The sequence below is a fragment of the Oncorhynchus kisutch genome, linkage group LG8 (assembly GCF_002021735.2).
Source record: "Oncorhynchus kisutch isolate 150728-3 linkage group LG8, Okis_V2, whole genome shotgun sequence".
Classification (NCBI taxonomy): domain Eukaryota; kingdom Metazoa; phylum Chordata; class Actinopteri; order Salmoniformes; family Salmonidae; genus Oncorhynchus; species Oncorhynchus kisutch.
In genome coordinates, this window is record NC_034181.2 from 61244359 (window position 1) to 61364030 (window position 119672).

General features: G+C 42.7%; 7 protein-coding genes and 1 long non-coding RNA gene across 11 annotated transcripts in view; 3 read left to right on the forward strand and 5 right to left on the reverse strand.

The window, feature by feature from the left end:
• The window catches only part of LOC109895478 (coiled-coil domain-containing protein 102A), a 71078-nt gene extending 56174 nt beyond the window's left edge, over positions 1-14904 (reverse strand). The window contains exon 1 of the mRNA XM_031830767.1: positions 14736-14904. The gene's annotated coding sequence lies outside the window, so the exon portion shown is untranslated. The remainder of the gene's footprint in view (positions 1-14735) is intronic.
• Positions 14905-45260: 30356 nt separating this feature from the next.
• On the forward strand, positions 45261-62167 carry LOC109895477 (adhesion G-protein coupled receptor G5-like). The gene is made up of 14 exons (XM_020489180.2): positions 45261-45697; positions 51143-51237; positions 51367-51813; positions 51964-52015; positions 55908-56022; positions 56108-56230; positions 56495-56623; positions 57294-57336; positions 57761-57867; positions 57992-58107; positions 58451-58710; positions 58833-58932; positions 59053-59333; positions 61140-62167. Exons 2-14 carry the CDS (start codon positions 51171-51173, stop codon positions 61256-61258), a joined length of 1959 nt encoding a protein of 652 aa, XP_020344769.1. The 5' UTR covers positions 45261-45697; positions 51143-51170; the 3' UTR covers positions 61259-62167.
• Positions 62168-66292: 4125 nt separating this feature from the next.
• On the forward strand, positions 66293-74637 carry LOC109895476 (receptor-interacting serine/threonine-protein kinase 2-like). Of its 2 annotated transcripts, XM_031830768.1 has the most exons (11): positions 66294-67152; positions 68699-68852; positions 69973-70122; positions 70429-70571; positions 70721-70770; positions 70920-71069; positions 71505-71590; positions 71811-71879; positions 71975-72116; positions 72270-72461; positions 73106-74637. In XM_031830768.1, the coding sequence occupies exons 1-11, from the start codon at positions 67007-67009 to the stop codon at positions 73414-73416; spliced, it is 1593 nt and encodes a 530-aa protein (XP_031686628.1). In that variant the 5' UTR covers positions 66294-67006; the 3' UTR covers positions 73417-74637. The 2 variants fall into 2 exon arrangements, with proteins under 2 accessions (XP_031686629.1, XP_031686628.1); XM_031830769.1 differs by lacking the exon at positions 71811-71879 and having other exon boundaries at positions 66293-67152.
• A 701-nt stretch (positions 74638-75338) lies between these two features.
• On the forward strand, positions 75339-90727 carry LOC109895475 (Y+L amino acid transporter 2-like). Of its 2 annotated transcripts, none has more exons than XM_020489175.2 (10): positions 75339-75467; positions 82724-83312; positions 83936-84061; positions 84182-84326; positions 84820-84943; positions 85346-85449; positions 87819-87915; positions 88179-88328; positions 88483-88666; positions 88840-90727. In XM_020489175.2, exons 2-10 carry the CDS (start codon positions 82811-82813, stop codon positions 88905-88907), a joined length of 1500 nt encoding a protein of 499 aa, XP_020344764.1. In that variant the 5' UTR covers positions 75339-75467; positions 82724-82810; the 3' UTR covers positions 88908-90727. The 2 variants fall into 2 exon arrangements, with proteins under 2 accessions (XP_020344764.1, XP_020344765.1); XM_020489176.2 differs by lacking the exon at positions 75339-75467 and adding an exon at positions 80559-80590.
• On the reverse strand, positions 90724-94016 carry slc7a6os (solute carrier family 7 member 6 opposite strand). The gene is made up of 5 exons (XM_020489174.2): positions 93725-94016; positions 92715-93023; positions 92295-92501; positions 91360-91492; positions 90724-91221 (listed from the first exon to the last, which is right to left on the reverse strand). The coding sequence occupies exons 1-5, from the start codon at positions 93914-93916 to the stop codon at positions 91112-91114; spliced, it is 951 nt and encodes a 316-aa protein (XP_020344763.1). The 5' UTR covers positions 93917-94016; the 3' UTR covers positions 90724-91111.
• A 1298-nt stretch (positions 94017-95314) lies between these two features.
• Positions 95315-100648, reverse strand: LOC109895472 (adhesion G protein-coupled receptor G3-like). 2 transcript variants are annotated; one of them, XM_020489172.2, is made up of 12 exons: positions 100502-100648; positions 99937-100000; positions 99464-99554; positions 99145-99279; positions 98745-98873; positions 98521-98575; positions 98259-98350; positions 97579-97697; positions 97047-97327; positions 96841-96940; positions 96456-96736; positions 95315-96349 (listed from the first exon to the last, which is right to left on the reverse strand). In XM_020489172.2, the coding sequence occupies exons 1-12, from the start codon at positions 100560-100562 to the stop codon at positions 96240-96242; spliced, it is 1518 nt and encodes a 505-aa protein (XP_020344761.1). In that variant the 5' UTR covers positions 100563-100648; the 3' UTR covers positions 95315-96239. The 2 variants fall into 2 exon arrangements, with proteins under 2 accessions (XP_020344761.1, XP_020344762.1); XM_020489173.2 differs by lacking the exon at positions 100502-100648 and having other exon boundaries at positions 99860-99952.
• Positions 100649-102651: 2003 nt separating this feature from the next.
• LOC109895016 (adhesion G-protein coupled receptor G2-like) lies at positions 102652-112382 on the reverse strand. Its single transcript, XM_020488674.2, has 13 exons — positions 112324-112382; positions 110694-110930; positions 107371-107545; positions 107134-107284; positions 105864-105986; positions 105581-105700; positions 104953-104992; positions 104667-104800; positions 104447-104565; positions 103962-104230; positions 103736-103841; positions 103246-103535; positions 102652-103016 (listed from the first exon to the last, which is right to left on the reverse strand). Exons 1-13 carry the CDS (start codon positions 112340-112342, stop codon positions 102871-102873), a joined length of 1929 nt encoding a protein of 642 aa, XP_020344263.2. The 5' UTR covers positions 112343-112382; the 3' UTR covers positions 102652-102870.
• A 3874-nt stretch (positions 112383-116256) lies between these two features.
• On the reverse strand, positions 116257-118335 carry LOC109895014 (uncharacterized). Its single transcript, XR_004210865.1, has 5 exons — positions 118143-118335; positions 117854-117973; positions 117708-117753; positions 117218-117574; positions 116257-117038 (listed from the first exon to the last, which is right to left on the reverse strand). It is a non-coding gene; the product is annotated as an uncharacterized LOC109895014 (long non-coding RNA).
• Between the last annotated feature and the right edge of the window lie 1337 nt (positions 118336-119672).

Here is a 119672-nt window from a genome sequence, read left to right on the forward strand (position 1 = left end):
TGTGTCGGGGGGCTAGGGTCAGTTTGTTATATCTGGAGTACTTCTCCTGTCCTATTCGGTGTCCTGTGTGAATCTAAGTGTGCGTTCTCTAATTCTCTCCTTCTCTCTTTCTTTCTCTCTCTCGGAGGACCTGAGCCCTAGGACCATGCCCCAGGATTACCTGACATGATGACTCCTTGCTGTCCCCAGTCCACCTGGCCGTGCTGCTGCTCCAGTTTCAACTGTTCTGCCTTATTATTATACGACCATGCTGGTCATTTATGAACATTTGAACATCTTGGCCATGTTCTGTTATAATCTCCACCCGGCACAGCCAGAAGAGGACTGGCCACCCCACATATGCTCTCTCTAATTCTTTCTTTTTTCTCTCTCTCGGAGGACCTGAGCCCTAGGACCATGCCACAGGACTACCTGACATGATGACTCCTTGCTGTCCCCAGTCCATCTGACCGTGCTGCTGCTCCAGTTTCAACTGTTCTGCCTTATTATTATATGACCATGCTGGTCATTTATGAACATTTGAACATCTTGGCCATGTTCTGTTACAATCTCCACCCGGCACAGCCAGAAGAGGACTGGCCACCCCACATAGCCTGGTTCCTCTCTAGGTTTCTTCCTAGGTTTTGGCCTTTCTAGGGAGTTTTTCCTAGCCACCGTGCTTCTACACCTGCATTGCTTGCTGTTTGGGGTTTTAGGCCGTGTTTCTGTACAGCACTTTGAGATATCAGCTGATGTACGAAGGGCTATATAAATACATTTGATTTGATTTGAAATTTGATTTAGCGTATCCCAACTCCCCACGAGACACCCTTGGAGAGTGGGGTCACAACCAGCCAGACCCTGAAGCAATTAAGGCTATGTGGCTTGCTCTGGGGCACAGCGACAGATTTTATACCTTGTCAGCTCGGGGGATTCAAAGTAGCGATCTTTCGGTTACTGGCCCAATGCTCTAACCGCTAGGTTACCTGTCGCCTGTGTTGTGGCAATGATTTGCTGTGTTCAGCATAGTGGCCTTGCTCTGTCTCAGAGTTGTCTCTCCCTGTGTATTGCTGACTGAGTGTCCAGAGTCTAGAGCGGCTCTGCACTATTAAATAGCCATCATTTATTCAGCAGCCAGCCCAGAGCCCAGGCAGGCCAGGAAGTGATGGAGGGCTGGAGAGATACTATTTGACTGCCTGTTTCACTGCCTGCTCTCTGCAGCTTGGTGAGTGTATACAGTATATCTTTCAGCCCTGTGTTACAGCTCCGAAGCTAAGAGTAGATCACATCTGACTGCAGGGTCGAGCTTCAAAGCGTGAAACAAATGAATTAATTTTGATGGGCAATTTCTGCATACTCTTTACAGTTAGGGTTAAGGTTAGGTATTAACTCTGAATGGTTAAGGTAAGGGTTAAGGTTTAGGATAGACTAAAATCTCAAAAACAACTTTCTACCGCTGGATTCAAACTTGAAACCTTTTGAATTGGAGGCAATCTGCCTCCGATTCCAAAGGTTACAAATTCGAATGTAGCAATAGAAAGTTGTTTCTAGTTGTATGCCTTATCCAAATGCCCTATCAAAACCAAAACCTACTTGAAGGTAACAGAGCTTCACTGTTGCCCCTAGAGGCCAGTTTCCACGTCCTGACGTCCTCAGCCAGGGATGGTTGTCGAATACTGACCTGGCAGGTTACTGCCGCAGTACAAACCCCAAATTTATCTCTCCCCATTAGTGGGGTCAAACTGTCTGGGATTAGGGGCTAGAGAGGGAGGAGCATATCACCCATATAAACTCCAACAGAAACACACATAAAGTTAGTTGTAAAGGCCATCTGGTCTGTTGATAGGTTGCTTCCTTGTTGGAGCAGAGCGACACAAGGCTCAGATCTGTCCGTAACCCCTACAAGCACTAAAATGACCCAGCAGGATTAGGATGTTTTATTGAACGAAGCTGGGGGTGTAGGGAGAAGACACCAGTCACAGTAGGTTCAAAGATCTTTTGTCAGGAGATGTAAAAGAAACACCCCAATATATCCACTATCCCCCTTTTAGTCATTTTCTCCTCTCTTCTACCATCACCTCAATCCCTCTCCTTGTCCACTCGTACCTCTCCTCTATTCTTCCCACTATCTTCCCCATCCTCCTACTCCCTCTCTGCTGTCACTACTGGGGCTACAGTGGTTAGAGCAGATTCTGAGTGACAGAGTGAATCCTGCATGTCCTCTCCTCCTCAGTGGAGCTGCTCTTCTCTGCAGGGCCCGTCAGCTCAGTGAAGAGTCCTGCTATTTCAGTCAGAGGAAAACACTAACAATCAGTCCACCACGCCCTCCCATCTGTCCCCCTGCCTCTCAGCTCCCCTTCCCTTAATCATACCTGTCCCCAAAACAGCATTTATTTTTCCATTATTTTCCAACAGTATTGATAAGGTCTCCAGCACAATAAGGAATCATTTGCTATATCCCAATTTCAGCTTGCACGGTTTAATTAAAATCGGAAATGGACCACCTCACATTCTGTTAGGAACGATTAAATAAAAGCCCCAACTCACTCCATGGAGCAGACAATATTATTAGTCATGGGACGACTTTACCTCCCAGGATGGGCCTCAGTGTTTCTTCGCTCTCAGTGTGAAGTGTGCCCATGAACACATCAGCCAAGTGGATTTGCTGTCCATTATTTACACACAACTTAAAGGTTAACTCAATAAATTGCCTCGGCAGACAGGTGTTGAGGAGAGCAAGAGAGAGCGAGAGATAGAGGCTCTCAGTTAGTTCGTTTAACTAGAGGCAAGTGTCAGGGAATAAGGAAAAAAATCAAATGGGATGGTAAATACTGTGGCTGGAACATCAAGCAGGCTGCTTTTGCCGCTAAGTGCAATAAGCCCAACCCCTCACCACAGGATTGAGTCCACACTAGTGCTATAACACAGTGGGGTGGGGTAAAAGACAATCACTAACGCTGGGGTGGGGACAGATCCTCAGTCCAGTTAGTAGTAGGTGTTAAGTTGCAGTAAAAGGATACAGGCTGTAGAGTATGGATTAAGGCACCTTCCCTTTATTGATCTGACTGTACTTTATTTAGGCATGAATCACAGCTTTCTGCCAGACAAAGATGGCTGGTGCTGTGCAGAGCAACTGTGCAGAGCTTGTGTAACTTGTTCTTACTTTTCAACAAATAGAGGGTCCTATTTCTGACAGGGGGCCCGCCCCTATTAGCCGGGCATCATGGGTAAGTGGTGGCGGCTGTAAGGCAGAGGTAATTGAGCATTAAAGCTCTCTAAATCTGTCTGCACGTGGGCGGACGGAGAGAAACTACAGGATCAGACATTATGATAGGCTCTCCCAGAAGGAGAGGTTTTACTTTGACGCCAACTGCCAAAAGAGGGAAACCGAATACCTCCAGGATTCTCAACAGAGGCTGACCAACGTTACTGTCTAAGACTTTAAATGATAACTCACATGTTGTCCCAGTTGGTAGCGGGATGTGTTGGCAGTAACCCCACATCCCAACAAAGCCCATTCAGTCAGTGCGGTCAGACTACCTGTGTAACTGGCTTTGAGATCAACTAGTCCTGCACAGCAATCTGAGGAGGCTTCAGAGACCTTCATGTGATTGCACCTATAGGAACATAGTCCTCCCTCATATCACTATGAAAGGCAGAACTGACAGCAGACCAAAATAAATCCTTCTCATGGTCTTCTCATCAACACATACAGAGGAAACAGGACAACAATAAAATATGGCATACCAGCATTTATGTCGACGCCAAATTTTGTCTGTTCAAGGCTGATGGCAGTCTTGGCCTCCACCAATGAAAAGTTAAGGAAAGGAAATTCAATTTCAATAAATTATCCAGAAACGCAGATTGCCTAAGACTTGTTTTTATTTACTTCAGTGCTTTTATTAACCTATTACAGACATGCACCTACATTTGGTTTGCATGACACACTTGTGTCTTTAATACACACCAAACACACTCATAAATACACAGCGCCCAATGGAATCTGGGCTGCATTACATTAGGGAGAGCAGACCTAGGTTCTTTAATGTAGCCGAGGCCTGGTCCTCCTCACCATTCGTTCCACTGACAGACCAAACCAGGGCCGATGTCTGCACTCTGTGGACGTAAATAGGGGCCTCTTTCTCTAATAACGAAGCACATAGCATGCCACAGTCCCTCTCAACCTAAAGCCACAAACAGCTGCTTCTGGTGCATCTGGCAGACTGCTTAGAGAGGCACAGATCGCCCAATGATGTCAGTCCCACCCAAAAGGCTACAGGGTGACTTACGGCCACTCCCTGGAGAGAGGGCAGTCAAACTTGTTTCCATGTTGGAAGGAGACGGAAGGAAATAGGGGGTTTGTCAGTGGTGGTCAGTCAATTCCCCAACTCTGTTGTCTGCTCCACCCACATCTCCTTCCTGTGGTCTCCGGACAACAACATAACAATCTCTGAAAACAACGTTATAGTCACACACACTCTCGGGTTAAAGAAGCTAGAATTAAACAGAAGGCTGCTTTAATGGCAGCAACCACAGCAAGATTGCCCGATAGTGATGCCCCATTGACAGACAAGACCAAAGGCATTCCATGCCTTGCTCAAATGTAACATTACTGCCAAACAGTAATAACAACGTCTTATATAAAGCTAAAGTCAGAGATTCTGTCAGCTTCACATGGAAAGACTTGCAGGCAGTACCGAGTTCACATCAACAGACACTGAATCAGAGCTTTTTCTAAACTGTTGTGATGCTCTATTTTTTTTAATGCTTAAACTCAGAAAGGAGCAATATTTCAACAATCTACTACACTCTGTAACAGCTGACGTTATGTCATCAAAACGTTCACAGGAGCCATGTGCCCCTGAGGCCATATTCATGGCAAGCAAGGTCCTTCTTCCACTTTGTTCCAGTGAAATATGCAGTCTCCGAGGGTGTCTTGGAGGATTTGATATGCAAGAAAAAAACATATTTCCAATTCACACATGCGTATAATACACACTAGAGGTCGACCGATTATGATTTTTCAACGCCGATGCCAATTATTGGAGGACCCAAAAAAAAGCCGATACCGATTAAACGGCCGATTTTTTAAAATATATTTGTAATAATGACAATTACAACAATACTGAATGAACACTTATTTTAACTTAATATAATACATCAATAAAAATACATTTAGCCTCAAATAAATAATGAAACAGGTTCAATTTGGTTTAAATAATGCAAAAACAAAGTGTTGGAGAAGTAAAAGTGCAATATGTGCCATGTAAAAAAGCTAATGTTTCAGTTCCTTGCTCAAAACATGAGAACATATGAAAGTTGGTGGTTCCTTTTAACATGAGACTTCAATATTCCAAGGTAAGAGGTTTGTAGTTAATATAGTATTTATAGTACTATTTCTCTCTATACCATTTGTATGTCATATACCTTTGACTATTGGATGTTCTTATAGGCACTTTAGTATTGCCAGTGTAACAGTATAGCTTCCGTCCCTCTCCTCGCCCCTACCTGGGCTCGAACCAGGAAAACATCGACAACAGCCACACTCGAAGCAGCGTTACCCATGCAGAGCAAGGGGAACAACCACTCCAAGTCTCAGAGCGAGTGATGTTTGAAAAGCTATTAGCGCGCACCCCGCTAACTAGCTAGCCATTTCACATCGGTTACACCAGCCATTAGGCTGATAGGCTTGAAGTCATAAACAGCCCTGTGCTTGCAAAGAGCTGCTGGCAAAATGCACGAAAGTGCTTAATTATAACATAATAACACACAGAAATACGAGCCTTTGGTCATTAATATGGTCGAATCCGGAAACTATAATTTCGAAGACAAAACGTTTATTATTTCAGTGAAATACGGAACCGATCGGTATTTTATCTAAACGGGTGGCATCCCTAAGTCTAAATATTCTTGTTACATTGTACAACCTTCAATGTTATGTCATAATTACATATAATTCTGGCAAATTAGACGATCCAAACGGTTGCATATACACTGACTCTGCGTGCAATGAACGCAAGAGAAGTGACACAATTTCACCTGGTTAATATTGCCTGCTAACCTGAATTTCTTTTAGCTAAATATGCAGGTTTAAAAATATATACTTCTGTGTATTGATTTTAAGAAAGGCATTGGTGTTTATGGTTAGGTACAGTTGTGCAACGATTGTTCGCAAATGCGCTTTGTTAAATCATCCCCCAGCTTTGCATCGATTATATGCAACGCAGGACACACTAGATAAACTAGTAATATCATCAACAATGTGTAGTTAGCTAGTGATTATGATTGATTGATTGTTTTTTATAAGATAAGTTTAATGCTAGCTAGCAACTTACCTTGGCTTCTACCGCATTCGCGTAACAGGCAGGCTCCTCGTGGAGTGCAATGAGAGGCAGGTGGTTAGAGCATTGGACTAGTTAACTGTAAGGTTGCAAGATTGAATCCCAGAGCTGACAAGGTAAAAATCTGTCGTTCTGCCCCTGAACAAGGCAGTTAACCCACCGTTCCTAGGCCGTCATTGAAAATAAGAATGTGTTCATAACTGACTTGCCTAGTCAAATAAAGGTGTAAAAATTCCGATTAATCGGTCGACCTCTAATACACACGTGTACATGTGTGAAATAGGACAAACATATTATTATGCAAAGGCCAGCAAATTCCTCCTAGATCCTCTCATCATTGATAAAAAGTATTTTCTTCTCTCCATTCTCCCAGGTTTGGCCTGCTAGCAGGTTCTGGTCATAGCTACAGAGAGAGAGAGAGAGAGAGAGAGAGAGAGAGAGAGAGAGAGAGAGAGAGAGAGAGACAGAGAGAGAGACAGAGAGAGAGAGAGAGAGAGAGACAGAGAGAGAGAGAGAGACAGAGAGAGAGAGAGAGACAGAGAGAGAGACAGAGAGAGAGAGACAGAGAGAGAGAGAGAGAGAGAGAGAGAGAGAGAGAGAGAGAGAGAGAGAAAGACAGCGAGCGGAAGACGGAGAGAGACGTTAACACAAAGTGCTTTCATAGACACAGTCCTACTGTGAGATATCATCGACATCTGTCTTATCACAGCTCCTCATCAGAGCCACAAGTCTCAATCTGACACCAAGGGTAAACAGCTCACCCACCTAGCTGCTCAGAGCATGGACGGACTGGACGGACTGGACAGACAAAAACAAATGACACAAACCAACCCTAACTGTCTCAAGATCTTAAGTAAAATAGTGATGGACGCTGGTTATTGATACATGATCCTCTACATACAAGATAAGATCTAAACCTGTGTGATGGTGCCATACTGAACACTATGCAGACCTCTGGGAGTCAGCCATATCATCCGTTATCACAGTGGTGAGTCACGAGTGAGCTTTGCAGAAGGCTGACAATTCAATTGAGAGATTAGAACACCAACAAGCAAACAATAACTGTCTCTTATCTCTGAACCTTTTCAAGTGTGAGTTCCAAATATCTCTCCCCAGCGTGAGTTATATATGCGTGAGATGTCAGAATGCACTCACTGTTCCAAAATGTGATTGTTACGCAACAGGAAAGACCGTGCTGCCCTCAGGCTTTACTGAGCAGGACAAACTTCTCTCTTCGAAGAGAGTCCAAGCACAAGTTTCCCCAAATCAAGTATGCAGACATTTGCGCAGTCTTGCACAAATGTTCCCCCCCTGGCACATTTTCTGGCTGGGCCTCGCATTGTCTTTATTGTTCTCTTCCTTACAAATAATAACTTTGGACATGTGTGTGTTCCTATCAAAGTAAGTGCCTTATTTTCTGTATATCCTGTTGTTGTTTCTACTGTAGCATACCGTATGTATGGAGCATAATGTATTTACTGTTTTATTCACATGTTTTCAAAGACTGGTGACAAATCATGCATTTCAATTCTTGCATAGATTGTAATGAACACATATGATGTGTGTAAAAATACTTTTTTGGAACGTTGTATGGGTTAAGAACAGCTAATGTTAAGCTATTTGCCAGCTAAGTGTGACGCCATGTTTGTTGACATTATACTCCTTCCAGTTCTCTGCTGCCAATGACTGGAACGAACTACGAAAATCTCTGAAACTGGAAACACTTATCTTCCTCACTAGCTTTAAGCACCAGCAGTCAGAGCAGCTCACAGATTACTGCACCTGTACATAGCCCATCTATAATTTAGCCCAAACAACTACCTCTTTCCCTACTGTATTTATTTTATTTTATGTATTTATTTATTTAGCTCCTTTGCACCCCATTATTTTTATTTCTACTTTGCACATTCTTCCACTGCAAATCTACCATTCCAGTGTTTTACTTGCTATATTGTATTTACTTTGCCACCATGGCCTTTTTTTGCCTTTACCTCCCTTCTTTCACCTCATTTGCTCACATCGTATATAGACTTGTTTCTTGACTGTATGTTTGTTTTACTCCATGTGTAACTCTGTGTTGTTGTATGTGTCGAACTGCTTTGCTTTATCTTGGCCAGGTCGCAATTGTAAATGAGCACTTGTTCTCAACTTGCCTACCTGGTTAAATAAAGGTGAAATAAAAAAAAAAATAAATACAATGCTTATTGGGAGTCACGTAAACGTCTGTCAGACCAAAGATGTTAAAACAAAATGAGGTGAAGGGATAGTTCGCTAATTTTCCGTGTAAACTTCCAGAAGTGAATGAAGGGAAGTGAATGACGGTAGACGACACACCCCCTTCAACATGCATACTGAAAACAGACCAAACTCATCTTGTCTCCTCTTCCAATCTTTGGTTGGAGCGGAAAAACAAATATGCGAGCACAAACAACCCATCGACGGATTACTTCCAATTTTTTGAACGTTTTTTACTCATTTATTTCGATCAATGGTGAGCTAACTTGTGATGTGACGAATTGCAAAATAGTAATTGCTATTAGCTCATTCATATTATGGTTTCTGTCAGCATGAGCATCAGCGCTAGGTTTGGATGATTGTGTTATGCTGTCGATACTTCTGTGAATGTCTGAACATTGCATCCAAAAATAAACAGGTCACATTCAGGACATAACGTTGTAAGGACTGTGTTTATGCAAAATGTTTCTGTGAGAAAACAGTGTGGCCAGCTCAAACGCTGACTGTTGTGTCAATCTAAACTGGACGTTCTAAATAACTGTTCTAATCGGTTTGAGCGTACGCTGCAGGGACCACTGTAGAATGATCACACCTATGTGTTGGTACGTGTCAAAGCGTTAATGAGCTTCTGGATCAGTCATTAAGCCAAGCCTCAGACTGTAAAACTCATCCTAAGACTGATGTCATGAAGACAATAAGCATGGTCATGGGGCTGGCTGAGATAGCACTGCAATAGGAGCTTCTATACATCAATCCGTCATAGGGTCTCTGTCCCTGACCATGAATTTACCAGCGCAGAGCTGATAGAAGAAATACACAGGCAGTTAGAAAAGCCACGGCTAGCTTTTTCAAGCAGAAATTTGCTTCCTGCAACACTAACTCAAAAACGTTCTGGGACACTGTAAAGTCCATGGAGAATAAGAACACCTCCTCCCAGCTGCCCACTGCACTGAAGATAGGAAACACTGTCACCACTGATAAATCCACCATAATTGAGAATTTCAATAAGCATTTTTCTACGGCTGGCCATGCTTTCCACCTGGCTACTCCTACCCCGGTCAACAGCACTGCACCCCCAACAGCAACTCGCCCAAGCCTTCCCCATTTCTCCTTCTCCCAAATCCATTGAGCTGATGTTCTGAAAGAGCTGCAAAATCTGGACCCCTACAAATCAGCCGGGCTAGACAATCTGGACCCTTTCTTTCTAAAATTATCTGCCGAAATTGTTGCCACCCCTATTACTAGCCTGTTCAACCTCTCTTTCGTGTCGTCTGAGATTCCCAAAGATTGGAAAGCAGCTGCGGTCATCCCCCTCTTCAAAGGCCCCCCCTTGACCCAAACTGCTACAGACCTATATCTATCCTACCATGCCTTTCTAAGGTCTTCGAAAGCCAAGTCAACAAACAGATTACCGACCATTTCGAATCTCACCATACCTTCTCTGCTATGCAATCTGGTTTCAGAGCTGGTCATGGGTGCACCTCAGCCACGCTCAAGGTCCTAAACGATATCTTAACCGCCATCGATAAGAAACATTACTGTGCAGCCGTATCCATTGATCTGGCCAAGGCTTTCGACTCTGTCAATCACCACATCCTCATCGGCAGACTCGACAGCCTTGGTTTCTCAAATGATTGCCTCGCCTGGTTCACCAACTACTTCTCTGATAGAGTTCAGTGTGTCAAATCGGAGGGTCTGCTGTCTGGACCTCTGGCAGTCTCTATGGGGGTGCCACAGGGTTCAATTCTTGGACCGACTCTCTTCTCTGTATACATCAATGAGGTCGCTCTTGCTGCTGGTGAGTCTCTGATCCACCTCTACGCAGACGACACCATTCTGTATACTTCCGGCCCTTCTTTGGACACTGTGTTAACAACCCTCCAGGCAAGCTTCAATGCCATACAACTCTCCTTCCGTGGCCTCCAATTGCTCTTAAATACAAGTAAAACTAAATGCATGCTCTTCAACCGATCGCTACCTGCACCTATCCGCCTGTCCAACATCACTACTCTGGACGGCTCTGACTTAGAATACGTGGACAACTACAAATACTTAGGTGTCTGGTTAGACTGTAAACTCTCCTTCCAGACCCATATCAAACATCTCCAATCCAAAGTTAAATCTAGAATTGGCTTCCTATTTCGCAACAAAGCATCCTTCACTCATGCTGCCAAACATACCCTTGTAAAACTGACAATCCTACCAATCCTCGACTTTGGCGATGTCATTTACAAAATAGCCTCCAATACCCTACTCAACAAATTGGATGCAGTCTATCACAGTGCAATCCGTTTTGTCACCAAAGCCCCATATACTACCCACCATTGCGACCTGTATGCTCTCGTTGGCTGGCCCTCGCTTCATACTCGTCGCCAAACCCACTGGCTCCATGTCATCTACAAGACCCTGCTAGGTAAAGTCCCCCCTTATCTCAGCTCGCTGGTCACCATAGCATCTCCCACCTGTAGCACATGCTCCAGCAGGTATATCTCTCTAGTCACCCCCAAAACCAATTCTTTCTTTGGCCGCCTCTCCTTCCAGTTCTCTGCTGCCAATGACTGGAACGAACTACAAAAATCTCTGAAACTGGAAACACTTATCTCCCTCACTAGCTTTAAGCACCAACTGTCAGAGCAGCTCACAGATTACTGCACCTGTACATAGCCCACCTATAATTTAGCCCAAACAACTACCTCTTTCCCAACTGTATTTAATTTATTTATTTATTTTGCTCCTTTGCACCCCAATATTTTTATTTCTACTTTGCACATTCTTCCATTGCAAAACTACCATTCCAGTGTTTTACTTGCTATATTGTATTTACTTTGCCACCATGGCCTTTTTTGCCTTTACCTCCCTTCTCACCTCATTTGCTCACATTGTATATAGACTTGTTTATACTGTATTATTGACTGTATGTTTGTTTTACTCCATGTGTAACTCTGTGTCGTTGTATCTGTCGAACTGCTTTGCTTTATCTTGGCCAGGTCGCAATTGTAAATGAGAACTTGTTCTCAACTTGCCTACCTGGTTAAATAAAGGTAAAAAATAAACATTTTTTTTTTTTTTTTTTAAACATGTATTAACAGTCATTACTTATTGCACCCAGTGCCACAGAGGTCTACTGACGTCAGCTCTGATTGGTCACTTGTTTTTCTTCTGGACACGTCTTCCAGTCGGGAATAAATAACAATATGTATAGATCTCCTGTTGACAGCAACTTGACTTCAAAGCCCAAAGACATGTCAGTCAAATAACTGGATTAGAGAGAGAAAGGGTAGGGGGGGGGGGGGGGCGAGTGATAGAGAGAGCAAAGGGAATGGAGAAGGGGGTTTGAGGGGAGAGCAAACACCAGGACAGAGTAAAGAGCTGGGTGTGGAGGAATGGAATGCATTTAGCGAGAATGATTGTAGGTACACTGTCAATTTGGCATGGAGGCTAGGCTACATACAAATTGCTCTTGATTGCACCGAAATAAACACAGTACAGCCTCCAGTATTTATCCTGGACATTCACTAAAAGAGTAGCCGTGCTACACTTAACCACTAGTACTCTATGAGCCATTGTTATAGTCTGACATTGTTTATGTAAGTGTTGAGATGTGTGGAGAGGTATTGGAGGATGTTGATATTCCACACAGGAACTTAGACAAAGGAGAGGTATTTTCAAAGCCAAAGGCACAGTCTACTCTACATTAAGCGAAGAGTCTTTGGGTTTTCAGAAAAGCGGTACATCAATCCTGTGTAGTTATTGTTATTACTCACACACACACACACAGATTCAGAATATCAGTTCACAGACCCACAGTCTGATGCATGTGGCACACAAGCAGATGGGTATCTGCCATCCTAAAAATGGGGTGTTGCCATGACAACCACACATGGTGGCGTTGTACATCTGTATGTGTGCGTGTGTGCATGTGTGCGTGTGTGTGTGTGAGTGAGTGAGAGAAGAAACCCACTAGAGATGGGAATTATCTCAGTATTTGGGTCTGTCTGTTTAGCTGCCCCATGCATCAGGGAGCCATTAAGTAGCTTACTAAAGCAAGCCCAGTTAGTGTTCGGACATTCATTCAGGGGGTTATGTGCCTGAATGTGGGGAGTAAGGTTGTAAAGAAAAGATCAGCTGGACTCATCCCCATCATCCTCATTCTTGTCATCTTCATCAACAGTCATCCAGTAGGTAGGCAGACTATAGTAGGCTAAACAGGGACATCACTGGGGTGGACTACAGCCAGAGTGGCCAGGGTTTCAGTGAGCATGTCTCACTCAGCCCCAAGCCTGGTTAGTAAAGACAGGAGCATTGAGAAAAGAAGCGGTTAGTCAAGACAGGAGCATTGAGAAAAGAAGCGGTTAGTCGAGACAGGAGCATTGAGAAAAGAAGCGGTTAGTCGAGACAGGAGCATTGAGAAAAGAAGCGGTTAGTCGAGACAGGAGCATTGAGAAAAGAAGCGGTTAGTCGAGACAGGAGCATTGAGAAAAGAAGCGGTTAGTCGAGACAGGAGCATTGAGAAAAGAAGCGGTTAGTCGAGACAGGAGCATTGAGAAAAGAAGCGGTTAGTCGAGACAGAAGCATTGAGAAAAGAAGCGGAATAAAGGGGAGAAAGAGAGAAATCATGACATCTGTGGGCGACAAGAGGCCTCAAGGTTATTTTGGAGGTGGAGAAAGGGGAACATGGTGAGAGTTATTGGGCCGGCTGTACTATAAATCCATTTTCACTTTTCCGCAAGATTTTATTTAAATGCTCTCTATTGTAACTATTTTTAAAACGGAAACCAATATGCGAAGATGACAACCTACCATTATAATTTAGAGTGGTGGGATTTATCGTGGAAGAATATTTTCTGTGGCCTTGGAGTTGCTATTACAAGTGTGGAAAATGTGAGAGTGACCTGGGCTTAACAAAACGTGTCTGGCCTCACGTTAACACTGTTTTGAAGTGGGAGGCCAAGGGTGTTTTTTTAAGATGGGTGTAAAGGCAGATGGCCCAGACCCAGACCCAGCCTGGAGGAAAAAAATATGTTATGTTTTTAAAAACCTGAAGGCTATATCCATTCAATCAAAACCGCTTGGTATGTTTGGGAAGGGGAAAAGAGATGAAAGGGAGAGGAAGAGAGACACATGGAGATAGAAAGAGGAATGGAGTTCACTTGAAAACAAACCATAATAGACATGTCCCATTGATTCAATGTCACTTTCACAGTACTATGGAAAATATAACAACAAAAAACATGTAATGCAGTACACTAAAATAAGATTATACAGCATAGTAGGCTACAGAGCTGGCATCATCTTCTGGAAAACACCCATTCCTTACAAACAAACAACATTTAAAAGAAGGGAAAAGATGTCATGTAACAATGAATTTCCAACAAAGTAGGCCTACACACAAAAAAAATGTATATTTAGAAAAAGATAATGCAGAGATTTCCAGTCCTGTAGAACGAATTAACTCCTATGCTGATTTTAACACTGTAGAGCTAGTTCTTTGACAACAATGATGACACAAAACTTTCAGCAGATGGATTCGCCAAGAACGATACGTCTGAATGTAAAAAACGTGTCACTCCACAAACGTGTTATTCTGTGTCATTCAACGGTCTCATTCAACAGTCCTCTAAAATTGTCGTAGCAAATACTGTAGTGTAGCATGATTGTTTCTTCAATAAGAGGTATAGTATCAATCAAACCTGTGAACTTCGCACTTTGTTGTGAGATTGTAACACACGCGCCTCGTTATAAACGAGTTATAAGTGCATCAATGCAGTTCATAAGCAAAGCCATTTCACAGTGGAAATGTCGGTCAACTCAAACAGAGAATAATTCACTCCTGACAGCTATAATACTACCAGCGAGCTAGGTGGAGTGACGAAAAAAATTATTCCATTATATTAACTTCATGGTGTGGTAATTCTGTAGTAAAAGCGAGCAATAATGGGTTTGTAACAATGTATCAACATTGTCAAGTTAAGTCAACATACAGACAAACGTATTATATTTATTCACGAATGTTGAATAATATCCATGCACACACAAGGACAGAAAGGGATCAGACTGGGCTTTCCTGCATGGAATTCTGCCGTGTTGTCTGTCATTTGACACCCCGGTGTTGAAAGCAAGCTGTGGCTTTTAAGTGAAACTAGCTGTCCACTGCAGAATAAAATACATATATGCACATACCTTTATAATGGCACAATTTCAGTTTATTCTAAATGCCACTTGATGCGATATTTGTTGGATAGAAGTCGCTATCCTCTCTTCGCTAGTCTTAACGTCATTCTTCCAACAGGAATTTCTCCTTGGGAATTGGAGGTACGGCTGACCGAGTGGGGAAGCGAAAAGGGGTGGGACTTGGAGACGAAGCTTTGAAACCGTCCATCCAGCCTACTGACAGTTTGAGAATTTGCTTAAATATGGGATGCCGTTTGTGTTTTTGATGTCAAAAAATATATACACGTCAAATAACACTATTTGACGTGTCAAATAAGCCTGTTGACCAATCAGGACCCGAATATGACTGCACGTCACATAATAATTGAACACGTTAATTCATTGTCGACGTAATTATTGCACATTGATTACACTATCACTCGCGTTTCATAGGTCGTTGTGACCTATGAAACGCGAGTGATAGTGTAATCAATGTGCAATAATTACGTCGACAATGAACGTAATTGTTAAAAAACTAGCTAGCTGATGGATTCAAACAATGTTCTTCACCAAAAACATAGCAAAACGAGATCATCTGTTTCAGTAGCTATAGTTAGCTATTTAGCTTAGTGTCATCATCTAAAATACCCCTAATTTATAAGACGGCTCTTATTTGATTAATGGTTGTCGGACCCACCTATGTGAAGCTAGCCACAATAGTGGAATTTGCGGTTTGCCTTCAAAATAAAAGTATCTCACTGAAAGTCATGCAAACAATACAAATAGTGGAATCATGCCATAATGGAAGAGATCCTGCTAAACGAGGCTGGAATGTTCTTATATAAATCAACAAAAGGCAATCATTTGTTAATTTGACAAAAATCTGTTTAAATCACACTGGACGTATTAGACTAGAATTGCATTGAGGGCATATTTATTTCTCTTTACAGCCTTCCCTATGGGTTGTGGATCCTTGACAGTCTACTCAGTGACACCCAGAGAACCTTTAGCGTCATAGCTCTTATTGCGGGACTCTGAAACCACTGTGAATTGAGCCACATATATTGTACCCTGTCAACCTACTATGTTGTATTGAACACTATTCCAGAGGAAAATAATACAACGTGGATGTGTTGGAGCCTGATAACTCACGAGGACTTTGGGGAAAAAAGCACTTGGGTAATGAGTAGGCTGATACCCCATTTCATTGATCCCCAATCGTTAGGTAAGGCTGTACAGTGCAATAAGAATGTCAATATGCACATTAGACTGACTGTGGAGGTGATTTCCCACAGTCAAAGTCCTGCAATAAGAGCTACGACGCTAACATTACCGTAAACTCTTCACAGTTGTGTTCTCTGGGTGTCACCTAGTAGACTGATACCCAATTTCATTGCTCCACATTCCAACACTCCAACCATGTTTAACATGATCAAGTCTAAAAATGGCATGATTTCAACAATTGTAGCCTTTTGCATCACTTTTAAAGAGGGACTTTTATTTTAAAGGTGAACCGCAAATTCCACTATTGTGGCAAATAATTATTGTGGCTAGCTTCACAACACATAACCCGGTCCGGTGTAACGGACCCTGGGTTTATAAACGAGGATATAGACTGCTTTTGGGGCACAGTCGATATCAAATTACATCTAATTTTATTTGTCACATACACATGGTTAGCAGATGTTAATGTGAGTGTAGCGAAATGCGTGTGCTTCTAGTTAGTGCTTGAGTCAGATAGTGCAGTATTATCTAACACGTTCCCAACAACTACCTAATACACACAAATCTAAGGGGTGAATGAGCATATGTTCATGTAATGATATGGATGAGCGATGGCCGAGCGGCATAGGAAAGATACAATAGATGGTATAAAATACAGTCTATACATATGATATGAGTAATGTAAGATACAGTTGAAGTCAGTAGTTTACATACACAAATACATTTCAACTCAGTTTTTCACAATTCCTGACATTTAATCCTAGTAAAAATTAAATTTTAGGTCAGTTAGGATCACCAGTTTATTCTAAGAATGTAAAATGTCAGAATAATAGTAGAGAGAATTATTTATTTCAGCTTTTATTTCCTTCATCACATTCCCAGTGGGTCAGAAGTTTACATACACTCAATTAGTATTTGGTAGCATTGCCTTTAAATTGTTTAACTTGAGTCAAATGTTTCGAGTAGCCTTCCACAAGATTCCCACAATAAGTTGGGTGAATTTTGGCCCAATCCTCCTGACAGAGCTGGTGTAACTGAGTCAGGTTTGTAGGCCTCCTTGCTCGCATACACTTTTCCAGTTCTGCCCACAAATTTTCTATAGGATTGAGGTCAGGGCTTTGTGATGGCCACTCCAATACCTTGACATTGTTGTCATTAAGCCATTTTGCCACAACTTTGGAAGTATACTTGGGGTCATTGTCCATATGGAAGACCCATTTGCGACCAAGCTTTAACTTACTGCCTAATGTCTTGAGATGTTGCTTCAATATATCCACATAATGCTCCTTCCTCATGATGCCATCTATTTTGTGAAGTGCACCAGTCCCTCCTGCAGCAAAGCATCCCCACAACATGATGCTGCCACTCCCATGTTTCACGGTTTGGATGGTGTTCTTCGGCTTGCAAGCCTCCCTCTTTTTCCTCCACACATAACGATGGTCATTATGGCAAAACAGTTATATTTTTGTTTCATCAGACCAGAGGACATTTCTCCAAAAATACGATCTTTGTCCCCATGTGCAGTTGCAAACTGTAGTCTGGCTTTTTTATGGAGGTTTTGGAACAGTGGCTTCTTCCTTGCTGAGCGGCCTTTCAGGTTATGTCGATATAGGACTCGTTTTACTGTGTATATAGATACTTTTGTACCTGTTTCCTCCAGCATCTTCACAAGGTTCTTTGCTGTTGTCCTGAGATTGATTTGCACTTTTCGCACCAAAGTACGTTCATCTCTAGGAGATAGAACACGTCTCCTTCCTGGGTGGTATGACAGCTGCGTGGTCCCATGGTATTTATACTTGCGTGCTATTGTTTGTACAGATGAACGTGGTACCTTCAGGCGTTTGGAAATTGCTTCCAAGGATGACTTGTGGATGTCTACAATTTTTCTTCTGAGGTCTGGGCTTATTTATTTTGATTTCCTCTTTGTCAAGCAAAGAGGCACTGAGTTTGAAGGTAGGCCTTGAAATACATCCACAGGTACACCTCCAATTGACTCAAATTATGTCAATTAGTCTATCAGAAGCTTCTAAAGCCATGACATAATTTTCTGGAATTTTCCAAGCTGTTTAGAGGCACAGTCAACTTAGTGTATGTAAACGTCTGACCCACTGGAATTGTGATACAGTGAATTACAAGTTAAATAATCTGTCTGTAAACAATTGTTGGAAAAATTACTTGTGTCATGCACAAAGTAGATGTCCTAACCAACTTGCCAAAACTAGTTTGTTAACAAGAAATTTGTGGAGAGGTTGAAAAACTGACTCCAACCTAAGTGTATGTAAACTTCCAACTTCAACTGTATGTAAACATTATTAAAGTGGCATTATTTAGAGTACATTGTATAAAGTGACTAGTCATCAATTTATTAACGTGGCCAGTGATTGGGTCTCGATGTAGGCAGCAGCCTCTCTGAGTGAGTGATTGATGTGTAGCAGCCTGATGGCCTTGAGATAGAAGCTGTTTTTCAGTCTTTGATGCACCTGTACTGATAGCGTGCTGATCTTCGGGCTAGAAGATCGAGGCTTCGAGACCTGCTCCCTGCCAGTTTCATTACAGTATAGTAGTCAGATGAAGCTAGCTGGATGGCTACCTAGCTAATTCTCACATGGATTCCTAAATCATTGCTATGAATATTGAAAATGACTGCAGTTTCTATTGTTTATTGTTTTCAGGTTGGTTGCATTGGTGCTAGCTATGTACTAAGCTAAAGCTAGCTAGTTACCCCAGAAGTTGCTAACATCTGTATCAAAGATATTTGCAAACCTTTTTGATCCTGCTCGTTTGATCCTGATCTAATATCAAATGCTTACACAGATGTTTTCACATTCGGTTGAACAAATGCCTTATTACTACCAACACGGTATTGTACAGCTTTGACAGTGATTGTAATGGTGGCGCTTGGCTTCCACGTGCAAATTCAGCACACACAACATTCTATAATAGAATTGTGTTATTCGACGTGCATCTTTTTTGACACGCAAAGACCCAAACGGCGTTCCAATTTAAAAGGCCAATCGAATTGTGCATTCACACTTTGATTGGGCATAAACCACAAACCCTGTGCAAAGGTTGTATAACCATTTAATTCCATCCTTTTTCATTAACATAGCAACTGTATCACTCACATTTTACAACATTGTATTTATGAGTCATGGTTAAGACCAGATTCCTTTTCACAAAAATACTTTGTTTAAACAGTCAAGGAGATAAGAAGAAATAAGTAAGGACAAAATGTAGCCAACTGTGAATATCTGTAGCCTACCCCTTGTAGAATGGAAGTATGGGAAAACTATCCTTGATTATATAATCATATCCATGGTTACATAAACAGCCAATGTAACTGTAACATGTTTTACTGAATTGCAAATGTCTATTACATATCAAAGACAACGTGTTTTTCTTTCAACTTTTTAAGGAAGAGGATCCAAGCTTTCTCTCTTTATGTAGGCTATAACTTCACAGAGTGCGCCCTAGATACTTCTATGGTGTGTGTGCTTTCTCACCAGTACCGTAATTGTTTTTTCAGTGCATTACATCAGCTGCACTGTTGGAACTCAAACATCTTCCTTTGATAAATTATGTATGTGATCTCCGTTCTCCAGAACATTTGTGGCAAACACATAAAGTGATGCTAACATTTCGACACATTATACGCTCTTTCAATGGATTGAACATATATCACCACCAAACTGTTAGATCTTAAATTACCCCAAAATTGGGTGTATCCATGGAGACTATAACACTTAGCAGGGTGCTAGATCCACAAAAAAGGCTTCAGCTGATTGATGATGGCAGGCGTGGATTACTCTTTACACAAACTCTGCAGTACAGAGAGAGGGCCTGCTGCCAAAGTAACTCTCTCTCCCTAGCCTATCATTGTCTGTGGGAGCCTGTCCATCAGTGTGGTGTGGTCTGCACCCCCTCCCAGGGAGACAACCAGGGAGCCAGAGGGGGTAAATTAAACCAGAGGGACTGAGGAGAGACCATAAAACCCCTGCCAGAAAAATATTGTATTAATTTAAGTGGAGATGTTAATATCTTGCAGAAATCTATTCCATGAGTAGAGGCAAAGAGGATACTAGCCTCTATTACACTATACTAGAATATTAGTGTAATAGTCTTTAGCATGGGGTTTAGCTATAACTAGTGCCTATAGGTTTTCCTGGTTGGGTCAAAACTCCTGACTCTAACCATAAGGTGTTGTATTGGGCGGACCTGAGGTTAGAGGTGAAGGACGAGGTGAGCGACGGATAGAGGCACACCCCTTCAAATCAATGATTTCATTGTGTTATGTATAATCCTGTCTAACTGTTATCTGTTATAACAATTGCAGCTTTTCTTCACCCTGTGGGGGAAGAGGGGGTGGTGAAGAATGCTTCAGAGACGAGTGCAACAATATGGAGGCCAAGGTCAGAATGACATGTGCACTGTCGTGGGCGCTCTGACTGCACTCCTCTCTCACAGCACTCTCTCTCATCTTCCCTAGGGAGCCGCGCAGGCCCACAGGCCTTCTCAGGATGATTGTTAATAGCTGATGATGAGGTCACTTCCCCTGGGGTTTCCTCTCAGTCTCCACACAGCCAGGAGACTCACATAACTGTGGTCTGGGTGGGGGGACTAGGACACTGATAGAAATTATGAAAGGGGGAGTCCATCCCTTTTCTAACCCATTATTACTACAGGTTTGCGTTGCTACTCAATTTGTTTTGTTTTGTTTGCCTGGCTAATTTTCATTTTTGCAAGTCTCAGCTGGACTGTACAGGAAGTATGAGCATTATTTATTTACATTAGCAATGTGTAAAACATAACAGGACATAAGATTGCACTGTCACTTCTAGTCAGCCATCAGCTTTGAACAAGGGATGGGAGAAGACCATCCACACAAATCAAGCAGGGGATTCTTCAGGAAGAGAGCCTAGTATACTCTGTGAACACCAAGAAAGGAAGAAATAGTATTTCTTGTTCTCCCCTGCCTACTGTGCCACAGCCAGCAGCCCTCTCAAATGTTTGGGAAAATGTATGTAATACAAATGCACTTTCAGTCAAGCACATCTGCTCAGGCCTAGTTTATGCAGTGTGGAGCAGGATGGGGCTAGGCGAAGAGGGAGGGAAGGGTAGATGGGGCCAGGGGGTTCTCCTCCTGTTCTTCCCCAGCCCAGCAGCTAGTCTCTGGGGCTCGCTGTGCTGAAAGATCAGCATGTCATCTGTATATCTGGTTCATGAGAAGTCATACAAACCACAGAAGGAGTCATCATCATGTATACATGAGTGAATATTCCACCCACACTCCTACTTACTCAAACATTCATAGAGTATATGCACACAAATAAGCACACACAAATCCATGCAAAAAGTCGTGCACAGGTCGCTTCCAAAGAAAACAAATCAATGCTACGTCACATTCTGGAGCCCTGGAGTTGTTTTCAAAGCCAGGAAACTTTCACTGAAGAGCTGCCCAGACACAGCAGGGAGACATCCAAGAAGAGGAGGAGGGATATGCGGAGTAGAGAAGGAGAGAGAGAGTGCAGATCGAGAGAGAGTAAGTAGAGGGGACACCTCAAAGTAGAGCTCGTAGAGAGAAGTTGTCAGGATCAGCGTGAAGGTGGTGTACACTTCAACAAGGATTCACAGAGACCACACAATAATACACTCAGATCTAGAGCAGAGCACAGAGATTTAAGAAACTTAGATTCTGCTCCCCACCCAGTGCTACACAAGTTCACTTGATAGTTTGAAGCCAAGATGGCGTAGCAGTCGGACATGTTTTGTCTTGTACCGTCCTGTCCCGTGTAAATATTGTTTTTAAAAAAATATATTTTGTATATATTTTAATTTCACTTTCCATCTACGGACTGAATATACTCTCCTGCAACCCGCCTCACCCAATGTGGTATGGATCTGCTATTTATTCTGCTATTTTTATACTTTAGAACCGGAACCCCCATCAGAAGCTAGCCACCTAACTAGCTACTAGCTAGTAATCAGTTAGCTACTGTTAGCGGTCTTCACCGTTAACTTGGACTCCAACCAGCCTCAGCTCGGCCAGTCTGCACAGCGCGATATCAACCCAGAGCAATTTGAGTGGCTACACCTGGCTAACGTCTCTGTCCCGAAGCAAGCACCAGTTAGCCTTGAGCTAGCCTCGAGCTAGGCCCATCTCCCGGCTAGCCGAAGAGGTCCACCAGCCAATTCTTGGGCTACAATACCTCTTTTGCCAATTGGTCTGGACCCTTTACTGCCGACACAGAGCCCCGCCGATCCATCACGACTGGTCTGCCAATGTAATCGTCCGAGGTGGTTTCAACAGGCTCTTCCGTTGCGAAGTCGCCGGAGGCCCATCTGCTAGCCCCGGCCCGCTAGCTGTCTGAATCGCCATGTCTCCAACTCGCCTAGCATAGTAGCAACTACTGAATCGTCCCTCTGACTCATCTATTGCTACTCATTGGACGCTATGATCACTCGGCTACACATGCCTCTTCCTAATGTCATTATGCCTTGTCTATTGTTGTTTTGGTTAGTGATTATTGTCCTATTTCACTGTAGAGCCCCCAGCCCTGCCCAATATGCCCTAACTGCGGTGACCTCACCTGGCTTAACTGGTTCCTCTAGAGACAAAACCTCTCTCATCGTCACCCAATGCCTAGGTTTACCTCCACTGTACTCACATCCTACCATACCCTTGTCTGTACATTATACCTTGAATCTATTCTTCCACGCCCAGAAATCTGCACCTTTTACTCTCTATTTCGAACGCACTAGACGACCAGTTCTTATATCCTTTAGCCGTACCCTTATCCTAGTCCTTCTCTGCTCCTCTGGTGATGTAGATGTTAACCCAGGCCATGCAGCCCCCAGCACCACTCCCATTCCCCAGGCGCTCTCATTTGTTGACTTGTGTAACTGTAAAAGCCTTGGTTTCCTGCATGTTAACATCAGAAGCCTCCTCCCTAAGTTTGTTTTATTCGCTGCTTTAGCACACTCTGTCAACCCAGATGTCCTAGCCGTGTCTGAATCCTGGCTTAGGAAGGCCACCAAAAATCCTGAAATTTCCATCTCCAACTACAACATTTTCGGACAAGATAGAACTGCCAAAGGGGGCGGAGTTGCAATCTACTGCAGAGATAACCTGCAGAGTTCTGTCATACTATCCAGGTCTATGCCCAAACAATTCGAGCTTCTACTTTAAAAAATCCACCTTTCCAGAAACAAGTCTCTCACTGTTGCCACTTGTTATAGACCCCCCTCAGCCCCCAGCTGTGTCCTGGACACCATATGTGAATTGATTGCCCCCATCTATCTTCAGAGTTCGTACTGTTAGGTGACCTAAACTGGGATATGATTAACACCCGCCGTCCTACAATCTAAACTAGATGCTAAACTTAATCTCACACAAATTATCAAGGAACCTACAAGGTACAACCCTAAATCCGTAACCATGGGCACCCTCTTAGATATCATCCTGATCAACTTGCCCTCTAAATACACCTCTGCTGTCGTCAACCAGGATCTCAGCGATCACTGCCTCATTGCCTGCATCCGTTATGGGTCCGCGGTCAAACGACCACCCCTCATCACTGTCAAACGCTCCCTAAAATACTTCAGGGAGAAGGCCTTTCTAATCGACCTGGCCTGGGTATCCTGGAAGGATATTGACCTCATCTCGTCAGTAAAGGATGCCTGGTGGTTCTTTAAAAATTATTTCCTCACCATCTTAAATAAGCATTCCCCATTCAAAAAACGTAGAACAAATAACAGATATAGCCCTTGGTTCACCCCAGACTTGACTGCCCTTGACCAGCACAAAAACATCCTGTGGTGTTCTGCATTAGCCTCGAATAGCCCCCGCAATATGCAACTTTTCAGGGAAAGTCAGGAATCAATACAGACAGTCAGTTAGGAAAGCTAAGGCTAGCTTTTTCAAACAGAAATTTGCATCCTGTAGCACTAATTCCCAAAATGTTTTGCGACACTGTGAAGTCCATGGAGAATAAGAGCACCTCCTCCCAGCTGCCCACTGCACTGAGGCTAGGAATGGGTCTACGTGCTGCTGTGTGTTTTGTTGCTAACCTTACTTTGCTACCTGCCAACTTTATGGTTTTTACTTTTGAATTACCATTTATATTTTTACTTTTTCACTCCGGACGCTTTATCTGGACGTGGTTTGTCAGGACCTCCACCAGCCGAAGCTAAGTAGTAACATTAACATGATGCCTTCTAATGGCAGTCACTGTACTCAAAATATACAGGAGAATGATTGCCTTACGGCGAGGATAACTGTGCTGCAAGCCCAGCTTCAGACGCATTCATTAGGCAAGGGTAATTTAAGTGTAGGAAAGGATGAAACAGAGTCTGTGCCACCAGTAAGTACAGATAGTAGAATAAATTCTACAGATAGTAGAACAACTTTCTCATGGCTTCTGGAAGGAAATGCTGTAGGAATGCAAAACATGTGTCGCTCATTCAGATGACAGAAACTTTCAACCGGTTCTCACCAATAAGCAGCTAGTCGGAGTCAGAGGCTGAGCCTTCTCTGGTCTCTACTCCTCCCGTTACGGGGTCTGAGACGCCGAGCGCAACATAGCGCTCAGCATGTAAATCAGCTAGAAAGATGTGTCAGCATCGAGTAATTGTCTCTGGCCCCCTCCCAGTTAGGGGGAGTGATGAGCTCTACAGCAGAGTCTCACAACTCAATCACTGGTTGAAAACTGTTTTCTGCCCCTCCCAAAAGATAGAATTTGTAGATAATTGGCCCTCTTTCTGGGACTCACCCACAAACAGGGCCAAGCCTGGCCTGTTGTGGAGTGACAGACTTCATCCTAGCTGGAGGGGTGCTCTCATCTTATCTACGAATATAGACAGGGCTCTAACTCCCCTAGCTCCACAATGAGATAGGGTGCAGGCCAGACAGCAGGCTGTAAGCCAGCCGGCCAGCATAGTGGAGTCTGCCACTAGCACAGTCAGTGTAGTAAGCTCAGCTATCCCCATTGAGACCGTGTCTGTGCCTCGACCTAGGTTGGACAAAACTAAACATGGCGGTGTTCGCCTTAGCAATCTCCATTCCTGCCATTAATGAAAGAGATTGTGATGCCTCACAACTCAACATAGGGCTACTTAATGTTAGATCCCTCACTTCCAAGGCAGTTATAGTCAATTAATTAATCACTGATCATAATCTTGATGTGATTGGCCTGACTGAAACATGGCTTAAGCCTGATGAATTTACTGTAAATGAGGCCTCACCTCCTGGTTACATTAGTGACCATATCCCCTGCGCATCCCGCAAAGGAGGTGTTGCTAACATTTATGATAGCAAATTTCAATTTACAAAAAAAAAATGACGTTTTCGTCTTTTGAGCTTCTAGTCATGAAATCTATGCAGCCTACTCAATCACTTTTTATAGCTACTGTTTACAGGCCTCCTGGGCCATATACAGCGTTCCTCACTGAGTTCCCTGAATTTCTATCGGACCTTGTAGTCATGGCAGATAATATTCAAATATTTGCTTACTAACACATTCACATGGAAAAGTCCACAGACCCACTCCAAAAGGCTTTCGGAGCGATCATCGACTCAGTGGGTTTTGTCCAACATGTCTCCGGACCTACTCACTGCCACAGTTATACTCTGGGCCTAGTTTTGTCCCATGGAATAAATGTTGTGGATATTAATGTTTTTCCTCATAATCCTGGACTATCGAACCATCATTTTATTACGTTTGGAATCGCAACAAATAACCCCAACCAAGGATCATCAAAATTCATATTATAAATTCAACCCAAAGATTCCTAGATGCCCTTCCAGACTCCCTCCGCCTACCCAAGGACGACAGAGTACAAAAATCAGTTAACCACCAAACTGAGGAACTCAATTTAACCTTGCGCAATACCCTAGATGCAGTCGATCCCCTAAACATTTGTCATAAGAAAGTAGCTCCCTGGTATACAGAAAATATCTGAGCTCTGCAGCAAGGTTCCAGAAAATTGGAACAGAAATGGTGCTACAACAAACTGGAAGTCTTCCGACTAGCTTGGAAGGACAGTACCGTGCAGTAACGAAGAGCCCTCACTGCTGCTCGATCATCCTATTTTTCCAACTGAATTGAGGAAAATAAGAACAATCCTACATTTATTTTTGATGCTGTCACAAAGCTAACTAAAAAGCAGCATTCCCCAAAAGAGAATGGCTTTCACTTCAGCAGTGATAAATTCAGGAACTTCTTTGAGGAAAAGAGCATGATCATTAGAAAGCAAATTATGGATTCCTCTTTAAATCTGCGTATTCCTCCAAAGCTCAGTTGTCCTGAGTCTGCACAACTCTGCCAGGACCTAGGATCAAGGGAGACACTCAAGTTTTTTAGTACTATGTCTCTTGACACATTGATGAAAATAATCATGGCTTCTAAACCGTCAAGCTGCATACTGGACCCTATTCCAACTAAACTACTGAAAGAGCTGCTTCCTGTACTTGGCCCTCCTATGTTGAACATAATAAATGGCTCTCTATCCACCGGATGTGTACTAAACTCAAGTGGCAGTAATAAAGCCTCTCTTGAAAAAGCCAAACCTTGACCCAGAAAATATAAAAAACTATCGGCCTATATCGAATCTCCCATTACTTTCAAAAAAATTTGAAAAAGCTGTTGTGCAGCAGCTCACTGCCTTCCTAAAGACAAACAATGTGTACGAAACGCTTCAGTCTGGTTTTAGACCCCATCATAGCACTGAGACTGCACTTGTGAAGGTGGTAAATTACCTTTTAATTGCATCAGACCGAGGCTCTGCATCTGTCCTCGTGCTCCTAGACCTTAGTGCTGCTTTTGATACCATCGATCACATTCTTTTGCAGAGACTGGAAACCCAAATTGGTCTACATTTCTGGCCTGGTTTAGATCTTATCTGTCGAAAATATATCCGTTTTTCTCTGTGGATGGTTTGTCCTCTGACAAATCAACTGTAAACTTTGGTGTTCCTCAAGGCTCTGTTTTAGAACCTCTATTGTTTTCACTATATATTTTACCTCTTGGTGATGTCATTCGGAAACATAATGTTAACTTTCACTGCTATGCGGATGACACACCACTGTACATTTCGATGAAACATGGCGAAGCCCCAAAATTGCCCTCCCTGGAAGCCTGTGTTTCAGACATAAGGAAGTGGATGGCTGCAAATGTTCTACTTTTAAACTCAGACAAAATAGAGATGCTTGTTCTAGGTCCCAAGAGACAAAGAGATCTTGTGTTATATCTGACAATTTATCTTGATGGTTGTACAGTCGTCACAAATAATACTGAAATTCCTCGGCGTTACTCTGGACCCTGATCTCTCTTTTGACGAACACATCAAGACTGTTTCAAGGACAGGTTTTTCCATCTACGTAACATTGCAACAATCAAACTTTCTGTCCAAAAATTATGTAGAAAAATGTATCCATGCTTTTGTCACGTCTAGGTTAGACTACTGCAATTCTCTACTTTCCGGCTACTTGGATAAAGTACTAAATAAACTTCTGTTAGTGCTAAACACAGCTGCTAGAATCTTGACTAGAACCCAAAAATGTGATTATATTACTCCAGTGCAAGCCTCTCTAAACTGGCTTCCTGTTAAGGCAAGGGCTAATTTCAAGGTTTTACTGCTAACCTACAAAGCATTACATGGGCTTGCTCCTACCTATCTTTCTGATTTGGTCCTGCCGTACATACCTACATGTACGCTACGGTCACAAGACGCAGGCCTCCTTGCTGTCCCTAGAATTTCTAAGCAAGCAGCTGGAGGCAGGGCTTTCTCCTATGGAATGGTCTGCCTACCCATGTGAGAGACGCAGACTCGGTTTCAACCTTTAAGTCTTTATTGAAGACTCATCTTTTCAGTAGGTCCTATGATTGAGTGTAGTCTGGCCCAGGAGTGTGAAGGTGAATGGAAAGGCACTGGATCAATGAATCCCCTGGCTGTCTCTGGCTGGCCGGTTCCCCTCTCTCCATTGGGATTCTCTGCCTCTAACCATATTACAGGGGCTGAGTCACTGGCTTACTGGTGCTCTTCCATGCCGTCCCTAGGACGGGTGCGTCACTTGAGAAGGTTGAGTCACTGACGTGATCTTCCTGTCTGGGTTGGTGCCCCCCCCCCTTGGGTTGTGCTGTGGCAGAGATCTTTGTGGACTATACTCGGCCTTGTCTCAGGATGGAAAGTTGGTGGTTGAAGATATCCCTCTAGTGGTGTGGTGGCTGTGCTTTGGCAAAGTGGGTGGGGTTATATCCTGCCTGTTTGGCCCTGTCCGGGTGTATCGTCAGACGGGGCCACGGTGTCTCCCGACTCCTCCTGTCTCAGCCTCCAGTATTTATGCTGCAGTAGGTAATATGTCGGGGGGGCTAGGCTCAGTCTGTTGTATCTGGTTTATTTCTCCTGTCTTATCCGGTGTCCTGTGTGAATGTAAGCATGCTCTCTCTAATTCTCTCTCTTTCTCTCTTTCCTTCATTCTCTCTCTCGGAGGACCTGAGCCCTAGGACCATGCCTCAGGACTACCTGGCCTGATGACTCCTTGCTGTCCCCAGTCCACCTGGCCGTGCTGCTGCTCCAGTTTCAACTGTTCTGCCTGCGGCTATGGAACACTGACCTGGTCACCGGACATGCTACCTGTCCCAGACCTGCTGTTTTCAACTCTCTAGAGACAGTAAGAGAGGTAGAGACACTGTGAATGATCGGCTATGAAAAGCCAACTGACATTTACTCCTGAGGTGCTGACCTGTTGCACCCTCGACAACCACTGTGATTATTATTATTTGATCCTGCTGGTCATCTATGAACATTTGAACATCTTGGCCATGTTCTGTTATAATCTCCACCCGGCACAGCCAGAAGAGGACTGGCCACCCCTCATAGCCTGGTTCCTCTCTAGGTTTCTTCCTAGGTTCTGGCCTTTCTTGGGAGTTTTCCTTAGCCACCGTGCTTCTACACCTGCATTGCTTGCTGTTTGGTGTTTTAGGCTGGGTTCTGTTTTAGGCTGGGTTTCTGACTTCCGGCGCCGACAGAGATGGCCGCCTCGCTTCGCGTTCCTAGTTTTTGTTTTTTTACGTGTTATTTCTTACATTAGTACCCCAGCTCATCCTAGGTTTCATTACATACAGTCGAGAAGAACTACTGAATATAAGATCAGCGTCAACTCACCATCAGTACGACCAAGAATATGTCCGACGCGGATCCTGTGTTCTGCCTCTCAAACAGGACAACGGAATGCATCCCATGCAGCGACCCAAAAAAACGACTCCGAAAAAGAGGGAAACGAGGCGGTCTTCTGGTCAGACTCCGGAGACGGGCACATCGTGCACCACTCCCTAGCATTCTTCTCGCCAATGTCCAGTCTCTTGACAACAAGGTTGATGAAATCCGAGCAAGGGTAGCATTCCAGAGGGACAGCAGAGACTGTAACGTTCTTTGCTTCACGGAAACATGGCTCACTGGAGAGACGCTATCGGAGGCGGTGCAGCCAGCGGGTTTCTCCACGCATCGCGCCGACAGAAACAAACATCTTTCTGGTAAGAAGAGGGGCGGGGGCGTATGCCTTATGGCTAACGAGACATGGTGTGATGAAAGAAACATACAAATGTAGACCGCATTATCTACCAAGAGAATTCTCTTCGATTATAATCACAGCCGTATATATCCCCCCCCAAGCAGACACATCGATGGCTCTGAACGAACTTTATTTGACTCTTTGCAAACTGGAATCCATTTATCCGGAGGCTGCATTCATTGTAGCTGGGGATTTTAACAAGGCTAATCTGAAAACAAGACTCCCTAAATTTTATCAGCATATCGATTGCGCAACCAGGGGTGGAAAAACCTTGGATCATTGTTACTCTAACTTCCGCGACGCATATAAGGCCCTGCCCCACCCTCCTTTCGGAAAAGCTGACCACGACTCCATTTTGTTGATCCCTGCCTACAGACAGGAACTAAAACAAGAGGCTCCCACGCTGAGGTCTGTCCAACGCTGGTCCGACCAAGCTGACTCCACACTCCAAGACTGCTTCCATCACGTGGACTGGGATATGTTTCGTATTGCGTCAGATAACAATATTGACGAATACGCTGATTCGGTGTGCGAGTTCATTAGAACGTGCGTTGAAGATGTCGTTCCCATAGCAAAGATTAAAACATTCCCTAACCAGAAACCATGGATTGATGGCAGCATTCGCGTGAAACTGAAAGCGCGAACTACTGCTTTTAATCAGGGCAAGGTGACTGGTAACATGACCGAATACAAACAGTGCAGCTATTCCCTCTGCAAGGCTATCAAACAAGCTAAGCGTCAGTACAGAGACAAAGTAGAATCTCAATTCAACGGCTCAGACACAAGAGGCATGTGGCAGGGTCTACAGTCAATCACGGACTACAAGAAGAAATCCAGCCCAGTCACGGACCAGGATGTCTTGCTCCCAGGCAGACTAAATAACTTTTTTGCCCGCTTTGAGGACAATACAGTGCCACTGACACGGCCTGCAACGAAAACATGAGGACTCTCCTTCACTGCAGCCGAGGTGAGTAAGACATTTAAACGTGTTAACCCTCGCAAGGCTGCAGGCCCAGATGGCATCCCCAGCCGCGCCCTCAGAGCATGTGCAGACCAGCTGGCCGGTGTGTTTACGGACATATTCAATCAATCCCTATACCAGTCTGCTGTTCCCACATGCTTCAAGAGGGCCACCATTGTTCCTCGTCCCAAGAAAGCTAAGGTAACTGAGCTAAACGACTACCGCCCCGTAGCACTCACTTCCGTCATCATGAAGTGCTTTGAGAGACTAGTCAAGGACCATATCACCTCCACCCTACCTGACACCCTAGACCCACTCCAATTTGCTTACCGCCCAAATAGGTCCACAGACGATGCAATCTCAACCACACTGCACACTGCCCTAACCCATCTGGACAAGAGGAATACCTATGTGAGAATGCTGTTCATCGACTACAGCTCGGCATTCAACACCATAGTACCCTCCAAGCTCGTCATCAAGCTCGAGACCCTGGGTCTCGACCCCGCCCTGTGCAACTGGGTACTGGACTTCCTGACGGGCCGCCCCCAGGTGGTGAGGGTAGGCAACAACACCTCCACCCCGCTGATCCTCATCACTGGGGCCCCACAAGGGTGCGTTCTGAGCCCTCTCCTGTACTCCCTGTTCACCCACGACTGCGTGGCCACGCACGCCTCCAACTCAATCATCAAGTTTGCGGACGACACAACAGTGGTAGGCTTGATTACCAACAACGATGAGACGGCCTACAGGGAGGAGGTGAGGGCCCTCGGAGTGTGGTGTCAGGAAAATAACCTCACACTCAACGTCAACAAAACTAAGGAGATGATTGTGGACTTCAGGAAACAGCAGAGGGAACACCCCCCTATCCACATCGATGGAACAGTAGTGGAGAGGGTAGCAAGTTTTAAGTTCCTCGGCATACACATCACAGTCAAACTGAATTTGGCCACTCACACAGACAGCATCGTGAAGAAGGCGCAGCAGCGCCTCTTCAACCTCAGGAGGCTGAAGAAAAATCGGCTTGTCACCAAAAGCACTCACAAACTTCTACAGATGCACAATCGAGAGCATCCTGGCGGGCTGTATCACCGCCTGGTACGGCAACTGCTCCGCCCACAACCGTAAGGCTCTCCAGAGGGTAGTGAGGTCTGCACAACGCATCACCGGGGGCAAACTACCTGCCCTCCAGGACACCTACACCACCCGATGTTACAGGAAGGCCATAAAGATCATCAAGGACATCAACCACCCGAGCCACTGCCTGTTCACCCCGCTATCATCCAGAAGGCGAGGTCAGTACAGGTGCATCAAAGCTGGGACCGAGAGACTGAAAAACAGCTTCTATCTCAAGGCCATCAGACTGTTAAACAGCCACCACTAACATTGAGTGGCTGCTGCCAACACACTGACACTGACTCAACTCCAGCCACTTTAATAATGGGAATTGATGGGAAATGATGTAAATATATCACTAGCCACTTTAAACAATGCTACCTTATATAATGTTACTTACCCTACATTATTCATCTCATATGCATACATGTATACTGTACTCTATATCATCGACTGCATCCTTATGTAATACATGTATCACTAGCCACTTTAACTATGCCACTTTGTTTACATACTCATCTCATATGTATATACTGTACTCGATACCATCTACTGTATCTTGCCTATGCTGCTCTGTACCATCACTCATTCATATATCCTTATGTACATATTCTTTATCCCCTTACACTGTGTATAAGACAGTGGTTTTGGAATTGTTAGTTAGATTACTTGTTGGTTATTACTGCATTGTCGGAACTAGAAGCACAAGCATTTCGCTACACTCGCATTAACATCTGCTAACCATGTGTATGTGACAAATCAATTTTGATTTGATTTGATGATTTGATTTGTACAGCACTTTGTGACATCAGCTGATGTAAGAAGGGCTTCATAAATAAATTAGATAGATTGATTGATAGGAAACACTGTCACCACCGATAAATCTACGATAATCGATCATTTCAATAAACATTTTTCTACGGCTGGACATGCTTTCCACCTGGCTACCCCTACCCCGGGCAAAAGCTCTGCACCCCCTGCAGCAACTTGCCCAAAACCCACGCTGCTTCTCCTTCACCCAAATCCAGACAGCTGATGTTCTGAAAGAGCTGCAAAGTCTGGATCCCTACAAATTAGTTGGGCTAGACAATCTGAAGCCTCTCTTCCTAACATTATCTGCCGAAATTGTTGCAACACCTATTACTTGCCTGTTCAACCTCTTTTTCGTATCGTCTGAGATCCCCAAAGATTGGAAAGCTGCCGCGGTCATTCCCCTCTTCAAAGGGAGAGACACTCTAGACCCAAACTGTTATAGACCTGTATCCATCCTGCCCTGCCTCTCTAAATTCTTCGAAAGCCAAGCTAACAAACAGATCCCCGACCATTTCGAATCCCACCGTACCTTCTCAACTATGCAATCAGGTTTCCGAGCTGGTCATGGGTGCACCTCAGCCAAGCTCAAGGTCCTAAACGATATCATAACCGCCATCGATAAAATACAGTACTATGCAGCCGTCTTCATTGACCTGGCCAAGGATTTCGACTCTGTCAATCACAGCATTCTTATTGGTAGTCTCAATAGCCTTAGTTTCTGAAATGACTATCTCACCTGGTTCATCAACTACTTCTCTGATAGAGCTCAGTGTGTCAAATTGGAGGGCCTGTTGTCCGGACCTCTGGCAGTCTCTATGGGGGTGCACACAGGGTTCAATTCTCGGGCGGACTCTTTTCTCTGTATACATCAATGATGTCGCTCTTGCTTCTGGTGATTCTCTGATCCACCTTGATGCAATCGACACCATTCGGTATACATCTGGCCCTTCTTTGGACACTGTGTTAACAAACCTCCAAACAAGCTCCAATACCATTCAACACTCCTTTCGTGGCCTCCAACTGATTTTAAATGGTAGTAAAACTAAATGCATGCTCTTCAACCGATTGCTGCCCGCACCATGTAGTCTATCACAGTGCGATCCATTTTGTCACCAAAGCCCCATATACCACCCACCACTGCGACCTGTATGCTCTCGTTGGCTGGCCCTCGCTACATATTCGTCGCCAAACCCACTGGCTCCAGGTCATCTATAAGTCTTTGCTAGGTAAAGCCCTGCCTTATCACAGCTCACTGATCACCATAGCAACACCTACCCGTAGCACGTGCTCCAGCAGGTATATTTCACTGGTCATCCCCATCGCCTTTCCTTCCAGTTCTCTGCTGCCAATGACTGGAACGAATTGCAAAAATTACAATGTGCAGAGAAACTGAGCTCTCTTATGTCGTCCATGTTTGGTATGTGAGAAACTGGAGGAATATGGTTTTGCTGATAATAAGATAATCACTTTCTGCACAATCAACTCTTTCCCATTCTGTGGGACCTGGAATGTTGCTCTATTCCTCTGCATCACTGGACACCACAACTGTCAGCTGTGCCTTACCTACAAACACACTGCAGGGGAGGACTATATAAACATGTAAATCAAAAAACAGTAGACCGGCGTTATATGGAATGTTGATCTCTGTGCTTTTCCTAGTTAATTGCATGCAATATAAATTCTGTCCAAACGTGGCGCTATATATTCACTTTTCTCTTTTTAGAAAGTTCACTGTAGCATCAGTGCAATTGCTTCATTCACTGTGTAGACAGACATACAGTCGACAACACAATAAGCAAGGTCTGATTTGACAATACTGTTTCTAGGGGCCAAGGTTAATCTGAGGCAATATCTTTTAAAGTCTAAAAAGTATGAAAACCAGCCAAGAATATGCCATATCTGGTACTGAAACATTCTCAATGGTGCTGTGTTCACATTAGAAAAACAAGAAATTACTCAGTGCCCCTACCTAGTATGATGAGGGATAACCAGTAACATCTGAGTCACAAGGATTCGTATGTAATGGGGAACAATACTCCAATTACATATTCAGGGTTCAAATTCAATTTGAAACATACATTTTATCTGACTGTTGAGGACGAATAAACACATTTCTACACATTTCACTGTCATATGAGAATGGAAATAATCAAATCAGATACCTGCCTGATCACACCGATATGATTGGGAGGAAATGCTGAGGGAATGCAAGGGGAGGAGGTCAGAGGTGATACACACTGACCAAAAAAGAGATGAAATCCTAGCTGAGTCAGAAAGAATCTCTTGTTATTAAGGCACAAAGACTGATAAATTATTCTGCCTCCACATCCTCCTCTTCCCCATGTGACTTCCTGTAAAACAGATGTCCCTTACGGATTATTTTTTTAGCATTTTTGTCAAATTTGCATTTTCACAAGTGAAATATTTGTTTTCAAGCTTAAATTTTTACATGTGAAACCATATCTTCATATACATTACATTTGTCACGTGAGGAGAATAACTGGTATTCGTCACATTCTTCGTTAACAGCAGCTATAACCTAACAGTGAAATGCTTACTTACAGGCCCTTTCCAACAATGCAGAAAGAAAGAAAATTGAGAAATAACGGAAAAGTAATAACACGTAGTGATAAAAGTAATAATACACAATGAGTAACAATAACTTTGCTATATACACAGGGTACCATTACCGAGTCGAAGTGCAGGGGTACGAGGTAATTGAGGAAGATACAGTATAACTAGGAATAAAGTGACTAGGCAACAGGATAGATAATAAACATTAGCAGCAGTGTACAGTATGTGATGAGTCAAAAAGTGTCCATGGAGCAGATAGTCTGAGTAGCTATTTTGTTAACTACTTAACAAACTATTTAGCAGTCATATGGCTTGGGGGTAGAAGCTGTTCAGGATCCTGTTGGTTGTAGATTTGGTGTATTAGTACCACTTGCTGTGAAGTAGTAGAGAAAACAGTTTATGACTTGGGTAGCTGGAGTCTATGGCAATTTTTAGGGCCTTCCTCTGACACTGCCTGGTGTAGAGGTCCTGGATGGCCCCAGTGATGTACTGGGCCATACGCAATACCCTCTGTAGGGCCTTGTGGTCAGATGCCAAGCAGTTGCCATACCAAGAAGTCATGCAGCCAGTCAAGATGCTCTCAATGGTGCAGCTGTAGAACACTGAAGGCCCATGCCAAATCTTTTCAGCTTCCTGAAGAAAATAAAATGTATTTATTGTCACATACACCAGATAGGTGCATGTGTTGTTTTACAGGGTAAGCCATAGAAGTATGGCAGCCTGGAGAAAGTTAGGGTTTAGTGCCTTGCTCAAAAACACATCGACAGATGTTTTACTCTAGTGATTGAGTTACTTTTGTGCCATTAATATCAAGCAAAACCTCAGTAATCGAAAACGAAATTCTTAATATTGCAAACAAAAATAATGATATTGAAAGAAACATAAAGATAAACCCTAAAGTACTGATAGCAACAACAAGAAAATTGCAAGGATATCATTTTTAAATGCCAGAGCAAATTCATTGTAGCTCAAAAAAAAAATGTTTTCAGGATTCAAAGCAATTAATAAAACACATTCCTCTTTCCTGCAATTTTCCCTATCTTTGGTTATGTTACCCTGGCCTTTGCTTTTGCTTGCTTTTTGTCCAGGTGTAAGTTCTGGGATATTCATTCCATCAACATAGCCACCTACATCCCACTGCTGGTGGGATGTTGCCTCTGAAGCTAAGCAGGGTCGTCCCTGGATGGGACACCAGCTGTAGTTGGAAGTGATCAAAAATAATAATAACAATAATAAAAAAAATGTGTGGGAAAAAATCATGTGGTAATTTCTTTTTCACATTAGGAAAAAATTAACATGTGAGATTTCACACGTCTTAAACCACAGCTGTTTTCGAATACTCATACTAAGCGCACTAAACATACTAATATAGTATGCTTATGTCATACTAAATTGCTTAAACATACTAAATTCGCCAAAATATGAAGTGTTCACGCAAAGGACACTATTTCCGTACTTTAGGGTACATAATGCAATTCTTCAGGAAATGGGAGTGGCTTCACATCGTTTCCAGATTTGAAGAAATTGGCGGAAAATATGCAGTCGAAGTACAACGATGGAAGACAGAAATTCATTGCTTTAACTAATTATGACAAATGTTAAGAAAAGGTTGAGCAATGTAACAAAGTTATGACTTTTCAAATTAGTTACCTTACATGTTATATTGCTTGACAATCCTTACGAACCACATAGCGTATCATTACAGCAGTATGTGCCGGTATATTGTTAGCTCGTTACCTAATGTTAGTTGGCTACTTATACATCAACCTTGCCAGTATATTAACTATAGACTATCTAACCCAACATTTATTGACTTGATTATTCCCGTCATTCTTAGCTTAGCTAAATGTTATAGTCATTGTGCCTTCTTAATGGACATTCGGGTGCTTTCATAAATTTGCTCAGGCTATCTACTTCGATTTCAGAGCACTCTTGTCTGTGTGTACTAGAGCGCAGAATAATGAATTGACGAGCGCTCAACACCTGGCTAAAAAGCGTAATTATCAGCACAGTTATGGTCATCAACGCTCTGGATAACATGAAAACTGCCTAACCAGCTCTGCTAGGGCGATTAAAATGGTCAGAGTGGTCTCATTTGTGTCTGGAAGTAGCTAGCAAGCTTGGGTGCTTGACTGAACGCTCAAATCAACCCTACTCCTTGTCCTGAGCTTCCAGTGTGCGCTCCGACAGCAAAACACTCTGAATTTACAAACTAACAACCTGACAAAGCTCTGAATTTACAAGCGCACTCTGGTAATCCAGATTGAAAATGTCTAACTAGTCATTTGTTATGCTAGCTAGCAAGAGGTTGCATAGCAACAGCATCAACTCAAACGCTCAACTGAAAGCATACAGTTCGTTGACTGTATACTTAAATGAACTAATAATATATAGTATGTAGTATATACTCATTACGTATGTAGTATACAGTATGTTAGTATGGTTATTCGAACACAGCTCATGTTTTTTGTAAGGGGTGTCAGGATCCATATCAAGTAAGGCCAGGGAAAAACAGCAGATAATTGATCAGTTCAGCACAGAATAGAATGTTTTTCATATAACCTAACTAAAGAGCATACTAGAGTGAGTCAGCTGGAAATGAGTAAGTATGGAGTGATATAATGGAAACCTTTGCATGTTTACTCTGTAATCATGTAGACTCTCTTACAAGCAACAGAGCTGGTCTCCACACGTTCTTACAACTTCCCTGGGTTCAATGGTTCTGAAATATACACACTACTCAGTAGCCATAAACCATAGCATTGGGAGGTATTATTCCTTTATCATAATGACCAAAGTACAATCCTATCAATATGGCTATTTTGTGAGATTCGTTTTTTTATGATACTGTACTCCAGTATAAGTGATACAGTCATTCAATGGCTAAACAAGCTCTATCTATATAGCAATGGCTGTAAAGAGGCAGCTCAGTGGCTGACTGACTGCAGAGAAAGAGCCTGGGGGAGGAGCAACGCTGACTAGCTGGTCCCTAGGCACACATTCGTCGCCTTGGTGACAGGACACGGCAGATGAGGACTTTATGTAATCGCAGGGTCGTTCAGTGTCCTAGTGAGCCCCTATGTTCAGTTAAAATCGTTTTAATAATGCAGGGGACAAGGTCCATCTGTGGTTGTCTTTGTCAGCCCAGCCCAAGCCATACCCCTGCCATCTGTCTACAGTATTGTGAGAGATGCCACTGACCACACAGTCAGTCAGCTACAATGCTGCTTGTGGGCAGACACAGAAAGGAGAGAGAGAGAATATTAGATGCTGGCTACTGCCTCAGGACAGAAATTCTCAACAGGAGATGGTGGGGAAGGGGAAAGAACATTTGTTATTCTGCTTTTTAAATAAGATAACAGCGGCAGAAGAATGGGAGATTTTTAAAAAGTAGGCTACCCACTGAAAACATCAAACTACCTATCTTTGAAAATTGTGTGGGTGATATGCACATTCCAAATTATTAAACCGGTGCTTGGGAGCATGTTGGAGCAAAATTTTGGATTGTCTTTCTTATTCAAATGTTATATCATACCAAACACATACAGTTGAAGTTGGAAGTTTACATACACTTAGGTTGGAGTCATTAAAATAAATTTTTCAACCACTCCACAAATTTCTTGTTAACAAACTATAGTTTTGGAAAGTCGGTTAGGACATCGACTTTGTGCATGACACAAGTCATTTTACCAACAATTGTTTACAGACAGATTATTTCACTTATAATTCACTGTATCACAATTCCAGTGGGTCAGAACTTTAAATGCACTATTGACTGTGCCTTTAAACAGCTAGAAAAATTCCAGAAATTATGTAATTGCTTCTGATAGGCTAAGTGACATCATTTGAGTCAATTGGAGGTGTACCTGTGGATGTATTTCAAGGCCTACCTTCAAACTCAGTGATGAACGCACTTTGGTGCAAAAAGTGCAAATCAATCCCAGAATAACAGCAAAGGACCCTGTGAAGATGCTGGAGGAAACAGGTACAAAAGTATCTATATACACAGTAAAAAGAGTCCTATATCGACATAACCTGAAAGGCCGCTCAGCAACGAAGAAGCCACTGTTCCAAACCACCATAAAAAAGCCAGACTACAGTTTGCAACTGCACATGGGGACAAAGATCGTACTTTTGGAGAAATGTCCTCTGCTCTGATGAAACAAAAATAGAACTGTTTGGCCATAATGACCATCGTTATGTGTGGAGGAAAAACGGGGAGGCTTGCAAGCTGAAGAACACCATCCCAACCGTGAAGCACGGGGGTGGCAGCATCATGCTGTGGGGGTGCTTTGCTGCAGGAGGGACTGGTGCACTTCACAAAATAGATGGCATTATGTGGATACATTGAAGCAACATCTCAAGACATCAGTCAGGATGTTAAAGCTTGGTCGCAAATGGGTCTTCCAAATGGACAATGATCAAAAGCATACTTCCAACGTTGTGGTAAAATGGCTTAAGGACAACAAAGTCAAGGTATTGGAGTGGCTATCACAAAGCCCTGACCTCAATCCTATAGAACATTTGTGGGCAGAACTGAAAAAGCGTGTGTGAGCAAGTCGGCCTACAAATCTGACTCAGTTACACCTGCTCTGTCAGGAGGAATGTGCCAAAATTCACCCAACGTATTGTGGGAAGCTTATGGAAGACTACTCAAAACATTTGTTAAACAAACATTAAACAATTTAAAGGCAATGCTACCAAATACTAATTGAGTGTATGTAAACTTCTGACCCACTGGGAATGTGATGAAAGAAAGAAAAGCTGAAATAAATCATTCTCTCTACTATTTTTCTGACATTTCACATTCTTAAAATAAAGTGGTAATCCTAACTGACCTAAGACAGGGAATTATTACTAGGATTAAATGTCAGGAATTGTGAAAAACTAAGTTTAAATGGATTTGGCTAAGGTATATGTAAACTTCAACTGTAACTCAAATCAAATTTTATTGTTCACTTACACATGGTTAGCAGATGTTATAGTGAGTGTAGCAAAATGCTTTTGCTTCTAGTTCCGACAGTGCAGCAAAATCTAACAAGTAATATCTAACAATTCCACAACAGATACCTAATACACACAAATCTAAGTAAAGGAATGGAATAAGGACATATAAATACACGCATATCTTTAATCAGGACAATAGTTTTCAGCTGTGCTAACATAATTGTAAAAGGGTTTTCTAATGATCAATTAGCCTTTTCAAATTATACAATTGGATTAGATAACACAATGTGCCATTGGAACAGGAGTGATGGTTGCTGAAAATGGACCTCTGTACGCCTATGTAGATATTGCATTAAAAATCAGTCATTTCCAGCTATAATAGTCATTTACAACATTAACAATGTCTACACTGTATTTATGATCAATTTGATGGTCATTTAATGGACAAAAAATGTGCTTTTCTTTCAAATACGAGGACGTTTCTAAGTGACCCCAAACCGCACCACCCTCTGTAGAGCCCTGTTGTTGTGGGCGGTGCAGTTGCTGTACCAGGCAATGATTCAGCCCGACAGGATGCTATTAATTGTACATCTGTAAAAGTTTGTGAGGGTTTTAGGTGACAAGCCAAATTTCTTCAGCCTCCTGAGGTTGAAGAGGCGCTGTTACGCCTTCTTTACCACACTGTCTGTGTGGGTGGACCATTTCAGTTTGTCCGTGGTGTGTATGCCGAGGAACTTAAAACTTTCCACCTTCTCCACTGCTGTCCCATTGATGTGGATAGGGGGGTGCTCCCTTTGTCTGGGAGCAAGACGTCGGTGTCCGTGACACGGCTGGTTTTCCAATTGTAGTCCGTGATTGTCTGTAGACCCTGCCACGTGTCTCATGTTTAAGACGTTGAATTGTGACTTCACTTTGTCTTTATACTCACATTTTGCTTGTTGGATTGCACACAGGTCATGTAGACTAGAGGGGAAGTGTTTGCATTCTATCTAAAATAAGAGATTCTTATCAGCGTTTGACTGTTAGATTAACTCCACCTGCCAGCAACTATACAAACAGCACCAAATCATCAGTAGTGGTGGAAAAAGTACCCAATTGTCATACTTTTACTCAAGTAAAAGTGAAAGTCACCCAAGAATGAACATCTACCCTCTACTTCCCAGTATAACTACTTTAATTTGTTCTCTTTAAATAACACATTTTTCTCCCCGATTTGCTTTGGGGTCCGTTTTTGAATAACATCAACTGCTAACATAAACAATGCATTTGTGTTTAGTGAGTCTGCCAGATCAGAGGGAGTAGGGATGACCACGTGTTCTCTTGATAAGTGTGACAATTGGACCATTTTCCTGTCCGAATACTTTTGGGTGTCACGGAAAATGTATGGAGTAAAAAGTACATTATTTTCTTTAGGAATGTAGTGTCATGACGTTGGCCTGGGGGGTAGGTTTATGACAGTCATAAATACCTCTTCCCCCCTTTTTCCTCTCTCTACCCTACTGAGGTTACATTTGCCAAAACTCTTGGATAACATAGAGATTCTGGGAATATCAGTCGGTGGGGGAATATGATGTCAGTTCGGTTGTCATCTGAGACATTCTCATCAATGATAAGATGACAAACTCTACAGTGGAAAGTCTACACATCAGAGTTCTCGGATTCACATTGGAATTGTTGTTCAATTTAAATGTTTGAATATGAAATGATTTGTGATGGGTTGAAATGTGATTTTAGCTTCTAAAATGAGAGATTTGGATTTTCATAAGATAGGGCTGCTCAATCAGTGGCCCGCCCTGTGAAGGGACATGGGCTATAAAACTTTTCAAACACGCCCTCCTCTCCCTTCCTATATAAGCCCTTGACGACAATATAACTATCTGTTCCAAAGATGTGAGTGTAACGGATGTGAAACGGCTAGCTTAGTTAGCGGTGGTGCGCCCTAAATAGCGTTTCAATTGGTGACGTCACTTGCTCTGAGACCTTGAAGTAGTAGTTCCCCTTGCTCTGCAAGGGCTGCGGCTTTTGTGGAGTGATGGGTAACGATGCTTCGTGGGTGACTGTTGTCGATGTGTGCAGAGGGTCCCTGGTTTGCACCCGGGTATGTGCGAGTCGAGGGTCTAAAGTTATACTGTTACATGAGGACGACGGTCCTATGTCAGAATGGTGCAGATAATAACTACAGAACGAAGCCAACATCAGCGTGAGCTTAGGTTGCGAATGGTATGAACTTTGAACTCTTATTCACTACAGAAGTGATACCTCCTAGCCGTTGAGTTAGCAACAGCAGCTGCAAACGCAGGTTAGGAAGGAACAGACAGAGTATCCCGTCTACCACACAACGATGTTACCACAACGTATCCAATTGACAACCAGAGACATTCTTCAAAGGACTCAGTTTGGCAACACGGCCTTCCATCTACCACCAACCTACCGAAGCGCAGCTCAGAGGAAATATTTATTGCATTTTCCTTTTCCAAATGGGCGGTAATTTAGACTGCATAAGATACTGTATTTACTATAGTACAGCAGCTTCGCCTTTGTTCCTCAGTCTTCCCGCTCCTTTACTCAAACCCAGCCCTTTTCCTTTGTGTAACAAGCTGTCATATCTGTTCCACCCGCTAGGGACGTTTTCCTTTATGACGTCATTTGTAATCAAGTTATGATTTAATTATGTGTATGTGTAATAAATATTATTTTGTGGTGCCCGACTCTCTAGTTAATTACATTTTCATGATTAGCTCAATCAGGTGATATTAATTACAGATAAATTATTTTATAGAATAGCATGTCATATCACTTAATCCGGCATAGCTACTGTCGTGTCGACAGTAGTGAGGTAAAAGTAGTCCAAAATAGAAATAGTAAAGTAGAGTACAGATACCCCCCAAAAAATACTTAAGTAGTACTTTAAAGTATTTTTTTGCATAAATACTTTACATCACTGATCATCAGTACACTCTCAACTAAATTTTGAAAAACATAGACTATAGTCTGGGAAACACTACAATGTGAGCTCTAAGTGTGAGAGAGTCTCTCACCTAAACAGATATTATCTCTCCTGTGAGGCAACCACCTGGATTTCCCCCACATTCTATCACCGTTGGTAGTAGGAGTTAGACAAAACAGGTGTGGGAGTAGGGATATGGGCGGTGGTTTTAAGAAGTCTGCTGGCACCTCATTGGCAGGCAGCCAGTCTCAATGTTCAGCACCCTGGAAGAACAACTACAACACATGCATGTGTAGTCATGATTGGGCCTGTGGTGACAATGAGGGCACATAAACTCAGAGATGCCAAAAAGCTGTGATACCAAAGTATAGTAAACTCAGCATTACAGGTCCAAAATACTATTACATCTTTGTGTTTACTGTTAATGTGGTATTATACTCTTTAGTGTGGCTTAAGGTGCTATAACTTTTGACTGGAGTTAGTGGTGAGGCCCCAACTCACCCAAATTGCTATGAAACCATTGACTTGGACAATAACAAGAGGATGCCTCAGAGAACGTGAGTCCAAGTGTCTTGGTTTGCATCCATCAAATATTTAATAGGGTACACGTGTGTGTGTGTGTGTGTGTGTGTGTGTGTGTGTGTGTGTGTGTGTGTGTGTGTGTGTGTGTGTGTGTGTGTGTGTGTGTGTGTGTGTGTGTGTGTGTGTGTGTGAGACCCTAGGCACAATACATCAGTGTTATTACCTTGGGGCGCCACGGAATTCCAGGGGTGAGGGAGGGAGAAAGGGTGTGAGGAGGTTAACAAAAGTATCTCGGAGCACAAGGCACCTGCTGTATTTGAGCCGTAGCTGTGAGTGTGCAAGTGTATGAGGGGAATCTACCTGATACTGTCTGAGATATTACGGAATGTTTTAAACTTTGAGCTTCAGAGCATTAACAAGTGAATGAAACCTCCTACAAATGACATGATGTTCAAAGAAAGGTTTGAGGAAGTGCAGCTTCCTTTAACACCAAGTTCACATCTTATTTCTACATTTTTATGATGACTTCTCTGCAAAAAATGACAGACAATTTTTCCACAAGTGGTTAAAAGCAAAGCACATTTGTGTTTGATATTTGTTTATTAAAGGTTGAAGGTGAAAACCATAATTGCAGGATGTTGGTGTCCAGACAGAGGCCACCAAACCTAGAAAGGCATGCAGCTGAGCTGACTCATCACTACCTATTGGTCTCCCAGTGAAAACTACACCAACATGCAATTTTAACAAAGACCATCACTGTTTTACAAATCTTTAACAAATGACAGACCTTCTAGAACAGATGATAGGCGTGTGTGTGTGTGTGTGTGTGTGTGTGTGTGTGTGTGTGTGTGTGTGTGTGTGTGTGTGTGTGTGTGTGTGTGTGTGCGTGCGTGTGTGCTGAGGAACCATTGTGAAGTTGTTACTGAGCTGACTGCCACAGTTAATAGCCCACTACCTTCACCACAAAAACACTATGTCCTAATCCTAATAGTTAAAAAGCCTAATCATCAACAATGATAACCACTGTCTGGAGATTGGCAAAGAAATAGTGACGTTTGTTAAATCTTCCTCTTTGTCTCTTATATGGAGGCTTGACAAATCTCTGCTTCCCCTTTTAAATCCTGGGGTAGGCGGAACAGTTACTGGGGTGTCAGGGTGCATGCATTGACGGCCAGTTGTGACTCTCAGCTCTAGCCCCCTATACCTATATGAATTCTGTATGGTCCTATTCCCGATACCAACCAAAAAAACAAGCCACAGAGAATCAGCAGACACCTTTCATCACCAGTGAAGTGGATCATATCCTTATCTCGTTGAGGGCAACAGCCATATAATAAAATACAACTGGAAAATACTTCCACTCCACAGACAAGTATCCCTTTGTTAGCTTGCTTTCTTCACATGCAGGCATGTGCACACCCTCCTGTACAGACACACAAACACAGACAGCTGAAGACAGAAGAGGAGCCTCTACCTCATTCTCTCTCTCCTTCCTGTGAGAAGGTTTTTCATGGAAAATGTGACTTGACAAAATGTCAATTGTCAAAGTCTACAGGTAATTGTTACCCATGGTTAAACATTAACGTGGCACAATATCACAGTTGGCGAGCCTACTGCTGATAACCTTGGGGAAATAACAGAGCATAACAATAAGACATACAGTAGTATGTAGACTTCACTTATAGATAATGACGTTCTCTAAGAAAACATACAGAAAGTGAGAGCTAGGAACCCGGTATAGCCTAAAATAGATTGTATAGTGAATAGCCTATTACTTTCTATTCTTCTTGTAGAGAGAAAGCTCACCAAACGGTGGCCCTCCTCTTACCAACCACCCGCAGGCAGTCTGGCGCTCACACGTTGTCCGTGCTGACAGCTATTCCCTAAGGAGTGGCTTTCTGTACAGGGTTAGGCAGCTCAAACAATACTGGACCTTTTAGTTGTGGGTGTACTGTGTAGCACGGGTGCCAGTGCAGTGACGTATGGTCTGAAGTGTCTGGAAGTAGCCTAATGACATTTTAAAAAATACCCGAGTCTTTGAAAGAGTAACTTTCAGTCATGTATGACTGAGCTAATTTTCACACGCTGCTGTGAGTGTCTGAGTGTGTGTGAGCTTTGGGGAGGAATCGGGATTTTTACGCATTCCATTTCACACCGTCAGTTTATGTTTCTGTCACTAGTGTATAGTCCGCGTGTGGAGTTGTGAAGAGCAACGCTTATAGGAGGACCTCTGACACATTTTTAGACATCGAAGGAAAACAATCGACGGAAAACCATAACCACCACGTTCAGCAGAGGCGCAGACGGGGTCCGACTGTGTAAAGGTAACAAAAACAAAACCAATGTAAACCCGTTTTTTACTGCATTAATCTGTGATATTTAATTGTTTTCCTAATTTCACCAGAACACATGTGTAGCCTACCGGTTAATGCATGCAGTGTGGAGACAATTAATTTATTGACTAAGCAGAGGCAGGTGTTTCTGTATTTTAGGGTCTAATAGTGAACCTCAGATTTGGCCTGCTTCACATTGCGCTAAATTAGTCTACAACCCGTTAGAAACCAGTTCTTACATTTGTGTTTTCTTTCATTTCTTTTTTTCTTCTTCTGTTGTTGATAGGAATATGTTCCGTTAACTTGATAACAGGTTGACCAAAACATAAATAACTTGCTCTGAAGTACATGACAGTTGATTTTGGCTGAATTTCTTCAAAATTCTATCTGTTCTTACATTTAGTAGGCATAATTGTAATGGTATTACTATTATGAAATGCAGAATCGAAGAATGAGATGCTGCTAGTATTTATATCAATGCTTGGGTGATGGGTGATGGTTTTGGTGCAGTTTAATGTTTGTCCGCTTGCTTGCCAGGTTGGCAAAATAATACAGTTCCTGTATCAGTATAAGCCTTTTAACCAGCAGATTACAATTGTTGCTATAAACATTGGGACTAAATGCATGCAAAGACTGCAAAGTTCAATAACTACTGGCATTAACTAAATGCACCTTAGGAAATGGGGATATCTAGTCAGCTACACAACTGAATGCATTCAACTGAAATATGTCTCCCATATTCAACCCAAACCCAACCCAAACCCTCTGAATCAGAAAGGTGCAGGGGTCTGCCTTAATCAGCATCATAGGCACCCAGGTTCAATTGTTGTTGGGGGTTAACAGTTGACAGTGCATGTCAGAGCAAAAACCAAGCCATGAGGTCGAAGGAATTTTCCATACAGCTCCGAGACAGGATTGTGTAGAGGCACAGATCTGGGGAAGGGTACCAAAAAATGTCTGCAGCATTGAAGGTCCCCAAGAACACGGTGTCCTCCATCATTCTTAAATGTAAGAAGTTTGGAACCACCAGCACTCTTCCGAGAGCTGGTCGCCCGGCCAAACGGAGCAATCGGGGGAGAAGGACAACCATCCCTACGGTGAAGCATGTTGGTTACAGCATCATGCGGCTGGGATGTTTTTCAGCAGAAGGGTCTGGGAGACTAGTCAGGATCGAGGGAAAGATGAACGGAGCAAAATACTGTACAGAGAGATCCTTGATGAAAACCTACTTCAGAGCGCTCAGGGTCTCAAACTGGGGCAAAGGTTCACCTTCCAATAGGACAAGGACCCTAAGCACACAGCCAAGACAATGCATGAGTGGCTTCGGGACAAGTCTCTTAATGTCCTTGAGTGGCCCAGCCAGAGCCTGGACTTGAACCCGATCTAACATCTCTAGAGACCTGAAAATAGCTGTGTAGCGACGCTCTCCATCCAACATGACAGCGCTTGAGAGGATCTGCAAAGCAGAATGGGAAAACTGCCCAAATACAGCTGTGCCAAGATTGTAGTCTCATACCCAAGAAGACTCGAGGCTGTAATCACAGCCAAAGGTGCTTCATCAAAGTACTAAGTAAAGGGTCTGAATACTTATGTAAATGTGATATTTAAGTTTTTTGTTTTCGTCATTATGGGATATTGTGTATAAATTGATGAGGGGGGAAAAACGATTTAATCAATTTTAGAATAAGGCTGTAACGCAGCAAAATGTGGAAAAAGTCAAGGGGTCTGAATACTTTCCGTATGCACAGTAACTCTAGGTCTAACTGATAGATTTTTATGGCGATTTTCTTCTTATGCTAATTAGATTCCCGCAGGGGAATGGACATCGATTAGAGCGTTGGACTAGTAACCGGAAGGTTGCGAGATCGAATACCCGAGCTAACAAGGTAAAAATCTGCCGTTCTGCCCTGAACAAGGCAGTTAACCCACTGTTCCTAGGCCATCATTGAAAATAAGAACTTGTTCTTAACTGACTTGCCTAGTTAAATAAAAGGTAAAATAAAATCGACTCTATTTTTTTTTTTTCGCTAAGCTACCTCCCACCCCATTGGCAATGTTGTTGCTTACTGGGCCATGGCTTCCTCACAGAAGGAAGCAATATTAAAGTCATATTCAATTACTGGATGAACTGTATACCCCTATATTAAAATGTAGTAAATGTGAATATTTTTGGCACTTTCATCTTTGTTTTGGCCCTCTTGAAACAGCTGAGTTTCCTAGCTTTGCTTTCATCTCTGATCTGAACCAGCTACTCTGCCCACCTGTTCATCTAAATGGCTGAAATCAGGTCTTTGAGGGGACACTGGTCAACATAGCTAAAGCAGATGCTGGACCATCGTTTGAACCTTGAACTTTATTCACGCTCTTTGTCTGTTTAGCTTAGGGCCCCAACAGAGCTTTTTTGTTTAGCTCTGATGTCACGGACCAGGTCACATTTCTCTGGCATAGCGGGGCGTTTATGCTCTGTTTGCTCTTCTCAGACAAAAGGTGGTGGAGTAAAGCTTGTTGCATGTCTGTCTGACTTACAATTGCTTTGACTGCTTTGTCACTCAGAGCTATACTACTCTGAAGTGATATACAGATGCTGTCCGTGACAGAGAGGATGAGTCACTGTTGTTGAATACATTAAAATACTGCAGCTTATTAAAGAAAAAAGTTTGAACAAGAGTTCAAGGGATAGCGGAAGTTTCGATTGAGGCCACAATTTCACACATGCAGCATCTTTGAAAAGAAAGGGTGAAACGGGTGAGGGAAGTGCGAAAAGATATTACAGTAAGCAGTTCTTATCTTTTTTATGACTGTGTGTGAATTTACCTCTGTCACATCAGAAGTATCACAATGTAAACTTAAGTTGCTTACCGAATGTTAAGACTCATATTTGACACCAAGCTCTTGCGTTATTTGGCTAGCTACTATACAATATGCTTTGTGGCCTTGAACATTTATAACTGTCTGAACCGTGTCAACACACACACACACACACACACACACAAAGTTGAGAAGTGAAAGGGACATTCTTTCACTGCATTTAGGCCCTTGAACAATGGAGAGGGGGTGGGGGCAGAGACTGGGTGGAGGTCGGGTTCGCCCTTCTCAAACAAAAGAGAACTGAGCACCACCGTGTGTGCGTTTGTTGATTATGTGAAGTCTGATTATGTGGTGGGGGAGACGGTGCGTTTCTTATAAGTATGGTTAAGGTGTAGTCCACTGTATAATCCATAAAGACCATGCTGTTGACGATTGTCTGATATTTGACGTTGTCTTCATACTTTCAAAAATGTGCTGCATTGCATTTACTCATAGACACATAATCAAGACCTCTCTTATTGTGCTCACTTTTTGCATGATAATAACACTACTGTTACACTGTTTTTGTACTTCAACTTGTTGCTCACACTCATTACATAATAAATATATTTTTGCATAGATGAGAATAGGCCTTCACCTGTAGGAAACCTTTCTGTCTCAACATTTAGCTCAGTGCTTGTACGTGGATATCATTTGCAGGTGACAGGTTTCTTAGGTATGTTGTACGTAAACTGTCTCCTCCACAAACCCCACTAGATTGTGGTTCAATGGCTGTGTGCAGTTTTTTGTCTGTCTTCTGTTAATGGAGGAGTGCAGTTTTCCCACAGAAACCAAAGCATGTAGCCAATAGCTTGCACTGCCGTCCTTCGTTTGGGGAAGGCCATTGTAATAAATGTTCTAAAGCCACTGTCCACTATATTGCTGCCGAAAAGTGGACTGATATCCAGTCATTCTGAAAGGGGACTAATGACTATTTAGTCTAAATTATGGCATTGCTAAAGTAGGCAAATAATTAGTAGGAAATAACTTTGCCATCATTATCATGTCGTCAAATTTACTTTAGAGAGATGGCAATGTTGCCATTAGCTAGCAAAGTTTGTCAAAAATAGCTAGCACTGTTAACGTTAGCTAGCTAAAATCCAGGGCCTCTTTACACTACTTTGACGACACAAACTAGTCCCAGGAAATATACTTTTGTGGTGTAAAGAGACAGATCTAGATTCAAATCTTTCTTCAAGAGATGTCTCCAACACTTCCTCCTGAGGTAATGTGGGAGACATCTACACCATATACCCCCCTCTGAGTCGTACAACGTGAAGATAATTTCCCTGCAAGAATTACCTTAATTATCTTAATACCAGTAGATGGCATTTTTGCTCTGTTAGCCAAATTATAAATTAAAGACTCTAAAAATATCCACAAAAATATTTGTGAATAAATCACTGCATTAACCAAGTGTGCAACACTGTGCACAATATGGTTTAGATGAGAAGCTCCTGTATAATTTGAATTGGTGTCCTTATTTTGTTTGTCTATAAACTATGGTATTTACAGTATGCTAATAGCTGCACTCACACATGAAGCAGTAACGTGGCTTTGGCCATACCACATCAAAGGCTAGTGTAAACATTACATACATTTGACTAATGTAGCGAAATTCACCCTTAGCTAGCTTCCATGTAGTGGTGTAGCTAACTACTGGAATGACACACTACTTTTTTAACAAAAATCAAATATGGATGAAGTAGGCAAGAATTTCCTTTATTTTTCGGCATCAGACCTGCATAATTCTTACTTGAAACACAATTTTTGTGTTTAACCCTTTGAAGAACCCTTTGTGGTTGCAGGTAGAACCGTCCTGGGTTCCATGTAGAACCCTTTATACAAAGGGTTCTACCTGGAACCAAAAAGGGTTCTCCTATGGGTATAGCGGAAGAACCTGTTTGGAACCCCTTTTTTTTGTAAGAGTGCAGTTTGGTAAACTATATTTTCAGAGTAGCTTCCCCAACATTTTAAATTGTGCACATGTAGGTCATTTGTCTGCTACTACAACTCAGTTGGATATGAAATAAAAGACTCTGCCGTGTGTCTGTGGGAAGATACGTCGATCACCATGGCAGCAGCCACGATATAGATATTTTAGTTCTCAAAAAGGGAATTAGTGTGAATACAGTGAATTAGCATTGCATTCACTTGTAAGTCTGCATCTGTGAGACCTCAGAACACATACATGTCATTGAAGACTCAGTGAATACAAGACACAGTGACTGGTGTCGTCTGTGTGATCGTTGGAAGGAAAGAGTGTTCTCATTGATAAGAACTCAATAAAGGACACTGAATGTATTTTTAGAACAAATGTTTTTATTGATAAGGAAATAGTTCATTATACATTTAAAAAAAAAGAATAAGTGTATCTAAGAAGAGGAATGGTGTCTAGGAAATGTGTTGTTTAGAGAAGACATGGTAAATAATTTGAGAATCGCCTCTGGAAGGAATGGTACAGATATGTGCTTTCAGACTGACTGCAATCACCCTGGGACAGATCTATCCTGCTTTTCACAGAACACTAATTAAAGTTGAGCAGTATTCACGTTTTACAACTGTGTTGTTCTTCTTGCCGTTCTATAGAGGTCAAAGGTGAAACCATACAGTAACAATGGAGCCTAACCAGGGGTTTGGAGGGACCCTGTGGATGATCTTTCTCTTTGCCCTCTTTGCATCAGGTAAGTGAACATTTTATTTGTAATGTCCTACAAATAAAGAAAAATACTGTATGAACTGAGAGGGATTCTGTTTCTTAAAAAGTTTAAAAGTAAAACATAAATAATTCTCAAAAACTATTGTCCAAACAGGATCAGGGGAAAACGACAGGGACTTCAAAATGTGTGGAACCTGGCGCCATGGCAACGGGCTCTTAACTCTGGCTCACGATTTGAAAAGGGGCTGTGGCACCATCACCATCTCAGCCAATGAGAGCTCCCTGTCCATCCGAGGTGAGATAACGGCCCAATGTGAGAACTCCTCTGTCATCAAGCTGGATCCGAGCCCAGAGGCAAGAGAGAGACCCTTCTGTGTGTATTGGGAGCCCCTTCTGGACCAGCTCTGGGTAGAGGTGAATGGACAGAACCACACTCTGTGCTGGCCGTCTGGTCTACAGGGGAACTGCTGCACTGACCTGTCCCAAGGCGAAAACAAAGGGATTTCGACGTACGGGATACTCAACGCGACACAACGGGATGATATCATAAGTTACAAAACACATCCAGCCTATGAGTTTTTTGGCGAAATTATCAACTGCAGTAAGCAAGCCTTTAGGTTGTCAGTTAAGTTGTCTGATGAGGAAATCAACTTTAATAATTTATTGTTCATCTAAGTACATTTTGGGTGTGTTATACAGTCTTGAAAATATAAATACTACACTGTTTCTGAATGGATTCTTTGCCTTTCAGAAAACGAGTTTTGTGATGAGGCGAGTCAGGGATCTGGTGATAAGGTGAACATGTAAGTTTTACCTCTTTATTTTGAATTACACCCCTCCATGTCATCTCTCAAACTCCTTTATCCTCTATGGCTATACCTATCCTCCTGAGTTGACTAACCACCATGACAAGATGTGGTTGTAAACATGTTCGGGCAGCAGTGAAGTATGATGTCATCTATTATGAGTGAGCTGCAGAGCAGAAAATTGAGCTCATTGTGAATAGTGGGTGGTGGCTGGTTTGTACACAAAACGTCCATCTATAGTACAGCAGTTTCTATATCACTATCACATGCCCAAAAGCAATCTACAGTTGTGGCCAAAAGTTTTGAGAATGACACAGATATTCATTTCCACAAAGTTTGCTGCTTCAGTGTCTTTAGATATTTTTGTCAGATGTTACTATGGAATACTGGAGTATAATTACAAGCATTTCATAAGTGTCAAATGCTTTTATTGACAATTACATGAAGTTGATGCAAAGAGTCAATATTTGCAGTGTTGACCCTTCTTTTTCAAGACCTCTGCAATCCGCCCTGGCATGCTGTCAATTAATTTATGGGCCACATCCTGACTGATGACAGCCCATTCTTGCTTAATCAATGCTTGGAGTTTGTCAGAATTTGTGGGTTTTTGTTTGTCCACCCGTCTCTTGAGGATTGACCAGAAGTTCTCAATGGGATTAAGGTCTGGGGAGTTTCCTGGCAATGGACCCAAAATATCGATGTTTTGTTCCCCGAGCCACTTAGTTATCACTTTTGCCTTATGGCAAGGTGCTCCATCATGCTGGAAAAGGCATTGTTCGTCATCAAACTGTTCCTGGATGGTTGGGAGAAGTTGCTCTCGGAGGATGTGTTGGAACCATTCTTTATTCATGGCTGTGTTCTTAGGCAAAATTGTGAGTCAGCCCACTCCCTTGGCTGAGAAGCAACCCCACACATGAATGATCTCAGGATGCTTTACTGTTGGCATGACACAGGACTGATGGTAGCGCTCCTCTTGTCTTATCCAGACAAGCTTTTTTTCCGGATGTCCCAAAGAATCTGAAAGGGGATTCATCAGAGAAAATTACTTTACCCCATTCCTCAGCAGTCCAACCCCTGTACCTTTTGCAGAATATCAGTCTGTCCCTGATGTTTTTCCTGGAGAGAAGTGGCTTCTTTGCTGCCCTTCTTGACACCAGGCCATCCTCCAAAAGTCTTCGCCTCACTGTGCGTGCAGATGCACTCACACCTGCCTGCTGCCATTCCTGAGCAAGCTCTATACTGGTGGTGCCCCGATCATGCAGCAGAATCAACTTTAGGAGACAGTCCTGGCGCTTCTTGGACTTTCTTGGGTGCCTTGAAGCTTTCTTCATAACAATTGAACCGCTCTCCTTAAAGTTCTTGATTATCCGATAAATGGTTGATTTAGGTGCAATCTTACTAGCAGCAATATCCAAGCCTGTGAAGCCCTTTTTGTGCAAAGCAATGAAGACGGCACGTGTTTCCTTGCAGGTAACCATGGTTGACAGTGGAAGAACATTGATTCCAAGCACCACCCTCCTTTTGAAGCTTCCAGTCTGTTATTCGAACAGAGCCAGCCTTGTCCTCGTCAACACTCACACCTGTGTTAATGAGAGAATCACTGACATGATGTCAGCTGGACCTTTTGTGGCAGGGCTGAAATGCAGTGGAAATGTTTTGGGGGGATTCAGTTAATTTGCATGGCAAAGAGGGACTTTGCAATTCATTGACTGTGAAAATTAATATTTGTGTCATTCTCAAAACTTTTGGCCATGACTGTACACACAATAGCTGTAACGAAGTGTGCTGAGAGTCAGGAAACAAGTTCAGGGAGTGAGTGTTTTTAATAAATAAATTAAACTAACACGTAACACAAACAATGCACAGACATGACCCAGGAACAGAAACAATAACGCCTGGGGAAGGAACCAAAAAGAGTGACATATATAGGGAAGGTAATCGGGGAGGTGTTGGAGCCCAGGTGAGTCTGATGACTCGCAGGTGCACGTAATGATGGTGACAGGTGTGCGCCATTATGAGCAGCCTGGTGACCTAGAGGCCAGAGAGGGAACACACGTGACAGTACCCCCTCCCAGACGCGCATCTCCAGCCGCAGGATGCCGACCAAAGGGACGATCCCGGGGATCAGGAGCAGACCGGTCACCCATGTGATACGTGGGAACCTGTCGCTGCCTGGGGTGCGGGAACCTGACAGACCGGCTGAGGCAGGGGAGCCTGGCGATCCGGCTGAGGCATGAGAGCCTGTAGTGGCCCAACTGACTGCATTTACACTGAAACAACAAACAAAAAAAGACTCCCTGATGCTTCCCTTAGGTGAGGCGTTATTCTGTAACGATGTACGCTGAGAGTCGGGAAGCAAGTTCAGGGAGTGAGTGTTTTAATAAGTAAATGAAACCAACACGTATCACAAACAACGCACAGACATGACCTAAGAACAGACACAATAACGCCTGGGGAAGGAACCAAAAGGAGTGACATATATAGGGAAGGTAATCATAAAGAGGGAAGGTAATCAGGGAGGTGAGGGAGTCCAGGTGAGTCTGATGACGCGCAGGTGCAGTTAATGATGGTGACAGGTGTACGCCATAACGAGCAACCTGGTGACCTAGAGGCTGGAGAGGGAGCCATAGTTGACCGTGCATGTCACCGAAAAAACCAAGCCTTGAGGTCGAAGGAATTATCCGTAGAGCTCCAAGACAGGATTGTGTTGAGGCACAGATCTGGGGAAGGGTACCAACAAATGTCTTCAGCATTGAAGGTCCCCAAGAACCACCAAGACTCTTCCTAGAGCAGGTCAGCCGGCCAAACTGAAACATTCAGGGGAGAAGGGCCTGGTCAGGGAGGTTACCAAGAACCCGATGGTCACTCTGACAGAGCTCGAGAGTTCCTCTGTGGAGATGGGAGAACCTTCCAGAAGGAGAATCATCTCTGCAGCACTCCACCAATCAGGCCTTTGTGGTAGAGTGGCCAGACAGAAGCCATTCCTCAGTAAAAGGCACATGACAGCACGCTTGGAGTTTGCCAAAAGGCACCTAAATACTCTCAGAGAAACAATATTCTCTGGTTTGATGAAACCAAGATTGAACTCTTTGACCTGAATGCTAAGCGTCAAGTCTTGAGGAAACCTGGCAGGATCCCTTCAGTGAAGCGTGGTGGTGGCATCATGCTGTGGGGATGTTTTTCAGTGGCAAGGACTGGGAGACTAGTCAGGATCTAGGCAAAGATGAACGGAGCAAAGTACAGAGAGATCCTTGATGAAAAGAGCGCTCAGGACCTCAGACTGGGGCTAAGCTTCACCTTCCAACAGGACAAGGACCCTAAGCACACAGCCAAGACAACGCAGGAGTGGCTTCGGGACAAGTCTCTGAATGTCCTTGAGTGGCCCAGCCAGAGCCCGGACTTGAACCCGATCAAACATCTCTGGAGAGACCTGAAAAAGCTATGCAGCAACACTCCCCATTCAACCTGACCTGAGTTTGAGAGGATCTGCAGAGAAGAATGGGAGAAACTCCGCAAATACACGTGTATCAAGCTTGTAGCATCATACCCAAGAAGACTCAAGTCTGTAGTCGCTGCCAAAAGGTGCTTCAACAAAGTACTGAGTAAAGCGTCTGAATACTTATGTCAATGTGAAATTTCAGGGCTTTCTTTATTATAAATTAGCTAAAATTTCTAAACCTGTTTTTGCTTAGTCATTGTGGGGTGTTCTGGGTAGATTCATGAGGGTGGGGAAAAACGATTTAATCCATTTTAGAATAAGGCTGTAACGTAACATAATGTGGAAAGAGTCAAGTGGTCTGAATACTTTTCAAAGGCACTGTATGTAATGCATATAAATGACCTGTATGAGATAGAGTGGGTTGTAAATACTATCTGTATTGGTCTGTAGGATAGAGGAGACAGTGATGAGGTCCAAGGTGCTTGGGAACGTGGTGCTGCCCTGTGCCCTGAGCTCTGTGGTGGAGATGGAGGAAGGCTTTCAGGGCTACAACATCACTCTGCCTGTAAGACCATAAACGCACACACAGACACACAAACACGTAATGTTATATAATTATTATAACTAACTTGTGTGTTGGTGTTGTGCAGGCGCCTCAAGGAGTTCCTCCTCAAATGATTCCATCAGTTCACCTGCCTTCTTGTCTGAAACCTCCAGAAAAGAAAAAGGTCAAGGTTGTCTGCACCTACTTCAAAAACAGTATCTTATTCCAGGTAAGAGCCAATTGGGTTTTTTACTTGGCTGCTAACCTAGTCTATGTAAACTGTACATTACAGTTTACACTGAAGCACCAAACCGTTGGTAATGCTTCCTTATAGCAGGACCGGTTTTCTAGACATAATTGAAGCTAAGAATTAGACAATGAAGATTCTCCATTGAACATGCTTCTTAGTCCTAGACGAAGTTTAATCTGGGTCCGGGGAAACCGTCCCGTATAGTATGAAGTGTAGTTGTGATTCTGCTTGTTGTGTTCACAGGGGAGTTCTAAGGCAGACCAGAATGACATCAGGATTCTAGAAGATGTGGTGGGAATCACTGTGGAGAATGAGATCATCACCAACCTTCCAGAGCCAATCAGGATTGGTTTCCATCATTCTGCCATACCAGTAAGTGTGTGCGTGTTTGCCTGAATGCATCTGTGTGTCTTAGTTGACTGGAAGCACGCCATTTCCTTGCCTTGATGTATTTTACTGTCTCAAACCCTCCGAGCACAAACCACTTCAAAATCCCCTTCAGAAGCAAAAGGAAACCAAGTGAAAGATTTGTAGAAAAAGATGTCTGCTTCATCACAGAATGAGTCACTCTAGCAATTGTACTGTAGCAAGTAGCTTTTTATTCAACACTGTACATCACAGGGGTGTTGCCCCTGAGTACAGTAGATGTGTATCCTTAAACAGTTGTACAGTTAGAGTAAAGTTAACTTTCTGTTGTATGGTTGTAGTGTTTGTAGTGTTTAGTGTTTCTGGACTTTATCTCAGCATGGTCTTATTGTTATCACTTTTAGATATTTTGATTGATTCTGGTGTATCAGTTAAATTGAAAATGTTGTGGGTCACATCATTGCACACTTGATCCCTCTTTCTGGTCTGACTCAGTGTGTAAGTTGGTCAACAGTAGCACTTGTAAAATATGATTACAGCTCATCTTGCATGCCAGACAGATATACAGTATTTGGTATGTGTTGTTGTTCAGTATCCAGGTCACCATCTAGTGGTGAATTAAATATGTTAGTCCCTACTTGCCTCTTATCTCCCTTTTGTAACTTATCTTTTTCAGACAAGTCACTCAAGAAAATGTGTTTCTTGGGACACAAAGAAAGGTTTGTAAAGAAGCATGTTTAAACTTGGTTGCAATAATAGCGTACTTATTTATATTATTATTTGTATTGAATATAGTGGATGTTTATTCATTATTATAAACCGGGTCTTTCGAGCCCTGGATGCTGATTGGCTGAAAGCCGTGGTATATCAGATAATATACCACAGGTGTGATGCAAAATGACTTGTTTACTCTTCTAATTACGTTGGTAACCAGTTTATAATAGCAATAAGGCACCTCTGGAGTTTGTGGTATATGGCCAATATACCAAGGCTAAGGACCGTATCCAGGCACTTCTCGTTGCGTGAACAGCCCTTACGTATATTGGCCATATACCACACCACCTTGGGCCTTAACGCTTAATTATGCAGTGTTAGCATTTCCAGGTCTTGCTACGGCTATTGGTATTGGTTTAATTGTTGCAGATCCAGCAGAGGTCACATGGAAAAAGGAAGGTTGTGAGACCATACAGAAAGGTGTGGAGGATACAGAGTGCCACTGTAATCATCTCACATACTTTGCCATCCTAGTGGTGAGCTATAACCTCTATCTAGAATATTTACATGGGCAATCATTTGAATAAATAAATAAGAACTCATCTCAAGTAGATTGGTAATAGTAGACCTAAAATTGGTTTTGTCTTCTATTCACCTCAGCAATTGGAACCACGACCAGTCCGCCATCTGGCGGCTCTAACTGTCATTACATCAATGGGCTGTGCTGCCTCTACGTTGAGCTGTGTTGTCCTCATCTACTTCCTTAACACACAGAGGTACTTCTCCTCACATGCAATAATCTGTCTCCCTGCAGCCTGTCCTACGCATAATATCTCCTACCAGGCCTCAACATGGGGTGGCAGTGTAGCCTAGTGGTTAGAGCATTGGACTAGTAACCGAAAGGTTGCAAGTTCAAATCCCCGAGCTGACAAGGTACAAAATCTGTCGTTCTGCCCTTGAACAGGCAGTTAACCCACTGTTCCTAGGCTGTCATTGAAAATAAGAATTTGTTCTTAACTGACTTGCCTAGTAAAAAAAATAAAAATATGAGTGATATTTGTTTCATAGCAGTTACCCTCTCTCTCACTAACTTTATCTCCTCTTCTTGCACTGTGGCAGGAGAGCGAAGGACCAGTCCACTGCAGTCCATCGGGGTCTGGCCATGGCACTGTTCCTTCTTAGCCTCCTCTTCTTCCTGACAGGGACTGTGGCCAACGTGGGAGGTAACAAGGCATGCTGGGTTTTTGGGGCGGCTCTCCACTATGCTCTGCTCAGTTCCTTCTCCTGGATGTTTATTGAAGTGTTACACACCTTTTGGTTGGTCTACATGGTGTTCAGCCCCTCCCCCAATCCGTATGTTTGGCACCTGGTTGGCTTTGGTGAGTGGAAACGTACACAAAGAATCGGTTTATATTCCACTGCCCATTGGTAGATGAATACAATTTACATGAATACACCTTTAAACCATTGACTGCTACCATCATTTTGATCCTCTGTCCAGGTCTCCCAGCTGTTCCGGTCATTGTACTGCTTGCCATTGGAAAAGTCTATGGTGTAATAGAGGTTGTGTCCAGTGAGGATGTCAACAACCCCTACTTGATGTGAGTGCACTTTGGATCTACTGTACCTGTAAGATGAACAGTAGTTACAGTTTTGACATTTGACTGAGGTGATGAGTAAGTTAGCCTAGTGGTTCATGCTTTTTCACCATGGTCTTCTAGGTGCTGGATGGATGTGTCTCCACACTCTGTAGGCCTACTAGCCCATTACTTCATCAACCTGACCTTCCTGGCTGTAGTGGTCCTCTCTGGTCTGATCATGCTCTTCCTGGTCCTGAGAAATATCCAGAACCGAGACGAGTGGCGGAAGAACAAGGTGGCGTTCCTCAGTATCTGGGGTCTCAGCTGCCTGTTCGGGACCACGTGGGGCCTGGGATTCTTGGACTTTGGACAGCTCTCGGAGTTCATCCCCTTCCTCTTCTGCATCCTCAACTCCCTACAGGGTAGGTCCACCTCTGTTGAGTCTATCAAAAGGTTAATATGGTCACATGACCAGAGGAGGCTGTCAGAGCGAACCGTCTATTGTGTTGCTTTGAAACAATGCCCTGTAAAAGTGTTCTGTTTCAACAGCGTATTAGGAAAAACCTCCCTGCAACCGATTTCCAGTTGTATTCACTTGCTATTAGCTACATGCTTAGATTAGAAGCTAGTGTATAGCTCTGTCTGCTAGAAGTTCACAAAAAAGCTGCTCTTTATTGCTGGTGTGACCTTTTTAAAATACCTACAGTACCAGTCAAAGGTTTTAGAACACCTACTCATTCAAAAGGTTTTTCTTTATTTTTACTATTTTCTACATTGTAGAATAATAGTGAAGACATCAAAACTATGAAGTAACACATATGGAATCTTGTAGTAACCAAAAAAGTGTTAAACAAATCAAAATATATTTTATATTAGATTCTTCAAACAGCCACCCTTTGCCTTGACAGCTTTGCACACTTTTCGCATTCTCTCAAGCAACTTCACCTAGAATGCTTTTCCAACCGTCTTGAAGGAGTTCCCACATATGCTGAGCACTTGTCGGCTGCTTGTCCTTCACTTTGCGGTCTAACTCATCCCAAACCATCTCAATTTGGTTGAGGTCGGGATTGTGGAGGACAGGTCATCTGATGCAGCACGCCATCACTCTCCTTGTGTGTTGGGTCATTGTCCTATTAAAAAACAAATCATAGTCCCACTAAGCCCAAACCAGTAGGGATGGCATATCGCTGCAGAATGCTGTGATAGCCATGCTGGTTAAGTATGCTTTTACTTCTAAATAAATCACAGACAGTGTCAACAACAAAGCACCCCCACACTATAACACCTCCTCCTCCATGCTTTATGGTGGGAAATACACATGCGGAGATCATCCGTTCACCTACACCGCGTCTCACAAAGACACAGTGGTTGGAACCAAAAATCTCAAATTTGGACTCCAACCCAAAGGACAAATTCCCACCGGTCTAATGTCCATTGCTTGTGTTTCTTTGCCCAAGCAAGTCTCGTCTTCTTATGGGTGTCCTTTAGTAGTGGTTCCTTTAGCAGCAATTCGACCACAAAGGCCTGATTTACACAGTCTCCTCTGAACAGTTGATGTTGAGATGTTTCTGTTACTTGAACTTTGTGAAGCATTTATTTGGGCTGCAATTTCTGAGGCTGGTAACTCTAATGCACTTATCCTCTGCAGCAGAGTTACCTCTGGGTCTCCCATTCCTGTGGCAGTCCTCATGAGTACCAGTTTCATCATATCGCTTGATGGTTTATGCAACTGCACTTGAAGAAACATTCAAAGTACTTGAAATGTTCCTTATTGACTGACCTTCATGTCTTAAAGTAATGATGGACTGTCGTTTCCCTTTGCTTATTTGAGCTGTTCTTGCCATAATATGGACTTGGTCTTTTACCAAATAGGGCTATCTTCTTTTGATTTGTTGAACACATAGTTTATGGTTACTATATGATTCCATATGTGTTATTTCATTGTATTATTGTGAAGACATCAAAACTATGTAAAAAAAAAGATGTTATAAAACTTTTGACCGGTAGTGAATGTGGATTTGTTTCCATGTCATTTGTTTCACTACTGTTGAAATATGTGACATTCATTAAGCATTTAGCTGTTACAGATAGTTTAGAATGATGTTGATTATAGGCTGTTTTGAATTCAGAATCTGGAATCTAATTCTGGAGCATAGATTCTAGCTTCTGTACTGTATTATTGGTCCATCACAGAACTAATCTGAAACATTGTGTGGTCTGTCCCATAGGTTTCTTCCTGATGCTCCGATTCTACATTCTTGAACGGATGCGGAAACAATCGGGGTCTAGTTTGGATGGTAGCACAGCATCTTCCACCAGGCAACACATGCTGCAGGAGAAGAGCTGAGCTGGGGTACATGGGATACCATTTTTTTGTAGGCTAAAGGAGGAGCAATGTACCAAATGTAACTCTGTCACTCAGAACATTCCAACTCTGGGGTTGAGATTCAGAATATTGCACTATACAAGCGCGTTTCCATACACATATCTGAGTGACTGTAAAAAAAAATACAGTCAAAATTAAAGCTATAATTGACGTAAGGTGAAACAGCGCCACGGGTCACTCCAGGCACATTTGTTATTCTTTTATTATGGGGCAGAGATGCATCCTGGTAAAAAAATATATATCATAGTACTCTGCTGATCTATCGCATGTGCAATGAAAAAAAATGTGTTTGTTGTTTGAAGTAATGTCTTTGTTGTAATATTGCAAACGTATGTGGCAGTTTCACCCCTACAGATTTCAGCTTTAAGCCCAGGGCGAACCTTGATAAGCTTGTTTTATTCTGTGTTGAACGTATCATTTCATAGATATCAGTCATCGCTCATTTCAAGCTTTTGAAGTAGCACTTTAGCTTCTTAGTCTTGTCGTTTACCCATTCATCATGTTGTAGCATCAGGTATGTAAGAAACTTTCATACATAGTTTTCCAGAGACTGGTAGTTACTTTACTCAGAAAAGGACTCATAGAAGTGTCACTCAGGCCATCATCTGAAAGACAGCAGGAATTGTACAATGACATTTGGCTGAAGTTGGCAACTTGCTCTATTCTGTGACAAACACTGTATTTTCAGATCATAGTTACTGGACTATGTTTAGCACTTTATTGTACAGAGATGTATTTTTTAGAAAACATGACTGGTTGTGCCACTGACATTATTGTGTCTATATCTTTTGCAACTTTTGAAAACGTATTGTATTTGTGTGGATGTAAATGTATATTGCTTCAATAAAAGTTTACTGTATAAGAAAAGAACACCAGGACCTTAGTTTGAATGTACAACTACAAAAATAGGTCATAATTGATCTTAACAATTCATAAGCGAAATACCTGCACTGTATACAACTACAATGTGTGTGCAAAACATTAAACCCATGCTCTTTCCATGACATAGACTGACCAGTTGAAGCCAGGTGAAATCTAGGATCCCTTATCCCTTATTAAATCCACTTCAAATCAATGTAGATGAAGGGGAGGAGACGGGTTAAAGAAGGATTTTGAAGGTTTGAGACATGGCTTGTGAATAGGCAAGACACAAGACTTAAGTGCCTTTGAACATGGTATGGTAGTAGGTGGCAGGCGCACCGGTTTGAGTGTGTTAAGTACTGCAGCGCTGATGGGTTTTTCGCACTCAACAGCTTCCCGTGTGTATCAATGATGGTCCACCACCCAACATCCAGCCAACTTGACACAACGGTGGGAAGCATTGGAGTCAACATGGGCCAACATCCATGTGGAACACTTTCGACGCCTTGTAGCCCCGTGCCCCGACAAATTGAGGCTGTTCTGAGGTCAAAAGGGGGTGCAACTCAATATTAAGAAGGTGTTCTTATATTTGGTACACTAAGTGTATGACGCTGTAGCTCTGGTTTACAGTAAATTGCAGAGGTTCTAAGGAAAACAGAGTGTCATGATTGCTTAGTTGCAGGATGGTTACAGTGACTGTGTGGAAACTTGCACAACAGGGTTTTTACGTGGCCCACACACTGGGTTACTTCAGAGTGACAGGGAGCAGGGTAAATGCACTGTAAAAACACATGATGGAAAAGAGTGGGGGAGAATGAGGAAGTAAGCCATCAAACTGATACTTATACTATATTTAGCCTACATTAGAATTTACTGTTACCAGGCTTAGATACAGCAAACCGATTGTGTCCACACTATCTCCCTGTGCGTTTAATGCCCAAAGGCAGGTGTGAGTAAAACATAGTGTTTAATAAGACACAGTCACAGTTTTCATACCCACAAACATTTCAACCTACTCATTGAACACTCACACATTGTAGCCTATTGTTAAATAGCGTAACGCCCTTAAAGTAAATGGAAACAGGAATAAAGATAGACACATAGGCCATGCTCTTCTCTATTTCTGTTTTATACCTCCATCACCTGTGTCTACCTCATCCGTCTCAACAAATATCACTTCCTCTGTGTCGGAGTCATCCAGGCCAGTCATAAAATCATCACATGGACAAAATGATGATCCAAGTCAGATACAGTACCAGTCAAAAGTTGACACACCTACTCATTCAAGGGTTTTTCTTTATTTGTACTATTTTCTACATTGTAGAATAATAGTGAAGACATCAAAACTATGAAATTACACACATGTAATCATGTAATAACCCAAAAGTGTTAAACAAATCAAAATCTATGTTATATTTGAGTTTCTTAAAAGAGCCACCCTTTACCAAAGAAGTTAACTCCCCAGTCGCTGTGCCCACAAAGTGGTTTTCAGCCAACCAGCGGAATGTCGCAGAGTAGTCTGCGGAATATACCACCTGTCAAAGCGACTAGTGCCTTCGCACACAGGGCGACAGCCCACCACAGTCTATGCGACAGCCACCGGTGACCATAGCAATGAAATAAACAAACATTGTCAACATGCGAAAATAATAATCGCTATAACAACATAAGCATGCATTTAAACGAAATATATGAATATAAATGAATATATATAAATGAATAAATGAAATAACATATATGGAATCATGTAGTAACCAAAAAAAGTGTTAAACAAATACAAATATATTTTATGTTTGACATCCTTCAAAGTAGCCACCCTTTGCCTTGATAAACTCTGAACCAGCTTCCCCTGGAATGCTTTTCAACAATCTTGAAGGAGTTCCCACATATGCTGAGCACTTGTTGGTTGCTTTTCCTTCACTCTGCGGTCCAACTCATCCCAAACCATCTCAATTGGGTTGAGGTCAGGTGATTGTGGAGGCCAGGTCATCTGATGCAGCAACTCCATCACTTTCGTTGTTGGTCATATAGCCCTTACAAAGCCTGGAATTGTGTTGGGTTATTAGATCATTTTTTGTGAGTGTTGTGTTAGATGGGATGCTATTTGTTTATTTTTTTAAGCAAAGTATACGGGGGTTGTACTCCAGTCTAGTAGGTGGCGGTAATGCAACATTTATTGGATGCAAACCACCGTTAAACCTCATGGAAGAAGAAGGAGATTGACTAGGCGGCGGCTCGCATGCCACTGAGCACGGGCTTGAGAATGAGCTAATCCAGAGAGCAATAGCAATGGCGTCTTTTTGTAGGCACTAACTCCGCCATGGTTCGTTGGACAAAGTCTATGTGGAAATGAACGCCGTTTTTGTGATATACGCCGAAAATAAGGTGAGGTTGACAGGTTTATGAGATCTTATACGCATTGTTCTATGAAAATCTTCAGCAGCTAAAGTCACATTTTGTGAATTTTGTAGCATTTGTCATTTCAAAAAGCACATATAAAGGCTTCATAATTCATAAAGATCATGTTAACTTATTAATATTATCTCGTAGAACAAAACGTATACGATCTCCTAAGCGTGTGTTAACCGCATACCTTATTTTCGCCGTTTATCCCAAACCCTTTTCTTTCCCCATTTATTTTCGCCACACTGTAGGAATGGCTGAAAGAACAAGAGGTTAGGACTACAAGGTTAGGACTATCTCTATTAAGGTGCTGACAAACAGCGGTGGCCACTACATTTTCAATTAAACCCAGGTGGAGGTGGTATTCTATCCAGGTGGAGAGGAGAACATGACCGTGTTCGAGAGCATCAAAGTGACTGCTTACTGACTGATCAACAAATCACCTTGCATCATAAATTACAACTCATTATTATTTGTAGATCAGTCAGTCACAATTTATCCATGATAAACTGCTGTTTTGATCCTCTCCAACACAGCCCTTTGGCTTCTGCTCTATTTTTTCAAGAAGTGCCTTTCATTGTTGACCAATCACAGTAGAAAATGTGGCATGCGTGGTGAAACGTCAGCTATGTGTAGCTGAAGAAGCTCATTCATATTATCCCATCATTCGTTGGCTAATTATTAGGCCTAATAGGCTACTGCAGTACATTGATCATCACCAGTCAATGTTATCACACCATCACAGATAACTTCCCCACTCTAGCTAGCTAGCTAAATTAGCTGGTTAGCACAATCTGCTTACTGTCACGTTTAACAATAAAGATCATTGTTTTGTAATATATTTTTTTGTGAATAATTTCTGTTGCCTGTAAGTACGTTTAAATGCATGCTTATGTTGTTATAGCGATTATTCTTTTCGCATGATGACAATGTTTGTTTATTTCATTGCTATGGTCACCGGTGTCTGTCGCATAGACTGTGGTGGGCTGTCGCCCTGTGTGCGAAGGCACTAGTCGTTTTGACAGGTGGTGTATTCCGCAGACTACTCTGCGACATTCCGCTGGTTGGCTGAAAACCACTTTGTGGGCACAGCGACTGGGGAGTTAACTTCTTTGGTAAAGGGTGGCTCTTTTAAGAAACTCAAATATAACATAGATTTTGATTTGTTAAACACTTTTGGGTTATTACATGATTACATGTGTGTAATTTCATAGTTTTGATGTCTTCACTATTATTCTACAATGTAGAAAATAGTCAAAATAAAGAAAAACCTTTGAATGAGTCGGTGTTCTAAAACTTTTGACGGCAGTGTAAATTGTTTTATTCTGTTATATTCCCTAATTTTCTATGTGTGTTTACTGTTTAATGATCAATATAATGAACTATTGATTTAATTTGCATGGCCCAGCCATGCAGCCTATAGGCTACACAGACCAGTAACATCATTAAACTCAAAATATGCTATTCTATTTTTCTTAGTCTTATGTTTCTTAGAACCTGCCTTAATGAATTAATAATGGATTTCTTTGTGATGTATTTTCAATGGATTTATTAGAATATCAGCACATACTCCCACTGGTAACCAACAGGTGCCGCATGCAAACAGGATGTATAAGAAGGCTTATGCGGGCAGGAATTTTGTGAAAATGGAACTGTTTGAAAAGTGCTCATATAAACATTGGCCATTTTTTTTTTACAGGTAACATAGTCAATTCTGTCGGAACAGTGTAGAAAATAGAAAAGTGGGTAGGCTATTGGACTACATACCCTAAGCCCCCTGTTTATATAGGGATATATAGTATATTTCACTAGTGCAGGTTTCCTGACACAGATGGCATTTAGAGTCAGTTGGTTGCAGCCCTTCTGCTTGGAAGGAGGGGAAAGGTACATTATGTCAACTTTTTAAAATGAAATTCCCAACTCTGTCCCCTATCAGCCCTTTCACTTTTGGTTGAGTTGTCAACTAACAAAAATATTCACTATGTCATTGTCATTTAGGTTAAACGTTGGGTGGGAAAAAGACTAAATGCCCTCAGTTTTCCAATTAGTTTCCCACGTTGATTAAACATTGTCATGTAGATTTTGCGGGTTGAAATCACGTGGGAACTACGTTGGTTCAACCCGTTTTTGACCAACCTGTAGTTGAATCAGGAGTTGTTCAAGCCAAGTTATGTCGCTGCCTTTATCTGTTGTTACGCCATTGCCAAAAAAAATGACTTCATCCCTGAATTTATAGCCTACTGTAGCTAGCCAGGAGATTTCCGTGAACAAAGCAGCCAATCGTGTCGATGTACATACACTTCAGAGCACACGCGGCAACTCGATGCTTCCTGTTCAATTTGTCAGTGCATTGAAAGACAGATACATTAATCCATGGCAGAGCAACAAGCAAGATAAAATAAAGTTGTATTATTATAGTCGACTGGTTTCTGTTCCTACTATCAGATGGCGGTGGAAACTGTTCATCAAGAGGATGTGCTAAATGTGATATTGTGCCGAACCAGCGCAGGCGGGTGTCTTCAGGGTACTTACAAGAGAACAGAGCTACAGGTGTCAATCAAGGTCCTCTCATCTCGCACTGCAGGTGGAAGGTAAATTTGGCAAATCTCAAATGCAATGACAAAATCTCTCTCTCAAGTCAAGTCAAGTGGCTTTATAGGCATGGAAAACATGTTTTCATTGCCAAAGCAAGTGGAATAGATAATAAACAAAAGTGAAATAAACAATCAGAAATTAACAGTAACTTTACACTCTCAAAAGTTTCTAAATAATAGAGCCATTTTAAACGTTGTGTTACTAGCCATGTACAGTGTTGCAACAATATGCAACTAGTTGAATTAGGCTACGAAAGGGAAAATAAGTAGACAGATACATATAGTATGTATTTACAATGGTGTTTGTGATTTTCTGACTTTATACACTGTACTCTTTGATAGAGGTAGTTAGCAAACCAGCCCAAAGACCCCTCAGAGACACCAATACTCCTTAGCCTGCCCACAAGAATGGAATGGTCTAATGTATCAAAATCTTTGGCCAAGTCAATAAAAATAGCAGCACAATATTGCTTAGAATCAAGGGCAATGGTGACATCATTGAGGACCTTTAAGGTTGCAGTGAGACATCCATAACCTGAGCGGAAACCTGATTGCATACCCAAGAGAATACTATAGACATCAAGAAAGCCAGTCAGTTGATTATTGACAAGTTTTTCCAACACTTTTGATAAACAGGGCAAAATAGAAATAGGTCTATAACAGTTAGGATCAATTTGATCTCCCCCTTTAAGTAAAGGACGAACCATGGCTCGCTTCCAAGCAATAGAAACCTCACCATAAAGGAGAGACCGGTTACAAAGGTTCGGTATAGGCTTGGCGATGATAGGGTCAGCAACCTTAAAGAAGAAAGGGTCAAGTTTAAGGAGCTCCTTTAGCACCTCGGACTCAGTGACTGCCTGCCGGGAGAAGGCCAAATATCATTAATGCCAAATATCATTCCAGTTTGCTTAGTTTTTTTGTTAGTTCTTTCCAATGTGTCAAGTAATTATCTATTTTTCTTGTCTCATGATTTGGTTGGGTCTAATTGTGCTGCTGTCCTGGGGCTCTGTCGTGTATTTGTGAATCATAGCCCCAGGACCAGCTTGCTGAGGGGACACTTCTCTAGGTTAATCTCTCTGTAGGTGGAAGTTACCTGTGGTGCTGATGTTTAGGCCGAGGTAGGTGTGTTTTTCTGTGTGCTCTAGGTCAACGGTGTCTAGATGGAATTTGTATTTGTGGTCCTGGCAAGTGAACCTTTTTTGGATCCCCATTATTTGTATTATAGGTGCTGGTGTAGGCCCTTGTTGGGAACAGAAGCACCAGATCATCAGCAAACAGTTAACATTTTACTTCAGATTCTAGGAGGGTGAGGTCGGGTCTCTCTCTCTCTCTCTCTCTCTCACACACAACTTTCCAAAATATATTTTTTAAATCTGACACATTATTGTGGTTACTTGATTAGTGTAAACAAAAGCCTTGTGAACCAAGACCACTGCAGCAGGTGCGTGTCTGTTTGAGGGTTTGTGTGTTTTTATGCGTTTACTGTATATGTGTGCATAGGTTTGTATGTGGTGTGTTTACTGTGTGTTCTGTTCTTCCCCAGTAAGTGGACTGAGTGGATGAGAGATGTGGCTGTGGTCAGACAAGTCCATTCAGAGCGGGTTTTGGTTCCTCTGGGTGTGTACGAGGCCTGGTGTCTGATGGGCCTGCTCTATGACTGGATGCCTGAGGGCTCTCTACACTCTCTACTATACCAGGTCAGTGTTATATATGCGCGCTCAGTCTAACTCAAATATGAATATGCATGTATAGTGTGTGGCAGTAGGCTAATTGATTCATCTAAGTTGGTTCTACAGCTTCCCTGTGTTGCAGCATACAGTAGACACAGAGTACACCAAACATTCAAAAAAAAATCCTAATATTGAGTCGCTCTTTGCCCTCAGAACAGCCTCAATTTGTCAGGGCATGGACTCTACAAGGTGTCGAAAACATTCCACAGGGATGCTGGCTCATGTTGACTTCAATGCTTTTCACAGTTGTGTGAAGTTGGCTGGATGTCCTTTGGGTGGTGGACCATTCTTGATGATCACGGGAAACTGTTGAGCATGAAAAACCTAGCAGCGTTACAGTTCTTGACACAAATCGGTGCGTCTGGCACCTACTACCATACCCCGTTCAAAGGCACTGAAATATTTTTTCTTGCCAATTCACCCTCTGAATGGCACACACACAATCCACATATCAATTGCCTCAAAAAAAGAGAATCCTAAAAATCCTTCTTTAACCTGTTTCCTTCATCTACACTGGTTGAAGTGGATTTAACAAGTGACATCAATAAGGGATCATACCTTTCACCTGGATTCACCTGGTCTGTCTGTCATGGAAAGAGCAGGTGTTCTTAAAGTTTTATACACTCAGTGTATCAACAAACTGGTGGACAAACTGGTGGTCGATAGATGCACATAAAGTTAGTCAAGTAATGTCCTTCTTTTGATTGCTTTATTTACAATTCCTGTGTCTTCATGGAGACCAGTGCTGTGCTTGGAAAGCCCCTGGCAGATGCAAAAAGAGATCTATCTTTCATCAGCACTGTCACTGCCTTATTTACACAAAGAGCTATTCCTCTTTCAGGAGAAAGTTCAGACAGTAGACGTGACACTGCACATGATTTAGTCTATCTGTGGTTAAACTGTATTTACACACAGTAAGTTGTGTGGTGGTCATGTTGAATTCAATAGTATTTTCAGTTCACAATTTCAACTTCGTGTTGTCATGTGCTTTTTTTCAGTTCCCTTTTATTTATTATCCATTATAATGAAGTGAATAGATTTGATACTGCATCTTTTGAATGATTGTAACCTTTGTTATCCCTGTCAGACCCAGCTGTATCCAGGTCTACCCATGAGTTTCAGGCTAGGCATCCTATTAGATGTGGCAGAGGGGTTGTGCCACCTCCACTGCATACCACTCCCCCACCAGGCCCTGAAACCCACCAATGTTCTCCTGGACCAGCAGTACCGGGCCAAGGTAGAGAACAGTGACTGATAACTGACCCAGTCCTGTACTACAGAGACTCAAGTCTTCTCTCTGAGTGGTGAAACTAATGTGAGAAAGAACTCCCTTTGACTGTATATTTTCCATGGGATATGGTGTATTGTGAACAGTTGCAGGTGTAAGCTTTACAGTGTACGTACGTGGGTTTGAGTCTGTGTTAGAGCAGGTGTTTTTTGTCTGTTTGTGTGTGGGTGTTTATGTTCATCTGTTTGGGTGTTTATGTTTGTGTGTGTTGTCGTTTATGTTCATCTGTGTGGGTGTTCATGTTCCTACCCCCAGGTGAGTGACTGGGGCCTGCCCAGGGAGTGGAGGGTTGGCTACTCTCTCTCTGCTGGAGGGGGTCCCTGCTTCAGGGACTTGGTGTACCTGTCTCCTGAGGCCCTGACTGGCACCACACCCACTGTGGAGGCAGACATGTACAGGTGAGGTCACCTTTCATGATCCTGCCACTTCAAACAGTCATATTCACCAATTATATTTACCAGGTGGGGGAAGGATATGTTTACCACTTTTCTACAGATGCCTTTACTAATGACCATGCAGTTACCCAATGAGCATCTTCTCTCTTTAGCTTTGGTGTGTTGCTGTGGGAGACGTTGAACAGAAGACCACCATGTGAAGGTGTTTCCATTTCTTTCCGTCTATTCAAAGCACAACTCTGTTTCTATCAGCAGAGACTAGGTTATACCTGGCCGTATATCATACAGTCTCAATATTTTATTACATTTGTCGTTTGTAACACATCATTGTCATTGTCTATGCCCAAGCAGATTTGCTCCAGCTGCTTTCAGGTGGTGATAGGATTGGTTCAGGCCTGAAGGATGAGCTGCTACCCAATCATGTACCCCACTGCCATACCCTCTCTCAGCTGATGACCAACTGCTGGAGCACTAACCCACACAGCCGTCCAACAGCAGAGGGTAAGTCTGTCTGTGAGGGTGAATCAGAGTGTAGATAGACAATGGTGAAGAGAGCAGCTGTGCCTGGTCTTTGTGATCTCTTCCTACAAGTCCCCCTTCCTTGACTGCTTACCTACCTGCCTGTTGAGGACGAGTGACAAGCAGAATCACTTGCAGCACCCACTTCCTCTCATTTCCACACGCTGAGACTGAGAGATACAATCCCATCCCCTACTTCTGCCACTTAATCAATAAGACTCTTTGAGTCTTCTCGTCTAAATTGTGTTCAATTGTTTATTTTCTGATGTTAGTTCATATCCATGTATTTCCTTGCCTATGACTTCCATTTGGGTATTTTAAAAAACGGAAACTTTTGGTGCGTTATGTTCAATGTGATGTTTAATTGGCAGGACATCTTTCTCATGTCCTCTTCTTTCTCTGGCTCTCTGTCCACAGACTGTGCACTGGAACTGAGGAGCGTCATAGCAACCTTTGATCCCGATGCCATGACAAGGGCTACCCTCAGGGTGAGGGAAAGCAAGGTACGGATCATCCTCATTTAATATGTTCTATTACACCACGAAGTCCGATATTCTCTGTTTCCACAAGCCTGATCTGCTATCAGTTTGTTTTGACTGAGGAAATCAGGATATGTTTCATGTGCTTTTAATCTCTCAACAGTTATTACTGAAAACAGTAAATAGACCCGTCACTAATCATGAGCGAGCGAACATGTGTATGTGATTTCTGTCCCTTTACCAGGAGAGGGCGCTACATGACTCTAAAATACATCCTGTGAAGGACATTCCCATTGAGATAAACAACCTAGAAGTGAGCTTGGTTCACATTTGTTTGTGATATTCTGATTGTACTTAATGCTTGTGATGTCTTACATTGAAAACAATATTTACTTATCTCATTACTAGGCCTGCGCTGGTTCCAGAGACACTAAATGTGTGGGCAACAAGACACTGCCCTTTCCACAGACTTCCTGTCCTAGTGAAACACTCTCTAATCCCACTACAGCCATATATACAGGGGAAGCACCCCAGAGGAAGCACTGTCAGGGTAAGAACTTCAAACTGATTGATAATGAGAGCAGTTTGTGAATATGCTCAGTTTGTTGTCAGTGAAACCACCCTGTTGTTTATCTTCTTTATTAAATAATTATTAATTGATATCGTATCTTGAATAGTCTAACAGCAACGTGTCTCTCCCCAGACTGTGTGTCTGGCTCTGTGGTGTCTTCCACCAGTCCCAGATGTCCCAGCATCGGACCGGGTCCTGAGCATTCCAGAGGGACAGGAGGCGTCTCCCAGGGACAGAGACACAGCCCACCACCCCCACTCTCCTCCAGTCCCTCCAAAGCCCTCAGACAGAGCCCTCTCAACCAGCCCACTGCCAGCTCCCATGGTAGAAAATGTGTTTAAGCTTAGACCTCCCACCTATTACCCAGTTTTGTCTGCAAACGTATGTACAGTGCCAGACTGTAGCTATCTAGAATTGACTTATCTTTCTCTAGCGTGTCTAAAATGTTGCTGAAAAAGGTGAAGACAAAGTAAAGCAATATGAAAATGAGTAGACGTTACAAACAGTGCCTCCATTTGTGTGTTTGTATGTGCACAGTAAGCAGTTTGGTGGATTGCTGGTTTCCTGCATGGCCATCCTTTCACAGTCTTATCAGTGTCCAATGCGTTTCCTCCCTTGAGGATCTTTGTTTCTCTCTACAAGTTGTCTGTTGTCCCAGTAAATGCTCTGAGTCCAAAACATTTTGTCTTTTTAAAAAGCAATACATGGCTACTAGACATTTATGATTGTGACCAGTGTGTTGAATAAGAGGGTAACTTGTCTAGTAGGGCTATGAATCTACGGTACGTATTACTGTCTTTCATATCAGATAGCTACTGCTTGTTTCTTGTCCTCTTTCTCTGAGGTGTCCAGGTATTTTTCTAAAAGTCCTCTCTACATGATTTGTGTCTTATGAGTGTTTGAGAGAGATGTGATATTATAGTTCTTGTGTCATCCCTGAAACTTCACCCTCCCTTCTTTGTCCGCAGCTGCACGGTGTGTGTGTGCGACTCCGGTGGCAGTGAGCTATTGTCGTATGCTGCGCGAGAGACGTGAAGGCATCATTCGAGGCATGACGGAGGGACGACTCAACAACCTGCTGGATGTGCTCATCTCACGGCGAGCCCTTCCCCCAGAGGCCTTTGAGGTCATCTCTGCCTCTCTGACACTGACCTCTCGCACACGCTCCCTACTGGACACCTGTGCCTGTCAGGGGGAACATGCAGCTTCCCTGGTAGCTACCACCCTCGGTCTGATATCCATTGCCACCAATCGTGGCCCTCCACAGATGCCTCACTGAAGGTGGATGGATGGTTATTAGAATGGGGGGTTGTGTAGTGAAGGGTCCCTAACCAAATGTATCTGTTCACGGTTTATCATGTCATACTGTATCTCAGAGAGTGTCAATTGAGACTGGAGCCTTGGAATGAAGAGCTGAGTAACCCTAACCAAATCTATTCTATACTCACTCAGGTCTAATACAGACCACGGTCAGTCAGAGTGAATATCAATTGGAGAACCTGAGATTCCTAATTTCATCAGAACAGCTGCAATGACTCATCTATATCCATAGAGATCCATGTTGGGGACACACCTGTCCATGCCTTTGATAAGTCTGAGTATTCAATCAGAGTGGTGCTACCTCTGAAGTTGATGTCAATCAAACGTTTGATTAGAGGAAGCTTCTGTGACAGTCAAATGATAGAAACAATCGTGTTGGAGAGAAACCAATGAAAGTGAATAGCTGTGTGGATGATTCATCTGCTTTGATCATGTTTATGACCCATCACTAGCGATAATGAGTGTTAACTATGTGTTGAGGGACTACTGAGCTAGCACACAGAACACAGTTTGTTCTATATTATATGCTACATTTATTGTGTTGTGTTGTGACTTTTGACCCTCTCTCTGCTCTGTGGGTTATTGTGTGGTGCCACAATGTTGCTCGTCTTTTGACAGCCTGTTTGTAAAGTACATATTGTATGAAACTATATGTTCAAAATAGTTTGGATTGTCCTGTTCAGCACTTTCTGACTTGGTATCTTGAAACAAGATTATTATTTGTTGGTTTATCAGATAAAATAACTGAACTTGAGTCTCATTTTATGACACTTTTGTTGGTTATTTGTGTTTGTAAACCTGTTAAATCCTTGAACCTATAGGTCATTGTCACATTCCCCTGAGGGTACCTTTTGATTTTGTTGCCCATCTCGCCTTTTAACAGTGCATGTCTAATTGCATGTCTGGTGTTCACACTGCACCACCGGCTTCACACAGTACCAATTGTAACACAAGTAGAGTCTAAAGACGTTTATGTACTAAAAGGGTAAAAAAAAAGGGGTCTTGTCCAATGAGAGGCCCAGTGAAGTATTGGCCATAGTGTACAGATTTTGTTGTTGTTGGTCTGTTTAACATCATGCTGAGAACAGAAGACAGTACTTTCCCCAAGCACTGTCTGTGAATAGCCTAATGATTGGAATATTTGGAGTTGTATAATAAAGTAAATTAATATATAACGACATGATTAGATCAAGACTCCTCCTTGACACTCAAGCAGTTCATGCACTCAGAAACAAAGGCAGATCTTTAATAAAGGCTGTAATTTTCATCCAGTGGTTTAAACTAGGTCTACTTCTAGAGTTGTTGCCTATTACTGTTGCGCTCAAATATATAGCCCACTGAGCACACACTTGTTGTGTCAATGTTTCCTCGTCCTTTCAATGAAATTACGTTGAACCAATGTGGAATAGACGACTAATTGTCATCTGTGCCCAGTGGGGTTTTTCTCGCTTCAAAAGTGGTTGAATGGCTTTTTTTCACCCCGAAAGCACCTGCAAATTTCCACAGATGAGAAATTACACAGTAAACGAGAATCACTTCACTTACCTCCAACCAAATTCATTTGATTTGAATTCTGAATAATTGATTCCAGGTCATTATTTTACGTTGAAATGAAAAATCGGTTTCATTTTTGTTTCTTGGTCCAGTGCAGTTGTAAATCAAACAAATGCACTGAACACAAAGTGTATATATTTATTTATTTGTATATATATATATATATATATATATATATATATATATATATATATATATATATATATATATACATATATATAAAAATAAATAAATAAATAGATATATTTATATATATATATATTTTTTTTAAGTAAATAGTGAATCATACAAGTGTTCCAATATACTGTATTTGAGAGACCGTATCCATTCGTGTGATCGTTTATTGCCGTTGTTACGTGACTATGATAATTGATCTCTGCTGTGTGCTCAGTGGGGATGCCGCAGCCACACATCTTGGCAGGTCGTCAAGAGCGATAAACAGAAAACAAGAACAAGGTAAGACAAATAGCCGATACAAAATGTAGCGGTTACTACTAATTTCACTAGTTGGTGTAAATGCCTGATTCACAGCCTACCTGCCATGTAGGATAAAGGACGTTGTTATTTCCTGGAAAGAAAATGAAAAAAAATGACTGGTCCCTTGCGTTTGCAAAGGGTTTTACTGTATGTTTTACTGAACATTACAGTAAACATAATGTCAATATTGTTTTAGAAACAGACCAAAATCAATCTAATTTAGGCTAAAAATTCAAATCCTCGATTTCCCTGTAGGGGAGAACGGGGTTGGTTGTCACAGTGCTTATTCAAAATCCATTGGGGGTTGTGTAATAATTTGCTGCTACTGTAGGCTGAATGATAGAACAGCTATTTCCATGTTAAAATGTTATGGGGTGCATTTTTCTCTATTGTTTTTGGTGGTTGGATGGTTGGTAGGCCTACGTTATGAACAAATAGCCACAGCAGTCTACTGTTAAAACTAACTTAAAGTGGATCCATCCTCAGTGTTAACAGTAAATGCGCGGCAGAAGTTGCACAACATTTTCGCAATGTTCAAGTTTGTGGTCAGCAGACCAGAAATTTGCTCAGGGCTAATTTCTTTTGAGGGAACATTGGTCAGATGCATGATTTATGTCTACCTGGCAGATTTTGATAAGCCATACCCCAGAATGATCCTTTTACTGAAAACGAAAGGCTGGTCATTTAAAAGACTCATAGTCATAAGTCATTACTTTCCTTTGTGTAGAGACCTTGTGAGTATGGTGGTAAGGCTGGGCAATATATAGTCTTTTAATGTATACTGGTATGGATCCACGTACCGCTGTTTTAAAAAAAAAACAGTCTATGATACAGTGCTAAATAAATGAAAAGTTAGACAAATTGGACTAGTTTACTGTCAGTTTTGTCCTAGTTTGGGGTTGAGTATAAAACAATCAGAATGGAGAAAGCCCATTTAAACCACTTAGAATTCATTGGTTGTCATCTAGGGATGCACGATATATCGGTGAACATATCGGAATCAGCCGATATTAGCTAAAAATACCAATATCGGTATCGGTGTCGATGTCGATGTCTAGTTTAACGCCGATGTTAAAAACCGATGTCAAAGGTACCGTGCATACCTATGTGTAAAGTTTTGCGCTACACATAACCTCCATCGATAAGAGACATTACTGTGCAGCCGTATTAATCGACCTGGCTAAGGCTTTCTACTCTGTCAATTACAACATTCTTATTGGCAGACTCAACAGCCTTGGTTTCTCAAATGATTGCCTCGCTTGGTTCACCAACTACTTCTCCGATAGAGTTCAGTATGTCAAATCGGAGGGCCTGCTGTCCGGACCTCTGGCAGTCTCTATAGGGGTGCCACAGGGTTCAATTCTCTGGCCGACTCTCTTCTCTGTATACATCAGTGATGTCGCTCTTGCTGCTGGTGATTCTTTGATCCACCTCTACTCAGACGACACCATTCTGTATACCTCTGGCCCTTCTTTGGACACTGTGTTAACTAACCTCCAGATGAGCTTCAATGCCATACAACTCTCCTTCCGTGGCCTCCAACTGCTCTTAAATGCAAGTTAAACTAAATGCATGCTCTTCAAATGATCGCTGCCCGCATCTGCCCGCCTGTCCAGCATCACTACTTTGGATGGTTCTGACTTAGAATATGTGGACAACTACAAATACCTAGGTGTCTGGTTAGACTGTAAACTCTCCTTCCAGACTCACATTAAAAATCTCCAATCCAAAATTAAATCTAGAATCGGCATCCTATTTCGCAACAAAGCATCCTTCCCTCATGCTGCCAAATATACCCTCTTAAAACTGACCATCCTACCGATCCTTGACTTCGGCGACGTCATTTACAAAATAGCCTCCAACACTCTACTCAACAAATTGGAGTGCAGTCTATCACAGTGCCATCCGTTTTCTCACCAAAGCCCCATATTCTACCCACCACTGTGACCTGTACGCTCTCGCTTCATACTCGTCGCCAACCCCCAGGCTCCAGGTCATCTACAAGTCTCTGCTCACTGGTCACCATAGCAGCACCCACCATAGCACCCACCATAGCACGCTCTCCAGCATGTATATCTCACTGGTTACCCCCAAAGCCAATTCTTCCTTTGGTTGCCTCTCCTTCCAGTTCTCTGCTGCCAATGACTGGAACGAACTGCATACATCTCTGAAGCTGGAGACTCTTACCTCCCTCACTAGCTTTAAGCACCAGCTGTCAGAGCAGCTCACACATCACTGCACCTGTACATAGCTCATCTGTAAATAGCCCATCCAATCTACCTCATCCCCATACGGTATTTATTTATTTATCTTGCTCCTTTGCACCCCAGTATCTCTACTTGCACATGCATCTTCTGCACATCCTACCTTACCTTACCTCTCTTATCCTACCTCATTTGTACATGCTGTATATAGATATTTCTACTGTATTATTGATTGTATGTTTGTTTATTCCATGTGTAACTCTGTGTTGTTGTATGTGTCGAACTGCTTTGCTTTATCTTGGCCAGGTCGCAGTTGCAAATGAGAACTTGTTCTCAACTAGCCTAAATGGTTAAATAAAGGCATAGCCCACACAATGTCTGCTGTGTGGATCGAGCAGTCAACAAGTCAAGCAGTCATTTGAAAGAGTAAGACAATTTCAGCGAGACAACTCAAGGGTGAAATCCATTAAAGCCAAGATAATAGAATTCATTGCCCTTGACAATCAACCGTTCTCTGTCGTGGGTGATGTTGGTTTTCGCCGACTGGTCGAGCACCGGTACACACTACCAAGTGCGTTATTTTTCAGATGTTGCCCTACCGGAGTTACACAGTAATAGCATCACTGCTATTGGCTTCACGGCATCCATAGTATGGAACGCTGTTTGGGTCTTTGCGTGTGAAAAAAGATACAGTAGCACTGTCAAAGCTGTACAAAAAAGTCTGCAAACAAGCAAACACCGGCCACGAACGATGTGCTTACAATACCGCGTTGGTAATAAAGCATAATTTGTTAGACCGCAACTTCTGGGGTAGCTAGCTTTAGCTTGGTGCCTAGCTCGCACCACTACAACCAGCCTGAAAACAATGAGCAAGTAGAAACAGGAGTAATTTTCATTATTCTTAGCAATGTTTTAGGAATCCTTGTAAGTATTAGCTAGGTTGCCACTTGTTGTTCGTCTATTGAAATTGAACTTCAGTTCATGAAAATAAATGACTAGCCTGCTACTTAACCCTGTTGCCCAAAGCTAACGTTATAAGCAGCCAGCTAGCTTCATCTGGCTAGTGATGCTTGACCGGACCTGATTATGTGTTGTGGAGCTAGCCACAATAAGGATTAGGCACAATAGTGGAATTTGCAGATTGCCTTAAAAATACATATTTAATATTTACAAAAGTATGTGGACACACCTTCAAATAAGTGGATTCAGCTATTTCAGCCACACCCGTTGCTGCCAGGTGTATAAAACTGAGAACACAGCCATGCAATCTCCTTAGACAAACATTGGCAGTAGAATGGCCTTACTGAAAATCTGAGTGACTTTAAATGTGGCACTGTCATGGGATGCCACTTTTCCAACAAGTCAGTTCGTCAAATTTCTGCCCTGATAGAGCTGCCCCGATCAACTATAAGTCAACTAAAATCGTCTTTCCTCGGTTGCAACATTCACTACCTAATTCCAAACTGCCCCGGGAAGCAACATCAGCACAAGAACTGTTTGTCAGGAGCTTCATGAAATGGGTTTCCATGGCCGATCAGCCACACACAAGCCAGATGCAAACCAGATGGGATGGCGTATCGCTGCAGAATGCTGTGATAGCCATGCTGGTTAAGTGTGTCTTGAATTCTAAATAAATCATAGACAGTGTCACCAGCAAAGCACCCCCACGCCATCACACCTCCTCCTCCAAGCTTCACGGTGGGAACCACACATGCAGAGATCATCCGTTCAACTACTCTGCGTCTCACAAAGACACGGAGGTTGGAACCAAAAATCTAAATTTGGACTCATCAGACCAATGAACAGATTTCCACCGGTCTAATGCCCATTGCTCGTGTTTCTTGGCCCAAGCAAGTCTGGGGGATCAACAAACTATCTGCACTATTAAAAGCTGATTTACACCCTAAAAATAAAAATAAAATAAAAAATACAATCAGTCCACCATCAAAACAATAGCTTACTAGGGATTGTTTCATTATACAGACTATGCAGTCTAGCCCACTAGCTTATATATAGCTACAGTCCCTTGCAAAAGTATTCACCCCCTTGGCATTTTTCCTATTTAGTTGCATTACAACCTGTAATTTAAATGGATTTTTATTTGGATTTAATTTAATGGACATACACAAAATAGTCCAAATTGGTGAAGTGAAATGAAAAAAATAACTTGTTTCAAACAATAAAAAAAACAAATCAAAATGGAAAATGTGGTGCGTGCATATGTATTCGACCCCTTTGCTATGAAGACCCTAAATAAGATCTGGTGCAACCTATTACCTTCAGAAGTCACAGAATTTGTTAGATTGCACACAGGTAGACTTTATTTAAGTGTCACATGATCTCAGTATATATACAACTGTTCAAATCAAATCAAATCAAATTTTATTTGTCACATACACATGGTTAGCAGATGTTAATGCGAGTGTAGCGAAATGCTTGTGCTTCTAGTTCCGACAATGCAATAATAACCAACAAGTAATCTAACTAACAATTCCAAAACTACTGTCTTATATACAGTGTAAGGGGATAAAGAATATGTACATAAGGATATATGAATGACTGATGGTACAGAGCAGCATAGGCAAGATACAGTAGATGGTATCGAGTACAGTATATACATATGAGATGAGTATGTAAACAAAGTGGCATAGTTAAAGTGGCTAGTGATACATGTATTACATAAGGATGCAGTCAATGATATAGAGTACAGTATATACGTATGCATATGAGATGAATAATGTAGGGTAAGTAACATTATATAAGGTAGCATTGTTTAAAGTGGCTAGTGATATATTTACATAATTTCTCATCAGAAAGGCCCCAGAGTCTGCAACACCACTAAGCAAGGGGCACCACCAAGCAAGCGGCACCATGAAGACCAAGGAGCTCTCCAAACAGGTCAGGGACAAAGTTGTGGAGAAGTACAGATCAGGGTTGAGTTATAAAAGGACCACTTTAAGCCGTATACTCCAGAGCTGGGCTTTACGGAAGAGTGGCCAGAAAAAAAGCTATTGCTTAAAGTAAAAATATAAGCAAACACGTTTGGTGTTCGCCAAAGGGCATGTGGGAGACTCCCCAAACATATGGAAGAAGGTACTCTGGTCAGACTAAGGGGCACATGGTTAAATTCTCCGGCCGACTCTTTTCTCTGTATATATCAATGATGTTGCTCTTGCTACGGGCGATTCCCTGATCCACCTCTACGCAGACGACACCATTCTGTATACTTCCGGCCCTTCCTTGGACACTGTGCTATCTAACCTCCAAACGAGCTTCAATGCCATACAACACTCCTTCCGTGGCCTCCAACTGCTCTTAAACACTAGTAAAACCAAATGCATGCTTTTCAACCGTTCGCTGCCTGCACCCGCACGCCCGACTAGCATCACCACCCTGGATGGTTCCGACCTAGAATATGTGGACATCTATAAGTACCTAGGTGTCTGGCTAGACTACAAACTCTCCTTCCAGACTCATATCAAACATCTCCAATCTAAAATCAAATCTAGAGTCGGCTTTCTATTCCGCAACCAAGCCTCCTTCACTCACGCCGCCAAACTTACCCTAGTAAAACTGACTATCCTACCGATCCTCGACTTCGGCGATGTCATCTACAAAATAGCTTCCAATACTCTACTCAGCAAACTGGATGCAGTCTATCACAGTGCCATCCATTTTGTTATTAAAGCACCTTATACCACCCACCACTGCGACCTGTATGCTCTAGTCGGCTGGCCCTCGCTACATATTCGTCGCCAGACCCACTGGCTCCAGGTCATCTACAAGTCCATGCTAGGTAAAGCTCTGCCTTATCTCAGTTCACTGGTCACGATGGCAACACCAACCCGTAGCACGCGCTCCAGCAGGTGTATCTCACTGATCATCCCTAAAGCCAACACCTCATTTGGCCGCCTTTCGTTCCAGTTCTCTGCTGCCTGTGACTGGAACGAATTGCAAAAATCGCTGAAGTTGGAGACTTTTATCTCCCTCACCAACTTCAAACATCTGCTATCTGAGCAGCTAACCGATCGCTGCAGCTGTACATAGTCTATCGGTAAATAGCCCACCCAATTTGACCTACCTCATCCCCATACTGTTTATATTTATTTACTTTTCTGCTCTTTTGCACACCAGTATCTCTACCTGTACATGACCATCTGATAATTTATCACTCCAGTGTTAATCTGCAAAATTGTAATTATTCGCCTACCTCCTCATGCCTTTTGCACACAATGTATTTTGACTCTCTTTTTTTTCTACTGTGTTATTGACTTGTTAATTGTTTACTCCATGTGTAACTCTGAGTTGTCTGTTCACACTGCTATGCTTTATCTTGGCCAGGTCGCAGTTGTAAATGAGAACTTGTTCTCAACTAGGCTACCTGGTTAAATAAAGGTGAAAAAAACAACAAAAAAACACATTTGTTTAAAAATTTAACTTGTGAAAGTAACGTTTACTGCCATTTGTATTCACAGTAGCCTATGTGTATGTGTGCCCTTTTTCCCAAGCAACCAATGATATAGGCCTATCTGACATTTCGGGCTGTGTTGGTGCTCTCTGCTCTTTCTACAATCTACATTGTTCTCTTGCATTATATTATAGTCTAACTACCACATATGCATTGAAATGTATTAGGCCTATGGCAAATAGGGAATAGGCCATTTGGCATGTCGCCCTGCAGTCAAATTCAAATATACTACACCATTGTTTGTGACATCACAATGTCGTCACCGTCGACGATAGCTGTCAAACATTGTCATAGACGATGCAACTGTAAAATTGCTTGCTACATGTGGAAATTAAAAAGGAGGGTTATTGTCAATTATTTCTTTAAAACGTTCATACAGTTTAGACATGGGTGTGAGATGATGGGCAATGATGGGGCCTCCCAGAGCTGCAGAGGTTTCCACTGCACCGGTGAGTGGGCTTGAAGGAGAGTAGAGGGATTTGCTTCAGAGGCATTAGGCCATGCTAGTTTTCTTTTTCTCTTTCAAATCTCTAATTCTCTGTCTTCTCCTTTCTTGTCTCTAGTCTCTTAGGGCAGATAGCACCTAGTCAGAGGGGACCCTTTTCCCAGAAGTAGCCAGCCAGCTAGGACCCCAGACAGACAATCCCAGCATGGGGAACCAGGACGAGACCAGGAAGCTGAACGGCAGCTCCTCGCACCCCGACGGCGCCTCAGCCGTGGCCCCCGAGCAGGCTAAAGAGAGCATGCAGATGAAGAAGGAGATCTCCCTGCTCAACGGAGTCAGCCTCATCGTGGGCAACATGATTGGCTCCGGCATCTTCGTGTCTCCCAAGGGTGTGCTCATCTACAGCGCCTCCTACGGCCTGTCGCTGGTCATCTGGGCCATCGGTGGAATATTCTCAGTGGTCGGCGCTCTGTGTTACGCAGAGCTGGGCACCACCATCACCAAGTCCGGGGCCAGCTATGCCTATATCCTGGAGTCCTTTGGTCCATTCATTGCCTTTATTCGCCTGTGGACATCACTGCTCATCATTGAGCCCACCAGTCAGGCGGTCATCGCCATAACGTTCGCTAACTACCTGGTGCAGCCACTGTTCCCCACGTGTGAGCCACCCTACTCAGCCTCGCGCCTCATCGCAGCCGCCTGCATATGTGAGTAAACACTTATGACGCGCTTACGCCCTCTCTGCCTCACTTTTTCCTTTATCCTTCTCTCACAAGTGGCAAACAAAGTGTCAAAGGACACTCTCTGAAATGCAGACACTGTAAAAATAGAATATTAGCAGACTGTTTCATTTAAGTTGAGTCACTAAAATTGCTCTCAAATTGCTCTTAGTAGGACTTGCTCTCTAGGTTTTCCAGTACCTTCCTACCTTATACCCATTTTCAGTAACCCTTCGCTACTTCAGCAGACCGGTATGCTAACATTTGGGCCAAGAAATAGTACATACAGTTCCTGCATTACAGGGTGTACATTTTAACTGATTCCAAATCTGTTTTCATGCATGTGTGTGCACTCACTGGACTGTGCATCTGTACAGACAGAAGCCCAATAGAGCAGGCAGAACTACTCTCAAAGTTAAGAAGCTTCGAGTCCTCTCATCATGTGACCTGTGAATTGTAACACATAACATGTAACTAATTGAAAGAGTACTGTGTGATTGAAAGTCTCACAGCACAGTAAAACAATTTGGCTCTGATCTTTGATCTTTACCAGTCTTCTGCTAAGTGCTCGTCTGCTGATGTTGTGTGAACACTGTCTTCGGTTGGCCTAGGTTTGCTGACGTTCATCAACTCGGCCTACGTGAAGTGGGGCACCAGGGTGCAGGATGTCTTCACTTATGCCAAAGTTCTCGCCCTCATCGTCATCATCATCACAGGCATAGTGAAACTATGCCAAGGTCAGTGACACTAACACTGCTGCCAACACACTACCGTTGATTCATTTTCATATCAGATTTTTATCCCATTTGCATGAGAGGTTGAATAGTAATTATTGTAATTAGTGATTATCCTCTCAGGATACACCGTGAACTTTGAGGCGTCGTTCCAGGGCTCTTCTACAGACCCAGGAGACATTGCCTTGGCCCTGTACTCTGCCCTGTTCTCCTACTCGGGCTGGGACACACTCAACTTTGTTACCGAGGAGATCAAGGACCCAGAGAGGTACTCGTGACACCCTGACAAACACATACCAAACATACCGTTATTGACCTGTTTGATTTCCGCCTCTATAGTCAGTCATTAACTAGCCTGGCCACAGATCTGCTTGTGCTTTAGCCAACTCCTTTGTCGTACATGACAGTTTGGCATGACAACGAATCCAACAGAGCGGTCTGCTGAAGCACAAACTGCTCCCCTCCCGTGCTAGAACGGTAACTGGGTTCTGTTACTAATTGGAGGAAGCTTTGGTAACAAGGATGTGTGAATGCAGTGGTAGATAATGGAGTTCCATAGTGATCGCTGGCAGATGGCTGTTATTCCGAAGTAGAACCTACTGTATGTACATTCACACATTAACGCCATTGACATGTAACCTTACCACCATGTTGCACTGTAGGTTAAAGCAAGTAAACTCCGGTAAGAGTATATGCCAAGCAGAGAGAGAGACGTATATTGTATGAATGATAATGTTTGACCTCTTACCCTGTTTCCATAGGAACCTGCCCCTGTCCATTGCCATCTCCATGCCCATTGTCACGATCATATATATCATGACTAACGTGGCTTACTACGCCGTGCTGGACATGAGTGCCATCCTCGCCAGTGATGCCGTGGCTGTGGTGAATTCAGAATTAAGTGCTCTCACTTTTATAGCATGGAATAGAGCTGTTGAAGAGCAGATTATTGCTCAGATTTCTGGGAATGTAGTTTGAGAGGTAAATTGCATGCAGCGCCGACCCACATGCCACATGTTGAAGTTATTACCAGGCGATTAATGCCCTTGCTTTTTATTTATGTATACATTGAGTTGATGTTCTGTTCCTAGACCTGTTTGGCTTTTGATTCTATAAGCGTCTGCTCACCCTCAGGCAACGCTGTCGGCTGGCCCGGCCCAGTGAGAGTCTGGATGGTTAATTGGAGTCCAACAGACTCCCATTTAGATATGGATCTTTCTTTATAAATGTGTAAAAGTGCCCCCTGGAAAACTGTGTTTTTGAGATCAAATTAAATCTTCTCTGTAGACGTTTGCCGACCACACTCTGGGAGTGATGAGCTGGACCATCCCCATCGCTGTGGCTCTGTCCTGTTATGGAGGGCTAAACGCATCTATTATCGCCGCATCCAGGTAAACCCTGTGACAAACACATACACTCCCATACAATGCCCTAAACTTTATAGTCTTGCTGTACAGTCTAAGGTCTTGATTTCCATGTTCCATCTGGTTATATCTCTGGTTATGTTGAGCTCCGCTGGTTTTTATAGTGACGTTCTATAATAAAACCCATCTGGAGTTACTTTCTGGTAATGGCTACGGAGGTGCACTAAATTGACAAAAGTATGTGGACACCAGCTCGTCGAACGTCTCATTCCTAAATCATGGGCATTAATATGGAGTTGGTCCCCCCTTTGCTGCTATAACAGCCTCCACTCTTCTGGGAAGGCTTTCCACTAGATGTTGGAACATTGCTGCGGGGACTCGTACCCATTCAGCCACGAGCATTAGTGAGGTTGGGCACTGATGTTGGTCGATTATCCCTGGCTCGCAGTCAGTGTTTTAATTTGTCCCAAAGGTGTTGGGTGAGGTTGAGGTCAGGGCTCTGTGCAGGCCAGTCAAGTTCTTCAACACCGATCTCGACAAACCATTTCTGTATGGACCTCGCTTTGTGCACGGGGGCATTGTCATGCTGAAACAGGAACGGGCCTTCCCCAAACTGTTGCCACAAAATTGGAAGCACAGAATCGTCTAGAATGTCATTGTAGGCTGTAGCGTTAAGATTTTCCTTCACTGTACTAAGGGGCCTAGCCCAAACCATGAAAGACCCAGACCATTAATTCCTCCTCCACCAAACTTTACAGTTGGCACTATGCATTCGGGTAGGTAGTGTTCTCCTAGCATCTGCCAAACCCAGATTCGTCAGATGGACTGTCAGAGAACGCGTTTCCGCTGCTCTAGAGTCCATTGGCAGCAAGCTTTAGACCACTACAGCCAACACTTGGCATTGTGCATGGTGATCTTAGGCTTGTGTGCGTGCGGTTGCTCGGCCATGGAAATCCATTTCATGAAGCTCCCGAAGTTGACGTTGCTTCGAGGCAGTTTGGAACTCTTCAGGACTCGTGGTCCTGTTCTGTGAGCTTGTGTGGCTTACCACTTCGCGGCTGAGCCGTTGCTGCTCATAGACTTTTCCACTTCACAATAACACCACTTACAGTTGACCGGGGCAGCTCTAGCACGGCAGAAATTTGACTAATTTACTTATTGGAAAGATGACATCCTATGACTGTGTCAATTTGAAAGTTACTGAGCTCTTCAGTAAGGCCATTCTACTGCCAATGTTTGTCTATGGAGATTGCATGACTGTGTGCGCAATTTTAAACACCTGTGAGCAAAGGATGTGGCTGAAATTGACGATTCCACTAATTTCAAGGGGTGTCCACATACTTTTGTATATGCTGTATGCCACAGATTTACCATTATGTTGTCTAGATACTCTAGGGGCCGCTAGTGCTGAGCGATTAACCGAAATGTATGTTATTTTTGTAATTGACCAACATCTGTTAAATTATTTGAATTCAGTTTCGTTCTCTTTTTTTTGAGCTCTCAATTCACACGTTGGCTGCAGTCTCACTCGTCATAAATCAGATCATGCCTGAACTGTGCGATGTAGCAGGGAGTTGTAGTTACCAATAGGCCAATTTTCTACGTAGTTTAGCGCAGAAAACATGATTATTAACCACATTGACCATAATCCATTGCACGGCTATTTGTCTGGTTTGTGTGGGGCAGCCACGGAGAGGGAGAGAAGAGACAGAAGAGGCGCGATTGAGAGGGATAGAGGGCAGTTGCTTCGTGAGGTATCACTATCTGAAAATACATGATCTAAGTGATGGACAGTTGGTATTCAGCAGTCATAAAAGTAGGCCTTATTTACTTTGAAGAACTATTGAAATAGTTTGGGCTCCTGAGTGGCGCAGCGGCCTAAGGCACTGTGTCTCAGTGCAAGAGGCATCACTACAGTCCCTGGTTCGATTCCAGGCTGTATCACATCTGGCTGTGATTGGGAGTTCCATAAGGCAGCGCACAATTGGCCCAGCCTCGTCTAGGTTTGGCTGGGGTAGGTCGTCATTGTAAATAAGACTTACCTAGGTAAATAAAGGTTAAATATAAGAAAAGATGATTTTGTCAGACAACATAGGCAGGAGCTCTATAGAGATGAGGTGATGAATTGGAATTAAATAATAAAGTCATCAAATGTAATTTATACAACAACTGAAATACTTAATTTAAGTAAAATCATGTGAATAACTGTTGATTAATAAGTGATAAACAGTAATGGGCAGGCACTACCATCATGGGACTTTTATGATTTTTTAAATTCTGTGTTGTTCAACCCACATAATGCATAGTGCATTAAATAATGCAACCGAAACTGAACTGACCAAACAAAGCACTAATCGCTCAGCACGATCTCTAAGTGATACCTCTGCCGTTGGCAGGCTGTTCTTCGTGGGTGCTCGTGAAGGTCACCTCCCGGACGCCTTATCAATGATTCATGCGGAGAGGTATACACCTGTCCCTGCTCTGCTCTTCAACGTAAGCACCCCCTTTTCCTACATCACTTACATCACAAACTTTAGAACAATGTCATCAACTTCTATGCCAAACAAACAAAGTAGACTCATCTCCACTGTCCACATCAATGCAATCCTGCTGTCAGTGCTGACACCTGGTGGATGGACATGCCCAGTGCAGCTTCCTGACTCTGGTGTGGATGATGCTGATGAGCCATGTCTCCCCTTGTTGGCGAGTCATACATTCTGCCTCTGTTGACCAGTGTCTTTTTTTTGTGTCCACAGTGTGCCATGGCCTTGGTATACCTGACTGTGGAGGATGTCTTCCAGCTGATCAACTACTACAGCTTCAGCTACTGGTTCTTTATGGGTCTGTCTATCGCTGGGCAGATCTACTTGCGCTGGAAGGAACCAGACAGACCCAGACCACTCAAGGTGAGATGAGATAACTTGACTGTCTCACCCGTGAACCAGTATGTTCATACTTGACCAATTAATAGACTAAAGATAAGTAGTTACATGTAAGGCAACAATAAATGTTATTTTCTTCTTCTTCCTTACATGTCTGTCCTTGTGTTCCTGTGTACAGTTGACCCTGTTGTACCCCATCATCTTCTGTTGTTGCACTGTGTTCCTTGTGGCAGTGCCACTCTACAGTGACACCATCAACTCTCTCATTGGCATCGCCATTGCCATCTCAGGAGTGCCAATCTACTTCCTGGGCATCCACCTGCCCGAGTCCAAACGCCCACCCTACATTACAAAGTTACTATGTGAGTTTCCCTCTCTAAATAAGACCCTTTCCTCAGCCTGTTTTCAAATAAGAACTGATTTATATTCCTGTCTTGTATAATAGTTTAAAAATAATTCCATTGAGAGATGTGGAATCAGTATTTTCTTTTAGTAATTTATGATTGCTCTTAACTCTTTCTTTCTCTTGTGCCAGGTTCTTTCACACGCTTCACCCAGCTCACCTGTTTCTGTGTGCTCACCGAGATGGACATCAGTGAGTAAACCTCACTCCCAACCATGACACAAGGTTCTCACCATGTTACCCACCACCCTTTGCAATTCACAAACAGACTCATGGGACCAACTCATGGAAATTCATCTCTTTTGCAAAAACAAGGAAATATTTATAAATTTTACCTGAATGTCTCACTACTACATTAGTCTATAGTTTACAAGTTGGGACACTATACACACGTTTACACACACAGACAGGAATAGAGAGGTGACAGTGTGGGACTCCAGTTGCTTTTCACTGTCGCCAACCTGGTGCCTGATGGTTCATGTGAAGTTAAGCATTGGGCCAGGACAGATCCCAAGGAAAGCCATGGTCATCTGACCAGTACTCTAGGACATCCCCTCCTCCTTATGTCATTATACTACTCATAGTTTCACTTCTCCCCATCTCCTGACATAGCATTGTCCCCTGCCTGATGTATGAGCTGAGGGGGTGAGATCCACATCTGGAGCCTGTGGAGGTCTCTCCCTTCTCAGGGGCTGGAGATCCATGTAAGATGGCTATACATCTCATATCTTGTGATGGAATTACCTAGAGAGGTTAGACAATTTAGTTTTATGATCTCAAAGTACACTTTCATTTTTAGAATTTGAATGTGCTGTGCCTGTCAAAAACATATACACGGAGTGTACAAAACATTAGGAACACCTGCTCTTTCCATGACATAGGCTGACTAGGTGAATCCAGGTGAAATCCACTTCAATCAGTGTAGATGGGGGAGACAGACTAAAGAAGGACTTTTAAGCCTTGAGACAATTGAGACATGGATTGTGGCTGTGTGCCATTTAGAGGGTGAATGGGAAAGACAAAATATTTAAATGCCCTTGAATGGGGTATGGTAGTAGCTGTCCTGCGCACCGGTTTGAGCGTGTCAAGAACTGCAACTCTACTGGGTTTTTCACGCTCAACAGTTTCCCGTGTATATCAAGAATGGTCCACCACCCAAACGACATCCATCCAACTTGACACAACTGTGAGAAGCATTGGAGTCAACATGGGCCAGCATCCCTGTGGAATGCTTTCAACATCTTGAGGCTGTTCTGAGGGCCAAAGGGGGTGCAACTCAACATCAGGATGTCGTTCTTAATGTTTTGTACACTGCATATGCCAAAGGGACATGTAAACAGACTGATTTTTATAAATATTAAAATGTATTTCTTAAAAGTGATGCTAAGGTCTGTGTTTTCATGGAGCTTTTGAGTTATGGATGATTTTTGGAAAAGGGGAACAAATGACTCCGTCTGCTGCCATGTTCAGTGTTTTTTCCAGCCCTCTGGAAAACTTCAGTTATCACGTGCTAATTTTTCTGTGAAATGCTGCTTGACCTCAATAAGGTTAATGTATTCAATTATGTCAACTATATCCACAGTATTTGTCCATACGCACACATTTTCTGTAATGGGGCTTGACCTATATCTAATTATACTATATTCATTAACCTGAAAAACCAATCCCACCCAAACATTCTCTGTATTGCTTTGGAAAATGTGCAACAGCCCCAACTAAATGCCATGCAATCTCAGCAATGGCAACATGGTCTTTGGAGGGTTACTCATGAGGTCATGTCAGCTTTACCAACAGTTTGGGATCACTTGATGGGCTTGTTGGGGCAGCAGCAGTGAATCAAACACATGCAAAGGATATCCTGGGCCAATACTCAATGAAGCCACTGAACTCCAGTATATTTTGTTCTGGGGAATGACAGCTGGCAAACAAGACTGAGCCAACTAACTTCACAAAATGCCCCATGGGAGATTTGATGGTTATCTAATTTGTGTAGTTTTAGCAATAAAACTTCTTAACCAGTTTGCAGTATATTTTAATTCATTACAGCAATAAATGCACATTTATTTTGAAAGCTTTATTTTATACACATCTACATATTTACAAAAGGGATTCAGAGTTAATCTTTCAAACGTCACTCACACTTCAAGAGTACAATCTCCATGTGACAGGGAATGTAGACCCAAACATTAACACACAATGATTCACTACCATACGCTTACATGTACATACTAACATGCACAAAAAGGCAAACACGCAGTCCAAACCATCTCACCAACATACAAATTTAACAAGAAGCACACAAAGTATACCACGGTTGTGCGACACATCTCACACAAATTCACACCAACACTTGCACAGTAAAAAAGGACACTCAAACACATCCACCAATACTCGAAGTTGGAGATCAGTCGGAGTCATCCTTGTCTCCATCGTCATCATCCAATTCTTGCATCACCTCGCTCTGGTACTGGTCCCAGGATCTCCGACTGTACGAGTGCTCCTCTTCCCAGTACCCTTCAGCATGAGAACGGCAAAATTAGGTTCCGGAGAGAAACTAGTAACACAACTATCCTTAATACGGGAGCTTTGATAATCATTGCGTGAAGCTTCTGTGAAGTTTGTACAATGAAAAAAGAAAAAGTACTAGCCTACCTCCATAGCGCTCCTCTCTGTCGCTGCCATCCTCACCGTCTTCATCTGGGTAGTCATTCCTCCAGTTCCCCTCATCATTCTCATCATCCTCGTCCTCATACACTTCTTCCTCATTCACCACCAAGTCAGGCACCTGGAAAACCAAGACATCGAGGTTATCCCTCCTGCACCATTTTATGTTATTCAGATACTAACCTCATCCCAGGCTCAATTGCTACCGCATATAGAGCCTGGAAACACAGTGCAACAAAGTGGGCCTTGCATTTGAAAGTGGCATGGGTTAAAATCTAGAGAGAGAGCCTGCTACATCTCTATTAGAATTTGTAAAAAGTTATAACCGCAACCATAGTTTTGGGAAGCCCAATTGAGTCTGAGTTTGGGCACAGTTTGAAAACTTTCCCCATTTCCCTTCCTTGTTTCGGCTAAAATCACTTTTACTGCTTGCGCTTTGAAATCCCTCAGAACCTCCCCTCTACATTGGGGTTCTGGTAGATGGTGACAGATCAGCTAAAAGCTCTGATGAAGGCTGCGAGGCCGATACGCTTATTAAATATCAGTGATACTACCAAGAGCGGTGTGCGGTTTCCTTCATCTTGTTCAACTGTTGCCATGCACCTGCAAAGACATTGCTCAGATGTGCGAGTGCCTTTTGAATTTTGACAGATCAGCTAATGAAATCCAGCTGGACTTCTTCCCAATCCTGCCATAGGCTCCATTCAAGTCCCTTTCTGAGGCACTGAAACCAGACAGTTTGAAAGAGAAAGAGTCGGCTGGAAGACGAGATTAGTCAGATACCACAGCGGTTCACCAAACCAATTAGGAGGGTACAATTGAGATTGGTCTATGTGTTAGGCTAAGTTATCTGCATGGCTGAGAATGGTCATACTTGTATCATGAATGTACATTGCATTTGAGTATTGTGTTCGGATCCTTACCAACTCTCCCTCGTCTGAGTAGGGCCTGACGGACAGGATGTCCTGGATCCAGCCTGCTGTGACAGTTTCCTGGTAGTAAAGGTCATACACGTAGTCGTCCTCCCGTTCCCGATGCTCAACACCCACACCCTCTCCAGACACACTCAGCTTCTCACGGATCATCTTCATCGAGTTACACAGGATAGTCTCTGGGTCAGGGGTCAGCAACTGGGAAACACAGAGTGCAGTCACACAATAAGCATCATATTCAAGCCATCCAAATATTAGGCCTGTATGTCAGTGGCAGGTAGGCTACAATCTGGATCAACTGAATTCATCATATGGGAACTGTTGGAACTGATACGTTTACATAGGATATCCTGGTTTTAAGAACATTTCCCCAGCTCTAGCTAAACATTAGGGAGCCCGGTTCACACTTACCTTGCTAGAAGCTTTGTCCTGGTCCCCATCTTCCTGGATAATGTCAAACACCTGAACTTCACCCAGGCTCCAGGCATTTTTGCCTGGCTCCTCCTCTGTGGGCTCTGGCTGCGTTGAGGGGGGCTGTTCTGCTGGCAGCCCTGCTCGATGGCTGGAGAGGATCCTGTATCGCTCCTCCCGCCTGGTGCTCCACTTAGCGCTCCGTAGATCTCCCACAATCCTCTGGGAGCTGCCTGCGGAGGGGCGCAGGGCGTGGGCCATGCGGGGGCGGGTCAGTGCTTCACGAACATGTGTCTGGACCGGGGCATCCTGAGAATAGTGACAGAGTTGGGAAACAGTTATCCTAACAAAGAGGGTTGAGAGACTAATAAGACTGGCAGTGCATTACATTAAAGATTCATTAAATTAACTTAGCTAACAGAACTGTTTGAGTGCTAAGAACACATTAAGATTGAAAATAAAACAATGTAGAAGAAGTAGGTCATAGAAACTAGCTACCTAGCTATGACTGTCTGACTTTCAGGACCATGACCACACAAGTCATCTGCGAACAAAAGTTATTTTCTACCCAAACAACAGGTGTTGCGAAGGATTATGTCCTCATAGCTAGATAGCTATACAAATTAATATTGTCCCATGGTCTTGAAATGGCATGAATACAAAAAGGCAGGTACACCAGATAATGGTGCTGTGAATTTAACGTTATCTAGAACGTAGGCTGGCTGGCTAGCTAGCTTGCTAACGATAGCTATAAGTGTTGTTAGCCAGCTAACATTGGCTAGCTTGCTAATCAACACAAAGCGAGCTAGCCAGTTTGCTAAGTAAGGATGACTTGAGCTGGAGAGAAGATCTAATTTAGATAGCTAACTAGTAATAAACATAACGTTCGTTAACCAGCTGATAAGCTAACCATAGTTAGTTAGCTAAACAGCAGACTCTATTGTCTTGCGCAGCACCAGCAGACTGTGTCCAGCGCCCACGAGACACCGTGGTTTGACAGCGGCCCATACCTGTGATGCTACGGTCGCCACGAGTTTGAAGACCGAATTCTCAACCTCTGTATCATCCGGCTCAGGCACAGATTCCCCAGCGGTCTGGGATGTGGTCTCTGGTCGAATACGTTTACAGGCAAGTAGCAAAGCATCGGCAGGGTCAGTTCCTCTCTTTCTTTTCACCCGGAGAATAGTGGTGCTTGGATCCATGGCTACTGCTCCAGCTGTCGCTACCGTAACTAGCTAGCTATAGTCGCACTTGTGAAAGAGGAGGCAGGGTTCTTCTTATTTTTCCACTATTGTATCTTCTTCTATGAGGTTGAACGGCGGTTGGCATCCAATAAATGTTGCATTACCGCCACCTACTAGACTGGAGTATAATTTTTCTATCTTTACTTTTACTCAAGTATGACTTTTGGGTGACTTACTTTTTTCACCACTGATTCAATCTGTTTGTCAGCTCCAGGTAGGCTACACAAGTGGCACAAATTGATTTGCAATGACTCCAGCAACATATTTATTATATAACATGGTATGCTACAGTAGGCTGTAAGTCTTTGCTAGGTAAAGCCTCGCCCTATCTCAGCTCACTGGTCACCATAGCAGCACCCACCTGTAGCAAGCACTCCAGCAGGTATATTTCACTGGTCACCCCCAACGCCAATTCCTCCTTCGGCTGCCTTTCCTTCCAGTTTTCTGCTGCCAATGACTGGAATGAACTTCAAAAATCACTGAAGCTGGAGACTCATATTTCCCTCACTAGCATTAAGCACCAGCTGTCAGAGCAGCGCACAGATCACTGCACCTGTACATAGCCCATCTGTAAATAGCCCATCCAACTACCTCATCCCCATACTGTTATTTATTTGATTTATTTTGCTCCTTTGCACCCCAGTATCTCTACTTGCACACTCATCTTCTGCACATATATCACTCCAGTGTTTAATTGCTATATTGTAATTATTTCGCCACTATGGCCTATTTATTGCCTTACCTCCCTCATCCTACCTCATTTGCACACACTGTATATAGATTTTTTCTTGTATTATTCACTGTATGTTTGTTTATTCCATGTGTAACTCTGTGTTGTTGTATGTGTCGCACTGCTTTGCTTTATCTTGGCAGGTCGCAATTGTAAATGAGAACTTGTTCTCAACTTGCCTACCTAGTTAAATAAAGGTGAAATAAAAAATAATAATAAAAGAAGCACCCACTCTCTCTGGACAGAAGAAATACAGAAATGTCACTCCCACTGGGCCAAAATGTCACTCCCACTTGGCCAGAATCATCCTTTGCATGACCATCGGGGTGAGGCCCGGGCTCGGAGGTCTTCAACACACCTGCCACCACAGGTAATTCATTCTCACTCGCGTCAGGTTCCATTTCTGAGCCATCAGAGACAGCAGAATATGGTTTATACTTGGCGCCATTCTTCCTCAACACACATCTTTCCACTATACTCACCTCTTCTCCTTCTTCCTTGCTGTCCATAACCACATCTCTCCGTTCACCATGCTCTTGCTACAATAAATTACATTACATTAAAGTTCAAAGTGATATTCTATGTATCATTAAACCATTGGGGAAAAGGCTGAATCATAGGTTAGATAGTGTTGGTAAATTATTTTAATGAAACAATAAGAAAACATTCAATTATTCAATTATCTGATTAACACCACAACACCATTTTATCCAGTAGATAGGCTGTGTGCTAATGGCTATTTGCTCCATGTGTCACACTTTATGTGTCATATCATAAATGTCATGTTTACACCAGGGGTGAAAGTAAAGTGGTACGGTCTGGCGTCCACAAAATAAATGGTGGGGGTACGCTGTACAGGTAAAATATGAGCCTATCACAATCATTTTAATCAAAATGTTTTAAAAAACTGTGGCCTATTATACTATGTTTTATCATTACCGCATGTCAGAGTCAGGAGCATTTTGCAAATGGACATGAAAACAGGTGGTAGGCATATGCTCCAAAATGTAATGTGTTTCGACGAAAAGAAACACTGAAATTATGCCAAGGCAGAGATGAGTGGCCGACACCGAGATACACACAGACAGCAGTGGACGCATACATTCTGGCCTAACGCCAAATGCCAAATGTCATGACACTTTTTGGTGTTTTGTGTAACAGCTGTCTCTTTCCATTCACCACTGTTTGGAGGCTGGAAATATATTGCGAGTGAGTGAACGTGCGCGAGTAGCCTAGTAAAGGAGCCCTTGTTTGACAATCAGATGAAAACATCATGACTGGTTGTGTTTATGCCATAATAAAAGGTCATACATTTTAAAAGTTACATGTCAAATCTTTAGGACTAGGCCCAGAGAGATGCTATTGAATTGAAGGGATTATATATGTAATGCTATGAATAGGCCCATACATTTTATTTCTCGGTATAAGAGGTCTGTACCGGGAAGAAATTAATTAGACTTTCACATCTGGTTGAAACTCATTGTATGCATGGGTAAAATGGGACTTGGTCTGCAAACACTACTAAAGGTATGCTGGAATGTGTTGCAGGTATCAGTTGAGGTTTGTCTCCATCATCTTTTGACTGGAAGAGTCTTTCACAGAGGAGCGCTCTGGGCGGCCCTTATGTAAAAGGGCAAGAAACCACAGGAACAAGAAGACACCTGTAGGAGGGATTGAAAAGTCACAAATCACTCAGCGATCACTCAGATTTAAAGCAGTCAATCATATATCTTTCCTTAGAGAGGTTGTGTGTGATAGGATACTGACCCTGGAAGCAGTTGAATATACTGAAGAGGTACAGTCCAGGGAGAGAAAGGGGGCCGTAGGTGCAGAACGCCAGCCCCCATGGTACTCCTAGCACACAGCTGAGCCCCAGGAGCGTGGCCCAGTCCTTCCACATTCTACCCTTCCCTCTCTGCCCCCAAAGTTTCACCACCACCACACCTAGCATGGCTGTGTTGAAGAGGAAGACCAGGCCCAAGTATCCACTCACTGTGACGTAGCTGACTACCACTCCAGGGCTGTCTGTAGCACTGCTTATCCAACATCTGCAGTTAGACAAGAGTCCATTTGAACCTTTGTTTGTTTTCATGGCTATATATTTATTTAAATATTAACTTTCTGTCACAAAATACCGTGAATTGAACCTCACATGTCTGTTGATGAGCCATTATTGGCCCCCTTCATGTAGAAGCTATGTCTTCCGTAGACTCCTGAGAAACCACAGGCCACCACAGTCACTGTGGGTATGCCTGGAATCAAAGACTGCTTTTAGACTATACATTGTATGGTACAGAATATCACTCAACTGTCAAAGAAAATAAAAAAAAGACTTATGAGTGGAACTTGTGATCTCACCCCATCCAACCAGGCTCAGTTTGAGCAGGTATTTCCTGACATAGACGTTGAAGACGCGGACTAACAGCATGTAGAGATGGAATCCTTCAATGGCCAACCAGGTGAAGGTAGACAGGAGAGCCCAGTGCAGCATCAACCCAAAGGCCAGACAGACACGTCCCTCAGCCCCATCAGCCTCATGCCACACCCACCACTCGCTCAAGAGGTAGGAGAGGTGCAGAAACAGGAGCGCTCCTGTCAGATGCATATGAATACCTATTGACTGTTCAGAACTCCTCTTCCTATGGGGACAGAAAACAAGAGGCTCAGGCCCACAGAGATGTTCATATAATGTATACCATTTATGCTCTATTTCTTTGATCAGTCTGTGGACATATTAAAAGGGCTAAAGTGAGTTCTCTTGCTTAACTCTACTTTGAATTTTATTGCTTGATATTTTTGACACATAAGTTTATGAATATCTACTATTGTGTAGCTGCATGGTGGATGGTTTAACTACTCGGTTTATTTTTAAGGAAGAGAGAATGCTTACCTAAGACATGTGTACATGACAAGGCTTACTGTTGTGAAAACCACAGAGAATGATGAACCAATGTAGGAGATGTAGCCTAGGTTGGCGGCATTCACAGGGTCTACCGACAACTTTGAGTTCTGTCAGTGGGAAAATAGCACAAGGAATCAAGAGTATGTTACCAGTTAGGACTGACCATACAAAAATGATGTCATTATTAAAGTGATAGTACACCCAAATTAACGTTTTGGCGTTGGTGGTACAAATCCAATGCAAGTCAATGGTACCTATTATCATTTTTCGCACTTCATGTCCAAATTATCCTAAAGTATCTACTATTGATTGCACAGCACAATTAACTTACTTATAGATGATTTGGACATGAAGTGCAAAATATGATAATATCTGTATCATTGTCTTGCATTGGATTTATGCCAAAAATGCTAAAACATTAGCATTTGGGAAACATGGCCCGGTTAACCAATCAAAGCATGGACTGCAGTCATACCTTGTCGAAGGACTGCTTATAGAGTAAGGAAATCATTATGACATTTTGTAATTTGGGTGAAGTATCCCTTTAAAGTGAGTGTTTTGAAGACTTCTATATCAGTCTTTGCATGTCTTACACAGCTATGCTTTGTATAGAGTCATTCAAATAATTAAAGTAATCATCTATTTAAACAACTGTAGCACGTATTTACCACAAGCACAGCAAAGAAGCTGAGATGGTTGCAGCTGCACACAAACTCTCCATGAATGAGGGTGGTGTTACAACCCTCTGAGCTCCAATCCCCTGCAGACAGAAAAGCCACAAATGTCACAACCACACACACACACACACACACACACACACACACACACACACACACACACACACACACACACACACACACACAGGAAAATAACATGGTAGTCCACAGCAGTGTTTCAACCACTAAAAGATGAGTCAAGCCATAACCCTACCTTCGCCATTATTATTTTCTGAGTCCTTCCAGAAAACACAAGTCCCTCTCTCCGTCTGAAACAAAGGCAATGTAAAACACACAGTGTGTAAAATGTATGGTTACTTCATTGAAGTATAGACTAGATTAATATTTGTTTTAGAGATGCACAGTCACAGTCTTATTCGTCCAATTAGTGTCTAAAGTTCAAGTAGCCTCCATTCCACAGTTTGTCCATTCACCCACCACATTTGTGTTATTGAAGGCGATTCTGACAGGCTGGTCAAGGTCACTCACACCGTGGTCCCCCACCCTCACAGCCAGCACAGACTGCCTTAGGACCTCCCCTGATCTATAGCCTCGAACTAGACCGAGCTGTTGGCGACATTGGAGGAAAGTGCAACAGAAAGCAGTAACAGAGGAGCAAATGTCATTCAGAGAGGTCAAATGTGCCTTTTACTTTCATAAAATCCTTCCTCAAGGGAAACATCTGTATTTAATGAATTCACAATACTAAATCATATATTCATTGTTTTACTGTAGTGATAAATTGCATACCTGATATGGTAGCAGTGATACGATTTTGTCCGTTACCATTGGTTGGTTTCAGCTAAAACTAAGAATGGCCTATGAGTCAGTTACCAACCTTGAATAGAGAGCTGTTGAGTACAGCCATAGTAATGTGCACATAGTCATTGTTATGAGAGTCGCTCCTCTTGCTTCTCTGGAGGGCATGTGCAGGGAAGTGCACTCTGTGTCCAGAATCCGTGCCCGCCTCTGCCTATGGTGGAATTATTAACGGACATTTACATTTTGAGTGCAACACATCCATCGGAAATAGCAAAAATTGCAATATGCAACAGTAAAGAGATAAGGCTGTATCTGAAGTCTTTGTTGCTGCACCCCAGTATATATGACTGAACCAGAAGGTTGTGAGATCAACAGCATTGAATTCATGATCTCACCTGATTGGATGCGTTGACAGACCATCTGTAGAAGTTTGGGATGTGCAGTCTGCCCTTTTGAATGCATCTTGTAATTCTATCCTCATAACACCTACCAAAAACACAAATCATCTTACACGATTTGACCCCTTTCTTATATTCAACTTAATCAATCTAATACATGGCTATCAAATCCCGTGTGGCTCAGTTGGTAGAGCATGGTGCTTGTAACGCCAGGGTTGTGGGTTTGTTTCCCAGTATTTACCAGTATGTAAAAGTACAAATCTGTATGCACTCACTAGTGTAAGTTGCTCTGGATGAGAGCTCTAAATAACAAACATGTTACCCTAATGGACATTCCCATATGGACTAGCTAGATGTTTAACTGTGTAGCTAAAATGATAAACAGGTACTGACTTTCTTTGTAATATCCATGGCATGTTAAAATCCCCTTACAATGGGGGATGATAGGTGCAGGGCTTTTATTGGAGTACCTGGTCCATGGCACTTCTTGGTGAAGGCAATCTTCAAGAGCATCTTTACAGTTTGGAAGATGGTCTGGAAACGTTATCGATAAGGTTAGCCATTATGGTGCATGTATCACTCTGAAAACGACTAAAATACATACAAGGTACCAATGCTTCATTTCAAGACAACCACATCAAAACAACCAGATGAAAAACTACTGTAGGCACTAAAGCCATTGCGGGTGACAAAAACTCAGTGGGGACCACATCAATCAGGGGTGGCAAACCCTGGTCCTCGATAGCCCCAATGAGTGCAAGCTTTTTTTCAGCTCAGTTGAAACACACCTGGTTGAACTAATCATGTACATTTAACAGACCTTGATTAGGTATCTTATTTGAATATGACAGCTCTCCAGGCCAGGGTTGTCCACCCCAGATATAAGTAATGCACTTTAATATTTAACTGGTCAACACATTTTCACTGATGTCCATGAATGTCCAAACATGTTTACATAACCTTAACCTATATTCATCCACACATGCCATCCATTTTAACACTTGATCAACACATAGAAACAAAACAGGAGCTTACCATTGGTACTCAGGGTTGCAGGGATGCATATAAATATGAGAATTAAATCACAGATCTTCATCACGCTCTCCCTTTTTCAGTCTGTGACCGCCGATGGGTTAATGGTCTGTCTTCTTTGTTGATCTTTGCTCGTGTGTTGTTGTTTCCTGATTTCATATCATCCCCACAAATAGAGAGGGGGTTGGACATATTTAGACATGCAGGAAGTTGATTTCTTATTCAAATTCGACATAGAGTATATTGTAGGCTGTGTCATTTCAAAACAGGATGAATACAAGTAGGCTATTGTAAAGACAGCATGTAATGAATACAGCACTTTTATTAGTGGTTGATTCAATTTGTTAACATACAACATACAATTTAAGAAAAATCATCAAGAATAACACAATAAAGCTTAAAAGCATATTTCCTTTGGAGTCCATTTTTTTTGGGGGGGGGGGGGGGGGGGTGTTTGAGGGGTTAATGTTAGGTAAATTAATATATTAAAATAATTTAAGTTAGAATCAGAAACAAATCCTAGATGGTGGCATTTCTCTGATACGGATTTCACCGTTACAACATCTCTAAGACTCATTCTGCCATTCCCCAGAAAGTTACTAGAAAAGAGGATGTCTCTGTTTCCCAAACATAAGGAAATGGTCAAATGTGAGTGTATTTGAGAACCTACTGCTCACAGTGAGACACTTTCTGCAGAAGTGATATTATTTCAAATGTAAAAAACATGACCAGATTGCAACACACTAATCATAGTTGGTTAGACTGTGGAAAAGCAAACTAATAAGGACGAGGCTGTGTGAAAAGGTCTATCACATAAGAATGCTTTGTCTCAACATGTATTATGTGGGCTTTATCCTAAAATTCAGAAAAACCTAAGTCACAGTTTACGTTTTCTTGCACTATGTCAACAAGATCGCAAAAACTCACTTTGATGGTACATGGACTTTCTTCTTGTAAAACATTACAGTAACTAATTTGAAACAGAATATTGACAGTATCATTTATTTTAAATGTGTGTGCCTTATTATCAGTACAGTTGAGATTTCATTCTGCTTTACCAGAGCAATCATAGAGAAACCTCACGGTATGCAGGAAACTAAATCCTTTGGTTTGTCACTGGCTAATTATGCAACAGTCAGTTCAGCAACTTGAGATCACATATTAATGAAGGTTGATAATCATAAACAACATACACTTCAATGAAATCATTCTCTCAAAGCACTTTCCCAATAAATACATTGGAATGATAAAGAAGAAAATACATCAACACAACTTTATTTATTTTTTTAAATTGATTTAACTAGTCAAGTCAGTTAAGGATACATTCTTATTTACAATGACGGCCTACCAAAAGGCAAAAGGCCTCCTGCGCAGACGGGGGCCTGGGATTTTAAAAAGTGAATCAATATAAATATAGGACAAAACACACATCACGACAAGAGAGACAACACAACACTACATAAAGAGAGACCTAAGACAACAACATAGCAAGGCGGCAACACATGACAACACAGCATGGTAGCAGCACAAAACATGGTACAAACATTATTGGGCACAGACAACAGTACAAAGGGGAAGAAGGTAGAGACAACAATACATCACGCAAAGCAGCCACAACTGTCAGTAAGAGTGTCCATGATTGAGTCTTTGAATGAAGAGATTGAGATAAAACTGTCCAGTTTGAGTGTTTGTTGCAGCTCGATCCAGTCGCCAGCTGCAGCGAACTGAAAAGACCCAGGGATGTTTGTCCTTTGGGGACCTTTAAGACCTTTAACAGAATGTGACTGGCAGAATGGCTGTTGTATGTGGAGGATGGGGGCTGCAGTAGATATCTCAAATAGGGGGGAGTGAGGCCTAAGAGGGTTTTATAAATAAGCATCAACCAGTGGGTCTTGAGACAGGTATACAGAGATGACCAGTTTACAGAGGAGTATAGAGTGCAGTGATGTGTCCTATAAGGAACATTGGTGGCAAATCTGATGGCCGAATGGTAAAGAACATCTAGCCGCTTGAGAGAGCACCCTCACCTGCTGATCTATAAATTATGTCTCTGTAATCTAGCATGGGTAGGATGGTCATCTGAATCAGGGTTAGTTTGGCAGCTGGGGTGAAAGAGGAGCGATTACGATAGGTGAAACCAAGTCTAGATTTAACTTTAGCCTGCAGCTTTGATATTTGCTGAGAGAAGGACAGTGTACCGTCTAGCCATACTCCCAAGTACTTGTATGAGGTGACTACCTCTTAGATGGCAAGGGGAATGATATTTGTGAAAGAGAAAGAAAGAGACAATGCACATGCCATTAGATACAAAGCAAAAACTCCCCTTGCCATCTAAGTAGATATGAGTGATCTCCATTGTGGACAGACATTGTTTACTGGTCGGGGTTGTTGCCAGGATACATCTCCTCCTTGGGTTTGGCTGTAGAGGTGTGTACAGCTGCTGATGTGATCTTGTTTTTCGCCGCCTGCTCCCTGTCTTTCCTGGCAGTGCCACAGATCCATAGGAATATAAAGAATCCTTAGAGAGAGAAACACAGACAGATCATCACCCAGACTCCACCCACACAGGTGCTAAATAATAGGTGCTTTCAAACTATTCAAGATCATGGGGCCAAGTTTCTCTACCTGTCACTCCTCTCCCTTTGTACATAACCTTATTTGATCTCCACTCTCTTTCCTTCCACACCCTAAACATCAGCTTTCCTATCTCTTTCTGTCCCTGTCTTTCGTGATGTTCCCTGGGTCACCTTGAAGGGAGTTGAAAATGCTGAACAGGTAGAGGATGGGAAGGTTGACATAGCCGTAGCTGAGGAAGGCCAGGCCCCAGGTGATGCCCAGCAGGCAGGTCAGACCCAGGACGGTGCAGATGTCCTTCCAGGCCAGGCTTGCCTTCCCAGGCTTGCCCTTACTGCTATAGCACTGCATCTGGCAGATCCGTGTGGTCACCGTTAACAGAATTCCAGAGTTAAAGACAAAGATGAGGGTGAAGTAGGCCACGTTCATACAGTAGAAGAAGGGGATGTCCATGATCCAGCAGCTGCAGTGACAGAGTGATTAAACAGAGATTCTATTGGACAAACTGCACCTGGTCTTTACCAAACACACAATCACCCTGTCCTTAACGTTCACCTATTGATCTCCACATTAGGAGCATAACTACACAGTACATTGGGCCACCCCTGAAATTATATTGATATAAAGTGAACAATCATAAAGAGAAAGATAACATTTACTCACATTGTATTCGTCTGGTTAGTGTCTACCATAGTCATTTTTGTAGGTCCATATAATGGTTTGATATCCTTGACTGCCAATGAAACTCCCACAATGATACCAGGGACCCCTGAACAGTGCACACACAGGATGAGTGTATTCACATATCTGACCCCGGTTCCATGTACGCAATGTCTTGTTCCACTGTATCTCTCACCTCAATGAGCATGTTTAGAGCTGATTCACTTACCCCAGCCAATGGCAGACAGCTTGGCCATATAGTGTCGGTAGTAAGTGTTGAACACCTTGACCAGGAGGAGATACAGGTGGACAGCTTCAATGGCCATCCAGGTGAAACAGCTGAGGAGGCTGTAGTGAATGGCCACCGCAATGAAGATACACACACCCCTGATGTCCAGGCTGGCCCCCCACTCGTTGAGCAGGAAAGAGGTGTTGAGCATGAACAAAGCCCCGCTCAGTGACATGTGGATGCTGTTGGCATTGTCCCCCCTGGAGTTTCTAAAGTAAGGGCACAACTGTATCAGACAGCTGATAAAACAGGGTGGATAGATGACTAGTACGGGTGCAGACATCTATACAGACGCGGGGATAACTACACGGGCCATGCTGAAATAGGCACGGGATACAATATACAGCGGAAGGGATCCAATTCCAAAATGGAGAACGAAGGGAAAAGTGGGCACGCGACATTTTGGTGAGGTGGGGGTCACATACGTGGTGATGACGTAGGTGAGGAAGGATACGGCGGTGAAGAAGGCAGACAAGCCACAGCCAATATAGCTGATGTAAGACAAGACCTGCCAGTGCACACCGCCAACAGATAGGTCAGAGATCTGGAGGGGATAAGAACGGATAAGGCATGACGACGAACACCAGATGACATTTATGATAGAATGATGTAGATAGGTCAATGGATTGAATATAAATGGATCACCAGCAGCACGGCAAACGGCGTAGCGTGGTTACAGAGGCACTCCACCACGCTGCCGTTGATCTTAGTAACGCATCCATCCGTCTTCCAAAAGACAGTGTCTGGGAGGCTTATGTTCCCAGTGTGGAAGAGAGTACCTGTTTTTAGTCATTCACAAATGTGGTCAGTAGGTGTACAGCTTCTATTGCCATATGAGACAATAACAAAATGTTATGCAAAGGACTGTGGTATGCAAAGGACTGTAGTTGTATGCAAACACTGTTACGTACTGGAACAGAAATATACCCACCATATTCATTGAAATATTGACAAGACAGGCTGTAATTCACCTGTAGAGAAAAACCACTGATACGGTAATGCAATAATAGAATCAGCTGTGAACTACAGTGAGAAACAAAAGTATTGGGATCAGTGACACATTTTTGTTGATGCTTTGGCTCTGTACTCCATATTTGATGACAATGAGGTTAAAGTGCAGACTGTCCGCTTTCATTTGAGGGTATTTTCATCCATATCGGTTGATAAATAATAATAATGACGAGTGAGAAAGTTACAGATGTACAAATATCAAAATAAACAAGAAATGCATCCAACAAGTTTGTAGATTCACAAGCTTTATGTAATCATTGCGTGCTAGGAATATGGGACCAAATACTAAACTTTTGACTACTTTAATACACATATAAATGACTTAGTCCCAATACCTTTGGTCCCCTAAAATGGAGAGACTATGTACAAAAAGGGCTGTAATTTCTAAACAGTTCACCCGATATGGATACCCTAAAATTAAAGCTGGCAGTCTGCACTTTAACCTCATAGTAATTGGCTCTGTACTCATAGTCCTGGAGTACAGAGCCAAAACAACCAAAAATGTTGATTTGTACAGGAACATCCTAAATTGTATGATGACAATTTACCGGTATTATAGGGTCAAGCAATTTGAACTTCATCTTCAGTGGAGTGGTCAAGTTCTGAAGTCGTCTGCCGCCCTCCATCTCTATCCGCATGACCCTGGTTCTCACGAGTTCCTCTTTAAACTGGATAGAAGAGGGTGATAATGACATGGAGGATTATGAGGGTTCTGATTTCATGAAAGCCTCGTCCATCAAATCACAAAATGTTTAATTTATTTAAATTGATTGAATTGAAAGAATGATTGAATTGAATTATAGAATAGAGGCACAATATGAGAAGTCCTACCAAGAACTCATTGGATGGTTTATAGGTGACCACGCCCACTTTCCTCTTTCCCTCTGGGATGTTCTGGAGTGCATCAATAGGGATCCATATTTCCGAAATGTAAGAGTTGTTCTCAGGGAAGAGCTAAATGATTTCAGCGAGAAAATAAGTACCAAGCTGAATAGTCAGAGTATTACAATATGTACATAAAATATACACAGACAACATATTTACTCAGGACATACACTACCGTTCAAAAGTTTGGGATCACTTAGAAATGTCCTTGTTTTTGAAAAGAAACCACAGTTTTTGTACATTAAATTAACATAAAATTGATCATAAATACAGTACTGACATTGCTAATGTTGTAAATGACTATTGTAGCTGGAAATGGATTATTTTTAATGGAATATCTACATAGGCGTACTGGGGCCCATTATCAGCAACCATCACTCCTGTGTTCCAATGGCACGTTGTGTTAGCTAATCCAAGTTTATAATTTTAAAAGTATAATTGATCATTAGAAAACCCTTTTCGCAATTATGTTAGCACAGCTGAAAACTGTTGTTCTGATTAAAGAATCAATAAAACTGGCCTTCTTTAGACTAGTTGAGTATCTGAAGCATCAGCATTTGTGGGTTCGATTACAGGCTCAAAATGGCCAGAAACAAATAACTTTCTTCTGAAACACGTCAGTTTATTCTTGTTCTGAGAAATGAAGGCTATTCCATGCTAGAAACTGCCAAGAAACTGAAGATCTCGTACAACGCTGTGTACTTCTCCCTTCACAGAACAGAACAGCGCAAACTGAGGACAAGTACATTAGAGTGTCTAGTTTGAGAAACAGACGCCTCACAAGTCCTCAACTGGCAGCTTCATTTTAGCTGTTCTAACATAATTGCAAAAGGGTTTTCTAATGGTCAATTTGCCTTTTAAAATGATAAACTTAGCTAACACAACGTGCCATTGGAACACAGGAGTGATGGTTGCTGATAATGGGCCTCTGTACACCTATGTAGATATTCCATTAAAAATCATCCGTTTCCAGCTACAATAGTCATTTACAACATTAACAATGTCTACATTGTATTTCTGATCAACTTATTGTTATTTTAATGGACACCATATTTGCTTTTCTTTCAAAAATAAGGACATTTCTAAGTGACCCCAAACTTTTGAACGGTAGTGTATACATTTGGCGTTTACACATGCTCAATAGGTTGGGTACCTCTCTGACCTCAATCTGAAACAAGATGCCCAAACACAAAACCCCAGATAAAAGCAGCCCTACCTCTGGAGCTTTTATGTGCACCATCTTGTCATCGGCACTGGTTAGGTTGGCCAGGTTGAACACAGTCAGAGCCAGATCCCCGAGGTTGTAGTGCACAGACTCTCCAGTGAATGAGATGTTCATGATGCTGTGTATGAGGCCCCGTTCAATGCTGCAAGTACAGCACAGATACAGGGCAGGTTGTCAAAGTTATGTCTCTGTCTGAAGTAAATGGAAATAGGTGGGCTGGTTACTTACTCAATAAACATCATGCCCATGGTCCGATTGTTATTAAACAGGTCTACACACATACTTCGTATGTTCAAGATCTTTCTAAGTTTCTTTGGACTTCCACCGGGATGGTCTTGTATCTCTCTCAAAAGGGCATTGATTGCTGTCTCTGTACAATTGGTGACTTCACACGTGGACGAAGCTGAGGGACAACAAAAAAAGAGCCTTTTGTACTAACATTACAGTTTAGGAGGGGTTATATCAAACCTATGACATTACAGAGGAATCACCGCCACAGTTTCACATTTCATCCAGAATTTCTACATTGTGAATATATATACTTGTGTGACATTGTGATAAAAATCCACCTCTCTAAAAACAAGTCTCTCACCGTTGCCGCCTGCTATAGACCACCCTCTGCCCCCAGCTGTGCTCTGGACACCATATGTGAACTGATTGCCCCCCATCTATCTTCAGAGTTCGTGCTGCTAGGCGACCTAAACTGGAACATGCTTAACACCCCAGCCATCCTACAATCTAAACTTGATGCCCTCAATCTCACACAAATAATCAATGAACCTACCAGGTACCTCCCCAAAACCTTAAACACGGGCACCCTCATAGATATCATCCTAACCAACTTCCCCTCTAAATACACCTCTGCTGTCTTCAACCAAGATCTCAGCGATCACTGCCTCATTGCCTGCATCCGTAATGGGTCAGCGGTCAAACGACCTCCACTCATCACTGTAAAACGCTCCCTGAAACACTTCTGCGAGCAGGCCTTTCTAATCGACCTGGCCGGGGTATCCTGGAAGGATATTGATCTCATCCCGTCAGTAGAGGATGCCTGGATATTTTTTTAAAATGCCTTCCTAACCATCTTAAATAAACATGCCCCATTCAAGAAATTTAGAACCAGGAACAGATATAGCCCTTGGTTCTCCCCAGACCTGACTGCCCTTAACCAACACAAAAACATCCTATGGCGTTCTGCATTAGCATCGAACAGCCCCCGTGATATGCAGCTGTTCAGGGAAGCTAGAAACCATTATACACAGGCAGTTAGAAAAGCCAAGGCTAGCTTTTTCAAGCAGAAATTTGCTTCCTGCAACACTAACTCAAAAAAGTTCTGGGACACTGTAAAGTCCATGGAGAATAAGAACACCTCCTCCCAGCTGCCCACTGCACTGAAGATAGGAAACACTGTCACCACTGATAAATCCACCATAATTGAGAATTTCAATAAGCATTTTTCTACGGCTGGCCATGCTTTCCACCTGGCTACTCCTACCCCGGACAACAGCACTGCACCCCCAACAGCAACTCGCCCAAGCCTTCCCCATTTCTCCTTCTCCCAAATCCATTCAGCTGATGTTCTGAAAGAGCTGCAAAATCTGGACCCCTACAAATCAGCCGGGCTAGACAATCTGGACCCTTTCTTTCTAAAATTATCTGCCGAAATTGTTGCCACCCCTATTACTAGCCTGTTCAACCTCTCTTTCGTGTCGTCTGAGATTCCCAAAGATTGGAAAGCAGCTGCGGTCATCCCCCTCTTCAAAGGGGGGGACACTCTTGACCCAAACTGCTACAGACCTATATCTATCCTACCGTGCCTTTCTAAGGTCTTCGAAAGCCAAGTCAACAAACAGATTACCGACCATTTCGAATCTCACCATACCTTCTCTGCTATGCAATCTGGTTTCAGAGCTGGTCATGGGTGCACCTCAGCCACGCTCAAGGTCCTAAACGATATCTTAACCGCCATCGATAAGAAACATTACTGTGCAGCCGTATTCATTGATCTGGCCAAGGCTTTCGACTCTGTCAATCACCATATCCTCATCGGCAGACTCGACAGCCTTGGTTTCTCAAATGATTGCCTCGCCTGGTTCACCAACTACTTCTCTGATAGAGTTCAGTGTGTCAAATCGGAGGGTCTGCTGTCCGGACCTCTGGCAGTCTCTATGGGGGTGCCACAGGGTTCAATTCTTGGACCGACTCTCTTCTCTGTATACATCAATGAGGTCGCTCTTGCTGCTGGTGAGTCCCTGATCCACCTCTACGCAGACGACACCATTCTGTATACTTCCGGCCCTTCTTTGGACACTGTGTTAACAACCCTCCAGGCAAGCTTCAATGCCATACAACTCTCCTTCCGTGGCCTCCAATTGCTCTTAAATACAAGTAAAACTAAATGCATGCTCTTCAACCGATCGCTACCTGCACCTACCCGCCTGTCCAACATCACTACTCTGGACGGCTCTGACTTAGAATACGTGGACAACTACAAATACTTAGGTGTCTGGTTAGACTGTAAACTCTCCTTCCAGACCCATATCAAACATCTCCAATCCAAAGTTAAATCTAGAATTGGCTTCCTATTTCGCAACAAAGCATCCTTCACTCATGCTGCCAAACATACCCTTGTAAAACTGACCATCCTACCAATCCTCGACTTTGGCGATGTCATTTACAAAATAGCCTCCAATACCCTACTCAACAAATTGGATGCAGTCTATCACAGTGCAATCCGTTTTATCACCAAAGCCCCATATACTACCCACCATTGCGACCTGTACGCTCTCGTTGGCTGGCCCTCGCTTCATACTCGTCGCCAAACCCACTGGCTCCATGTCATCTACAAGACCCTGCTAGGTAAAGTCCCCCCTTATCTCAGCTCGCTGGTCACCATAGCATCTCCCACCTGTAGCACACGCTCCAGCAGGTATATCTCTCTAGTCACCCCCAAAACCAATTCTTTCTTTGGCCGCCTCTCCTTCCAGTTCTCTGCTGCCAATGACTGGAACGAACTACAAAAATCTCTGAAACTGGAAACACTTATCTCCCTCACTAGCTTTAAGCACCAACTGTCAGAGCAGCTCACAGATTACTGCACCTGTACATAGCCCACCTATAATTTAGCCCAAACAACTACCTCTTTCCCAACTGTATTTAATTTTAATTTATTTATTTATTTTGCTCCTTTGCACCCCATTATCTTTTTATTTCTACTTTGCACATTCGTCCATTGCAAAACTACCATTCCAGTATTTTACTTGCTATATTGTATTTACTTTGCCATCATGGCCTTTTTTGCCTTTACCTCCCTTCTCACCTCATTTGCTCACATTGTATATAGACTTGTTTATACTGCATTATTGACTGTATGTTTGTTTTTACTCCATGTGTAACTCTGTGTCGTTTTATCTGTCGAACTGCTTTGCTTTATCTTGGCCAGGTCGCAATTGTAAATGAGAACTTGTTCTCAACTTGCCTACCTGGTTAAATAAAGGTAAAATAAATAAAATAAATAAATAAATACAAAGAAAATAAGTTGATTTGCTCACATATGTTGAAGATTAACTTGCTGATTGAGTGACTGACAAAAGAAATCTTCACCGTCCGACAGTCAGTTAGGTTCATTGAGGTCACATTCATCGAGGTGCAATCAACATAGCTTTCCCTGGACGCCCAATAGCATTTCAGAGTATCCTCAGCTTTATCGTCGATGGTGATATTCTCTTGTAGAATCTTCATTGCCATTGAAATCACCCCAGTTGTGGTGTTGAAATAAAAGGTATTGTCTATGGAAATGAAATAGCATGCATTAAGTTATTATTATTTGGTTGATATCCCATAATTCAAATGAGGAGTTACAACAACCATGAATGGGGTTATTTACAACTTGTTGCCTAATTATTACAACAGTTGCCAATTGTTCCAATATCAAATCAAATCAAACTTTATTTGACACATGCGCCGAATACAACAAGTGTGGACCTTTCCTTGAAATGCTTTCTTAACCAACAGTGCAGTTCAAAAAGAGTTAAGAAAATATTTACCAAATAAATGAAAGTAAAAAATAATAAAATAACAATAACGAGGCTATATACAGGGGGTACCGGTACCGAGTCAGTGTACGGGGGTACAGGTTAGAGGTAATTTGTACATGTAGGTAGGGGTGAAGTGACTATGCATAGATAATTAACAGGGAGTAGCAGCAGTGTACAAAACAAATGGAGAGGGGGGGGGGGGTCCATTTGATTAATTGTTCAGCAGTCTTATGGCTTGGGGGTAGAAGCTGTTAAGGAGCCTTTTGGTCCTACACTTGGCGCTCCGGTACTGCTTGCCGTGCGGTAGCAGAGAAAACACTCTATGACTTGGGTGACTGGAGTCTCTGACAATTTTATGGGCTTTCCTCTGACACATATTATATAGGTCCTGGATGACTGGAAGCTTGGCCCCAGTGATGTACTGGGCCGTACGCAGTGCTCTCTGTAGTGACTTACGGTTAGATGCCGAGCAGTTGCCATATCAGGCGGTGATGCAACGGGTCAGGATGCTCTCAATGGTGCAGCTGTATAACATTTAGAGGATCTGGGGACCCATGCCAAATCTTTTCAGTCTCCTGAGGGGGAATAGGTTTTGTGGTGCCCTCTTCACGACTGTCTTGGTGTGTTTGGACCATGATAGTTCATTGGTGATGTGGACACCAAGGAACTTGAAACTCTAGACCCGCTCCACTATACAACCCTTTGATGTTAAATGGGAGCCTGTTTGGCCCACCTTTTCCTGTAGTCCACGATCAGCTCCTTTATCTTCCTCACATTGAGGGAGAGGTTGTTGTCCTGGCACCACACTGCTAGGTCTCTGACCTCCTTCCTATAGGCTGTCTCATCGTTGTCAGTGATCAATATTAACACAAATCAAATGTACTTAAGTCCTCCCTATCAATACTTTATACAATATTTGGTCCACATGAGGTTGGTGGCACCTTAATTGGGGATGACGGGATCGTGGTAATGGCTGGAGCGGCATAGGTGGAATGGTAGCAAATACATCAAACACATGGGTTCCATTCCAGTAGCTCTGTTCCACCCATTATTATGAGCCGTCCTCCCCTCAGCAGCCTCCACTGATTTGGTCCCACGGTGCATTAAAATGAAACACAGTTTGAGATCATTAGTGTGTTAGTACCTGAATTTGAGCAATTCATAGCCAGTGTTCCAGATATCAGCAGGAGTAGATGCAGAAGAAACATTGTGGCTGTTTTAAGGGTAGAACAACAAAAACATACATTACAAAGTAAAACTTGTTTTCAACATACTGTCATAACCCTTGCCACTCATTCAACATCACACTCAGTAAAGTACACAATACAGCCCGAGAATTACATTTCAGCTTGACACCTAGGCTAACACTACTTAATACGTCAGCACTAACAAAACCTGGCCATGCTTTCTGATTATCAACACAGTGATGTCTGCTTATTACCAGGCATATCATTTTGCCATCACTCAGGTAAGATAATGACACAACATTATCAAGTTAAATGAAAGTACTTTTCTGGAACAAAAAAAATCAACTCAACAGCTGAACTTTACAATGACAAAATAGGATTGAATCATATTCCTCACACACAAACACATACACTTACTTACATGCTAGGAGTTGATTTCACTCACATTTTATGTTCTTTTGGGGTGAGAAAATGGTCCGTGAAACCACTGTGCGCTTTGTAGAGAGAACACCTTAAAATCCCTTCTCTTCTATTGTTAGCTTATGTCATGATTGTTCATAGTCATATATCATTTTGTGACTGCAAAATGTACGTTTATGTTACCTTTAGAGGAACCTGGTGGCATTGCATTTGTTTTATGCAAATCTAGTCCGAACTTCAGCTTGCTCGAGCCGAGCATCAATGAATGGGCTATAGTTCAGCTTTCGTCAACATATTTATTTTCTGTTGTAGGTTTATCAACTAGTGAGGGATAGGATCTCACAGCATTACATCCTGTTTATAATTGAACAAACCACACACGAAAACAGTTTTGATAACACCTTCCTTTATTCCATAACTAAACAATGACATGCTATTGTATTGGTACAAAACAAGTGGGTGGTTTGTAGACACTTTCGAAGGTCCACAGTTTAGGGCAAGTATTCTCAAAATAACAAAATCTCAATAAAGTTTGAAATGAACATTGATAACAACAGTGCTGGATTGGTTGACAACAGACTTTTGTTCTCAGGCAGATCAGGTACTGGTACAGTGAGTGTCACTACCAGGTTGGCTGTCCTCAGTCTTCCATTTGAACACACAAAACCAGAGGAAGATGAATAAAATGTACAAAAGAAGATGACACATTTTACTCTTCGAAACAGAACTTCATTACAGTATTCAGTCGACCTCAGTCGAAACAACTTCCAGAAGGTTTAAAATGTGTTGCAAGTGTTGGTGAGTTCACACAAAACGTGAAAAAGTGGTTCATGGAACAGCAGGGTATGAACCTTTTTTGATGCTGTTTGTACTATTTGGTTGTTTGTATCAAATCAAATTGTGTTTGTCACATGCGTCGAATACAACAGTTGTTTCCTTACAGTGAAATGCTTACTTACAAGCCCTTAACCAACAATGTTGGTAATGAGGTAATATGATCTGATCTGTTTCACCTGTCTTTGTGTTTGTCTCCACCCCCCTCCAGGTGTAGCCCATCTTCCCCATTATCCCTACTACCTTAGTTCTCTGTCTATTGCCAGTTTGTTTTGTTTGTCAAGCCTACCAGCGTTTTCCCCATTGCTTCTGTCTGTTTCTGTGCATGTATGTAGAGTTAAAGTGACCATGCATAGATTATAAACAGAGAGTAGCAGCAGAGTAAAAGAGGGGTCTGGGTAGCCCTTTGATTAGCTGTTCAGGAGTTTTAAGGCTTGGGGATAGAAGCTGTTAAGAAGCCTTTTGGACCTGGACTTGGCACTCCAGAGGGCATAGCGTGATTTCTTATAAGCATCCGGGTTAGTGTCCCGCTCCTTGAAAGCAGTAGCTCTACCCTTTAGCTCACTGATGTGGTGTACTCCTCAATGCCATCAGAAGAATCCCGGAACATATTCCAGTCTGTGCTAGCAAAACAGTCCTGTACACCACATCACCTGCTTCATCTGACCACTTCCACGTTGACCGAGTCACTGGTGCTTCCTGCTTTAGTTTTTGTTTGTAAGCAGGAATCAGGAGGATAGAATTATGGTCAGATTTTCAAAATGGAGGGCAGGAGAGAGCTTTGTATGCGTCTCTGTGTGTGGAGTAAAGGTGGTCTAGATTTTTTCCCCCTCTGGTTGCACATTTAACATGCTGATAGAAATGAGGTAAATTAGGTATTTGAGTTCCCCTGCATTAAAGTCCCCGGCCACTAGGAGCGCCGCCTCTGGATGAGCGTTTTCCTGTTTGCTTATGGCCGTATACAGCTCAAAAATACATAGGCCGCTACCCATTGTCTTACCAGAGGCTGCTGTTCTATCCTGCTGAAGAAGCTAAAACCCGCCAGCTGTATGTTATGCATGTCGTTGTTCAGCCACGACTCTGTGAAACATAAGATATTACAGTTTTTAATGTCCCATTGGTAGGGTATACAGTGGGGCAAAAAAGTATTTAGTCAGCCACCAATTGTGCAAGTTCTCCCACTTACAAATATGAGAGAGGCCTGTAATTTTCATCATAGGTATACTTCAACAATGACAGACAAAATGAGAAGAAAAAAATCCAGAAAATCACATTGTAGGATTTTTAATGAATTTATTTGCAAATTATGGTGGAAAATAAGTATTTGGTCACCTACAAACAAGCAAGATTTCTGGCTCTCACAGACCTGTAACTTCTTCTTCAAGAGGCTCCTCTGTCCTCCACTCGTTACCTGTATTAATGGCACCTGTTTGAACTTGTTATCAGTATAAAAGACACCTGTCACAACCTCAAACAGTCACACTCCAAACTCCACTATGGCCAAGACCAAAGAGCTGTCAAAGGACACCAGAAACAAAATTGTAGACCTGCACCAGGCTGTGAAGACTGAATCTGCAATAGGTAAGCAGCTTGGTTTGAAGAAATCAACTATGGGTGCAATTATTAGGAAATTGAAGACATACAAGACCACTGATAATCTCCCTCGATCTGGGGCTCCACGCAAGATCTCACCCCGTGGGGTCAAAATGATCACAAGAACAGTGAGCAAAAATCCCAGAACCACACAGGGGGACCTAGTGAATGACCTGCAGAGAGCAGGGACTCAAATCCTGTAGTGCCAGACGTGTCCCCCTGCTTAAGCCAGTACATGTCCAGGCCCGTCTGAAGTTTGCTCGAGAGCATTTGGATGATCCAGAAGAAGATTGGGAGAATGTCATATGGTCAGATGAAACCAAAATATAACTTTTTGGTAAAAACTCAACTCGTCGTGTTTGGAGGACAAAGAATGCTGAGTTGTATCCAAAGAACACCATACCTACTGTGAAGCATGGGGGTGGAAACATCATGCTTTGGGGCTGTTTTTCTGCAAAGGGACCAGGGCGACTGATCCGTGTAAAGGAAAGAATGAATGGGGCCATGTATCGTGAGATTTTGAGTGAAAACCTCCTTCCATCAGCAAGGGCATTGAAGATGAAACGTGGCTGGGTCTTTCAGCATGACAATGATCCCAAACACACCGCCCGGGCAACGAAGGAGTGGCTTCGTAAGAAGCATTTCAAGGTCCTGGAGTGGCCTAGCCAGTCTCCAGATCTCAACCCCATAGAAAAGCTTTGGAGGGAGTTGAAAGTCGTGTTTCCCAGCAACAGCCCCAAAACATCACTGCTATAGAGGAGATATGCATGGAGGAATGGGCCAAAATACCAGCAACATTTTGTGAAAACCTTGTGAAGACTTAAAGAAAACGTTTGACCTCTGTCATTGCCAACAAAGGGTATATAACAAAGTATTGAGATAAACTTTTGTTATTGACCAAATACTTATTTTCCACCATAATTTGCAAATAAATTCATTAAAAATCCTACAATGTGATTTCTCATTTCTCATTTTTTTCTCATTTTGTCTGTCATAGTTGAAGCGTACCTATGATGAAAATTACAGGCCTCTCTCATCTTTTTAAGTGGGAGAACTTGCACAATTGGTGGCTGACTAAAATACTTTTTTGCCCCACTGTACGTGATCGTAGTTCGTCTATTTTATTATGGATTGATTGTACATTGGCTACTAGGACCGAAAGGAAAAGGTAGATTACCCTTTCGGCGACAGATCCTAACAAGGCACCCGGATCTTCATCCACGATACCTCCGTCTCTTTCTCCTGTGAATTACGAGGATAAGGGCCTTGTCGGGCGTCTGCAGTAAATCCTTCCCACCTGACTCGTTGAAGAAAAACTATTCCTCCAGTACGGGGTGAGTAATAGTTTTCCTGATATCTAGAAGTTATTTTCGGTCATAAGACATGGTGGCAGAAACATTATGTACCAAATAACTTACAAATAATGTGAAAAAACATTCACAATAGCACAATTGGTTACGGGATCGTAAAACGACAGCCATCTCGTTCGCCACCGTTATTATTGCTTACTGTTTACAGTCATACAGCCAGTTTCAGGTTGTAAAGTGCAATCTCACACCATTCTACCAGGCTCAGTTTGAGCAGGTATCTCCTGACATTGATGTTGAAGACACGGACCAGCAACAGGTAAAGGTGGAAGCCTTCGCTTGCTGTCCATGTGAAGGTGGCCAGTAGAGAGTAATGCAGAAGGACAGCAACATAGATACATGGCCCAGAGGAGGATAATGCTGCTACCTGCTGGCTGGGCAGGAAGTGTAGGTTGAGGAGGATCAGGGCCACAGACAGGTTGATATGCACCTTCAGGGAGATGTCTGTGCATATACCTCTGAACAAAGGAATAGAGAGAGAGTATGGTGAAAACAAGGTCCGTTGCTTTAAAAATGTAATTTAATCTGCTCCCTCCAGTTCATGTACATCTTGGTGTCACTTTCTGATGATGTCAAACTTATGACAAACCAGGGGTTCCTGTGAGGAGCTGACCATGACGCCCTGAGTGTGACATACCTTTGAGTCGCGCACAGAAAGATTGTGACCACCAGGAAGAACAGAGACAGACTGCAGCCAATCAGAGTGATGTAGCTTAGGATCTGCTGATCGCTTTCAGAGATGGAGACACCTAAACGCAGGAAAATACAACTAATGCTACAGTGTATCTTAGTAGATGGGTATACTTCACTGACTTTTGTTTTTATTCTCTTCCATTTAAGAAGTGCTTATGCTGCGATAAGGAAACGAAGGAAGGACTGTGGTAGTTGTAAAGTTGTCTACCATCAGCACAGCAAAATATGAGGTGGTCACATGAGCACACCACACGGCCCTCGTCTCTCTTCCACTCTGTGGTGCAGTCATCCTGGTAGAACTCTAAACATTCATTTGTACAGAGGAAATGTTTGTATACAGCCATGTGACATCACATGAATTGATACCTTAAAGGTATAAAAGGTTTCATAACAGTATTATAATGAGTATTATAACATTTCATATTGGCACTTACCGTTGGTTGAAAAATTAAAGCATTGACAAGATGGTTGTTTGTCAGCCTATGAACAACAACAGAAATGAGTAATCTAAGTTTATATTCTTGCCACTATCACAGTCATAGAACTGGTGTAGGTAGCTGAGAGTTGATATTGCACTCACCTGACTTTCCAATGTGGGGCGCTGTAGAGGCATGAAGAAGTTAATCTTGTCCTGCAGACCCAACACTGTCTTCATGCTCACAGCCAGACCTCCTACTTGGCCATCAAGAAGTCCCGATGGCTAGAGGAACATTTCAAAATACTGCTAAACTGAAATAATTAAGCATGGTACTAAAAACCCACACAGGCACACACATGCATGCATGCACCATGCACACACACAAACACACATGCACACGCACGCACGCACGTACACACACACACACATACACATACACACACACACCTACCCCATATTTTTCAGGTGAGGTAATCATGCAGAAGATGATGGTATCGTTCTCTTTGGCTATCAGGAGCTCTTTTGGGTAGGTGGACCTTGACGGTAGTGTTGGCCACATGGTCACTGTCTGATGTTACCTAGGTAAAAGGGATGATAAAAAATATATGATTTAACCTTTATTTAAATAGGCAAGTCAGTTAAGAACAAATTATTATTTACAATGACAGCCTAGCCTACTGGGGAACAGTGGGTTAACTGCCTTGTTCAGGGGCACAACAACAGATTTTTACCCTGTCAGCTCGGGAATTTGATCTAACCACTCTCTAACCACTAGGATACCTGCCGCCCCGATCAGGCACAGAGTTCACTATTTCTGTGAAACTGAACTCTATCATGATGTCATCCCCATCTCAAATCATCCCCCCGCCCCAAATGTCATACCTCAAATATTATATTAATATTTTCATTGAAATTATAAACAGTTGAAGTCAAAGTTTACATACACCTTAGACAAATACATTTAAACTATTCCTGACATTTAATCATAGTAAAACTTCCCTGTCTTAGGTCAGTCAGGATCACCACTTTATTTTAAGAATTTGACATGTCTGAATAATAGTAGAGAGAATGATTTATTTCAGATATTATTTCACATTGCCAGTGGGTCAGAAGTTTACATACACTCAATTAGTATTTGGTAGCATTGCCTTTAAATTGTTTAACTTGGGTCAAACGTTTCGGGTAGCCTTCCACAGGCTTCCCACGATAAGTTTGGTGAATTTTGGGCCAAGCTGTAACGGTCGTCGGTGGAAGAAGGTGAGGACCAAAGCGTAGCGTGGTACTTGTTCATGTAATTTATTTAAAACTGTACAACATCTAACAAAGAAACAAAAAGCACAACCGAAACAGCTCCGTCTGGTGTAACACACACTAAACAGAAAGTATAATCACCCATCACTCAAGGGTGAAAATTGGCTGCCTAAATATGGTTCTCAATCAGGGACAACGATTGACAGCTGCCTCTGATTGAGAACCATACCAGGCCAAACACAGAAATACCAAATCATAGAAAAAAGAACATAGACTGCCCACCCAACTCACGCCCTGACCATACTAAAACAAAGACATCACAAAGAACTAAGGTCAGAACGTGACATAAGCTTTAACTTCCTGACTGATGTTTTGAGATGGTGCCTCAATATAGCCACATCATTTTCCCTCCTCATGATGCTATCTATTTTGTGAAGTGCACCAGTCCCTCCTGCAACAAAGCACCAACACAACATGATGCTGCCACCTCCGTGCTTCACGGTTGGGATGGTGTTCTTCGGCTTGCAAACCTCCCCATTTTTCCTCCAAACATAACAATGGTCGTTATGCCCAAACAGTTCTATTTTGGTTTCATCAGACCAGAGGACATTTCTCCAAAAAGTACGATCTTTGTCCCCATGTGCAGTTACAACCTGTAGTCTGGCTTTTTTATGGCGGTTTTGGAGCAGTGGCTTCTTCCTTGCTGAGCGGCCTTTCAGGTTATATCGGA

What these genes read in the sequence shown, in the direction of transcription:
- slc7a6os (XM_020489174.2), bottom strand. Translation starts at nt 93,916, where the DNA reads ATGGATCCAAGCACCACTATTCTCCGGGTGAAAAGAAAGAGAGGAACT. An exon ending in TGGCGACCGTAGCATCACAG is followed by an intron (nt 93,024 to 93,724) that starts GTATGGGCCGCT and finishes CACTATTCTCAG; the next exon opens with GATGCCCCGGTCCAGACACA. An exon ending in CAGAGAGGAGCGCTATGGAG is followed by an intron (nt 91,222 to 91,359) that starts GTAGGCTAGTAC and finishes CTCATGCTGAAG; the next exon opens with GGTACTGGGAAGAGGAGCAC.
- LOC109895476 (XM_031830768.1), top strand. Translation starts at nt 67,007, where the DNA reads ATGGCGGTGGAAACTGTTCATCAAGAGGATGTGCTAAATGTGATATTG. An exon ending in GTGGAGGCAGACATGTACAG is followed by an intron (nt 70,572 to 70,720) that starts GTGAGGTCACCT and finishes TTCTCTCTTTAG; the next exon opens with CTTTGGTGTGTTGCTGTGGG. An exon ending in CAGCCGTCCAACAGCAGAGG is followed by an intron (nt 71,070 to 71,504) that starts GTAAGTCTGTCT and finishes CTCTGTCCACAG; the next exon opens with ACTGTGCACTGGAACTGAGG.
- LOC109895477 (XM_020489180.2), top strand. Translation starts at nt 51,171, where the DNA reads ATGGAGCCTAACCAGGGGTTTGGAGGGACCCTGTGGATGATCTTTCTC. An exon ending in TGGCGAAATTATCAACTGCA is followed by an intron (nt 51,814 to 51,963) that starts GTAAGCAAGCCT and finishes TTTGCCTTTCAG; the next exon opens with AAAACGAGTTTTGTGATGAG. An exon ending in TTGGCACCTGGTTGGCTTTG is followed by an intron (nt 58,711 to 58,832) that starts GTGAGTGGAAAC and finishes TCCTCTGTCCAG; the next exon opens with GTCTCCCAGCTGTTCCGGTC.
- LOC109895472 (XM_020489172.2), bottom strand. Translation starts at nt 100,562, where the DNA reads ATGAAGATCTGTGATTTAATTCTCATATTTATATGCATCCCTGCAACC. An exon ending in CTGTCAACGCATCCAATCAG is followed by an intron (nt 99,280 to 99,463) that starts GTGAGATCATGA and finishes ATTCCACCATAG; the next exon opens with GCAGAGGCGGGCACGGATTC. An exon ending in GTCATGTACACATGTCTTAG is followed by an intron (nt 97,328 to 97,578) that starts GTAAGCATTCTC and finishes CTGTCCCCATAG; the next exon opens with GAAGAGGAGTTCTGAACAGT.
- LOC109895016 (XM_020488674.2), bottom strand. An exon ending in AACCATCCAATGAGTTCTTG is followed by an intron (nt 105,701 to 105,863) that starts GTAGGACTTCTC and finishes TCTTCTATCCAG; the next exon opens with TTTAAAGAGGAACTCGTGAG. An exon ending in GCTGTCTGCCATTGGCTGGG is followed by an intron (nt 103,842 to 103,961) that starts GTAAGTGAATCA and finishes TGCACTGTTCAG; the next exon opens with GGGTCCCTGGTATCATTGTG.
- LOC109895475 (XM_020489175.2), top strand. Translation starts at nt 82,811, where the DNA reads ATGGGGAACCAGGACGAGACCAGGAAGCTGAACGGCAGCTCCTCGCAC. An exon ending in CCAGTGATGCCGTGGCTGTG is followed by an intron (nt 84,944 to 85,345) that starts GTGAATTCAGAA and finishes TCTTCTCTGTAG; the next exon opens with ACGTTTGCCGACCACACTCT. An exon ending in TCCCTGCTCTGCTCTTCAAC is followed by an intron (nt 87,916 to 88,178) that starts GTAAGCACCCCC and finishes TTGTGTCCACAG; the next exon opens with TGTGCCATGGCCTTGGTATA.